The sequence below is a fragment of the Myotis daubentonii genome, chromosome 21 (assembly GCF_963259705.1).
Source record: "Myotis daubentonii chromosome 21, mMyoDau2.1, whole genome shotgun sequence".
Classification (NCBI taxonomy): domain Eukaryota; kingdom Metazoa; phylum Chordata; class Mammalia; order Chiroptera; family Vespertilionidae; genus Myotis; species Myotis daubentonii.
Window position 1 is genome coordinate 7260936 of NC_081860.1, and position 144179 is coordinate 7405114.

The window sequence follows — 144179 nt, forward strand, 5'->3', positions numbered from 1 at the left end:
ACTCTCTATCAAAAATCAAATTAACCAAAAAATCAGTTGGAGACAACAAACCCCAGAAACTACCACCAGCCACAGGATCCTAATGTTGTCATTTCCCAGCACCACTCTGGCTCCAAAACACCAATATTCACAATGGTCAGTGAGGGATTGGGATCCTATTTACACCTGGGAGGCCTGGAAAGGTATATTACCTAAAGGGCTATGCTCCTAATGATGGCTGGAGTTAGCCAATGAAAGACCAGGAGAGGCATATTAACCAGGTGTACATGGGTAAGGGTGAGACTTCCTGAATCTACCTTGTTGGGACTTCTTGAATCTACCTGGTGGTCATGTTGATCTCTTTGGTCTGTTCACAGAGACTGAGGCTTCCCAGCACCAGATGTCCAGTAGGACAAGGCATCAGAGGCAGTATCTCCCTATGCAGTGGTGTGTCTGCGGTTTGCTGAGCCCCAACACGCCAAACGCCAGAATTTGGGCTTTTGTGACTCGTGGACTCGTTTCTGCTTACAGAGTTCGACAAAGACTCATCGAGTTAACCCTCCAGCCTGGGGTGTGGGCACCTCTGGGGTCCTGCAGTCCAGGTCGCACTGCCAGGAACAGTGAGTAGCTCATGTGTGACAAAATGGGGAAAGAGGTTAACAGGTTACAATACCTCCATGTGAGGATGTGATGGTGTGACTGAACTAGGAGGATTTGGGAAACCCAGGACTTGTTTTGTGTCTATAGGCAACAAACAAGATGAGGCAGAGTTTTGCACGAGGAGTTTTACTTTCATTCTCAGGAAACTGGGGACATGAAAGGTCCTGACCAAAAGAGGGACATTATGTGAGGTAGTTCTTTAAACTTTTCCCAAAGCAGCTCAGAAGAGGAACAGACTGGAAGAGAGATGATAGCAGTTGGGGACAAGAGGCAGAAGTCCTATAAAAGATAAGGTAACTGGCAAGAGTGTGCACTGAGGACTGAGTCTTGAAGAATTGTGGTCATTTTCAGGACACGTGACCCCATTGGCTTGGAAATGGTACTGAGGAGTCTGACCCCATGGATCCTGGGGTTGGTGGCCAGAGTCTCAGCAGATCTTTCTCTGAACACAGATTCCTGCAGATGCAGAGTGGTTTAAGAGTTCTTATTTGTATAACTGATATCAGGGCCCCACTCTTACAGCATCTGTGATAGTGGTATCCTGGGATTGTCTTGCCTCTGTTCTAGCCCTTATATCTGGGGCCCTTGATGAGACACCAAGCCCAGAATTCTAAGTACATGTCTAAGATTGTCTGAAATGATCCCTGTTTTTGGAAAACAGTGGAATCATATGTGAGAAGACCTTCCAGTCATAGGTTCCTATATGTGTAAAGGCTTAGAGTGAAGACTGAGTTCATTCAGGAACCAACTGGTGTCCTTTTTAAAAAATATATGTTTTTATTGATTCTAGAGAGGAAGGGAGGAGGAGAGGGAAATAGAAAATCAATGATAGGAGAGAATCATTGGTGGGCTGACTCCTGCACGCCCCCCACTGGGGATTAAGTCCAGAACCCTGGCATGTGCCCCTAGCTAGAATCAAACCCGGGACCCTTCAGTTCACAGGCTGGTGCTCTATCCACTGAGAAAAACCAGCTGGGGCTTGTGTCTATTTTCTAAAACAGGAACTGGTAACATTGGGACAGGAGTGAGGTCTAGAGGAGCTTGTGCTACCTTTGGAGTCTGTTCTGCAGGTGATAGGAGTAATGGAAGATTTGGAGCAGCAGAGGCAGGTGATCTGACCCAGGTCTCATTAGACTTCGGGTGGCTGAAGCAGAACAAAGCAAATGGCTGTGAGGGAGGTTGTAGAAAGTCTAGGATGGAGGTTGCTGTGGTGAACATGATGGTAAGTGGCCCATGAGGGTGACTGTGGGAGTGATATAAGCTGTTGGATTGTGGATTGGTGCTTTATCTGCCGTCAACTGGATTTTCTAATTTTGAGGCTGAGAGAGAGGTAAGAGCCAGGGATGATTGAAGGTTTGCATTTGGCAGCTGCAGGTATGGAAGCACCATCAACTGAGATGCAGATATTCAGAGTAGAAGTGTAATGATCATTGGGGACACCAAACTTTTATTTTTTGTCTGTATTGGTGTGCGATATTTCAGAGAGCATTTTATGAGCATCTGGTACTCAGGACAAGTTCAGGTTGAAACCTTCTTTAAAGTCGGGAGCGTAGTGACCAGGGTAGAGTTGTAGATCACTTATTTAAAAACTTTTTTTCTGTTTAATTGGAGAGCAAAGAGCAATTCAAACAAGATGAGAATGCAGCTGTTGCAGCTTTACTTGTGAATCACACACCAGGATTGTGTTGAGAGCCTTGGTATGGTCAGTAGTCTGACTTATTTATATACGGGAATGAGTGGTCATATGAGAGACACACTGGACCTGTGAGAGAGGGTCTTAGGTGATGGGATTTGAGTGCTGAAGGCTGTGACTGGTGAAGGGACCTCAAGTGCAGCACCAGAAGAGGTGGGCTCTGCATATCTGAGATGTGATGTGGTTCTCAATAGGTGAGGTTGAAGAAAAAAAAACAATCAGGGAGGTAGGTTATCATAGAAGGACTGAAGGCGTCTCATTGAGTGTGGACTATGAGAGTTGGTGTAGAACTTAATTCAGTTTGAATTTTCCAGGCATTAACAAAACCACACTTACTGAGTAATTATTAGGAAGTCAGGGAGATGACTATGGGGGCTGGGACTGTGGGAGTGTAGGTTTGAGAGAGTTATGGTAGAGAGAGTGACGTGTAGTTGGAGAAAGCATGTGCATTCATGGCTTCATGGCCCCTGACATTGACATAAGATGGAATGATAGTGGATTTCATTTCTGGTGATGTTTGGAAAATCTGATATAGTGAATTTCATATTAATTCCTAAAAAGAGGGTCTATAGTATTGGTACATTCTTGGTCCAGAGATTAGGTGAAATATACGAGCAACCTGCATTTTATTGTGGAGGGCAGTTACAGTGATCAATAGGAATGAGGGAGCATACATCAGTGTCATCTAGGCTGGCATTGGAAAGGGTGAAGGGTAAGAGAGAAATATATTACTGAAAGGGTGAATTGGAGTATTGGAAAAGAAGGTGAAGAAGAAAACTGGGTCAAGTCATGATGTATTTGTCTTACTTTTGTCATTTTTCCCCTGAGAATGAAGCTGTGTGAGATTTGTGTGTTTCAAGGACATGTGCGCCAGGAAGTGCAAAGTGATGGCCTCAGCACCCTAGGCTTGGTGTCAAAAGGGTGAAGTGTAATGCCAAAATTTTCAGGGACTTTGAGAGAGAATGTAGGGAACAACAAGGTTATTGCCTGACAATAACAGTGTCAAATCACTCATACTCTCATTATGGACAACATCTATCCATATCCTATATTCATGACACCCACTGTATTGAAAGGCGCCGTGTGGACAACATGTTTGTAGTAGAGAGCGGGTAGGATCTATATGCTCATTGCCCTTATTGTCGTGGGAAGACACTGCACCAGTAGGAATATAAGGAGTGAGTGTCTTTGATGAAACAAAGGCCTGATATCTTCTCTGTAGTCAAAAGTCTAGGGAGCAGATGGATATGGAAGTTGTGGTGTATGATGAATGCAAAATCCTTCGAGAGAAGCTGATAATTGACTGAACTGTCCCCATTATGACAGGATATGAACTTTGAGGATGTGGCCATTGCCTTCTCTCCAGAGGAGTGGGGAATCCTTGATGAGGATCAGAGACTTCTGTACTGCAAACTGATACTGGAAGTTTTTCCACTTGTATCATCTGTAGGTAAGACCCTCACATCTCTCCTAATGGACTGAGATGATGGCCTGTCTTCCTTTATATTCCACCTGTAGCTTTCTCTCTCCTGCAGCCAGACCTTGGGCTCTGAAAATTGTCCTCACTCTCATGTGAAATGTGCTATGGATGCCAGTGCTGAGCTGTGTGGCGAGCCCTGAGGAATAGACTCCACAAACTTCTTTAAAACTCTTTTCCTCAGAAAGTGCTGGATGTGTCTGGGAACCAGGCATCTTACAGATAGCTTATTGGGTCCCCCTTGCTGTTTTTCTCCCTAGGCGGATGACTATGTCTAGATCCATGGCTTCCACTTCTGCACCTTTCCTCTAGATAAAGATTCTGGGTGACTGCCTGTGCCAGGTTATGTTTTTTTACTTACATGAATGATGGGCTCTTCTTGTAAGACCATCCTTCAATTGGTGTTTGTAACATTACCTTCCCTGAATACTATTCCAAGTGTATTTGCTCTGGACCAGGGCTGGATGGTCACCTCTGTCATGTTTCATTAATACTTGGAATATTTAGGTTTTATGTATTTGTAGAGAAGGTGCTACCAGGAGAACCCTAGTTTTTTTCCACAGGGTGAACATGCAGGATGGTCTCAGAGGAGGCCTGGCCCAGCTGAGTGGAAACTAGCAGAATGTATGACACAAGGGCTGTGCTCAAATTATACCAGGAACCAGCTCGATTCCATCACTGATCACATGCAGATCCCACTGCCTGCACCTCATTTTAACCTTTCCTTTTAACTATTTTACACTTTCTGACATGTTACTTCACCTGTCATTTCCTATCATTCTGCCATGTTGCCTTCGTGGCATTTTTATATCACCTGCTCCTCTGCACTGCTGACTCCTCAGTATTCTTCAACATTGACCTGCACATGTGTTATGAAGTGCCCATACATACTTAAGTAGTCCTCAATAAAATGCTACTCATTTATTAAATTTTTCTTCGAATAAGACATAAACAAAATTCTGCAGAGCTTGTCTATGTCACCTGCAGACAAGCCCTACTGAACATGGTTAGCATAAGGAAGGGCTGGAAGTCTTACCTCTCTTCCATGTGGTGTTTGCCTTTGCCATCTCTGTGTCATATTCCTGGCGTGGTCTTCCTTCCTTTATGATCTTCAGAGGCCCAGAACTTCGCAGAAGCCTGTTCTAAACCTTCCTGCACATCTCTTCTTTTCAGAAAATTGCATAAAGCCGAGGTGTCATGGGCAACACACTTTTGTAATGCAACTTCCCTCTGTCACCAAAATCAACATTCATTTCCTCACATTTTTTCTGTTTTCAGATTGTTGGCATAAAAAGGATGATGAGGAGTCCTGTGCTTCTCAGAGTGTATATATAGAAGGAGATTCACAGGGCCTGGCCAGCCCTGGTCTGCCGGCGGGGAGCGGGTTGGGGTCTTGGCCAGTGGGGGACAGCCGCGGTCATGCCCTGCCAGCCCTGGGTTGGGTCGCCCGCCATCCAGGTCACAGATAGCAGGCCTGGATGGTGGAGGGTCAGGCAGAATGGCGCTGTCCCATACTGCCTGCAGTATGCAAATTAGCTGCCATCTTTGTTGGTGGTTAACCGCCATCTTAGTTGGCAGTTAATTTGCATATCACCCTGATTAGCCTATGGAAAGGGTAGCGGTTGTAAGCCAATTACCATGTTTCTCTTTTATTAGATAGGCCTAGAGGCCCAGTGCACGAATTCGTGCACAGGTAGGGTCCCTCAGCCTGGCCAGTGATAGGGGCCTATGGGGACCTTCTCGCAGAGTCCTGATCAGGCCAGCTGGCTGGGGGGAGGGCCCACGAGAGGTTGGCCAGCTGCGGGAGGTTGGCTGTGGGAGCGCACTGACCACCAGGGGGCAGTTCCTGAATTGAGCGTCTATCCCAGGGGTGGGCAAACTTTTTGACTCGATGGCCACAATGGGTTCTTAAACTGGGCCGGAGGGCCGGAACAAAAGCATGGATGGAGTGTTTCTGTGAACTAATATAAATTCAAAGTAAACATCATTACATAAAAGGGTACGGTCTTTTTTTTTTTTAGTTTCATTCATTTCAAACGGGCCGGATCCGGCCCGCGGGCCATAGTTTGCCCACGGCTGGTCTAGGATATAGGGTGGAAATGATTGTAAAATACCCTACGGTGAGTGAGTAGGAAGGCCGCCAATGCTGTTCTGTGCCACGATTGACTGTCCCACAGCAGTTTCTCTCCATCACCTGCTCCTTTTGTCCACTCTTCTAAGATGATGCCCAACAGATATCAGGAAGATTTTATGCTCCAGAAATAGGACTCTGATAGTCCTTTACATGAAAAACCAGTCACAGTTTTGTGGTGCAGGGTCTGGCTGGGACTTCTAAAGGGAGGAGGGATGTGACACCACTAAGGGGCAGGGGCAGAAGTGGGGCAGGGTTTTTTGTCAGAAGGGAGGTGTCTAGCTCTAGTCTTGATGGGGAAGGAGGTTCAGCATAGATTATGGGGTCTGACATTCAGGACTGATGTGTTGAAACCACTTACTCAGTGGTGTCATTGCCCTTTTAGGGTCAAACTTTCCCACTCCTGATGCAGTGATGTATTAGGAAAGACTCAGAAGTCTGCTGAATAAGGAACTTGCCTCTGGGTCAGCCAAAAATCTGAATCAGAGAGCCTCTCCCAACACACACACACTCAATGTCTCCAGGCTAAATGGGCTCCTGTATTAGAGAACCTATTCTAACAACCTTGGAATCACTCTAGACTATGCATTCTTTTCATGCTGCACATCAGATTTCTTCACTCCTTGAAATGTTCCCCTCCTATGTTTCCCTTCTTCTACTTTAAGTCATGCTACCTTTATTTCTTTGTAATGGCAAAGAACTTTCACTCCAATAAATTCTTTATAGACCTGTCAGTTTAATATTATTAAAACAATTCTTTCATCACCTCATGATGAAAAGCTCAGAAAGGCTATCATTTATCTATGTAATAATACCCAAATTCCTCAGCCTGGAACTCAAGGTCATTCACAATCCACCAATTTTTCATTCTCATTTCCCAACATTTCTCAGTGAATCCTCTTTTACATAATACGGGGATTCATTGTCCCTGTAACAAACTCCACCCTTTGTCCATCCATGGCTCATCCTCTAACACCATTCACTTTCTTTCCCTCTTCTATCAAAGCCAGTATTGCCAAAGTGTGATGTGTGTATATCTCTAGTGTTAACATAATATACTTAGGTATTAGACAAAACTTTAAATAACTTTAAGATATAAAGTTGAAATAAGTATGTATTAGGGAATAAGCAAATGATCACATCACACCCACAACTTCATGGATATCATTGTCCAGGACTGGCAAGAGCTGGTAATGCCACCGGTAACCCACTTCTACAAACTCTGTAATTATGGGTATTTTTGCATTATAAGGTTTTAAATGGGGTAATTCCATATCCTTGCCAAACTGAATGGTTCAGGAAGAGGCACATGGTTCAATTAAGTCCAATGACAAGAAGTCCAACAGGGACTTTGAGAAAGAAATTTCCTCTCAAGAGCTAGCCAGCAAGCGTGACAGCTTCCCTTGCCCCCCCCCCCACCTTTTTCTGGATGTAGAAGCTGTAGATATGAAGAGAGAAACTTCTGTACTTACTTTGGTACCATAAGGGAAGGCAGCCTGAGGACAAAGACAGCCCCCATGGTGAGGACAAAGTTGAGAGAACAGAGTATCAAATCTCAGGAAGGTGGGGGTGGGTAGGTGGGAAGAGATCAACCAAAGAACTTGTATGCATTTATGCATAACCCATGGACATAGACTATAGGATGGTTAAGGCCTGGAGCAGTGGGCAGGATCAGGTTAGAAGTGGGCAATGGGGAAAAAAGGGGACATATGTAATACTTTCAACAATACTTAAAAAGAAATTAAAAGAAAAAGAAAAGTCTGACTAGAACAGGTCATGACTCTTAAGGAAAAAAAAAAGCTGTGCTATTAATAGTGAAAATATTTATGACTGATAACTCTAAACTCCCAGTGACTTTACACAGTACAGTTTATTTCTCTCTTATGTAATGATCTGATGCAGGTGGGAGAGGGACCCAGGAACCATGCTCCTTTGCATCCTGTAAGTTTTGTTCAGCACACAAGTCAATGGAGAAGAAGAGAGAGGAACACATGTTGGAAGTAAGGGCTGGATAGAAAGTGGCTCACTTCACTTCCACTCAGCTTCTACTGGCCAGAACTAATCATAGGACCAGATTAGTTTCATGCCAAACTTTATGCCAAGGAAGTAAGAATTTTGTTGAGGAACCAGCTTTCTCTACACAGTTATAACAAAAAGGCATCTATATAGTTAACTAAATTGGCAAACCATTATGGACTGTAACAAGGCATTGTGCTAGAGTCAGAGCCTATAATGTCTGTCTCCTACGAGAATGTTCTAGAGCCCAGCCAGTGTTGCTCAGTGGTTAAGAACTGACCCATGCACCAGGAGGACCCTGGTTTGATTCCTGATCAGGGCACACACCTGAGTTTCAGACTCAATTCCCAGCAGGGGGCATGCAGGAGGCAGCTAATCAATGTGGATGCATCTATGCTTTTCTCTCTCTCTCAAATCATTTTTTAAAAAATCAAAAAAAGAATGCTCTAGAGCAGTAGTTCTCAACCTTCTGGTCCTTTAAGTACAGTTACTCATGTTGTGACCCAACCATACAATTATTTTCATTGCTACTTCATAACTGTAATGTTGCTACTGTTATGAATCATAATGTAAATATTTGATATGCAGGATGGTTTTAGGCGACCCCTGTAAGGGTCGTTTTGACTGCCAAAGGGGTCGCGACCCACAGGTTGAGAACCGCTGCTCTAGAGACTCAGCATCCTGTTTGTGGCTCCCACCAGAGAGTGAAAGGATCACAAGCAACTTCCACGATTCTTCAGAGAATCGTGGCCTCAGATATGATACAGTCCTTATGTACTGGGCCTGGGTCACACCTTTCCAACAAAAAAGTTGTTAGGTAATAGGCATAGACATGAGGAATATGAGAACTCAATTTGTTTTCAGAGTATGAAACATTAGAAAAAGGTTTAATGTCTTTGGAGTTTTCCTAAGACTTGCCAAGATAATAGGCTCTGGACAGTCTGCATGTGCTCAGTTGGAAGCCTCCCGGAATAAACTGTGGTTCTTCTATTTTTCATTCAAAATATGTCTTGTCTCAAAGATGTTTCCTCTTACTGGTTGAAAATAGAAGTCTAAGAAAGGAATGAAAATGGTTTTACAATGACAGGTCAAGGCAGGCAGCAATTATTGACAAGGCATGGAAGCTGTGATGGAATGAAACTGATTTTACCGTCCTCTTACTTTAAAGAGAATAATGAAGAGCCAGATACTACTCTTTGAAAATTGTTTTGGTTTTGCACTGAGGCCACACTTCCCATGAGCAGTTCTCTGCTTCTGACAGCCACCTTTGGCTCAAGAACTCCCTGATGCATTTGCTGAACTTTCCTTGACTTTATGAAAAAATCAGACACTTCTTCCCAACATTCTTTTTCTCTCTCACCTGAGATATGACTTGTGTCACAGTCTGATGTTCCTCAAAGCCTATCCTGGCTTCTTCCTTATTTCTTTTTATGTGGGCATTTTGTGTCAGACCCAGACTGTCACAAAAGCTCATGCTTAATATTACTTTGTTGACTATGACTTGAAAAGGAAACACATATACAAACATATGCATACCACAAATTTCCAGGAAGGTCAGTCTAAGAACCTGTGAAGAGGGATGTTGGAGAGCTCATGATCCTTGGGGGTACTGGAGAGTGGTATTTGACTAGGGGAATCAGGGAGTCTGAATTCTATCTCTAGAGGTCCTCAGGAAAAGAACATGTACAGGAAACAATAGCAAGTGGGTAATAGTGTACCACTTTAATATTTATTATTGGCTGGCTCAAGCTCAATGAAGAACTCGCTAGTAGGCTGGGCTGGGTTGGGCTTGGGGACCCAACCTAACCTACTCTAAAGATCTAATAGACTCTTCAAAATCTTTAGCTCAAACCTAAATTTCAGAATCCACCTACCCTACATCCAGACACATAAGATAGGAGACAGCAAGATTACCTAAGCTCAGTTCAGCCAGTGTGGCTCAGTGGTTGAACATCAACCACTGAGGGCAAGATGGAAATATGGGAACCAGGAGGTCTCAGTTCATTCTGGGTCAGGGCACATGCCAGGTTGCAGGCTCCATACCAAATAGGGGGTGTGCAGGAGACATTTGATTAATTATTCTCTCCCATTACTGATGTTTCTATATCTCCCTCTCCTTTTCTCTCTGAAATATATGTATATCTCCTTATCTAATAAAAGAGAAACATGGTAATGGGCGTATGACTGCTACCCTTCCCATTGGCTAATCAGCGAGATATGCAAATTAACTGACAGCCAAGATGGCAGCTGGCAGCCAGGCAGCTTGAAACTAACATGAGGCTTGCTTGCTTCAGTGACGGAGGACTCCAACGTTCCCCGCCTCACTTGCAGGCCTCTGAGCCTGCAGTTTGCACATTGTAACAAATATAGAAGCTAAAAAAAACACCCAGAAACCAGCTTTCAGCGAGCTGGGATCTCAGAGCTGGAGTCAGAGCTGGAGTTCTACATTGTTTCGATAATAGAACCGAAACAAACCAGATACCTACTTTCAGCAGAGGAGGCCTAAGAGCTGGAGCCTCAGAGTTAAAGCTGGCCCAGAATTAAAAAAAAAAAAAAAGATAAAAATGAGCGGTTGGGAGCTTCCGTCACCCGCCAGCCTGAAAACAGCCCTCAGCCCCTCACCCAGGCTGGCCAGGCACCCCAGTGGGGAATCCTACCCTGAAGAGTGTGTGACCAGCTGCAAACAGCCATCATCCCCTCACCCAGGCTGGCCAGGCATCACCCAGGCTGGCCAGGCACCCCAGTGGGGACTCCCACCCTTATCCAGGACACCCTTCAGGGCAAACCAGCCAGCCCCACCCATGCACCAGGCCTCTATCCTATATAGTAAAAGGGTAATATGCCTCCCAGCACCAGGATCAGCGTGACAGGGGGCAGCGCCCAAACCCCCTGATCTTCCTGTGGCTCTGTGTGTGACAGGGGGTGGGGCCCCAACCTCCCTATCCGCCCTGCTCTGTTCGTGACAGGGGAAGGCACCCCAACCTCCTGATCTGCCCTGCTCTGTGCCTGATACGAGGGAGCTCCCCAACCTCTGATCGTCCTGCGGCTCTGTGTGTGACAGGGTGCGGCGCCCCAACGCCCCCTCTCCCGCCCTCCATGGGCCCTGCTCTGTGTGTGACAGGGTAGAGCCATAACCTCCCCATCGGCCCTGCCCTGAGTGTGACAGTGGCGGCGTCCCAAACCCTTGATCAGCCCTGCTATGTGGGTGATAGAGGGCAGCGCCCCAACCCCCTGATCTGCCCTGCTCTGTGTGTGACAGGGGGCGGTGCCCCAACTCCCCTATTGGCTCTACTCTGTGAGTGACGGGGGAGCTCCTCAACCCCCTGATGGGCCCTGCTCTGTGCATGACAGGGGGCAGTGCCCCAACCCCCGGATAGGCCCTGCTCTGTGCGTGACAGGGGGTGACGCTGTAATCTCCCCATCAACCCTGCCTTGATTGTGACAGGGGGTGGTGCCCCAACCCCCTAATCGGCCCTACCCTGAGCTTGACTGGGGGTGGCATCGCAACCTCCCAATATGCCCTGCTCTGTGCATGACAGGGGGCGGGACCCCAACTCCCCACTCGGCCCTGCTCTGAGACCGACCAGGGGCTGCACATAGGGATTGGGCCTGCCCTCTGCCACCCGGGAGCAGGCCTAAGCCAGCAGGGCGTTATCTCCCGAGGGGTCCCAGACTGCGAGAGGGCACAGGCCAGGCTGAGGGACCCTCCCTTCCCCCCGAGTGCACAAATTTTTGTGCACTGGGACTCTAGTATATATATATATGTATATATATATATATATATATATGTATATATATTAAATTATATATATCAATTATTAAATTAATTATTAAATTAATATATATATATATTAAAAAAGAGTACCTCTCAACTGGGAGTTGATTTTTTCTTACTTTGCCACATAAGCCACAAGGAGAAAAGAAGGAATAAAGTGGGGCATCCTGGAATTTCACACTGATCCCACTCACTAGTCTTGGAAACCAGTCCAATCAGATTTCCTCTTCTCAGAGTAGGAGAATAGGGAGGGTTGAATGATCCCCCCTCAGGGAGCATACCTAGATCCTTAATAAAATATATACCAGTAACCTAAGTGCTCCACGCATGTGTTTTGTGTCAGAAGTCTTATCAGTTAGTTCCCTTGAATTGAAAATTCAGTTGTGAGATGAAACAGATACAAACAGAGCAATCAGATCACAATTCAGTGTTCAGCTCTATGATTCTGACCAATAGGATAGGTGGGAACAATGTGGGCCTGGCTGTCAGTCTGAGTTTCCAAAAAGCGTTAGGTCTCAGTGGGACCCCAGAAGTTATACCACAGAGATGGGAGGAAAAGCAGTTATTAAATGCTCAGATTCTGGCATGCAACAGACCTGGGTTCAAATCCTGGTTCCACATTTTGTGAGGTTTGTCAGGTTCCTGAGTCTGAGCCTTCATTTCCTTATCTATACAATAGGAATAATAATGCTATATGACAGATGATTGCATATATTGAGATACAGCATGGAAAATGTCCAGCCTTTGTGGTAGATGGCCACTTACCATGATGGGTGGTGGGGAGGAACCATTCTAGCTGAAAGGATCAGCAGTAGCAGAGATGAATATGAGGACAGGAGAAGACCAGCTGGACGGAGAGAAGAATGCACTTTGCAAGGTCATGGGGAGTGAGGCTGGCTGATATAACAGCCTAGGTCAGTGATGGCGAACCTGTGACACGCATGTCAGAGGTGACACGCAAACTCATTTTTTTGGTTGATTTTTCTTTGTTAAATGGCATTTAAATATACAAAATAAATATCAAAAATATAAGTCTTTGTTTTACTATGGTTGCAAATATCAAAAAACTTCTATATGTGACACGGCACCAGAGTTAAGTTAGGGTTTTTCAAAACGCTGACACGCCGAGCTCAAAAGGTTCACCATCACTGGCCTAGGTAAAACAGTCATGTAAGGCTGGATGAAATTCAAACTTGATGCAGAAAGACATAAGGAGACAGAGAAGTTTTTCTAGTAAAGAGTAGTGGTTGGGGATAGGTGTTTACTTAAAATGTTGGTTACAGTAGGGTATAAAGGTTCAAGGGGACTTTCTTTTTCTTTTGTCAGAAATGAGGCTGCATTCTTCTTTCTCTAAGGGTCCTACACACAGGATCCCAGACACAGGATCTACGGCATGGGAGGGAAGATTGCATTTCTTCATCTCAAACAATCAGGGATGCTATTAGAGAAACCTGCAGAAGGCTAAGCAGAGTTTGTCTGTTACAATACCAATTGCTTGCAGAATTGTTTTAGCATTCTCTAGCTATAGATGCACTTGCAATGAAGGTACATAAGGAAATAAATGTGACGTGACAGTGTGAAGTCTTATTGAAAAAGTTATTTCCCAAATGTTTACAATTTACATTTTTAAAATCACAACAAATCCAGATATCAGGCACTTGGCCTCTAATTTGTATTCCAACCTACAATACTTGCCTGGCAAGTATTAAGCCACCCACTGTATTCACCAGACCTTGATCCTTAAGATTACCACTTGTTCCAATCGATGGCACATGCACTTTCTGAGCAGCACTTCAAAACGTATGAAGAAGTGGAAAATTGGGTCTCAAAACAAGAAAAGTTCTATTGAGACAGTATCCACAAATTACCTGAAAGATGGGGGAAATGTGTAGCTAGTGATGTACCTTACTTTGAATAAAGCATTTTTGATGTTTCTCTTGAAATTATCATTTTTTGATTACAAAATCCACCTTATTAACCGGTACACCTGGTATATAGGTATCAGTTTCAAATGGGACGGAACACATCAGATATCGTCCTGATGCTTTAGGTGGGCCTGCATCTGTTCACTCTAAGGGATGAAGTATGGACACAGACATGTATGTGTCTGATTGATTGCACAGGCAGAGGAAATGCTATGAAGAAAAACCAAGCCAGAAGCATCCTTCCAAGTCAGGGCTCAGATAGACCTACCACAGTCTGTCTTTTGACAATGTAATTGGAAAGGGCCCTTAAATTGGACTGGCATCCAGGAACCTCAAAAACCTGGAAGAGAACAGGATGACACTTGGCAAATAACAACTCTACTTTCAGAGAAATGCACAAAAAGTACTAGCATCAGAAATTCCCACCAGGATTTCTGGCCCTATGGGGGTTATGTCAAATACAAGTATTCAAAACATATTGAAGATTCACTATCAGCCGGGCACTCTACAAAAACTTGATAAGAATTATCTCATTTAAACCATCCAATGACTCTATGGTACAGTTTGCAGTTAATCCCATTTTATAGAAGGGAAAATTGAGGCACAAAGAGGCTAAATAACTTGACCAGGGTCTAAAGCTAGTAAGTGGTAGAATCAAAGAAGTATGACCCCAGAGCCTGTCCTCTTATCAGATTTGCCTTGCTGCCTTATGGGGATGAAATTACTGGGCAATGAACACTATTAAAACTCTCCAGGGACTGTAGGGCCCATACAGAAACACTTTCCCTGGGATATCCTCTAATACTGTTCTCTCTGCTTTGCTGGAATGTAAATGAGAAAATAACCTGGGTCAACCATGTCCTTGAATTATTTGTGGAAATGTGGTAAAAGGTATTGGTTTCCTGCTATTCACTAATCTAATGCAAGGAATGATTTAATTCATTTCTAACTAGCTTTACAAATGAATTTGGAGGCAGTGCCTCTGGAGCCAGCCTGCCAGGGACAACTACCAGCCGTGGCTCCTACCGCTAATCTGCCTGACCCTCAGACACTTTATCTGTAGAATATAGTTCCCACTTCAGACGACTGCTGTGAAAATTCAAATACTTGGAAGTGTACCGGGCATGGGAAAGCCCTCAATTAACTGTTACCTTGCTTTCCTTAGAAATTAAGTATTGTTTCATAATGTTACACCTAAAATTCTTGTAGCCAGATATACTTTGGAATTAGAATTTGGGGGATTTTTAGAAAGGAAACAGGGCATCTAGACTGGACACGTGTTATGAAAGTCACATAACACGTGGGATTTGGGACAGGGATAGATATGACTTTTTTTAAAAAATATATCTTATTGATTTTTTACAGAGAGGAAGGGAGAGGATAGAGAGTTAGAAACATCGAGGAGAGAGAAACATCAATCAGCCGCCTTCTGCACACCTCCTACTGGGGATGTGTCTGCAACCAAGGTACATGCCCTTGACCGGAATCGAACCTGGGACCTTTCAGTCGCAGGCCAACGCTCTATCCACTGAGCCAAACCGGTCAGGGCAGACTTTTTAATCTCAGTGGGATATCTAGAGATAATAAGCCTCATATCAGGTTTTGTGATGAAGTGAATTTGCTTGACACTACAAATAAATAAATAAATAAATAAATAAATAAATAAATAAATAAATAAAGCAAGCTCATTTTTAGAGCTCTTTGCATTTCTGAATGGTGGACAAGAGACTGTAGATTTTAACTGCACTACAGGGGTTTTACTGGGCATCTGCTCCCAGCATTAGCCATGTCCTCATTGAAGCGGGTCTCTCATTTACTCTTCCAGGACTTGCTCACCTCTGCATGTCTCACTGCAGAAAGGACACTGCAGGCCTGACTCATTGTTTTCTTCCCCACCAAGACTTCTTCCTTCGCCCATATTTCTTCTCTTGAATAATGGCTTCCCAGCATCCAGTCCCTTTGGAATCCCACCTCTCTACCCAGCCAACTGCTCTGAGCTGTTGCTGGTGCTTTCTAACTGTCCCTATACCTCTCCCACATTGTCTGGCTGGGACCGCCATTACTGCTATCCTCATTGGTCATTTGTACCTTTTGAAATCCAAGGATGTGTGTATTAAGAAATACACTCCATTGTAGTAGAGCTCAGGAAGTATGTCTCAGCGCTGTGGCTGTTGCAATGGTGTGAGCACACTCCACCATGACATGCTTCCTCGGCACACCAGGAAGTAGCAATGCCCGCCTGAACTAACTCCTAGAGCCACGTGCACAGTACCCCAGCCTTTCAGCCATTGGTCGCCTATAGCAATGTGTCTCCCTCTGATTGGTCGCCTATAGAAACGTGTCTCCTTCTGATTGGTCCCCTCATGCTATATATACCCCTGTAGTTCCTCAATTAAACGGATCTGCATCAATGAACCTGGTCCCCGGGGTCGTGCATGCAGACGCCCTAGTGCGTTGGGGCCCCGTCATCCTCACCCCCGAGGGATCCCCTGCTTCATCTGGAGCCCGAACGTGGGGCCCCCCGGAATGGCTGGACGGGTGAGCGACCCTCTACAGTAAAATGGGAATCTTTCCCCCTTTGGCGAGAGTGCCACAAGCACGCGCGCTCCACGCCTTACTGCAGAGCAGGCAAGTTAAGGTCTCTGAAAAGGAACTCCAAACTCATTGGGAGTATCTATTAAAGTCCAATCTGTGGTTAATCAAGGCCCCCATTTGGGACCCCTCCACTTGGGAGAAGGTCTTGAAAAGGATTCGACCCGCTGAGGTCCACGAGGAAAAACCGTTACCCCCTTCTCTGACATTCCGGCCTCATCGCCCGGAAGCCATGTCTCCATCCCTCCCTCCACCCTGGGCTCAGCTCCCAAACCGTCATGGTTTTGTTACTGTTGGTGGGATTTCCAAAAGGCACCACCAACTCCTCCATTCCACCGTCAACTGTCAACGGCTGCTGCAAAGGGTACCAACTCCCGCATTCCACCTCCAACTGTCAACGGCTCCCTCAAAGGGCACCCAGTGCCTTCACTGACGCGGGGAAGCATTACTGTGCAGCAATAATAAAGTCCCCTAAAACGTCCACCAACCCTACTTATCTTAGATATACTTATCAAGGCTCAGCATAAGTAGGAGAACTCAGAGCTATAATATACGCCCTTCTCTACTGTCAAAATAGTCCAGTCAATTTCTTCTCAGATAGTGCTTACACGGTGCATACGGCAAAAAAAATATAGGGTATTCCACCTTAAGAGTTAAAGATACCCCGCTAGATCAGAGCCTCCAACTCCTAAAGGACATCCTAGAGAACCGTAAACAGCCCTGATATATCCAACACTTACGGTCTCATACTGGCCTACCAGGCCCACTTTCCCTAGGCAACGCAGAAGCGGACAAACTAGTTCTTACCCTACAACCCATAGAAGAGGCCAGACTCCTACACACCAAATTTCATATGTCAGCCTCCTCTCTCCATAAGCTCTTCCCCCATCTTCCCCTAGCTCAGTGCAAGCACCTCATACGTGCTTGCCGATCCTGTGGCCCTCTACTACCCCTCAGGCCTTTACAACCCAGAGGGGCCAATACCCGAGGACTACAGCCCAATGCCATATGGCAAGCAAATGTCACGCATGTCCCAGCATTTGGCAAATCGAAATATGTCAACACAGTCATAGATACTTGCTCAGGAGCTACGTTTGCCCAGGCCCAAACGGGGGAAAATGTCAAACATAGCATTGCCACCTTCAAGGCTGCCTTTCTCATCCTTGGATTCCCGTGGGAGGTAAAAACTGACAATGGACCATGCTACACCAGCACTCTATTTCAAGACTTCTTAAAATCACATGACATCAAGCATACCATGGGCATCCGCTATAACCCCCAGGGACAGGCAATTATTGAAAGACTACACAGGGAACTCAAGGCCCAACTGATTAAAGAAAAAGGGGGAGTGATAGGGAGAAATCCTCATGCACTGCTAACCCAAGCCTTAACTACACTCAATTATTTTCATGTTGATGAGCATGGATTAACCCCTATGTATAAACATTGGGGAGGACTCCGGGACATACCAACACCTCTTCCTTTGGTCCGGTGGAGAGACCCACTCACTGGAGCCTGGAAAGGCCCCGACCCGCTCTTAACCCAGGGGAGAGGGTTTGCTTGTATTTTTCCAGAAGGCGACAAAAGTCCCGCGTGGATCCCTGCTCGTGACATCAAACCCTACACCATCAACGATGAGCCGTAGATCGCCACCAGCGCCCCCCGTGGAGGAAATGGAGGACCTGACCATAGAAGAGAACCAGCCCCGACGGCGGAGACGACCTGGACACCAATGAGCTCACCCCATCACCTGGGGTGACGTCAAGGCTCTACAGGACCAAGCTGCGCGCATGGCGCCAGAGGGGAACCCTTCGGCAGGAACGTTATTCTTATTAATGTGTGCTATCATCACTGGTAATAGCACAGGTGCACACAGATAAGGACTGTGGACTGTGATACCTCACCCTGGCGTTCTCATGCCAGTTAGTGTTTCCCAGTTTCCAGTGGCACGTGCCTCTGCTACTCCTTTTACCCGTCTATAAGGCCACCCTTCTATCTCCTTCTGAGTAGTGACAACTCCTTTGCTTTGGTGCTAATTAGAAAGGAAGGGGGAGATGTAGTAGAGCTCAGGAAGTATGTCTCAGCGCTGTGGCTGTTGCAATGGTGTGAGCACACTCCACCATGACATGCTTCCTCGGCACACCAGGAAGTAGCAACGCCCGCCTGAACTAACTCCTAGAGCCACGTGCACAGTACCCCAGCCTTTCAGCCATTGGTCGCCTATAGCAATGTGTCTCCCTCTGATTGGTCACCTATAGCAACGTGTCTCCCTCTGATTGGTCCCCTCATGCTATATATACCCCTGTAGTTCCTCAATTAAATGGATCTGTGTCAATGAACCTGGTCCCCGGGGTCGTGCATGCAGACGCCCTAGTGCGTTGGGGCCCCGTCGTCCTCACCCCCGAGGGATCCCCTGCTTCACTCCATCTCTTAATGAGAGGCAATTGCTGCTTTTTTATTGAGGATTGCTTTGATGATTCCAGAAAGAAGTGTCCTCTCCTCACCTGACATCCTTTTGTTTGTTGCTTCGTTCATACTCCAGTTCTCCTGTTCATTGTGGATATTGGCTGGGAGGCTGTGTAGCATCATGGTCAGGAGTCCAGGCACACTGCCTCCATCCAATCCTGCCTCTTGCTTTTGCTTATGTGGTCTCTTTATAAGCCTGGGCTTCCTCGTCTGTCAAGTGAAGGGACTAAAACAGCTTCTTCATTATTTAGCTTCCCTCAGTGTGACACAGTCGCTGGTTTGCTATCTGTAAAGGAAACCACTGAGCAGAGTGCCTGAGAACAGTATTATGTACATTATGCCAGGAGATCTCCACTGAAGAAACATGTCTAGTTCATGGTCCAAATCCTCCACAGTGCTTTTCATAATTTCTCACACATCATAGGTACAATGAACATTTGTCAAATTTAACTTTTCTCCATTATACTCTTCCTTAATATTTAAGTTGCTTCTAGCCCTTTTTGGAGTGAAGGTCTCAGATACTCAAAACAATGAAAAGATTATAGACAAAGTAGGAAGATTAGGTTCACAGATATACACAGTGTTTTATTTAAATACGCACGAGTCACAAAGAAATATATTTATTTTTTTTTTTGAATAGCTCAACCTAAATAAAACCTGGGAAAGTCCATACCCATCATCGCTACTGAAGAATAACAGAGTGAGGAATGAAGGAAAGAAATCAGAATGACTATCTGGCTGAGACAATGGGAAGCTTCATTAAGGTCTGTTAAGCCCCAAATACTAGGTCAGTTATGGCGGGGGGTGCTTTGAGCTCTGTGAAACTGTAAGTATACATAATTGCACTGTGTAATCCAGTCAAACCTTGGTCTTGCGGTACTCTGCTACCAATCCAGCTGCTGTTCCAGCTGTTTCTTTTCATCCCAAACGGCTCCTCTTGGTTCAAGTGAGCCAAGGCAGCAAAGGAGATAGAAACCTTTCCTTTCTCTGGTTTTGGATACCTATGTGACTGACCCTCTGATTAGGTCATCCTCTGCTGTGGCTGTGAAAGCGGTAGCTGGGGAGATGAGGATAGAGGCATAACAGAGACCAAAACAGAAAAACTGCATCTAATCCAAGTTACCAGGTTCACAGAGGAATGCCCCCCTTTCCAGATGCCTGGCTTCTGGGCATACAGTTGAGCTGCCATGTGAAATTGACAGAGTGATTGATGAAAGAGAGAGCTTGCCTTCACCTACCATCTTCAGCCCTCAAGGTAGGTGGGCACTTCCAGGACCCCTCAGAATTCCAAGCTGGACACAGTGAAGGCCTGAATATACTGCCCTGAGTGTGCAGGGCTTTTGATGGGGTTTTCTACCACTAGTCATTTATTCCTAAGAGCACCCAATTCCTTTTGGGGGGGAATTGTTTCATGCCATAGTGTGCAATCAAGATATGGTGGCAAATCTGGGTTGTGTGTCCTCCCATTTTGCAATGGAATATTTCAAACCAAGCCCTTGAGCCTTCAGTTTGATCCTGTAAGCAACCCCAGAGCCTTTTAGAAAATTCCCTTTCTACTGGTTTGTCAGAATAAGTTTCTATGGTTTGAATCAAAGAATGCAAACTCAGACCCCATCTGAAACAAGAATTTTGACCTTGATCTTTCTACTAACATCACTTATATTCCTTCTAGACTAGAGGTGGGCAACCCCTGGCACCTGTGCCAAACATGGCACGCCAGTAACTTTTGCTGGCACGCTAAACCCTCTCTTATAATCTTCAATTTGCAATTTTTGTGAACATTTGAATGACTTCGATGTTAAATTACAAGGAACTGGCAAGACACTTGATGTTATGTTTGGTTACATAGAGGCTTTTGAAAAGAAACTGGAAGTCTTTAAGAGGGATGTGGATGGTGAGAGATTTAGATATTTCCCAAACCTCAAGAGGCACATCAAAGACCTCCCACAAGATGACAGAACAGACTGTCAAAGCCTTCAAAAGCTGGTTTTAAACATCATCGCGTCAACTATTGAGCAGTTCTTCTCAAGATTTGCGAAATTCAGAGACCTGGAAGAGACAGCAAAATTCATGAGGTTTCCAGACAGCATGAAACTGGAGGAACTAAATTTAATAATGCTTTCATGAATAGACATGGCTGACTTTGAAATGCAGTTGATTGAATTTCAGGAGTAGCTCAATTTGGAAGCAGAAATTTATTGACCTTAGAGTTGACTTGGAAAACATTGAAAAAAAGCGATTAAGAACAGGAGTACCAGAGAGAAGTGTCGAAAATAAACTATTGAGGACTTCCAATGCCATTCCAGAAAATTGTTTCTGTTTAAAAAACTTTGCAACAGCGTTACTCTCCATGTTTTCATCCACGTACGCTTGTGAATCTTTGTTCTAAGTGATGCATTTTGTTAAGTCTCGTAATAGGAGTAGCCTGACGGATGAAAGTAGTAGCTTGTGCATCTCTCTGAAGGTCATGAAATATAAACCTGATGTAAAATCTCTGTCATCAGTGATGCAGCAGCAAAAGTCCCACTGATAATGTCAAACGGGGTCATAAAGTTTTCTGTCGGACTGTCAGTGTACATGTATACATTAAAAAATAAATGTATTTTTCATCATTATATACTGTGTTTTTGTCGCACGAGTGAATTTTATTATTTCTTCAAGGTTCTTCACATACGTACACCTTAAGAAATACCAAGTAGGCATAAAATGTTCTCAAAAAATTAGGGTTGGCACGCAGAAGAATTTTGAGTCAGAGATTTTGCTGGTTTTGGCACGCACTCACAAAAAGGTTGCCCACCCCTGTTCTAGACCTACTTTCCTTTCAAGCTTCCAGGTGTTAAGGGAGCATTCCCCAGAGAAGTAGGAAAAAAAATGAAAGACACCCATAAGCAAGTAATCCAGGGAGCCGTGACAGGCAGTTTGAGGAGCAAGTCTGCGCTCACTGAGGGTCTGGAGCAGTTAGGCTGGATAGATCCTGTGGAACTGTGTGGGCTGAGCTGACCAGCTCACTGAAGGCTGGCAAGCTAAGCATCCAAACTGAGTTTATTTTTTTTTTTTGGTTGAAAACCTTTTCTCAAGTGAACTGATATGATTTAATTTTCTGTATCAAGATATAATGCCGTGGTGTCCTCAATGCTTATTTCTTGGGACACATGGACATGTTTGATTCTATACTAATCCCTGTACCACTTGAGTCCATATGTAATTTTTGGCATTCTCCCCTTCCCTGTTTCTTTTTTTTTTTTGAGTAGTTATCTCTCATTTCTCATTACTAAACTCATGTCTGCACAATGTATCCCTCTTCTATTTTTATGTTGCCTTAGAAACAAGGAAATGAAGCTAGTTAAAACTAAGTGTAAAGCAAGAGTGAAGAGGGATTTGGTTGTGAGTACAGTCCGTACATCTCAGTGCAAGGCATCACTTTTCCTCCTATAAAACCAGTTTTGTGTTGTATTTTGAAATGACAAGGTTATCCTCCAGACACAGGAGATGTTACTGCGTTCAGAAACACATTTTATTTCTCTCAAATTTTACTCAACTTCCTCAGCTGCTTTCCCTCTCACATGAACTGTTCATCATCTCGGCAGAAATCACTGGAAATCACTGAGTTCTATTTTTGTGTAGATATATACATCAGAGTCTTGTCAGAGAGGAGGCATGGAAGATGTATCAGGTAGCTTTTGTTACTCAACAAGTCACTGTGAAACAGGCGTTTAAAGTCACAATCTTTTGTTTACTTGTTCATTTATGATTCTGTGGATCAGAAGTCAGGCTCCACTGAGGTCTTATTCTTGCTCCACTTGTGTCACTTGCAGACTTAAGCTGGGACATCTGAGATGGCTGGGAAGACTGGCCCTGTCTTACCTCAAGATCTCTCATCCTCCAGGAGGCCGGGGACCCAGCTCAGGTTCTCCCTGTGGGTACTGGGTTCTAAGATGATGAGAACGGAAGTGGTGAGGCCACCTGAGACCTAAGCTCAGAAGTCCCACATTGTCACCTCAGCCATAGTCTGTAGGTCAAAGCAGGTCACAAGACCAATCCCAACTCAAGTAGTGGAGAAATACACTACATCTCTGAATGAGAGAAGCTGCAAAGAAATTGTGATTATTTTCAATCCACCACAGCAGGAAACCCCAAATTCATTATTTTATGAAGGACCAATTCGGCAAAAAGTCTTCTGATTTTAAAATAATCATCATCTCTGGCCCTGTCTAACCTCTCATTATTTGATTAGTGCTTGTGAATTTACAAAATGCTTTCTATATCTCATTTATCCACATGACAAACTTTTGAAGTGTGTCTTCTCCTGTTTTCAGATAAAAGATTAGAAGCCCAGAGAAGTTAATGACTCCCTCAGGGTCCCAAAGCTATGACGTGTGGGCACCTCCAGTCTATGCTTGTCCCCTGCACTTCTTATGAGGAACTCTATTTCTTTCAAAAGAGTGTGGTCTGCTTGGTTATTATATTCAAGGTCAGAAGGGAAGCTGGTTCTTTCCCCCAGTGTGAAGATTGCCAGTTCAGGGCTACCTGTTACAGATGGGCACAGTTTCATCTGGGAGGCACTTTTCCCTAACCATGCATCTGTGCTGACAAATTTCAGAAGAGTTTCGTGGGAGCTCTTTTATACCAGTAACTAAATTGACTGAACTTCAACTAGAAGCATAGACAGCTGCTGCTACTCAGAAAAGCAGGGCTAACAGCCAGCTCCCTCAGAAAAGGTAGAAGTCGATAAGGAACTTTCATGGCTGCTAAGCGTATACAGTGAAATTTGCCAAACCTATTCCCTTCAGAAAGCTACAGTAGCTACCCACTCATTGAGTTATGCCTGCCATGGTTCTCTCACACAACTATTTTTATATTCAGCTGGAAACATGTTTGACCTGTTAAATACTCATCTTTTAAAAAATGATGAAAGGAAAGCTCTGGCCAATTCCGTGAAAATCTTGAGAATTTATTAAAGGGATGTTTTAAAAATGAAATATGCATCATTGAAACAGAACCTCTACACTGGAAAAACAGTGTGAGGGCATATAGAGGGATCAGAGATCATTATTACCCACTGAGAGGGAATGCCAACCTTCACTGACTATTTTGATACATTAGTTACTTACCGAGTGCATTTCTGTGCTTCCTGTGGTTTTTCATCTTAGATGCCAAGGAATCAGAGGTCAGGGTTCTTGGGAAATTGTTCATTGTCCAACACTGTGAATGACAGCACTGAGTTCTCAATTATGTTGTTTTGCAGCTCCCACATTTTTATTGTTGAAGCATTCTTATTTACAACTTCTCTGTTTGCCCCCAATTCTGTGAGAGAGGGCAATTTCCAAACGTATGAGTGGGGAAACAGTCTCTGAGGAGTTAAGTGGCTGTTCTAAATTCACAAATCTAGTCATGTCAAAGGAGGAGCTAAAAACCCATATTATGACTCCTTCCACCTGTCATATTGCTTTTAAAAATATATAATAAGTTATTTTTTTCTGAACATGAAAGAAACCAATGCACTTAAAAACAAAAGACTAAAATAGACAATAAAAATTACCTAAGATCCCCACCCAGAAATGACCCCTGTTCCTCTGCCATCATTTGGCTCTCTTTTCTTTGTGTTTAGTTTGACACAGTTATGTGAATATATAGATTTTACACCTGGTGTTTGTTGTTTAGCTTGTGTTTAAACTTAGGTCAGGAATATTTTTCCATGCTAGTAAAAAAAAAATCTTTGAAAATGTAATTGTAAAATGCTGCAGTGATATGATGTCATATGTGTTTTCCATAAACCATTCAGTCCATGCTCTTTTGTTTGACACACAGAGAATATGTTACTTTTATTATAGTAAATAGCAATAGGGTGAAAAATTAAAGATAAATCTTCTTTTATATTTCTGGGTTTTTCCTTTGATCATATTTTTATGGGACTATATGGTAAAAGCTATTATGATTATGAAGGCACTGGGACATTTTTTTAACTATGAATTCTGCATTAAACGCAAGTGTAATTCAGATTGTGCAAGAAAACATCTCAGTAGTAAACAGCAGGGTTCTAACTACTGGAAATTCTTTTCTACTAGAGTTGGGAACATATTCAATGGATAGGGGCTTCATCTCACAGATTAGATCCTCTTCTATAGATATTAATAATTTCCTTAATGGGCTTCACTGTATTACTTCTGTTCACTGTATCCCTGTTCCAAGATTCTGCTATCAAATCCACAAAATTCACCACTATGAGAGTAAAAAGGGGGAGTGAAAGAAATAACTCAAGGATAGAAAACTGGTGAGAAGGCTGTTGTAGTTATCCCTTCCTTTACATTTATTCCTTCTGCCTGAAATACTAAACATGGGGTTTGTTTGTAACCCCAACACTTGTTTATTTGCACACTCAATTAATACAAAGAAGTACTCTGCCCACTAGAAACCATAAGAGACTTTCATTTCTAATAAAGTTAATACCAATCTTTAATATCCCACATTCAAAAAAAAAAAAAAACAAAACAACTCTTTCGTGGTGCTTTTACTTTTTTACCAAAGTTTAAGGGTCATGGGACCACAAAGAGAGAAAACCACTGTGGTCCATCCCCAGCCCTGATTGGTCCATTTCTTGCTCTGACCTCATAAGGCGCCATTGTGATCCGATTGCCAACCAACCCTATATAAGGTGCTGGCTGAGCCCAGGAAGCTGTGGGTAGACGTGGTTGTTTGGATTTGTTGTTAGTAGTGGATTGGCGGATTGATTGGTTGTTGCTTTTGACCTCTTCCTTCTCCTCATTCTCCTCTTCCCCCTCCTCCTCCTCTTCCTCTTCCTCGCCCTCCTCCTCCTGCTCCCCTCCTACCACTGATCCCCTTCAGTGGAAATTTTTAAATCACCATGTGTGATTTTTTGGAAGACATCTCGGCCAAAGTGGACTGCCAGTTTGGCAATTATGCCCTCCTCAGTAAAATCGGGAGGGGCTCCTTTGGCCAGGTGAGACTGGCCCGGCACCTCATAACCAGCATGAAGGTGGCGGTGAAAATAGTCAACTGTGAAGATCCCGCAGACGTGGCCGAAGAAATTGATTGTCTGAAAGAACTAAACCACCCGAACATCATAAAACTATTTGAGGTGGTCAACACCAACCACCAGGTATACATGTTTATGGAATATGCCCGGGGAGGTACCTTATACAATTATCTAAAGAAGTGGGGTCCTATCTTGGAGACGGAAGCACAAGCCCCATTCCGGCAGCTGCTGTCGGCTGTCCACTACTGTCACCAAAAACATATCGTCCACCATGACATAAAACCCGAAAACATCCTGCTGGACATGGGGTTGAATATCAAACTGGCTGACTTCGGACTGAGTGCTGTGTTCTGCAAGGAGGAAAAACTCAGCATCTTCTGTGGCACTCCCAACTACAAGGCCCCAGAACTGTTCGGGCTTGAACCATACGAAGGCCCGAAGGTGGACGTCTGGAGCATGGGGGTTGTGCTATACAAGATGCTGACCGGAGTACGTCCGTTTGGGGGAAAAACCTTAGAAGAACTGGAGGAGCACATCTTGAGTGGGCACTTTTCTCTTCCGGCTTTTCTATCTGTACCGTGCCACACACTCTTAAAGACAATGATTGACATCGACCCCGGCCGAAGACCCAACGTGGGATTTCTTCTGCAAGATGCCTGGGTGAATATCGGGGAGGCTGACCAAATGACCCCATACATTGAACCAGCCTGCACTGACATCGACCCCCAGGTCACTGAAATCATGCGGACACTTGGGTATGAGCAGGAAGAGATAGAGTCATCCCTCACGGAGAAGAAGTTTAATAGTGTGATGGGCACGTACAGGATATTAAACATGCAACTTAACACCAGCATCCAAACAGTAAAAGTAAGCCCCAGGTCCTCCTGTGACTCCAACATAACAGTTTGTACATCCGAGGGGACTTGGAGATCAGAGACGGAAGGCAGCGACCCTCGGAATACACCAACGAGCCCAGAGTTCAGTGTGCCCACCACCACACCACCGGGGGGCCTGGACTGGGGTATTGCCACCCCTCCAATTAGAGTGGAGGTGAAGAGGGTCATCCGGTCATGCAGTGCGCACTTGCAGAACATCAGCCAGCCTGGCAGTGCGCACCTGTAGAACATCAGCCAGGCTGGCAGTGCGCACCTGCAGAACATCAGCCAGGCTGGCAGTGGGCACCTGCAGAACATCAGCCAGGCTGGCAGTGCGCACCTGCAGAACATCAGCCAGGCTGGCAGTGCGCACCTGCAGAACATCAGCCAGGCTGGCAGTGCGCACCTGCAGAACATCAGCCAGGCTGGCAGTGCGCACCTGCAGAACATCAGCCAGGCTGGCAATGCGCACCTGCAGAACATCAGCCAGGCTGGCAGAGAACACATGCAGAACACCAGCCAGCATGCCAGCGAACAATTGAAGAGTACTTCCCAGCCAGACACCAGGGGGGAATTAAGGAAACAGAAACTGAAGCCAGAACTCCAAGGTGACAGTAACGTGTTGCCTGTCACCCAGAACAGTAGCAGCCCCAGAAGCTGCAGTGGAGGCACAGAGAGAACCACCAACAAAGGCGAAGCTAGGCCATCTTGTCAGGAGACCCGAGCCTCCTCACCTGACCATAGCCAGCGCAGAAAAGGGATGGTGAGGAGGCTTTTAGGGTTTTTAAAAAGATGCTGCTGCTGCACAGGAGAAAATAAAAAACCACGCGTAAAAATTACGCGGGTGGTACCGATTTAACATTCAAACATGGAGTGTCGGTGGCCACGCTTCACACACCAAGACCAAGAGGAAAAGAGGGTTAAATTGGCCACAGACTAAAGAGAAGACAATGAACTGAGTGAGACCATGACCGGACAGTACACCACAGCACACTAGACCAAAAGCGAGGGGAGGTCAGTTCACCGCCACTCACATGCCAGAACCTGAGGGGAGGACGGCTAACGACAGCTCACTCGGCCAAGACGTGGGTAGGTCTGTTCACCTGCTACAATACAAAGAAACCTTGAGAAAATTATCCTAAGTGAAATATGTCAGACACAAAAACACAGATACTGTATGATTCCACTTATATGAGGTACCTAGTCAACCTCAGAAAATAGATTTGGTGGTTGTCATGGGTTGGTGGTAGGAGGAATGGGCAGTTCAAGGTATAGTTTCAGTTTTGCAAGGAAAAAATTCTGGGGCTTGGTTACACAAAAGTGTGAATATAGTTAATAATACTGAACTGCAACCTTTTAAAAATAGTTAAGGTAATAAATTGTATGTCATGTGTACTTGACCACAATTAAAAGTTTAAAAAAAATTTTTTTAGAAGCAGAAGCAATAGAATCTCAATTTCCTGTTTTGGCAATATATGATATATAGGTAGGGTATTACCATTGGGGTCACTGGGTGATGGGTACAGAAACTTCCTGTGCTATTTTGCAATTTCTTGTGAGTTTATAATTATTTCTAGATAAAAATGTTTTTTAAACAATACTCAAAAATCATCATTTCCTAATTATTTTACTACGATTTGCAATGAACTGTATTCTTGAGATTTTTTTAAGTCTCTTGTACTTCTCTAGTGTTGCACATCACCCCTCAAAAATCTACATTCAGTTGGAAGCTGGAAATCAGTGGGAGTATTTATACCACGAAAATTAGTGAATGCTACAAGCAAGGGCTCCACACTAACAACCCCCAGCCGGTTGTTAAGCTTTTGCCAGGAGCCTGTGGTCCAGGTGTCCTCAGGATTAAAATTAGGTTAGCTCTGAATCCTATGCTTGTGAGAGGATGAGACAAATAAGTGGCGACTAGCTGACCATAGCAGTAACTTAGAAACTTCAAAGCTGGGGATTACACCCCTAGGGGTGTTTCTCCCTAGAGAGCTGTGATAGTTAATGTTTGTGTTCACTTGGCTGAGCTGAGGGAGGCCCAGATAGCTGGTAAAACATTATTTCTGGGTGAATTCTGGAGGCTGTTGCCAGAAGAGATTAGCATTTAAATTGTGTATTAGACTGAGTAAAGAGGATCTACCCTCACCAATGTGGACAGGTATCACCCAATGCATTTTGAGGGCCCGAATAGAACAGAAGGTGGAGGGGAAAATTCTGTTTCTCTTCTGGAGCTGGGATGTCCACTTTCTCTTGTCTTTCTCTGAGTATCAGACATCGGAGCTCCTGGTTCTCCAGCCTTCAGACTCTGGGACTTACACTAGCAGCCCTGGTTCTCAGGCCTTCACATTGGGCTGAATTATACAACCGCTTTCCTGGTTCTCTAAGCTTGCAGACGGCAGATCATGGGACTTCTCGGCCTCCATACCACGGTGAGTCAATTCCTATAATAAATGTCCTCTTACATATGTGTATCTATTTATCTATAGTTTCTCCACTGGCTCTGTTCCCCTGGAGAACTCTGACTCATACAGAGGTAAAGGGGACAGACCTGACCTGCAGGGTTGTTTTGAGAGGCGAGGGTCGACTGAGTGTGTGTTTTCTTGACAGCGGGTTTTCTCATGCTTGGAGCTCTCTCTCCCCCAGGGCTCACCTGCTCTCCATCTCCTGAATTCATTGGAAGTGAAGCAGAGTGGGGGGCGGCGGGGAGGGGGTCTGGCTTTCCTCCATTTCCTGCTCTTGTGGTGGAGACATCTCTTTTCTTTTCATTCCCATTGAAGATTTTATTACACCTGTGTGGCTCTTAGAGAAAGTGAGGTAAGAGTCCACGAGGGTTGAGGATCTCAGGGCAAGGCGTTCCACCAGCTAAAGCAGTGGTTCTCAACCTTCCTAATGCCGCGACCCTTTAATACAGTTCCTCATGTTGTGGTGACCCCCAACCATAAAATCATTTTCGTTGCTACTTCATCACTGTAATTTTGCTACTGTAAACAATATGTAATTATAGATGTGTTTTCCGATGGTCTTAGGCGACCCCTGTGAAAGGGTCATTCGACCCCCAAAGGGGTCGCGACCCACAGGTTGAGAACCGCTGGTCTAGAGGCAGTTCTCCCTGCAGTTCACTCCAGTGATGGGAAGGAGTCAGTTGCCCTAGGCTGAGCCCTTTTCTCCTTGATTGTGTCTCACGGAAGTTGGGAAACATTCCTTCCTGGGTGGTGCTCTTGGATGGCTGAATGTGGGAAAGAAACTCAGAATAACTGTTGGATAAGCCAGGTCAGATGCTTGAGTGAGTTTGTATCCGCATTGCTCAAAAGTTCCTATCGCTGCTCTTTTGAAGTTGCAGTTTTGACTGACAACTTGGGCCTTGGGTCTGCAGGCCTTGTCCACCCTGCTGGTAGAAAATCCTTATCCTCTTGCTTTGCGATGTGACTGCTCATAGTTGGGATGAGTTGGTTGAGCGGCCGGTCCGGTTCCTTCTCTTTCCCGCGGCGCCGCAGACCCTTCTCTTCCCCCCGGGGAAACCGACGTGCCCACGAGCGAGGCGGCGCCCGGTGCCTACCTGGTCGTCCTCAAAAATGATTTTGGCGGGGATTTCCTTGCGAATGATCTTCCCGAAGATCGTGTCGCCACCAGGCCGAGCGGCCTGAGCCTTGGCGATCTCATCTGCCTTCGTGGCCTCGATTCCGCCAGGCTACCGGGGGCGCAGCGCGGGCGGAGGGAGGAGCTGGGAGCCGGCCCAAGACCCAGCCTGGGGGAGGTCCTCCATCCCGGGCTTCAGGAGCCGGGGGAGACCGTTTTCTTTATTCTTTTTTTAAATTTATTTATTTTTTAATATGTTTTTATTGACGTCTTACAGAGAGGAAGGGAGAGGGAGAGGGATAGAGAGAAACATCGATGAGAGAGAAACATCCATCAGCTGCCTCCTGCACCCCCCCTCCTGGGGATGTGCCCGCAACCAAGGTGCATGCCCTTGGCCGGAATCGAACCTGGAACCCTTGAGTCCGAAGGCCCAGGCTCTATCCACTGAGCCAAACCGGTCAGGGCTTCTTTATTCTTTTCCTGTCTCTCAGAGTGGAGTTGCTAGTGTAAGCCGGCTCTCGCTGGCTTTAAGGACCCTTGCGGGGAACACTGGGGGCTGTGCCTGGGAAGATCCGCTAATCCAGGCAGTGTTTGCGGGGTGAGGCGCCGTGGCCCTTTCATTTCTCAGGTACGGGAGGTCTTGGCTCCAGGACGTAAGCCCTCCTTGCATCATTTTTATTTTTCTCCCTCCAACAGTGATTCTCAACCTGAACTGCGCGTTAAAATCACTTGGTGAGTTTTTTTTGTTGTTTGTTTTTTGTTTTTGCCTTTTTATTCATCAGCTTTATTTTGATGTTCAATATATCTGACTTTTTTTTTAATTGCTTAAAGTATTACAAAGGGTATTACATATGTATCCATTTTATCCCCCCGCCCTAGACAGTCCCCTAGCCTCCCCTATCCCCCAGTGTCTTATGTCCATTGGTTATGCTTATATGCATGCATACAAGTCCTTTAGTTGATCTCTTTCCCCCCTACCTCCTGCCCCCAACCCTCCCCGGCCTTCCCGCTGCAGTTTGACAATCTGTTTGAGGCAGCTCTGCCTCTGTATCTATTATTGTTCAAAAGTTTATAATGGTCTCTATGGTCCATGAATGAGTGAGATCATGTGGTATTTTTCCTTTATTGACTGGCTTATTTCACTTAGCATAATGCTCTCCAGTTCCATCCATGCCGTTGCAAATGGTAAGAGTTCCTTCCTTTTTCCAGCAGCATAGTATTCCATCGTGTAGATGTACCACAGTTTTCTAATCCATTCATCTACTGATGGGCACTTAGGCTGTTTCCAGATCTTAGCTATGGTGAATTGTGCTGCTATGAACATAGGGGTGCATATATCCTTTCTGATTGGTGTTTCTGGTTTCTTGGGATATATTCCTAGAAGTGGGATCACAGGGTCAAATGGGAGTTCCATTTTCAGTTTTTTAAGGAAACTCCATACTGTCTTCCATAGTGGCTGCACCAGTCTGCATTCCCACCAGCAGTGCACAAGTGTTCCTTTTTCTCCACATCGTCTCCAGCACTTGCCATTTGTTGATTTGTTGATGATAGCCATTCTGACAGGTGTGAGATGGTACCTCATTGCTGTTTTGATTTGCATCTCTCGGATGATTAGTGACTTTGAGCATGTTTTCATATGTCTCTTGGCTTTCTGGATGTCCTCTTTTGAAAGGTGTCTATTTAGGTCCTTTGCCCATTTTTTGATTGGATTGTTTATCTTTCTTTTGTTAAGTTGTATGAGTTCCCTATAAATTTTGGAGATTAGGCCCTTATCAGATATGACATTGGCAAATATGTTTTCCCACACAGTGGGTTTTCTCGTTGTTTTGTTGATGGTTTCTTTTGCTGTGCAGAAGCTTTTTATTTTGATGTAGTCCCATTTGTTCATTTTTTCTTTAGTTTCAAGTGCCCTAGGAGCTGTATCAGTGAAGAAATTGCTTCGGCATATGTCTGAGATTTTGTTGCCTTTGGATTCTTCTGGAATTTTTATGGTTTCCCGTCATACATTTAAGTCCTTTATTCATTTTGAGTTTATTTTTGTGTATGGTGTAAGTTGGTGGTCTAGTTTCATTTTCTTGCATATATCTGTCCAATTTTCCGAACACCATTTATTGACGAGACTATCTTGGCTCCGTTGTATGTTCTTGCCTCCTTTGTCAAATATTAATTGAGCATATTGGTTCGGGCCGATTTCTGGGGTCTCTATTCTATTCCATTGATCTATATGCCTATTCTTGTGCCAGTACCAGGCAGTTTTGAGAACAGTGGCTTTGTAATACAACTTGATATCTTGTATTGAGATCCCACCTACTTTGTTCTTTCTCAGGATTGCTGCAGCTATTCGGGGTCTTTTTTTATTCCAGATGAATTTTTGGAGAGTTCGTTCTAGATCTCTGAAGTATGCCGTTGGTATTTTAATGGGAAGTGCGTTTAATTTATAGATTGCTTTGGGTAGTATGGACATTTTAATGATGTTGAGTCTACCAATCCATGAACACGGTATGTTCTTCCATCTGTTTATGTCTTCCTCTATATCTTTTTTCAACGTCCTGTAGTTTTCTGAGTAGAGGTCTTTTACCTCTTTAGTTAAGTTTATTCCTAGGTAGCTTAATTTTTTTGGTGCAATGGTAAACGGGATTGTTTTTATAATCTCTCTTTCTGAAAGTTCACTATTGGTGTATAGAAATGCCTCAGATTTCTTGGGGTTAATTTTGTATCCTGCTACATTGCCAAATTCATGTATTAAGTTTAGTAGCTTTTTGATAGAATCTCTAGGGTTTTGTATGTATAATATCATGTCGTCTGCAAATAAGGACAGTTTTACTTCCTCTTTTCCAATTTGGATGCCTTTTATTTCTTCTTCTTGCCGAATTGCAATGGCTAACACTTCCAGTACTATGTTGAACAGGAGTGGTGAGAGGGGGCATCCCTGTCTTGTTCCTGTTCTTAGGGGAAATGGTGTTAGTTTTTGTCCATTGAGTATGATGTTGGCTGTGGGCCTGTCATATATGGCTTTTATTATGTTGAGGTATGATCCTTCTACTCCCACCTTGCTGAGAGTTTTTATCAAAAATGGGTGTTGAATTTTGTCAAATGCTTTTTCTGCATCAATTGATATGACCATGTGGTTTTTTTCTTTCAATTTGTTTATGTGATGTATCACGTTTATTGATTTGCGGATATTGTACCATCCTTGCATCCCTGGGATAAATCCTACTTGGTCATGGTGTATGATCTTTCTGATGTACTGCTGGATCCGATTTGCTAAGATTTTGTTGAGGATTTTGGCATCTATGTTCATGAGGGATATTGGCCTGTAATTCTCTTTCATTGTGTTGTCTTTACCTGGTTTTGGTATTAGGGTGATGCTGGCTTCATAGAATGAGCTTGGAAGTGTTCCTTCCTCTTGAATTTTTTGTAGTAGTCTGAGGAAGATAGGTTTTAGTTCTTCCTTGAATGTTTGGTAAAACTCCCCTGTGAAGCCGTCTGGTCCTGGGCTTTTGTTTGATGGAAGCTTTTTGATGACTGCTTCAATTTCTTCCATAGTTATTGGCCTGTTGAGATTTTTAGATTCTTCCTGATTGAGTTTTGGAATGTTGTATTTTTCTAGGAATTTGTCCATTTCCTCCATGTTGTCTAGTTTGTTGGAGTAGAGCTGTCCATAGTATTTTTTAACAATCATTTGTATTTCTGTGGGGTCTGTTGTTATTTCGCCTCTATCATTTCTGATTTTATTTATTTGGGTCCTCTCTCTCTGCTTCTTGGTGAGTCTGGCTAGAGGTTTGTCAATCTTGTTTATCCTTTCAAAGAACCAGCTCTTGGTTTCGTTGATTTTCTGTATTGTTTTTTTGGTCTCTATGTCATTTATTTCTGCTCTAATCTTTATTGTCTCCTTCCTTCTGCTCACTCTGGGGTTTTCTTGTTGCTCTCTTTCTAATTCTTTGAGTTGTAGAGTTAGGTGATTTACTACCATTTTTTCTTGTTTTTTGAGATAGGCCTGTAGAGCTATAAACTTCCCTCTCAGGACTGCTTTCATTGTGTCCCATAGGTTTTGGATTGTTGTGTTTTCATTGTCATTAGTTTCCAGGATGTTTTTAATTTCTTCTTTGATCTCATTGGTAACCCAATCAATATTTAATAGCATGCTATTCAGCTTCCAGGTGTTTGAGTATTTTGGGTTGTTTTTATTGTAGTTTATTTCTAGTATTATGCCATCGTGGTCTGCGAAGACTTTTTATGATTTCAATCTTCTTGAATTTGGGGATACTTTGCTTGTGACCCAATATGTGGTCTATTTTTGAAGATGTACCATGAGCACCTGAGAAGAATGTATATTCCTTGGCTTTGGGGTGAAGTGTTCTGAAGATGTCTATTAAGTCCATCTGATCTAGTGAGTCATTTAGGATTGCTGTATCTTTTCTGATTGTTTGTCTATAGGACTTATCCAGTGCTGTCAATGGTGTATTAAAGTCCCCTACTATGATTGTATTGTTGTCGATCTCTCCTTTGATATCTTCCAGGAGTTTTTTTATGAATTTGGGTGCTCCTACATTGGGTGCATATATGTTTACCAGGGTTATATCTTCTTGTTGTATTGATCCCTTTAGTATTATGAAGTGGCCTTCCTTATCTCTTGTTAAGACCTTCACTTTGAGGTCTATTTTGTCTGATATAAGTATTGCTACCCCAGCTTTCTTTTCCTTTCCATTTGCCTGAAAGATATTTTTCCATCCTTTCACTTTCAGTCTGTGTGAGTCCCTTCTAATGAGGTGGGTTTCTTGTAGAGAGCAGATGTATGGGTCATGTTTTTTTATCCATTCAGCCACTCGATGTCTTTTGGTTGGAGCATTTAGTCCGTTTACGTTTAAAGTTATTATTGAAAGGTACTTTTTGTAGCCATTTCTTTTTGTGTGTGTGTGTGGCTGTTTTCTTTCTGAGCTTTTTATTTCTTCTTTTTATACCAGTCCCTTTAGCATTCCTTGCATTGCTGGCTTGGTGGTGATAAACTCCCTTAGCCTTTTTTTGTATGTGAAGCTTCTTATTTCCCCTTCAAGTTTGAATGATAGCCTTGCTGGATAGAGTATTCTTGGATTCAGTCCTTTGCTTTGCATCACTTTGTAAATTTCTGTCCATTCTTTTCTGGCCTGATGTGTTTCTGTTGAGAAATCATTTGACAGTCTAATGGGAGATCCCTTGTATGTAACTTTCCGTCTCTCTCTTGCAGCCTGTAAGATTCTCTCTTTGTCCTGAACATTTGCCATGGTGATTATGATGTGTCTTGGTGTGGGTCTTTTCGGGTTCACCTTGTTTGGGACTCTCTGGGCTTGTGTGACTTTTTTCTTCCCCACCTCAGGAAAGTTTTCTGATATTATTTCTTCGAATAGGTTTTCTAATCCTTGTTCATCCTTCTGTTGTTCTGGTACTCCTATTATTCATATGTTGTTTCATTTCATGTTGTCCCAAAGCTCCCTTAGGCTCTCCTCCTGTCTTTTCATTTTTTCCTCCAATTGCAGTACATTTTGGGTGTGTTTTGCTTCCTTGTCTTCTAATTCACTAATTCGGTCATCCGCTTCTCCTAGTCTGCTGTTGATACTTTCAATGGAGTTTTTCATTGCAGCTATATCACTCTTCATTTCTTCTTGGGTCTTACTTAAGTTGTTGATTTTTTCATCTGTTTCTTCTAGCTTCTTCCATATGTTATCGATTTTTTCATCTGTTTCTTCTAGCTTCTTCCATATGTTATCGATTTTTTCATCTGTTTCTTCTTGCTTCTTGAAGAGGTTGTCGATTTTTTCCTCCATCCGGTTTATGCACTCTAGGACCCTTATTCTGAATTCTTTATCTGTCATGTTGCATGCCTCTGTATTACTTAGCTGCTTTTCTGGAGAGTCCTCCTTCTCTTTCCTTTGGGGGTTTCTTTGTCTACCCATGTTTGATCTCACTGACATATCTAGATGTTGTGTCGTTCAGTGGTTGCTCCCTGGGTGGCAGTGACTCCTTGGTCTGTGGTTGCTCTTTGGGCAGTTGCGGTAGCAGCTGCTCTTCAGTTGGCTGCAGCTCCTCTGGTGGGTGCTGTTCACAGCTGTGGTGGCTCTTCTGGCTGGTGGGGCGAGGTTTCACGTACAGCTGCTGTTCCTCAGCAGAGGGTGTGGTGCTCAGGAGGTTGCTGTTGCCTGCATCTGCTGCGTTGATTTAAAGGCACAAAATACAACACAACAAGGCACCACGTACCAGGCACTATACACAAATATATTCACGATATTAATAACCCCAAATAAAGGTGACCACCTGAATTAAGAGAATTAGGGGATAAGGAAGAAGGAAGAGAAAAAGATAAAAGAAAAAAAAGAAAAGAAAAGTAGGGACCAAAAAAAGGAGTGCAAAAATGAAATCGGGAAAAAGGAGGGGGGAAAATAAAAGCGAGAAAAGAAAAGAAAAAGAAAAAAAAAAGAGCGAAAAGAGAGAATGAAGTGGAAGAGGGGAAGATACTTTTTATATGAGGAGAATACTCCTATAGAACAGCCATTAATCCCAACAAATTCCAGCAACAGTTCCCTGGAGATGAATGCACACTAGAATCAACCAATAATATAACAATTAAAATAGAATGGAGAACACTAATCCCAAAATAAAATAAAGAGAAAATGAAATGGCACTTTAAAAAATGGTAAAATGGTAGCAGTAATAATACTGGTTAAAAAATAAGAAGGTAGTAATTAAAAGGGTAAAATCAGGTGATGGAAAAAGAAAAAAAAATTGATTTCTTAGTTAAAAAGTGAAAAAAGAGAAAAAAAAATGCAGTAGTGAAGGTCCTTCGGTTCTTCTATTCTTCAGTGTGGCTCGCCTTAGACCTTCCAGGTATTCAGGAGAGTGTTGAGTTTCCCTGCGATATACTGTTCCTCTGTGTTGTGAACCACAGTCCTTATTTTAAAGCAGGTCGCATTTATTTCCCAGACTGCCTTATTTTGTGTTTAGCAAAGAGTCAGTTTGTGGGTCAGCCTCTGGGTGGCAGTGTTCTGGGGTTGGCCTCTGAGGCTATAGGGCCTCTCTTTCCAGTGGAAGTTCACTGCCCAGAGCTGACTGCGTAATAGTTAGTTACCGGCGCTATGTTGTTGCTGGGATTGAAAATCCCTCTATAGGCCAGACCCTGTTAACTCCCAGGGACTGATAAGGTTATTCTAATCCTTGATCTCGTACAGGGTGGAATCTGGGTGTGGCTGTGCTCTTTGCCTGGGGGCCAGGGGGAGGAGTCTCATTCTCTGGAGAGAATGGCTGCCCCAGTCTTGGGCTCAGGGGTGTCTCAGCACTCAATTCGCTGCCACCTCTCCCGGCTCCCCCTCTCTCCCCAGTCTCTCCCCAGATTCCACTCCTCCGCACACTCTCCCTCTCTTCAGCACAGGTGAGTGTCTGTATCCAAAATGTCCCATGAACAGGATTCAGTGAAAACAGACAAACAAACGCCGGCCGCGGAAACGGGGAAGGCTTGGTTTCTGTAAGCTTCTTCTCTTACCGGGACTGTATGGTCAGGTCAGCTCTTCAGGCTGCCCCCTTTAGGCTCAGTCCTCCGCAGTCGCAGAACCCAGCTCTCAATTTCTCTGGCTGCACCAGGAATCCCGTGGTTCTCCTTTCCCCCGTCAGGGGCTGTGCCTGTCCCAGGGGACGCGGCTGTCTGCCACGCGGTCTCCCTCCGACTCTCTGGGCTCAGAGGTCTGGCAAACTTTCCTGCCCAAATCCCTGGTTTTTTTTACCTTTCCAGGGGAGTTCTGCTCTTCCCGGCTGCAAACCCTCTCACCAGCTGAGCAATTTCGCCAATTCAGTATGGGTGTTACTAGTTTCAGCTGCTCATTCCATTTGCTCCGGGACAAGACCTAGGATGCGTCTGCCTATATCGCCGCCATCTTGGTTCTACTTGGAGAGTTTTTAACAAAAACCTGGCTGCAACCCAGGTCAACTCAACCAGACTCTGGGGTAAGACCCAGGCATCGGCGGTAAGGTAAGCCTCCCCACCCTGATGTACAAAGACTCTTTCCCAGCAGTCACCCACTTGATGTCAAATGCCCGACCTTAAAGTACCTAAACCTGCCCTAACCCCACATCCTCCTCCGCATTTTTGCTCCTTTTTAAGATATATATGTATATATATTTCTCATCTTTTTGGAGCCCATTTCCCTCTTGTTGAAACCATTGAGGACCGCTGCTTACAAAATCCTATAGGTAATTGCAGTTATCATACTGGACCTCTTGGCGTCATTGGCTACTGTTGGCCATTACCTCTCCCCACCCTCTCTGGGTGCTGTTTCTCCTTCACAGGGAGCCTCCTGTTCCAGTCTCTCGTGCAGTCTGTTCTTGGCCCTCTTCTCTAGCTAGCAGTCTCCAAGTGTCCTTATTAAGAAGAATTAACCACACCTCCCGGACGACCCTAAATTATTGTATTTTACCACTCTGTCTTGGCAGAATGACTGATAGCGGCCCCCTTTCATATCAGCAGTTCCCCATTGGTTATTTTTGCTGTCAAAATTAATAGGGCAATTGGTAAAATCTAAATAATGCCTGTAAATTATATAATAGTTTTGAAAATCATGCTAATTTCTTCACATGTGCACAGCAAAATTATCAAAATCAGTTGATATATGCTGGGGCTCTATAACTGAAGTTTCTAAAATGTTTCCCAGTGATGCAGTTGCTGCTGGGCCTGAAACCATACTTTGAGAACCACTGATGTAAGAGAGTGGCCTTTTTTATAGGAAACAACCCACTAAAATATTTAGGAGTATAGGGGTTTCATGTTTGCATGAAAGAGATTTTTTAAAAACCCACATCCGTATATAGATTAAAAAACTAAAGCAATTGTGGTAAAATATTAGCATTTGGGGAACATGAGTGGAAGGTATATGCAAATTCTATTGCAATTTCCTGTAAGTCTGAAATTGTCAAAAAGTAAAAAGAAAAATATGTACTGGTTGAGATAATAAATGATATGGTCACCTTTCATTAAGTCTGAGGGCTGAGACTTACTGACTCTCCAGTATTTATCATCTAACCTATTCTTCACTTAATTCCAATTTGGTCTATGGTATATATTACTGCCCACTCACCACCTCCATTTGGGTGTCTATTAGGCACTTCAAATTTATTTTTGCTTTCAATTGTTTGTGTCACAATAAACAATCCAACAAAAAGCCCCTCCTGCAGAATTCCATATCTATTGTAATGCCATTCATGGAATTGCTCAAGCCAAAAGCCTTGAAATCAGCCTTAACTCTTCTGTCTGTACTTTCAGCACATTTCATGCGTGTAATCATTTCTCACCTCTACTCCACCACCTTAACCCAAGCTACTATCATATAGATGGCCATGTCCTAATCTCAGGAGCCTATGAGTATGTTACTTTATATGGTAATGGGGTTTTGCTTGTGTAATTAAGTTAAGGATCTTGAAGTAAGGAGATTCCTGGATTTTTTTTTTTTCAAAACTTGAATATAATATACTATTGTCTTCTCACACTGACCTGAGAAGTCAGGTGCCATTCTGATCACATGCCAGTGTATGTGAACTGTTTTTTTCTCTCCGATTTTTCCTTTTATCAGCATTGTGCTGACCTTACATCATGAGCCATAGTATGGGTTTTGTGTTGGGCGCTTGGTGGAGCCCTTCCAATCTAGTAACTCAAGCACCTCACTTGGTGAAATTTCCTTAATTTATTCTCCCTTTTAATTTCTGTTTTCTCTGTTCTCTCTTGTTGGAGCCATCTAGATCACTCCCTTAATTATCTTTTCTCTCCTCAATTTTTATTTGCCAACTTAATCTCTGCTTTTACTAATTTGACATCCGTAAGCTTTTGGGAGTTACTGAACATTCCTTTTTAAAAGATCCTCATCTGAGGATATGTTACTGATTTTTTAGAGAGGGAGGAGAGAAAGAGAGAAACGTCAACGTGAAAGATAGACGTCAGTCGGGCTGCCTCCCACACTCTCCCTGACCGGGGATCAAATCCAAAACCAAGCATCTGCTCCAACGGGAAATAGAACCTGAAGCTTTCTGGTGTGCAGGACGATGCTTCAACCAACTGAGCCGCCCGGCCAGGGCCTAAAGGCTCCTTTTTAAATTTTTCTTTTTGTTTTTATTGCATGTTTGCAATAACTTGGGAGTTAAGTGTAGTTGTCTCTCTGTTTTCTGCTCCTTGTTTCCTGTTTCTGTTTTGCTGTATGCCTTTGAAGTTAGAGGAGTTCAAAAATATATAAAATATTTAAAACAGTACCTAGCACACATGATATACTCAGTAAATGTTAGATATTGTCTGGTGAATGGACTGGAGAAAAGGAGGAATGGTGACAGAGTAACAAACCTTTTTAAGTAGTCTAAGAAACGGATGGGGCCCTAACCGGTTTGGCTCAGTGGATAGAGCGTCAGCCTGCGGACTGGAAGGTCCCAGGTTCTATTCTGGTCAAGGGCATGTACCTGGGTTGCGGGCACATCCCCAGTAGCGGGCGTGCAGGAGGCAGCTGATCTATGTTTCTCTCTCATCCATGTTTCTAACTCTCTATCCCTCTCCCTTCCTCTCTGTAAAAGTTCAATGAAATATATTTTTAAAAAAGAAAGAAACGGATGGGGAGCATCTGAACTTAAATTGTTTGGGGCTATGGTGGATATACAAAAATTAGACATCCTAAAGTTCCCACATGAAGTGTAAGGTATATTTAGAGATGATTTTAAAATTTCTGGCTTGAGAAAGACTGTGTCTTCCATTACTGAAATTGAGAAGACAGAAGAAAAAGCAGTATTGGGGGAATAACATTGAGTATTCTTTTGGACTTGAGAAGTATGAGGTGGCTTTTGGCTAGGCTCCGCCCTTCAGTACTGACTGGCTATGTGGGACTAGGTTGGGTCTTAGAGTCTAGGCTGGGCACTTCGGAACTAGTGTCAGCCCTTAGGCCTTAGCTGGGTAGTCCGGGCTAGGGCCATGACACTCATATTGATCCGGGCCTGGGGGAAGCCCCGGTCTCCACCAGAGTGCCTTACAGGAAAGGACCCATCAGGGAGCATCCTGGCCTAGGAGCCAGAGGTTGAAAGGGCTGCTGACTCTCAAGGAGAGGTGCCTGTGGAAATCACTGACACAGGCTGGGTTCCTTGGGCCTGCGGGAAGAACAGGTATTGCTTAGGGGCGGGTCTTTGGGGCGAGGTTCCGCCCTCCAGACAGGGTTTGGCTGTTCCTGGCTGGGCTCTTTAGGGCTGGGCTCCCCAGTCAGGACTGGCTACAGCTGTTGGGGTTAGGGCTCAGCTGGGCTCTGCCAGGCTCCGCTCCGCCTTTCGGGACTAGTTTGTGTGTTTTTTAAAGAAGTGCGAGGTGGCCTCAGTCTATCGCTAAATCTGACTCCTACCAAAGTGCCAGGCTCTTTTCTCTCCATTTTTTTAACATAATCTTGTAAAAATCGGGTGTCAGCATTCTACTTATTTTTTGAGAAATCACAATTGAACTTGCCTGAATTACCCAAAACATCTTCCTTCTGAGCGCTCTTAAGATTTAATAAGGTCACGAATTTGTGTATACTAGTGTGTGCCTCACTTTAAGAACAGAAGAAGGCCTCCATATCTTAAGAAAAATGATAAAACATACCAGACAGGTAAAGTTGTTTACCTTGGCAGACTGGTTTTGCAGGGGAATTACTAACTTTTTAACTATCTTTATATTGTTTTGTTTCAAAGACCTGGGTATTATTTTTGTAAATAAAGGTTTTTAATTTAAAGATACATAATCAATGTAAAGGTATTTCCAGAAACCCTGGTTTTCATCAGCTACTTGGAAAAATAGTCAATGAAATGAACAGAACAGAATTACTACTTATGTAATTATGTAATTACATACTTGTAATTATGTAAAATGTGATTTTTTTTTCTTTTGCTGTCTGACTTCTTATTTTCTTGATAGGTTTCACAGCTCTTTAAAAGATTGCACAGGACCAGACAACCAGTTTTTAAAAATGATCCCAGAGCATTAGAAGGTAAGCTTACTTATTTTCCTTTGGAACAAGTCTATTCTTCAGATGGCTGCTCATATATCCCAGAGACCCTGTATAGTCAAGCCTCATCTTAGGGAATGGCCTTCACTACCTCTTCCCTGATGTTGTTATGTGTTATGAAGATTAGTTTACAATTACACTTTTTTGAGGAGTATACACTTAAAGAAAATTAAAGTCCTTTCTCTATTTTATTATCACAATTTCACACACTCTAGGACTAGATACTACCATATTGTTAATGCCTTGTGTCATTCTAGAAGTGACAGCACCTAAGAAAGAGAATCTATTCCAAGCAATTCCACATTTAGCATTTCACTGTTTTAAGTGATTCCTATCTTACCTGGTTCTGTGTTGGTCATGTTCACTTCCAATCCTCATACATTTGTAAACCTCTTTACCTAGGTTAAGTGTCTCCACTGTCCCAGGAAATTCTAGTTTTTGTAATTCACCAAAAAGAATTTCTTGAATATTAAAATATATGCCTTATATTGTACTTTACACAAATTCCTCATTTAATTATTATAACAACCCTGTGATATAGTTGCTATTACAGTAAACCCTTGATTTTGTGGAGATTGATTTAACAGAATTAGGATTTAATGGAAAAATTTCTAGCCTGGGCAAAACCGGTTTGGCTCAGTGGATAGAGCATCGGCCTGCGGACTGAAAGGTCCCAGGTTCGATTCTGGTCAAGGGCATGTACCTGGGTTGCGGGCACTTCCCCAGTAGGGGGCGTGCAGGAGGCAGCTGATTGATGTTTCTCTCTCATCGATGTTTCTGACTCTCTATCTCTCTCCCTTCCTCTCTGTAAAAAAATCAGTAAAATATATTTTAAAAAAAAATTACTAGCCTGTATCTCATGTGAAATTAATTTAACACCCTATTAAGTTTAAAATGCTTTAAACCAAGATTTGTTTATAATTAAATTGATCAATTTGTTGTTTTGTTTATTTGTTATTAAAAAATTTATTTTTAACAAATTTTAGTGAATAAGCCATATGTTTGAAAAATACTAGTAATTTCACCAACATAAATAAATGTTACATATCCACAACCATAGTCTGCATATTTAAATCCAAGAGTGATTGCTCATAAACAATGTTCAGCAAATGATTAGCATTTGATCACAGATACCAAAGCATTAGAAGTTAAGTTTTTGTTTGTTTTTCCTTTGTAACATCCCACGGGGTAATTGGTTCTATTGTTGCATGGCGTGACTTTCTGCAGCAGTTTTAACGCATGCCACCCATCTTCCGACATGAGCTAAGCCATGCCTGCCCCAGACGTGTGCATTTGTTTATTCACAGTGACTGGTGAATGCACACATTTACTAGACCTATTTAGTATAAATTTAAAAGTACAGTCATACATGTAGAAAAGTTTTCTGTGAAATTAAACTTTCATACATAATTTTAATTACACAAATGCATCTACATTTGTCAATTTTTTAACATAGACATTTGGAAAACCTGTCTACTACATATATATAAAAGGCTAATATGCATAGTGTCCCCTCGGGAGTTCAACCAGGAGACCGGGAGTTGGATCACTCACTGTGTCGTGCGCTGACCACCAGGAGGCAGCACAGAACAAAGGAAGGCCCCGGCCGGCAGCCAGAAGGCCCCAATCGGCTCTGATCACCAGCCAGATCTAGGGACCCTACCTGTGCACGAATTTCGTGCACCAGACCTCTAGTTTTATTATAAAATGGACTGTCAGCTTTAACAGACACCCTGCCTCACCTGAATTAGTCCATTATATCGAGGTTTTACTGTATGATTTCTGTTAAGATAAGAAACTAAAAAATGTGAAAGAATTTGCCCCACATTTACTTAGCAAGAGGTAGAGCTAGGATTCAGCCTAAGCAGTCTGGTTCCAATGCCCAAACTCTGAACCACCTTGCATATTGAAATTCTGAAGCATAAAAGGAAGGTTTTATGACTATTCTCCCATCAAAATAGCATATTTTTGTTGCTTTAAATGTTTTTAAGTGAAGTAATTTTAAGAACAGGTAACATTGTATGTTTACTAAGCACTTTATATGGATCATTCCATTAAATGCTTACAGCAATACGGTAAGGCAGTTTGTCAGGTTCAACTGAATGATGCTGCTGTAATGATGCTGAAGCCTCAGTGGTGTACGTGAACAAAAGTTTTATTTATCATTTACTTTACATGTCAGCCACGGTGCTCAGAGCTGCTATATATTTATTTTAATTTGTGTATGTATGTCTGGATTAATGTGCTTGTAAGTATTGAGTTTTGCCATCTTAAAAACATTTTAAGTTAAATTCTTAGATTTATAGAAACAAAGAATTACATTGGATTTATTGAATCTAATATCTTGATGTACACCAATGAAATTGGGAGTGAAAAGCAGGAAACAAAAGTATTAGAGTGCTGAAGGTTTATATTAGATTTCATTACAAACTTGCCCGCCTGTCATAAGTTCTCCAAGAGACTTCTTTAATAAATTTCTGATTGTTATACTTTGTTTTACATGGAGCAAATATATTTCCTCTACTAGAGAAGTAGTCATTCATAATGAATAACATGTAAATTATTGGGGCAGGAATTATAAATTAGAAAAGCAAATAACTTATGTATTTTTCTTTCTGTAGCAGCCAGAATAAAAATAAATGAAGAATTCAAAAATAATAAAAATGAAGCTTCTTCTAAGAAAATAGAAGAGGTACAGTAATTGAATTTTTCAATTTTACAATAAAATGCTTGTAAATTGTATTTGCAACTAGAGCAGTGGTTCTCAACCTTCTGGCCCTTTCAATACAGTTCCTCATGTTGTGACCCAACCATAACATTATTTTTGTTGCTACTTCATAACTGTAATGTTGCTACTGTTATGAATCATCATGTAAATATCTGATATGCAGGATGGTCTTAGGCGACCCCTGTGAAAGGGTCGTTCAACGCCAAAGGGGTCGCGACCCACAGGTTGAGAACCGCTGAACTAGAGGAAATGATGAAAATAGAGGGGTTATGTGAAATAAAAACCCGATAGTTAAAGCAACTGTAGATAACCTTCACTTGTTTGGCATGGCTCACCTCCTCTGGGTCATCTGACTATGAAAGGCACACCACCCGCCTCTCCAGGCGGTGCGGGGGGGGGGGGAGTCTGACCGCCTGGCTCTGAAATCCCTCCGCGCCCGCCGTAGGGCCTGGCCTCCCCGGAGCGGTCGAGTCTCCTGACCGGCTGCGTGGTGGCCGGCGGCGGGCCGAGGGGTGGGGGCTTGGCGGCGACCGACCACGGGGGAGGTCATGGGGGCGGAAGGCCTCACCGCCTCGCTCTTTCCTCCCTTCCCCCGTGGTCGGCTCCCCGCTTGCCCGCGCTGAGGCCGAGGGTCCGTGCGGCCCTCGGGGCCCGGTCGGGGGGACCAGGGCCTGCGTGGGCCGACCGCCGAGCCCCATGTGGGGGGCCATCCTGCCTTGTGGTGAGTTCGAGCGGCAGCAGCAGGAGCCGGACAAGGACTGCGCCCTCCATCTTGCCTTGGGTTCTCCATCTTGGGACAGAACGATGTGCACCCTCCATCTTGCCTTGGGTCCTCCATTTTGGGATGGGGCCATGTGCTTCCTCACGGGAAGAAGCCGCTGCTAGCCACACCCAGGATTTCTCTGAATTAACCAATGGTGATCAAGGGAAGTGCACGCCATCACTATGACCACATCCTGTACCAACTCGCGCCTGGCCAATCAGCCGGGCCCACAGTGCCCTCTCCTGCCCTCACTCCACCCCCCTTTAAAACCCCCTGTCCCATCAGGCCTCGCTCTCTCGGCCACTGGACTTTCCGCTGTGTCGGTGGGTCTGGTGAACGGGGAGCGCAGGCCGGCTTGCATAATAAAGGACTCTTTGCTTTTGCATCGGACTGACTGGCTCCCTGGGGGTCTTGGGAACTTTGAAATCTGGGCACAACACCTACAGCCATAAGAAAACAAGTTGCCTGGTAAAAAGAACAAGGATGGTAGCCCTGGTCAAAACAAGAGCAGCTGAATCAACTCAGACACCCACAGAAGTGCTATCTTCACTTAAGGCAACTGACTGAAACTGAAAAGAATGAGTGCTGTGGTACCTCAGAACTATAGAGGAAACACCTACTCATTTAGCTCAACTAGACAGATTTTTTTTTTTTAAATTCCTGTCTTGGCAATGGAAGTTAACCAGCCACAGTTCATGAACACTCTTGGTTTGCCTTTACTATTTGCATTTTAGTCAATTGTTTAAGACAGTCTACTGAAATTAGTCCGTGAGCTCCCTGGTACTCCCAATGCATATTCATTGAAAAAATTCACAATGATTTGTTTCCTATATAAAATCATGCTGCGTATATACGCTATCTCAGTTTTGAGCTTCCTAAATATTCCTGTTTCTAACCTTGGATAAATATAGGGAAAGGACCCATAGGAAGAAAAAGAAAAATGGAAAACTATTTGCAGGGGTAGTTATGATTCCAAGAATTGGTTTGATAAAAAGGAAAGTATAAATTAGAGAAATTCTTCTGTGTTTAAATAAAATTTCCGAATGTTAATTTTTTTATGAAAATCATTTATATTTTGAAAAAATGTATTTTTGAAATAGTAAATATCTATGATAAGCCAACGAGACAAAATGAAATAGCTTAAGAATTTCTATTCCTGTAATATAAACAAAAAAGGGAAAGATTTCCCTTAAGCATATGATAGGGCAAACAGGGACTATGAAATTTTTACTCATGTAGAAGTTAAGATGACATTAGAGTAAAGTTATGAATTGAAGTTAAAAGGTATATATGGAGGTTTGTCCTATTTGTTATTTAGTAAACTGGTAACAATTTGGCAATTTCTAAATTTTTAAGTCATGATTTAAACTTCTAAAATTTTTTTCATTTTAAATTGTTTATATCAACTAAACTGAGAAAATGAACTACAACCTCCCAAGTTCATTTTACTTTTAGAGTACTAATTTAACATTTAGCAATCTAGAAATTAGATATTTGTTATACATAAATACATATGGTACTTTCTACAACTCTTCATATGTTAAATATTTAGTAGCTTTTGGATAATTACATTGTTATATATTAGAGGGTTTGTTAGACTTGGCACCAAAAGGAAACGTAAGCATCCTCTATACCAGCAGTTTTCCCACTTTTTGGTCTCAAGACCCCTTTACCTTCTTAAAAATTGAGTACCCTAAAAAGTGCTGTTTATGTGTTATACTTATCAGTATTTACTATATTAGAATTTAAAGCTGAAAAATTTAAAATAGATATTGATTGAATCATTTGAAAACAATAGACCCATTACATGTTAAAAAATACATTATTTATGAAAAATACTACATTTTCAAAATAATTTAGTTAGAAGAATGGCATACTTTACATTTTTTAAATCTCTTTCATGTCTGGCTTAATAGAAGTCAGCTATATTCTATCTGCTTCCTCATTCAACATGTTTTTTAGGTTGAAGTATATGAAGAAAATTCAGTCTCACACAAGTAGTTGGAAAGGTAAAGGAGTATATAATAGCCTTTTCCAAAAATTGTGAATATTCTCTGAAACTATACATCACCAAGTGATAAATTTCCTTAAAGGTTAGTTTCAATGTAGAACTCTATTCCTATTAGTCCAATGGAAGTTATATATTTAAAAATATATATATATTTTGGCTCTAGAATTCATACACACCACCTCTTGGTCTCCTCTAATCCCTTGCTCCTCATTTATCCTTGTTCCCAGCCTTAGACCTAGGACTCCACTCAGCTTCTGCACCTCCAAGGAGGAGGCCCTTTTTCCCCCTTTCTCTGCCTTGCCAAGAAGCTTCTCAAGTCTGTCAGCGTGTGAGGTTTTGGTCACCCACAGGCTTTCATGTCAATTAATGGCAGCTCCCTCCTCTTGATGTTCAGACCAATATCCTTTGTGCTGTCTTGACTGCTTTCCTTCTCTCACACTTTAATCTGGCAGCAGATCCTATTGGCTTAACCTTCAAAATATACGTAGAATTCAACCACTTCTCCCCCTCCTCATCATTATCTCCAGGTTCAAGTTACCATCATTTCTCACTGAGTTGTTACAACAGCCTCCTCCTGGGTCTTTCTTCTTTTGCCCTAAATTCCTACAGCCTGGTCTCAATACTTTTAAAGGCAGAGTGAACTGCCGGGAGCCAGTCCATGCTTGCTGTTTCAAGGGACCTGGCATATATGGCATACGGTTCTTAATATGTTTGCTCACCTTCTTGGCGCTGTGTTTTAACCAAGGTCACCTCTCTGAGAAAGGTTGAATCCCCAGGTAGGGATTTTCCCCTGAAGTTAGGGAGGGAATAAAACCCCTCAACTAAGTGCCAGGCGGGTAATTAATCCCTTTAACTACGCACAATCATGCTTAAACTACATAATCTTTTCTCCCTGGAATGGAGATAAGAAACGCCCTAACCTTTGTAATAGAGATTGATAGGATTGAATCAACTGGTATAAATACAGTTGTAACAAGACAGAAACACTCAGAACTTAGAACAGAATCAAGAAGACAGAACCTACACGGAGCCTAGAGACAGAAGAACTTCGCTGGAGAGAGCATGCAGGAGGATCCTGGAGAGGGACTGGCCTCGGAGCCTAGAGACAGAGCCTAGCGGGAGAACATGGCAAGGGATCCTGGACTGAACCTGACTCCGTCCACACCTTTGGGGACCCCTGGACCTGCTGGGGTTGGACCCCGGCAGTGAACCTTTTTTTTTTTAAGGCATATTCTATCCTTCCTCTGCTCACAACCTCCATGACTCCTCATCCCATGACCTATAAGAGCATATCATCTGACCTCTGTTAACTTCCCTCCTCACTTCACTCATTTTCAAGAAAAAAATCTAGCAAATACCCAAGTCTGAATAATCATAGTTTGTCTGCCTATCAGTGGTTCATTCAAGTACAAATGGTATTTCATAGAGAAAACTCTACTTCTCACAACTCAAAGAGTGTAGAAGGGTCTAGGCCAGTGGTCAGCAAACTGCGGCTCGCAAGCCACATGCGGCTCTTTGGCCCCTTGAGTGTGGCTCTTCCACCACATACCACATGCGGGTGCGCACGTACAGTGCGATTGAAACTTCATGGCCTATGGGCACAAATACAAATATAATGCATTTCTTGGAGATATCAGTGAATTGTCCAGGTCAAGGGGATTATGTGTTTACTACAAGCACAGTGCACGACAATGTGCACTGGCGGGGGTTGGGGGGCTTTTAGAGAAGGGAGGGTAGTGGCCCATCAGCCGACTGCTCCATCTCACAGTCTGGGACCCCTCAGGGGATGTCCACCTGCTGGCTAGGGCTCCAGTTGCTTTATATCCTAATACAAGAGTCTGGAACCAGGGACTGGCATTCTCTCTGTTCATTGCAACTAACACCTAGCAGGTACCTACATGGTGCCTGCACCTTTATCCTGGTCCCTGGAGAACCAGGGAGGACATGTGGCATGAACATGAAAGAGACCTTCTTTAGTATAAGCTACTGAAGCTTTGGGCCTGTTTGATATTCACCATAACATCTAGCCCAGTGGTTCTCAACCTGTGGGTCGAGACCCCTTTGGATGTCGAACGACACGACCCTTTCACAGGGGTCGCCTAAGACCATCCGAAAACACATATGTAATTACATATTGTTTTTGTGATGAATCACTATGCTTTCATTATGTTCAATTTGTAACAATGAAAATACATCCTGCATATCAGATATTTACATTACGAATCATAAAAGGAGTAAAACTACAGTCATGAGGTAGCATCAAAAATAATTTTATGATTGGGGGTCACCACAACATGAAGAACTCTATTAAAGGATCGCAGCATTAGGAAGGTTGGGAACCACTGATCGAACTGGTCCTAATGGGTGTGTATTAACAATTCTGCTCTCCAGGAGGCAGCAGGGCCTAATGATATAAGTCAGAGCTCTGTTATTAGAAACACTTGGGTTTGCCTTCCAGCCCTGCCTTTATTTAACTCTACTAACAGGCAATTTACATAAAGCCTCTGAGCCTCAATTTGCTGTACATAAAATCTCAGGTTGCAGAGAGGAATAAATGACGTAATACTGCATGTAAAGCATTGAATTCCAGGCCTGGCACATGTAGTAAACATGCGGTAGCTATTAGCTCCATAGTTCCACAATGTGTACTGAATACAAACATTCTAACAATTTACGAAGTGTTAATGTTTTGTTCTTTGTAGCATTTCAAATGTTGTTTATAAACAAATGAAATTTGATTGTATATATTCTCTCATAGCCTGATTTGTCTCTTAATAATGTGATATGTTTATATGAAATATAAAAAATATGACAGCTGGAATAGCCCAGATGTTTGAGCATCTTCCCGTGCTGGGAAGGTTTCTGGTTAAGTTGTTTATGAGGCAGAAGCCTGGTGTTCTGGCTGGTTTCCCAGTGGGAGGGTGAGGGGTTGACAGGAGGCAGCTGATGCATGTTTCTCTCTTTCCTGTCCCATCCTATCTCCGAAAAATCAACCTAACCAAAATATCAGTTGGAGAGAACAAACCCCAGAAACTACCACCAGCCACACGATCCTAATATTATCATTTCCCAGCAACATTCTGGCTGCCAAACACCAATATTCACAATGTTCAGTGAGTGATTGGGATCCTGCTTACAGCTGGGAGGCCTGGAAAGGTATATTACCCAAAGGGCTATGCGCCTAATGATGGCTGGATTTAGCCAATGAAAACCCAGGAGGGGCATATTATCCAGGTGTACGTTGGTGAGGGTGGGACTCCGTGCATCTACCTGGAACTCATGTTGACGTCTTTGGTCTGTTCACAGAGACTGAGGCTTCCCAGCATCAGGTACCCATTAGGACAAGGCATCGGAGGCAGTATCTCCCTATGCAGTGGTGTGTCTGACGTTTTCTGAGACCCAACATGCCAGAATTTGGGATTTTGTGACTCCTGGACTCCTCTCTGCTTACAGAATTCGAAGCAGCCTCACTGGAGTTAACCCTTCAGCCTGCGGTGTGGACTCCTCTGGGATCCTGTAGTCCAGGTCACACTGCCAGGAACAGTGAGTAGCTCGTGTGTGACAAAGGGTTTGATGGAGAAAGAGGTTCATAGGCTGCAATACTTCCATGCGAGGACGTGATGGTGTGACCGAACCAGGAGAATTCGGGAAACCCAAGACTTGTTTTGTGTTTAAAGGAACAAAGAAGCCGAAACCGGTTTGGCTCAGTGGATGGAGCGTCGGCCTTCGGACTGAAGGGTCCCAGGTTCGATTCCGGTCAAGGGCATGTACCTGGGTTGCGGGCACATCCCCAGTGGGAGGTATGCAGGAGGCAGCTGATCGATATTTCTCTCTCATCGATGTTTCTGACTATCTCTCTCCCTTCCTCTCTGTAAAAAATCAATAAAATATATTTTTTAAAAAAATAAAGGAACAAAGAAGATGAGGCAAAGTTTTGCATGAGGAGTTTTACTTTCATTCTCAGGAAATTGGGGACTTGAATGGTCCTGACCAAAAGAAGGACATTGTGTGAGGTAGTTTTTTAAACTTTTCCCAATGCAGCTCAGGAGAGGAACAGACTAGAAGACAGATGATAGCAGTTGAAGACAGGAGGCAAAAGTCCTATAAAAGATAAGGTAACTGGCAAGAGTGTGCACTGAGGACTGAGTCTTGAGATAATGTGGTCATCTCCAGGACACATGGGTCTATTGACTGGGAGAGTGTTCTGAGCAGTCTGAGCCCATGGATCCTGGGGTTGGTGGCCAGAGTCTCAACAGATCTTTCTCTGAACACAGAATCGTACCCATGCAGAGTGATTTAAGGGTACCGTTTTGTGGAATTGATATCAGGGCCTCACATTCTTACAACTTCTGAGATAGTGATATCCTGGGATTGTCTTGCCTCTCTTCTAGTCCTTATAACGGGGGACCTTAATAAGACACCAATCCTAGAATTATAAGTACATGTCTAAGATTATATGAAATGGTCCCTGTTTTTGGCAATCAGTGGAATCATATGTGAGAAGACGTTCCAGTCATAGGTTCCTATATGTGCAAAGGATTAGAGTGAAGGCTGAGCTCATTCAGGAACCAACTGGTGTCCTTTTTAAAAATATATATGTTTTTATTGATTCCAGAGAGGAAATGAGAACGAGAGAGAGATAGAAACATCAATCATCAGAAAGAATCATTGGTGGGCTGACTCCTGCAAGCCACCCACTGGGGATCAAGCCACAACCCTGGCATGTGTCCCTGACCAGAATCAAACCTGGGATCCTTCAGATCACAGGCTGGCTTTCTACCCACTGAGAAAAAACAGCTAGGGCTTCTGTTCATTTTTAAAAATCAGAACTGGTAACAATGGGACAGGAATGAGTTCTAGAGGAACTTGTGATACCTTTGGAGTCTGGTCTGCAGGTGATGGGAGTAATGAAAGATTTGGAGCAGCAGAGGCAGGTGATCTGACCTATGTCTCATTAGACTTTCTGTGGTTGGAGCATAACAAACCATATGTCTGTGAGGGAGGTGGTAGAAAGTCTAGGATGGAGGTTGCTGTGGTGAGCATGATGGTAACTGGCCCATGCTGGTGTCTGTGGGGGTGAAATAAGCAGTTGGATTCTGGATTGGTGTTTTATCTGGGGCCAACTGGATTTTCATATTTTGAGGCTGAGAGAGAGGTAAGAGCCAGGATTGACTTGAAGTTTTGCATTTGGAGCTGCAGTTATGGAAGCAACAACAACTGAGATGCAGATATTCAGAGTAGAAGTGTAATGTTCATTGGGGATACCAAACTTGTTTTTTTTATCTGTTTTGGGGTGCGATATTTCAGAGAGCATTTCATGAGCATCTGGTAGTCTGAGGAGTAGTTCAGGTGGAAAACTACTTAAAGTCGGGGGTGTAGTGAGCAGGGTAGAGTAGTAGATCATCTTTTTAAAAACTTTTATTTCTGTTTAATTGGAGAGCAAAGAGCAATTAAAACAAGAAGAGATGGCAGCTCTTGCATCTTTACTTGTGAATCGCACACCAGGATAGTGTTGAGAGCCCCGGTGGGGTCAGTAGTCTGACTGATATACATACGGGAATTAGTGATCATATGTGAGACACTCTGGACCTGGGAGAGAGGGCCATAGGTGATGGGACTTGAGTGTTGAAGGCTGTGACTGGTGAAGGGACCTCAAGTGCAGCACCAGAAGAGGTGGGCTCTGGATCTGAGATTTAATGTGGTTCTCAATAGGTGAGGTTGAAGGAAAAAAACAATCAGGGAGGGAGGTTATCATAGAAGGACTGAAGGCGCCTCATTGAGTGTGGACAATGAGAGTTGGTGTAGAACTTAATTCAGTTTGAATTTTCCAGGCATTAACAAAACCATATTTACTGAGTAATGATTAGGAAGTCAGGGAGATGAGACTATGGGTGCTGGGATTGTGGGAGTGTAGGTTTGAGAGAGTTATGGTAGAAAGAGTGATGTGTACTTGGATAGGGCATGTGCATTCATGGCTGCAGGGCCACTGAAATCAACATAAGAGGAAATGAAGGTGGAGTTCATTTCTGGTGATATCTGGATAATGTGATATGGTGAATTTCAGATTAATTTCTGAAAAGAGGGTCTATTCCAGTGTTACTATCTTGGTCCAGAGATTAGGTGAATTATATGTGCAACCTGCCTTTTGTTGTGGAGGGCAGTCACAGTGATCAATAGGAATGAGAGAGCATACATCAGAGTCTTCTTAGCTGGCGTTGGGTAGGGTGAAGTATAAGAGAGAAATACACTACTGAAGGGGTGAATTGGAGTACTGGAAAAAAAGATGATTAAGATAAGCCGTCCAAGTCACGATGTATTTGTTATACCTTTGGCATTATGCCTCTGGGAATGAAGATGTGTGGTGGAAAGTTTTATATTCGGCAGGAAGTGCAAAGTTATGGCTCAGCGCCCTAGGCTTGGTGTCAAAAGGGTAAAGTCTGATGCCAAAAGGTTCATGGTCTTGGAATGAGAACCTAGGGAACAACAAGGTTATTGCCTGACAAGAACAGTGTCTGATCACTCACACTGTCATTATGGACAACATCTATCCATATCCTATGTTCATGACACCCACTGTATTGAAAACGCGCAGTGTGGAAAACGTGATTGTACAAGAGAGCAGGTATGATCTTTATGCTCATTGCCCTTATTGTCGTGCGACGACACTGCATCAGTAGGAATATAAGGACTGTCTTTGATGAAACAAAGGCCTGATATCTTCTTTGTAGTCAGAAGTCTAGGTAGCAGATGGATATGGAAGTGGGGGTGTATGATGAATGTAAAATCCTAGGAGACAATCTGATAACGGACTAAACTGTCCCCATTATATGACAGGATATGAACTTTGAGGATGTGGCCATTGCCTTCTCTCCAGAGGAGTGGGGAATCCTTGATGGGGCTCAGAGACTTCTGTACTGCAAAGTGATGCTGGAAGTATTTGCTCTTGTATCATCTGTAGGTAAGACCCTCACATCTCTCCTTATGGACTGAGATGATCGCATCTCTTCCTTTATATTCCACCTGTAGCTTTCTCTCTCCTACAGCCAGACAATGGACTCAGAAAACTTTCCTCACTCTCATGGGAAATGTGCTATGGATACCAGTGCTGAGCTATGTGGAGAGCCCTGAGAAATAAACTTCACAAAATTATTTAACACTATTTTCCTCAGAAAGTGCAGGATGTGTCTGGGAGCCACAAATCTTAGAGACAACTTAATGGGTCCCACTTGAGGTTTCACTCCCTGGGAGGGTGACTTGTCTAGATCCATGGCTTCCACTTCTGCACCTTTCCTCTGTATTAAGGTTCTGGGTGACTGCCTGTGCCAGGTTATGTTTTTTACTTACATGAACTATGGGCTGTTCTTGTAAGACCCTCCTTTAATTTGGTGTTTGTCATATTACCTTCCCTGAATACTAAACCAAGTGGATTTGCACTGGAACAGGCCTGGATGGTCACCTCTATCATCATTCATTAATACTTGGCATATTGCCATTTTATGTATTTGTAGAGAAGGTGGTACTGGGAGAACCCTAGTTTTTTTTTTTTTCCACAGGGTGAACATGCAGGTTGGTCTTAGAGGAGGCCTGGCCCAGCTGAGTGGAAACTAGCAGAATGTATGACACAAGGGCTGTTTTCAAGTTATACCCGGAACCAGATCAATTCCATTACTGCTGAGATGCAGGTGGCACTGCCCACACCACATTTTTACCTTTCCCTTTACCTACTTTACACTTTCTGACATGTCATTTCACCTGTGATTTCCTAGCATTCCGCCATGTTCACCTTCGTGGCATTTTTACATCACCTGCTCCTCTGCACTGCTGCCTCCACAGTATTCTTCAACATTGACCTGCACCTGTGTTATGAGGTGCACATCCATACTAACGTAGTCCTGAAAAACAGCTACTCATTTACTGATATTTTCTTCGAATAAGACAAAAACAAAATTCTGCAGAGCTTGCCTATGACACCAGCAGACAAGTCCTACTGAGCACTGTTAGCCTGAGGAAGGGCTGGAAGTCTTACCTCTCTTCCATGTGGTGTTTGCCATCTCTGTGTCATATTCCTGGTGTGGTCTTCCTTCCTTTATGATCTTCAGAGGCCCAGAACGTCACAGAAGCCTCTTATTAATCCTTCCTGCATATGTCCTCTTTTCAGATAATTACATGGAGCCACGGTGTCATGGGCAACACACTTTTGTAATGGAACTTCCCTCTGTCACCACAATCAATATTCATTCCCTGACCTTTTATATTTTTCAGGTTGTTGGCATAAAAAGGATGATGATGAGGCCTGTTTTATTCAGAGCATATCTATAGAAGGAGAGTCAAAAGTCAGAGCTTCTAAGACAGCTCCAGCATCCCAGAAGAACCATCTTTGTAAGCAGTGTTTCTCGGTGTTAAAAGATATTTTGCACCTGAATGAGTTACAAGCAGCACACTTGGAGCACAAAGACTTCTTCAGTGAGGCATGTGTGAGAGACGTCTGTTTCAGTGCAAACCCTCACCAGCAACAGTGGGATGCCAGGGGAAAGACGTTCTGAAAAGAAGCTATGGACAAGGCCTCATTTGTGACCAGGTGCAGCTTCAACTTATCAGAGGTGCCTTCAAACAGCAGGGTTGTTGGGGAAGATTCCCAAACTCCCTCAGAGCTTCTCCAGCACCAGGCAACACATAACAATAAGGAGCAACACTGTGGCAGTGAGAATTCACAGGAATTTCTCAGTGGAAAAAGTCCTCACCTGTGGGGAGATGTGAAAACGCTGCCAGCCTCCAACTCAACGTTGTTGAATGTCAGGGTGTGTGCTCTGGAGAGTGTGGAAAACTGTAGGAAAAATTATAGACAAATCTTTAACCTCATTCTACATAAAAGAGTTCACACTGGAGAAAAGCGGTATGAGTGTAAAGATTGTGGGAAGTCCTTCAGTGAGAGTTCCACCCTCATTCGACATCAGAGAGTTCACAATGGAGAAATCCTTATGAGTGTAGTGAATGTAGGAAATCTTTTACGCGCAATAGTCAGCTCTTTATCCACAAGAGAGTTCACTCTGGAGAAAAACCTTATGAATGTGGTGAATGTGGGAAATCCTTTAGGCAAAATAGTCAGCTCCTTATCCACAAGAGAGTTTACACTGGAAAAAAAGCCTTATGAATGTTTTGAATGTGGGAAGTCCTTTAGGCAAAATAGTCAGCTCCTTATCCACAAGAGAATTCACACTGGAGAAAAACCTTATGGGTGTAGTGATTGTGGGAAGTACTTTAGGCAAAATAGTCAGTTCCTTATCCACAAGCATGTTCACACTGGGGAAAAGCCTTATGAGTGTACGGATTGTGGGAAATATTTTAGTCAAAAATATGGCCTTATGAGACACCTGAGAGTTCACACAGGAGAAAAGCCTTAAATGTGAAGGGAATGTTTTATTTTTCTTACTCAGAATAACAACACTGAAAGAGACTCTATGATACACAGTTGCCTTAATATGATCCCTTTTTATCAGGACAGACACTCTGCTAGATTCCTCATAAGTTTCAGGTACAAGTGAGGCTTTAAGGAGCTACTTGAACTTGCCATTCTGCCCAGGCATCCTATCCAATTGATGTCGCTATGAGTGATTGTGGCTGAAGTGATTTCACCTCTAACACCTGGCTCACCTGAACAGTGTGAATCAGTCACAATCATTGTGTGCTTTTTTTGCTTGAATAAATTATAAGTACTCGGACCTCTTGGCAGGATCTTCATTCCTTTCTGTCTGACTAAGGTATGGGCCTGGTCCAGAGTTTGTCCAGAACACCAATCCTCAGAAAAGAAGTGGTACCTCTTTCAGGGAGCTGTGGATCTCACATTATGCTGTGATGATTGGCTTAGGTTCCATTTCACCAATTTGAACACCGCTGGTTATGAAATATGATATTTCGGTAAAATTCTTTTTCCTGTTGTACCTTTAATTGTGATGGTTCTATTCACTGCCTGCAATGTTTTGAAAGCACTGTTCAGATTTGTCAGAATGTATATGTGAAGCAATATTGTGGGGATGTCAAACCTTCAGTTCTTTGGAGAAGAGAGCATGATGGCAGAATATCATTCTTCATCCAAAACTGGTTTTTTTTGCATTGCTGCCCAAGGTGTTGAAAGAAAGATTGCATAACTTTGTGGTCTTAATTTATATCCTAGTACCTTGGTTATGTGTGAGATCAATGATCACCCAGAAGAATAGGCCTTTGCTGTCTTTCTGTGAAGAATATGAATCATGTTCTTTGTTCACAATATGTATTACTTAATTCTTACCAATGTTTAGGGGAACTCCTCCCCACATACTGCAAAGAACCAAGTGCCATGAAGTACCAAATTTCATACTCTTGTGGCATTTGTTGTAAGACTCTGAGGTTAACCTACCATCGAGACAGAAACACTGTATTCATAGTGATGAGAGAGACTGCACTAAATTATATGGAAAGTTTCTCTTCTGAACATAAATCCACAAATGTTCCTGGCCTGTGGCGTGTGTGCCCTTCGTGTACAGACATTCTCAGCACCCCCAAAAATGTTTCCTGTAGCTGCAGTCATTGGCAGAGAAAATTATTTGATGGATTTGTGGATTCCCCTGGTCTCTGTAAGGTGTTCACCACAAAGTCATTTCTCAATATGTAAGAACTCAAGCTAAATTAAGGATTATCCTGTCATCATTCCCAGGATGTGTCTTTTGTAACCAGTCAGCATTCCTGTGTATTCCATGGTGGTAGTCTTCACTGCTTGCCAACATTTGCTGCCACTGAGGCAAATCTGTTCCTCCCAGGAAATGAGCACTGACATGTAGGAAAGCACACTTTTCTAATGTGTGTTATTTTGTGAGCCTTGACCTAGAAATAAAGCTGTGAAACATCACAGGTGAAATAAATCCATCTGTCACTATATTCAAGGTGTGGCATAAGTGGACTTTCAGCTATGAGTACATAAACCACAGCACTTGTTCTTTAAAAAATACCTTTATGTTTGTTTTTTTTTAGGAAAAGAGGAGGGAAGGGGAATAAAGATAGATAAATATACATGAGCTGCCTCTTGCACACTCCCTACTGGGGCCACAGGTGGGGCTGTGCACCGACCTGGAATTGAACCAGGACGTTTCAGTGCACTGGATGATACCCACCCAGCTGAGGTACACGGTGAAAGCAGAGTTTATTCTGGTATTTTTATGTATTATTTTCCATACCAACAACTCTAAACCTACATTTCCCACACTCTACATTTTCCTCCTGCCCTTTTATAATCCCTCTTTCTGACTTTCCCAGTCTTCCATGCAATCATTCATTTTCCGTCCTTTCCATTAGATTAGTTCATATTTTGCATAATTTTATAGGCACTATAAGGTGTGTACTTTTAAACAAATACTGGTTTCCTTAATGCTACAGATATTTTGAGATTCAATGCAAATGCTTATGTGAATATTGAATTTTTTTATTGCTGACTAGTATTGTATTCTATGGATAACAACTTCACAAACCTACTACTCAAATGGTGTCACAGCGAGTATTTCTGGCTGAAGAGATTTCACCTCTAACACCTGGCTCCCCTGAAGAGTGTGCATCAGTCACAACCCCTGTGTGATCAGGAGAAATATATTCTGTGTTCTCACTTGTGCTTCAGAAAATTGTGATAACTCTGAGCTCTTGGCAGTATCTTCATTTCTTTATCTCTCACGAGGTAATAAACCTGATACAGGCTTCATCCAGGGCACTCATCCTCAGCTAAAAAGTGCTACCTCTGTCAGGGACATTGTGGTTTGCACATTATGCTGTGATGAATTGTTTCAGCTTCTAATTCACCAACCTGCAAACTGCTTGCTGTCCTCTGTTCTGGGTTATGATCATTCAGTAAAGGTGTTGTTTTTTTTCTTTTGTACCTTTAATTTTGGGGATTATATTCACTGCCTGGGATGACTATAAAGGAAAGTTGTGACCTGTCAGCATGGAGAGGTGAACAGATATGAGGGGGTCCCAAACATTCTGTGCTTTGGAAGGCACATAGTAATGGTAGAAAATCAGTTTGTCCAAATTTGGCTTTTTTTTTTAAAAGAAAAACTTCTTCCCAAGGCCTTGAAAATTATCTGCATGACTTTGTGGTTCTAATTTGCAGCCTGGGGCCTCTATAATTGGTGAGGTCAACGGTCACACTGGAAAGGAGGTCTTTGTTATGTTTCTGTGCACAATATTAATTATAGTCTCTGGTCACATTAGTATTACATAATTCTCAACAATGTTTAGGGGAATTCCTCCCCACATACACTAAAGGAGCCATGTCCTATGATGCATGAAATTTCATACACTGGTGTCATTCTTTATATATATATTTTTAATTGATTTCAGAGGGGAAGGGATCGGGAGAGAGATAGAAACAGTAATGATGAGAGAGAATCATTAATTGGCTGCCTCCTGCATGCCCCCTACTGGGGATCAAGCCTGCAATCCGGCTTGTGCCCCGGATCAGAATTGTACCTGGGACCCTTCTGTCTGCAGGTTGATGCTCTATCAACTGGGACCTAGTGTCATTTTTGTATGACTCTGAGGTTTAAGCATAACCACAAGTATGACAGAAACACTGTATTCATAGGGAGTGGAAAGATTGCAATGAATCATATGAAAAGTGCCTCTTCTCTTTGGTGTTATTGAATCAAATCAATCTTAACACTATGCTTTTTAAAATGTTTTTATTGCTTTTTTAGAGAGAGAGGGAAATGGAGAAACATCAATGATGGGAGAGAATCATTGATCAGTTGCCTCCTGCACGCCCCCTACTGGGATGGAGCTCTGCAACCTGGGCATGTGCCTGACCTGGAATCACACCAGTGATCTCATGGTTCATGGGTCCACGTCCAAGCACTGTACCATGCCATGTGGGCAAACTATTCTTTTTTATTATTGATTATTGACACTATTACAGATGTTCCCAATTTCCCCCGTCTCCATCCCCTTTGCCTCCCTCTATCCTGCCCCCACTGCTTCTATGCCCTCACCACATTATTGTCTATGTCCTTGGGCTATGCATATATGATTATACTTTAAAAATATAGTTTTATTGATTTTAGAGAGAGGGAAGGAGACAGAGAGATAAAAACATCAATGATGAAAGAGAATCACTGATTAGCTGCCTCCTGCACGTACCTCTATCCTAACTGAGAATTGAACCTACAGCCCGTGTATGTTCCCTGACCAGGAATAGAGCCATGACCTCCTGGTTCATAGGTTGCCGCTCAACCATTGAGTCACACCAGCTGCGCTATATTATTTAAAAATTGAAAAAACAATGTATTTATTGTGGCTAGTTTACAGATGTCTCCCATTTTCCCCTGTGCATATATTCTTTGGGGGATCTCTCCCAGTCCTCCCCACGCCCCGCTCCTGGGAGATCTGCCCATCTGTTCCAGTTAACCAGGCCTCTGGCCCCATCTTGTCCTTCCCCAGGACCACTTACTGAACCACAACACCTTTATTCACTAGTGTCATTGGCCTGGATGCTAGCCCTCCCGTTGGCGTTGGAGAAAACTACATTACCCAGAAAGGAATGGGCGCACGTGGGCGGAGCTTACGGGTGTTTTTGGTGTCAGTGCATCTAGTTAGGGCGGGACTTCCACCATCCTCCTCCTGGCGGGCATTTTGACCTCTTCAGTTCAAGGACTCACAGGCCTCAGCCCACTGGACGTGAGTAGGAGGAGGCCTGGGAGGCAGCGTCCTTGCTGTGCGGGGTGTGTGCGAGGCTGGTTGAGCACCAACAGGCTGGGAGTGGGGCCTCCGTGCCTCCGGGACTCCTCTCTGCCCACAGCGTTCCCGCAGCCTGACCCCGTTTAACCCCCCAGCCTTGGGGACCGGCGCCTCTCAGGTGCTGCCGCCCAGGAAGCCGCATCCAGAACAGTGAGTCTCTCCTGGGTGACACAGGGTGTGATGGGGGATGAGGGCCACAGGCTGCAGTGCCACCTTCTAAGAACACGGTGGCGGGGCTGAGGCAGGAGAATTAGGAAAACCCGGGCCTGTTTTGGGTCTAAAGGCAACAAAGACATGAGGTGTGGTTTTGCAGGAGGAGGTTTACTTTCACTCTCAGAACGCTGGGAGCATAGATGGTTGTGAAAAAAGGAGGGACATTTTGTGGGGTAAGATTCTAACTTTTCCTGACATTGCTCAGAGGAAGGACAGATTAGAAGATTGTGGACAAGAAGGTGAAGTCCTGTAAATGGTCAGGTAACTGGCAGGAGTGAGCACTGAGGACTGAGCCCTGAGATAACACAGGCATCTGGAGGGCACCTGGCCTGTGGGCTGGGCAAGAGCACTGAGCAGCCTGAGCCCATAGATCCTGGCGGTGTTTGCCAGGCTCTCAACAGACCATTTTCTTTACAGGAATTCCTACAAATGCAGAATGAGTTGGGTGTACTGGACTGTGAAGATAATTTCAGGGCTTCACACTCTTGTGGCCTCTGAGATGTTGTGTCCAGGGGCTGTCCCGCTGCTCTTGTATCCCTTGGACCTGGGGACTTTGAACAGACACTAAGCCCAGACTCTTAAGGTCATGACTAGGGCTTCCTGTAGTGGACCTTGTATTTAGCAACCAGTGTACTGAGTGGTAGGTCCTGCAGGGCATTGGTTACAGATTGTGCAAAGGCTTGTAGTGAAGAGTGAGCTGATTTAGGAACCGGCAGATACTTAAATAAACATATATATATATATATGTATATATATATATATATATACATATATATATATATATATATGTAGATTTTAGATATAGAAAGGAAGGAAGAGGGAGAGGGACGGAGAAAAACTGATGAGCAAGAAACAAGGATTGCTTGCAGCCTGCACAACCCCTATTGTGGATCCAGCCCACAACCGAGGCATGTGACTTCACCAGTGCATGGTCTATACCAGTGATGGCGAACCTTTTAAGCTCAGCGTGTCAGCATTTTAAAAAACTCTAACTTAACTCTGGTGCCGTGTCACATATAGAAATTTTTTGATCTTTGCTACCATAATAAAACAAAAGATTTATATTTTTGATATTTATTTTATATATTTAAATGCCATTTAACAAAGAAAAGTTAACCAAAAAAATGAGTTCGGGTGTCACCTCTGACACACATGTCATCAGTTCGCCATCACTGGTATATACTCAACCAACTGAGACACATCAGCCAGGACTGTAGATCACTTGAATATAGGAGCCCTGGCCGGTTTATCTCAGTGGATGGAGCGTCAGCCTGTGGACTGAAGGCTCCCATGTTCGATTCTGATCAAGGGCACATGCCCAGGTTGCAGGCTTGATCCTTAGTATACAGCATGCAGGAGGCAGCCAATCAGTGATTCTCTCTCAACATTGATGTTTCTATCTCTCTCGCCCTCTACCTCTCTGAAATCAATAAAAATATATTTTTAAAAATATATAGAAAATCATGGTCAGGTTGGTAACGGTAGTCGTAGCAGCTCAGAAGGGATAGTGTGAGCCTGGGGTCTAGCTTTCCTGCTGGGGCCACTGTAGAAGTTGGGTGTCACAAGATGGCAGAGAGATAGAAGTTGTCATGGGGGAGAGGTAATCATGTTGCAGTGGCCAAGGCCTTTAAAAGATGTGTGGACCTGATATTATTTAGAGGCTGAAGAGTTATTCAAACAAAGTGAGACTAGGGCTGGTACGTATTAACTTCTCTAAACACTCACCAGGATTTTGTTGTGACCTTTGGTGTGGCCCGGTTTTGGAGAGTTGCAGACAGTCTTGTGGATTAGCTTAGAGGCTTGAGTGGTCATCTGTGAAACTCACTGGGCATGGTCAGAACGCCATCGGGTGTGGGACCTGAGTTGCGGGTAAGAGAGAGATGTGGTAAGCCTTCTCTGGACAACAAATGCTGAGTTAACTCAGAGGCCAGGGAGAGCACTATGGGGGCTGGGGCTGAGGGAGTGCAGGTGTGAGCCACGTGTGGAAAATAGTGATGTGCACTTGAAGAGGGAATGTGAATTGATGGCCACAGCCCCCTGACATTGACATATGAGTGAATGATGAGACAGTCCACTTCTGGTGGTGTCTGGATGATCCAATCCAGTAACTTTTAGGGTGATTGCCTGTAAAGAGGGGTGTTTTGGTGCTACATTCTAGGTACAGAGCTTCGTCGCCATTTAAATAACCACCTGCCTTTTGTTGTTGAGGGTGACACACAGATTGATAGGAATGAGATAGCCTATATCAGTATTACCCATGCTTCAAAATCTCCACTGGAATGGGTAAGGGAGAAGGGTAAGGGGTAAGAGATTATGGAGTGGTGAACTATAATTTTGGAAAAAAGTGATTACGAAACTATTTGTCCTCCCCACAGCAAATTTGCATTACCTTTGAAGTTGTGCTTCTGAGAATGAAGCTGTGTGAGAGAAGTGTTGTTGACAGAACTCTGTGCAACAGGTAGTGCAAAGCCATGGCCTCAGTACCTTGCGATTTTAGTCAAGAGGGTGCAGTGTGATGCCATGTATTTGGTGTTTTTGAGAAACAATATGAGGGTATTGCCTGACAAGACCAGTATCAAATCACTCACACTATTTTTATGGCCAGCATCTGTCTTTAACCTATGGTTTTGACACCCACTCTGTTGATAAAAGTCAGTGTGGTGTCCACAGGAGTCCATAGCTCAGGTGTCTTATCTGCCTTTATTATAGTGGGAAGACAAAATGTCAGTAGGAATATAAGAAGACAATGGCTTTCATGGGATGAAGAACTGGTATTTTCTCTGATGTGTGGAGTGGACAGAGCAGATGGATGTGGAGGGTGGGGAGTATGACAGACTAAGAATCTTAGGAGTGAAGCTGATTTGGGCTGTACTGTCTCCATTATGACAGGATATGAAGTTTGAGGACGTGGCCATTATCCTCTCTTAGGAGGAATAGGTGCTCCTTGATGAGGCTCAGAGACTTCTGTACTATGATGTGATGCTGGAAGTGTTTGCACTTGTGTCATCTGTAGGTAAGACCTTGATGCTCTCCCAGTGTCCTGAGGTGATGACCTCTCTTCCTTTATTCCTCAGGGAAAGCTTTCTCTCTCCCACAGTGGGAACATTGGTCTGTGCTAATTTTCCCCACTGCCTTGTCAAATGTGCTGTGGCTGCCAGGTATGAGCTGGATGGAGAGCCCTGAACAAAGGACTCCATGAACATCCCTAACACCTGTTACCTCAAAAAGTAGAGGAAACAGAGAGTCAGGAGTCTTGCAGTGAACTTCATAGGCCCCAGCTTGCACTCTCTGTTCATGGGAGTCTGACAGTGTCCATATGCATGGCTTCAACTTCTGCACTCTTTCTCTGGATAACAGTTCTTTGTGGCAACCTGGGTCATGTTATGGTCTTCACTTACATGAACTATGGGCTGTTCTTTTAAGGCTTTCATTCAATTGTTTGTAATATTCTCTTCCCTGAATACTATAGCAAGCTGTGTAGCTCTGGCCCAGTGATGACTGCTCACCTCTTCATCACCTGTTTCTCTGCACTGGTGCCTCTGCAATCATCTGCAACATTGACATGCACATGTGTTATGAGGTGCACATATGTGGTAATTAGTCCTCGAAACCAGCTACTCCTTTCTTGAATTTTACTTGGAGTAAGACGGAACCAACCTCTTGCTCAGCTTGACCCCTTCCCCAGTCAACAAGCCCTGCTGAATGCTGTTAGTTGAAGGATTAGCTGGAGCTCCATATTCTAATCCATGTGGTGCTTGCCATTTTGTGTGTCGTATTTCTGGCGAGTCCCTTCTGTTTTGTGATCTTCATTAGCCCAGAAAGTTTCAAGAGCCTCTTATTAATCCTTCCTGCACTACTCTGATTTTCAGAGAATTGCATGTACCAACTGTGATGTGTAACACACCTTTGCAATGGGAATTCGCCCTGTCTCCACATTGAACATTCATTTCCTCACCCTTTCTCACTTTTCAAGTTGTTGTCACAACATGGGTGATAAGGAGGCCTGTTCTGGTCAAAGTGTATCTATACAAGGAGAGTCACAGGTCAGGGCTTCTAAGACAGCTCCAGCCACCCAGAAGACCCTTCTGTGTAAGCGGTATTTCTCTGTGTTACAACATATTTTGCACCTGACTGAGTCAGATGTAGCATATTTTAAGCAGAAAGCATTGTGTAGTGATGCACGTGTTGGAGACATCTGTTTCAGTGCAAACCCTCACTGTACTGGGCTGCATATCTGGCACTTCAGCCAGAAAGGGCGCGCTGTGCTGCCTGTTCCTAAAACACATAGATAGGGAGTGGGAGAAAATGGCGGAGGTATAAACGGACGTGTCCTGTGCCTTGTCCTGGAGCAGATAAGGGTGAGCAGCTGAAACGGGTAACATACAGCCCGAATAGGCAGAGGATTTTCAGCTGAGAGACTGTCTGCAGCTGGGAACGACCGAGAACCCCCAGAAAAAAAAGGACGGTTGGAGACTGCGGCTGCAACCTCTCTCGGTGCGCCAGCTCAGCAGCGGAGACTGCGCCATCTTGGGTGGTTGTTTCCCGCATCCAGAGATCAGATACTAACCTGGAAACAGGGGATCTGAAGCAGCGTGACTGTGTGAACTCAGAGGAGCACTGCTTCTTCTCACGGAAAAGTTAGACCTCCCCTAAAGGTGCAGTTTGCTGTTTGGGTTGGAGAGAGGATCGAGCTCGCACCCACGCGGGGCGAAATCTGCGCCCCACAGAGTCCGCAGCCGTTGGGACCAGCGTGACCCACGAGTGGGGAAGGGGCCCCACAGGGCTGTTGGAGAAGGGAACGCTAAAAATAAGCCCATAGCTGGACTGAACGTAAAAAAGCAGCCTGGACTTTGCCGGTGTGATGGCTGCTTGGTGCCAGGGGCGAGTGGGTGCGCGGAGACGGTGCGCAGACCTGGAAGGTGGAGGCTTGCGAATCCGCACACCATATCAGGCTCTTGTTACAGTTCCCCTTAGATCCGTGCATTTGATTATTAAACCCAGTGCATGGCATTCCCCAGTTGGGGTCATTCGCAGAGCCTGTAGGGGAAAGTTCTTTTTGGGGAGCCTGGGAAACAGAGCGGGCAGTAACGTTTAAAGAACCAGCTCTGGGCAGTGGACTTTCCCAAATCCGTTTCAAGTACCATAGAGAAAAAAAAACCCTACTGATAGAGAGGACTTATAGCCTCGGAGGTCAATCCATACACACTGCCACCCAGAGGCATTTCCACGAACTGTCTCTTCTGTGATCACAAATAAATGCAGTCTGGTAAACAAATACAACCTGCCTTAAAATCAGGACTGTGGTTTACGGCATGGAGGGACAGTGTATCGCAGGGAAATTCAACACTCTCCTGAATGCCTGGCAGGACTAAGGCGTGCTAAAAAAAAGAGTAGTGCCAAAACCGTTTTGGCTCAATGGGTAGAGCGTCGGCCTGCGGACTGAAGGCTCCCAGGTTCGATTCCGGTCAAGGGCATGTACCAGGGTTGCGGGCACATCCCCAGTGGGAGATGTGCAGGAGGCGGCTGATCGATGTTTCTCTCTCATTGATGTTTCTAACTCTCTATCTCTCTCCCTTCCTCTCTGTGAAAAATCAATAAAATATATTTTTTTTAAAAAAAAGAAGAGTAGAAGATCTGAAGCACCTTCACTACTGCATATTTTTATATTTTTTTAAAATTCTTTTTTCACCATTTCATTAAGAACCTATTTTATTATTTTTTTTAATTTTTTATCACTTGATTTTACCTTTTTAATTACTACATTTTTTAACCAGTATTATTGCTATCATTTTACCATTTTTTCAAGTGTCATTTTGTTTTTTATTTTTTTTTATTTTTCTTTATTTTATTTTGGGATTAGTGTTCTACACTCTATTTTCATCATTCCTTTAGCATCATTTCTCCCTATCTCACATTTGCCCTTAAGCCAAAACTCTCTTCCTCATTTTTCCCCTTTTATTGTCCTGTTTCTCTTACCCTATTCCTGCTTTAGATTTTCCCTATTCCTTCTTTTTACCCACTGTCTAAATTTCACCCTACTTATATATCTAATTTCCAATCCCTTGCTCTAAATCCATATACACCTCTCTCTTATCTTTCTTCACTATCCAATTTTTTTTCTCTCTCTTGCTATCGTTTTGCTAGTGTTTGCTTGATTTTGAATATATTGGGGTTTTTTCTGCTTGTTTGGGAGATTGTTTTGTTTTTCATTTTCATTTTTCTGTTTTGCTTATTTTTTCTTCCTCTGGTTATTTTTGTGCTTCTGTTTTCCCTTACCTTGCTTGATATTAGTGGTTGTTTCTAGTTTGCATTAATCTCCAGGGATCTGGTGCTGGAATTCATTGAGATTAGTTGCGATTCTCTTAGAGTTTTCTCCCCATACAAGTAGTCTCTTCCCCTCCTCTATTTCATTCTCTCTCTTACTTTTTTTTGGTCTGTTTGTTTTTTTCTTCTCTCCCTTTTCCCAATCTCTTTTCGGCACTCCTTTTTGTTTTTTCTTTTTCTCTTTAATCTTTTTCTCTTTTTTCTTCTTTATGCCCTAATTCTCTTTGCTTGGGTGGTCACCTTTATTTGGGGTTATTAATATCGTGAATACATTTTGTTCAGTGCCTTGTACGTTGTGCCTTGTTGTGTTGTATTTTGTGCCTTTAAATCAACGCAGCAGAGAGAGAACTACATAACCAAACACCTGGAGAAGAGAGATCATGGTGAAACAAAGAACCAACCCACATATGAAAGAAAAACAGGCATCATCAGAAAAGGAAGTAGGGGAGACGGAAGATGGCGGCGATATAGGCAGACGCGTCCCAGGTCGTGTCCCGGAGCAAATGGAGTGAACAGCTGAAACTAGAAACACCCACACCGAATTGGCGAAATTGCTCAGCTGGTGAGACGGTTTGCAGCCGGGAAGAGCAGAATTCCCCTGGAAAGGTCTAAGGCGAGCCACACTGAAGAATAGACGAACCAAGGGACCTTCACTACTGCAATTTTTTTTTCTTTTTTCACCTTTTAACTAAGAAACCAATTTTTTTTCTATTTTTTTCTTTTCTTTGTTTTGCTTCTTTTTTCTATCACCTGATTTTACCCTTTTAATTACTACCTTCTTATTTTAAACCAGTATTATTACTGCTACCATTTTACCATTTTTTAAAGTGCCATTTTATTTTCTCTTTATTTTATTTTGGGATTAGTGTTCTCCATTCTATTTTCATCGTTATATTATTGGTTGATTCTAGTTTGCATTCATCTCCAGGGAGCTGTTGCTGGAATTTGTTGGGATTAATGGCTGTTCTATAGGAGTATTCTCATATAAAAAGTCTCTTCCCCTCTTCCACTTCATTCTCTCTTTTCGCTCTTTTTTTTTTCTTTTCTTTTCTTTTCTTTTCTTTTCTCGCTTTTATTCTCCCCCCTCCTTTTTCCCAATTTCATTTTTGCACTCCTTTTTTTTGGTCCCTACTTTTCTTTTCTTTTTTCTCTTTTATCTTTCTCTCTTCCTTCTTTCCTGTCCCCTAATTCTCTTAATTCGGCTGGTCACCTTTATTTGGGGTTATTAATATTGTGAATATATTTGTGTATAGTGCCTGGTACGTGGTGCATTGTTGTGTTGTATTTTGTGCCTTTAAATCAACACAGCAGGTCCAAGCAACAGCAACCTCCTGAGCACCACACCCTCTGCTGAGGAACAGCAGCTGTACGTGAAACCTCGCCCCACCAGCCAGAAGAGCCACCACAGCTGTGAACAGCACCCACCAGAGGAGCTGCTGCCAACTGAAGAGCAGCTGCTACAGCAACCACACGAAGAGCAACCACAGACCAAGGATTCACTGCCCTCAAGGGAGCACCCACTGAACGACTCAACGTCTAGATATGTCAGTGAGATCAAACATGGGTAGACAAAGAAACCCCCAAAGGAAAGAGAAGGAGGACTCTCCAGAAAAGCAGCTAAGTAATACAGAGGCATGCAACAGGTCAGAAAAAGAATTCAGAATAAGGATCCTAGAGTGCATAAACCGGATGGAGGAAAAAATCGATAACATATGGAAGAAGCTAGAAGAAACAGATGAAAAAATCGATAACATATGGAAGAAGCTAGAAGAAACAGATGAAAAAATCGATAACATATGGAAGAAGCTAGAAGAAACAGATGAAAAAATCAACAACTTAAGTAAGACCCAAGAAGAAATGAAGAGTGATATAGCTGCAATGAAAAACTCCATTGAAAGTATCAACAGTAGACTAGGAGAAGCGGAGGACCGAATTAGTGAATTAGAACACAAGGAAGCAAAACACACCCAAAATGTACTGCAATTGGAGAAAAAAATTAAAAGACAGGAGGAGAGCCTAAGGGAGCTTTGGGACAACATGAAACGAAACAACATACGAATAATAGGAGTACCAGAACAACAGAAGGATGAACAAGGATTAGAAAACCTACTTGAAGAAATAATATCAGAAAACTTTCCGGAGGTGGGGAAGAAAAAAGTCACACAAGCCCAGAGAGTCCCAAACAAGGTGAACCCGAAAAGACCCACACCAAGACACATCATAATCACCATGGCAAATGTTCAGGACAAAGAGAGAATCTTACAGGCTGCAAGAGAGAGACGGAAAGTTACATACAAGGGATCTCCCATTAGACTGTCAAATGATTTCTCAACAGAAACACATCAGGCCAGAAAAGAATGGACTGAAATTTACAAAGTGATGCAAAGCAAAGGACTGAATCCAAGAATACTCTATCCAGCAAGGCTATCATTCAAACTTGAAGGGGAAATAAGAAGCTTCACAGACAAAAAAAGGCTAGGGGAGTTTGTCACCACCAAGCCAGCAATGCAAGGAATGCTAAAGGGACTGGTATAAAAAGAAGAAATAAAAAGCTCAGAAAGAAAACAGCCACACACACACACAAAAAGAAATGGCTACAAACAAGTACCTTTCAATAATAACTTTAAACCTAAACGGACTAAATGCTCCAACCAAAAGACATCACGTGGCTGAATGGATAAAAAAACATGACCCATACATCTGCTGTCTACAAGAAACCCAACTCATTAGAAGGGACTCACACAGACTGAAAGTGAAAGGATGGAAAAATATCTTTCAGGCAAATGGAAAGGAAAAGAAAGCTGGGGTAGCAATACTTATATCGGACAAAATAGACCTCAAAGTGAAGGCCTTAACAAGAGATAAGGAAGGCCACTTCATAATACTAAAGGGATCAATACAACAAGAAGATATAACCCTGGTAAACATATATGCACCCAATGTAGGAGCACCCAAATTCATAAAAAAACTCCTGGAAGATATCAAAGGAGAGATCGACAACAATACAATCATAGTAGGGGACTTTAATACACCATTGACAGCACTGGATAAGTCCTATAGACAAACAATCAGCAAAGATACAGCAATCCTAAATGACTCACTAGATCAGATGGACTTAATAGACATCTTCAGAACACTTCACCCCAAAGCCAAGGAATATACATTCTTCTCAGGTGCTCATGGTACATATTCAAAAATAGACCACATATTGGGTCACAAGCAAAGTATCCCCAAATTCAAGAAGATTGAAATCATAAAAAGCGTCTTCGCAGACCACGATGGCATAATACTAGAAATAAACTACAATAAAAACAACCCAAAACACTCAAACACCTGGAAGCTGAATAGCATGCTATTAAATATTGATTGGGTTACCAATGAGATCAAAGAAGAAATTAAAAACATCCTGGAAACTAATGACAATGAAAACACAACAATCCAAAACCTATGGGACACAATGAAAGCAGTCCTGAGAGGGAAGTTTATAGCTCTACAGGCCTATCTCAAAAAACAAGAAAAAATGGTAGTAAATCATCTAACTCTACAACTCAAAGAATTAGAAAGAGAGCAACAAGAAAACCCCAGAGTGAGCAGAAGGAAGGAGATAATAAAGATTAGAGCAGAAATAAATGACATAGAGACCAAAAAAACAATACAGAAAATCAATGAAACCAAGAGCTGGTTCTTTGAAAGGATAAAGAAGATTGACAAACCTCTAGCCAGACTCACCAAGAAGCAGAGAGAGAGGACCCAAATAAATAAAATCAGAAACGATAGAGGCGAAATAACAACAGACCCCACAGAAATACAAATGATTGTTAAAAAATACTATGGACAGCTCTACTCCAACAAACTAGACAACATGGAGGAAATGGACAAATTCCTAGAAAAATACAACATTCCAAAACTCAATCAGGAAGAATCTAAATATCTCAACAGGCCAATAACTATGGAAGAAATTGAAGCAGTCATCAAAAAGCTTCCATCAAACAAAAGCCCAGGACCAGACGGCTTCACAGGGGAGTTTTACCAAACATTCAAGGAAGAACTAAAACCTATCCTCCTCAGATTACTACAAAAAATTCAAGAGGAAGGAACACTTCCAAGCTCATTCTATGAAGCCAGCATCACCCTAATACCAAAACCAGGTAAAGACAACACAACGAAAGAGAATTACAGGCCAATATCCCTCATGAACATAGATGCCAAAATCCTCAACAAAATCTTAGCAAATCGGATCCAGCAGTACATCAGAAAGATCATACACCATGACCAAGTAGGATTTATCCCAGGGATGCAAGGATGGTACAATATCCGCAAATCAATAAACGTGATACATCACATAAACAAATTGAAAGAAAAAAACCACATGGTCATATCAATTGATGCAGAAAAAGCATTTGACAAAATTCAACACCCATTTTTGATAAAAACTCTCAGCAAGGTGGGAGTAGAAGGATCATACCTCAACATAATAAAAGCCATATATGACAGGCCCACAGCCAACATCATACTCAACGGACAAAAACTAACACCATTTCCCCTAAGAACAGGAACAAGACAGGGATGCCCCCTCTCACCACTCCTGTTCAACATAGTACTGGAAGTGTTAGCCATTGCAATTCGGCAAGAAGAAGAAATAAAAGGCATCCAAATTGGAAAAGAGGAAGTAAAACTGTCCTTATTTGCAGACGACATGATATTATACATACAAAACCCTAGAGATTCCATCAAAAAGCTACTAGACTTAATACATGAATTTGGCAATGTAGCAGGATACAAAATTAACCCCAATAAATCTGAGGCATTTCTATACACCAATAGTGAACTTTCAGAAAGAGAGATTATAAAAACAATCCCGTTTACCATTGCACCAAAAAAATTAAGCTACCTAGGAATAAACTTAACTAAAGAGGTAAAAGACCTCTACTCAGAAAACTACAGGACGTTGAAAAAAGACATAGAAGAAGACATAAACAGATGGAAGAACATACCGTGTTCATGGATTGGTAGAATCAACATCATTAAAATGTCCATACTACCCAAAGCAATCTATAAATTCAACGCACTTCCCATTAAAATACCAACAGCATACTTCAGAGATCTAGAACGAACTTTCCAAAAATTCATCTGGAATAAAAAAAGACCCCGAATAGCTGCAGCAATCCTGAAAAAGAACAAAGTAGGTGGGATCTCAATACCAGATATCAAGTTGTATTACAAAGCCACTGTTCTCAAAAGTGCCTGGTACTGGCACAAGAATAGGCATACAGATCAATGGAATAGAATAGAGAGCCCAGAAATCGGCCCGAACCAATATGCTCAATTAATATTTGACAAAGGAGGCAAGAACATACAATGGAGCCAAGATAGTCTCGTCAATAAATGGTGTTCGGAAAATTGGACAGATATATGCAAGAAAATGAAACTAGACCACCAACTTACACCATATACAAAAATAAACTCAAAATGGATAAAGGACTTAAATGTACGACAGGATACCATAAAAATTCTAGAAGAATCCAAAGGCAAGAAAATTTCAGACATATGCCGAAGCAATTTCTTCACTGATACAGCTCCTAGGGCACTTGAAACTAAAGAAAAAATGAACAAATGGGACTACATCAAAATAAAAAGCTTCTGCACAGCAAAAGAAACCATCAACAAAACAACGAGAAAACCCACTGTGTGGGAAAACATATTTGCCAATGACATATCTGATAAGGGCCTAATCTCCAAAATTTATAGGGAACTCATACAACTTAACAAAAGGAAGATAAACAATCCAATCAAAAAATGGGCAAAGGACCTAAATAGACACCTTTCAAAAGAGGACATTCAGAAAGCCAAGAGACATATGAAAACATGCTCAAAGTCGCTAATCATCCGAGAGATGCAAATCAAAACAGCAATGAGGTACCATCTCACACCTGTCAGACTGGCTATCATCAACAAATCAACAAACGACAAGTGCTGGAGAGGTTGTGGAGAAAAAGGAACATTTGTGCACTGCTGGTGGGAATGCAGACTGGTGCAGCCACTATGGAAGACAGTATGGAGTTTCCTTAAAAAACTGAAAATGGAACTCCCATTTGACCCTGTGATCCCACTTCTAGGAATATATCCCAAGAAACCAGAAACAGCAATCAGAAAGGATATATGCACCCCTATGTTCATAGCAGGACAATTCACCATAGCTAAGATCTGGAAACAGCCTAAGTGCCCATCAGTAGATGAATGGATTAGAAAACTGTGGTACATTTACACGATGGAATACTATGCTGCTGTAAAAAGGAAGGAACTCTTACTATTTGCAACGTCATGGATGGAACTGGAGAGCATTATGCTAAGTGAAATAAGCCAGTCAATAAAGGAAAAATACCACATGATCTCACTCATTCATGGACAATAGAGACCATTATAAACTTTTGAACAATAATAGATACAGAGGCAGAGCTGCCTCAAACAGATTGTCAAACTGCAGCGGGAAGGCCGGGGAGGGTTGTGGTGCAGGAGGTAGGAGGGTAAGAGATCAATTAAGGACTTGTGTGCATGCATATAAGCATAACCAATGGACATAAGACACTGGGGGATAGGGGAGGCTAGGGGACTGTCTAGGGCGGGGGGATAAAATGGACACATATGTAATACCCTTTGTAATACTTTAAGCAATAAATAAATAAAATAAAATAAAATAAAAGTATGGGCCCTCAAAAAAAAAAAAAAGAAGTAAACGAAATGGAGGCAAGCAACCTGTCAGAGAAAGAAATCAGAGAAATCGCCATAAGGTGGATGAAAAGAATGTAAGACAAATTCAACAATATGTGTAGGAACCAAGAGGAAATGAAGAAGAACCAAGAGGAAATGAAGAGAAACCAAGAAGAAATTAAAAATGATATCACTGCTATAAAGAACTCCATAGAAAGCATCAACAGTAGACTAGAAGAAGCAGAGGACCGCATCAGCGAAGTAGAAGACAAGGTAGGAAAAAATACCCAAAGAGAACAGCTTCTAGAAAAAAAAAAATTAAAAAGCAGGAGGAGAGCCTAAGAAAACTCTGTGACAACACTAAACGAAACATCATCCGAATAATAGGGGTGCCAGAAGGAGAGGAAACTGAGCAAGGCGTAGGAAACCTGTTTGAAAAAATAGTAACAGAAAATTTCCCTGATATAGGGAAGAAAAAACTCACACAAATCCAAGAAGCTCACAGAGTCCCAAACAAAATGAACCCGAAAAGAACAACGCCAAGGCACATAATAATTAAATTGGCAAATACCAACGACAAAGAAAGAATCTTAAAAGCAGCCAGGGAGAGACAGAAAGTTACCTACAAAGGATCCCCCATCAGACTAGCTACCGATTTCTCAACAGAAACACATCAGGCAAGAAGGAAATGGAATGAAATATACAAAGTCATGCAAAGGAAGGGTCTGAATCCAGGAATGCTGTACCCAGTGAGGCTATCAATCAAAATTGAGGGTCAAATCAGGAGCTTCACAGGCAAAAACAGTCTACGGGAGTTTATTACAACCAAGCCAGCAATGCAAGAAATGCTAAAGGGTCTGCTGTAAATAGAAAAAAATAGGAAACAAAGAAGGAACACAGCGGTAAAGAACAAAAATGGCGACTAACAAGTTTCTATCAATAATAACTTCAAATGTAAATGGATTAAATTCCCCAGTCAAAAGGCATAGGGTAAATGAGTGGATAAGAAAACATGACCCATATATCTGCTGACTACAGGAAACCCAACTCAGAAAAAAAGACGCACACAGACTGATGGTGAAGGGATGGAAAAAGGTTTTTCAGGCCAATGGAAGTGAAAAAAATGCCGGGGTAGCAATACTTATATCTGACAAATTAGATCTCAAAGTGAATGACATAAAAAGAGATAAAGAAGGCCACATCATAATACTAAAAGGAGCAGTCCAACAAGAAGAAATAACTCTGGTAACTATATATGCACCCATTATAGGTGCACCCAAATACGTAAGAAATCTTCTGGAGGAGATCAAGGGAGAGATTGACAGCAATACAATCATAGTGGGGGACCTTAACACCCCATTATCCCACTGGACAAATCCTCTAAACAGAAACTCAGCAAAGAAACATCAATCCTAAATGACTCACTAGATCAGATGGGATTAATTGACATCTTCAGAGCATTTCACCCCAAAGCCAGAGAATATACATTCTCCTCAAGTGCACATTTGTCATCTTCAAAGATAGACTATATATTGGGTCACAGACAAAGTCTCTTCAAATTCAAGAAAATTGAGATCATATCAAGCATCTTCTCAGACCATAAAGGCATAAAACTGGAAATTAACTACAACAAAAACAATCCAGAAAAATCAAACACATGGAGACTAAATAGCATGCTGTTAAACAACGAATGGGTTACAGCGAGATCAAAGAAGAAATAAAAAACATGATGGCAACAAATGACAATGAAAACACAACAATCCAAAACCTAAGGGACACAGTGAAAGCAGTCTTCAGAGGGAAGTTCATAGCTCTACAAGCCTACTGCAAGAAACAAGAAACGATGAGAATAAATGACCTAACTCTACAACTCAAAGAGTTAGAAAGAGAGCAACAAAAAAAAGCCCACTGTAAGCAGAAGATGGGAAATAACAAAGATCAGAGCGGAAATAAATGACATAGAGACAAAAAAAAAACAATACGAAAGATCAACAAAACCAAGAGTTGGTTCTTTGAAAGGATGAACAAGATTGATACACCTCTAGCCAGGATCACCAAGAAACAAAGAGAGTTGACCCAAATAAACAAAATCAGAAATGAAAGAGGAGAAATAACAACAGACCCCATAGAAATACAAAGGATTGTTAGAAAATACTATGAACAACTCTACTCCAACACACTAGACAACCTGGAGGAAATGGACATATTCCTAGAAAAATACAACCTTCCAAAACTTAACCAGGAAGAATCTAAAAATCTCAATACGCCAATAACTATGGAGGAAATCGAAGCAGTAATCAAAAAGCTTCCAGCAAACAAAAGCCCGGGGCCAGATGGCTTCACAGGGGAGTTTTACCAAACATTCAAGGAAGACCTAAAACCTATCCTCCTCAGATTATGTCAAAAGATCCAAGAGGAAGGAACACTTCCCAGCTCATTCTATGAAGCCAATATCACCCTAATCCCAAAACCAGATAAAGACAGTACAATGAAAGAGAATTATAGGCCAATATCCCTCATGAACATAGATGCCAAAATCCTCAACAAAATCCTAGCAAATCAGATCCAGCAGTACATCAAAAAGATCATACACCATGACCAAGTAGGATTTATCCCAGGGATGCAAGGATGGTACAATATCCGCAAATCAATAAATGTGATACATCACATAAACAAATTGAGAGAAAAAAACCACATAGTCATATCAGTTGATGCGGAGAAAGCATTTGACAAAATCCAACACCCTTTCTTGATAAAAACTCTCAGCAAGATAGGAATTGAAGGATATACCTCAACATAATAAAAGCCATATATGACAAACCCACAGCCAACATCATAGTTAATGGACAAAAACTAAAACCATTCCCCCTAAAAACAGGAACAAGACAGGGATGCCCCCTCTCACCACTCCTGTTCAACATAGTAATGGAAGTACTAGCCATTGCGATCAGACAAGAAGAAGAAATAAAAGGCATCCAAATTGGAAAAGAAGAAGTAAAACTGTCCTTATTTGCAGATGACATGATACTGTACATACAGAACCCTAAAGACTCCATCAAAAAATTATTAGACTTAATAAATGAATTCGGCAATGTAGCAGGATACAAAATTAAAGCTAAGAAATCCATGCCATCTCTTTACATCAATAGTGAACTTACAGAAAGTGAAACTACAGAAGCAATCCCATTTACCATTGCTCCAAAAAAATTAAAATACCCAGGAATAAACTTAACTAAGGAGGTAAAAGACTTATATGCCAAAAACTACAAGACACTGAAAAAAGAGGTAGAGGAAGACATAAACAGATGGAAGAATATACCGTGTTCATGGATTGGTAGAATCAGCATCATCAAAATGTCTATACTACCCAAAGCAATTTATAGATTCAATGCAATCCCCATTAAATTACCAACGGCATATTTCACAAATCTAGAACGAACGTTCCAAAAATTCATCTGGAATAAGAAAAGACCCCGAATAGCTGCAGCAATCCTGAGAAAGAACAAAGTAGGTGGGATCTCAATACCAGATATCAAACTGTATTACAAAGCCACTGTTCTTAAAACAGCTTGGTACTGGCACAAGAACAGACACGTAGATCAATGGAATAGAATAGAGACCCCAGAAATCGACCCAAACCACTATGCCCAATTAATATTTGACAAAGGAGGCAAGAGCATACAATGGAATGGAGACAGTCTCTTCAATAAATGGTGTTGGGATAATTGGACAGATACATGGAAAAAGATGAAACTACACCACCAACTCAGACCATACACAAAAATAAACTCAAAATGGATAAAAGACTTAAACGTAAGGCGGGAAACCATAAAAATACTAGAGGAATCCACAGGCAGCGAAATCGCAAACATATGCTGAAGAAATTTATTCTCTGATAATGCTCCTAGGGCAATGGAAACTAAAGAGAAAATAAACAAATGTGAATACATCAAAATAAAAAGCTTTTGCACAGCAAAGGAAACCATCACCAAAACAACAAGAAGACCCACTACATGGGACAACATATTTGCCAATGATACCACCGATAAGGGTTTAATTTCCAACATTTACAGGGATCTTATGAAACTTAACAAAAGGAAGATAAACAATCCAATAAAAAAATGGGCAACGGACCTAGATAGACACTTTTCGAAAGAGGACATACAGAAGGCCGAAAGACATATGAAAACCTGCTCAAAGTCACTAATTATACAAGAGATGCAAATCAAAACGACAATGCGTTATCATCTCACACCTGTCAGAATGGCTATCATCAAACAACAAGTGTTGGAGGGGATGTGGAGAAAAAGGAACCCTTCTGCACTGCTGGTGGGAATGCAGACTGGTGCAGCCACTGTGGAGAACAGTATGGAGCTACCTCAGAAAACTACAAATGGAACTCCCATTTGACCCATTGTTCCCACTACTAGGAATATATCCCAAGAAACCAGAAAAACCAATCAGAAAGGATATATGCACCCCTATGTTCATAGCAGCACAATTCACCATAGCTAAGATTTGGAAACAGCCTAAGTGCCCATCAGCAGATGAGTGGATTAGAAAACTGTGGTACATATACACAATGGAATACTATGCTGTGGTAAAAAAAAAAAAAAAAAGAACTCTTGCCTTTGCAATAGCATGGATGGAACTGGAGAGCATTATGCTAAGTGAAATAAGCCAGTCAGATAAAGATAAATACCACATGATCTCACTCATTTGTGGATTATAGAGAACAACATAGACTGATGAAAAGGGACAGACCCAAAGACTGAGAAACAGCAATCAGGCTATCAATCCCCAGAAGGAAAGTAGGGGAGGGCCGGCTGGGCTGTGAAAATTCAGTTCCTCAATGTTAGCTGGATTCTCTTCGCCTTTATCTCAAACCAGGTAATAACGAATCTCAGCTTTCCAGCCACCCTGCCAACCACCAGCACCTTTCCCTGAGATTCTATTGCCTACAACTAACCATTCCTGGTAAAAATTTACCCAGCAGTTAATCTCTTGGAACAATATTTAATGGTGGCTCCAGGTTAACTGAGAAAATAGGCAAGAATAGAGGGAGTGCGGGGCGCCGCAGCCGCTCCTCCCCTGGGTTCCGTCTCCAGGGCTGGCGACCACGGCGGCAGAGCAGCGGGAGCCGGCAGCCGAGCTCCGCCAGCAGTTGGGAGGGCAGCGCCCGCGCCTCGCGCCTCTGCGGTGTCATGGGCCCCCTCCCCGGCCTCAGCGGGCACCCGCCGCGGGAACCCCCGGGCCTCCTTGCGACCGCACCAGCGAGCGAGGCGGACTCCGAGAGCACCCCGAGGCGGGCGGCACGCTCTGCTTCCTCAATGGCTGCGTGCCCCTCTCGCATCAGGTGGCCTGGCACTTGTACGGGAACGACAAAGTGGGTATCTTGCAACATCCAGATGGCACAGTTTTGAAACAGCTACAGCCACCTCCAAGGGGCCCAAGAGAGTTAGAATTCTATAATATGGTAAGTGAGGTTTATGCTGCTGATTGTACCGATGGTGTTCTTTTAGAGCTACGAAACTATTTGCCAAAATATTACGGTATCTGGTCACCTCCCACTGCACCAAATGATTTATACCTAAAACTGGAAGATGTGACCCATAAATTTAATAAGCCCTGTATAATGGATGTAAAGATAGGGCGAAAAAGCTATGATCCTTTTGCCTCATCTGAGAAGATTCAGCAACAGGTCAGCAAGTACCCATTAATGGAAGAGATTGGGTTCTTGGTGCTTGGCATGGGGGTTTATCATGTTCATTCTGATAGCTACGAGACACAAAACCAGCACTATGGAAGAAGCTTAACAAAAGAAACTCTAAAGGAAGGCGTTTCCAGGTTTTTTCATAATGGATTCTGCTTAAGAAAACATGCTGTTGCTGCCAGTATTCAGAAGATTGAGAGAATTCTGCAGTGGTTTGAAAGCCAGAAGCAGCTTAACTTTTATGCAAGTTCATTACTGTTTGTTTATGAAGGTTCATCTCATCCAACTACTACAAAATCAAATGACAGAACTTTGGCAGAAAAGTTTTTGTCCAAAGGACAACTCTCGGACACAGACGTACTGGAGTATAATAATAACTTTCAAGTGTTAAGTTCCACAACAAATGGAAAAATAGAGGCTTCAGTAGGCAAAAGCTTGTCCAAGATGTATGCACGTCACAGAAAAATGTATTCAAGAAAGCATCACAGTCAGACTTCATTGAAAGTTGAAAATATAGAGCAAGACAATGGGTGGAAAAGCTTGTCACAGGAACATTTAAATTGAAATGTACTTTCCCAACTGGAAAAAGTTTTCTACCATCTTCCCACTGGTTGCCAAGAGATTGCGGAAGTCGAAGTGCGAATGATAGATCCTGCTCATGTTTTCCCTAGCAACACAATAGATGAGGGATATGTTTATGGACTGAAGAATTTAATAACTGTACTTCAGAGTATTTTGGACAATTGAATCCTTTGCTGCAGTCTTTTTAAGGGGTGGGGCAATCATTGTGAAAAGCAGCAGTCAGTATCTCTGCACTTGTAATGCTATGTAAACAATTTGTATTGTGAGTCGGTGAAGGGACAGAATGGAACTTGAAAGAACTGAGCAGAAATACACCCTCCTCCCTCTTCAAGGACGAAACAGAGACATACTCTTCTCCCTCTCCTCTATCTTGTCTTGCAAGGCTGGGCCCTCAGCCCAAGCTGCCGCCCCCCCCCCCCCCCGAGAGTGACCACAAGAATGCTGGTATTGTCCTAACTCTCCCAACCACCCAAGTGGACCAATGAAGCTCCAGAAATGTAGCTAAGGTCCCAATAAGGCTATAGTGGAGGACGGCTCCAACCTTCAGAATGTGATGGTCACTTCCTGACCCTTATGCTGTAAAACCCTGACCAATCTCTGTAACTCACGTCACCCCTAAAGCCCACCCCAAATAGCTAGCCTTATATAACCTCTGTTCTCCTGAGACACGCTCTCTCGCCTCACCGCTGCGCCAGATAGAGGCTGGGAGCCAATTCTAGAATTGATCAATAAAGACTCGTTGCTTTTGCATCGGAGGAGGCTCCCTGGTGGTGGATTGTTGGGGACCCCGAACTCTGGGCATAACATCGGCATTTTATTTGTCTTTACACTTTTGGTAGAAGGGTTAACTTTTTTATAATCTTACTCAGGAAAACAAATTATTTGTTCATTAGAAAACTATGAAGAATAAAGAAACTTTGGAATGTTAAAAAAAAAAAAGAAGAAAGAGAAGCTATGCAAATAATACCCAGTCACAAATAGAACCAGAAAGCTGCCTGTTGGTACACTGCTACCGCTGCCACTGAGCACAGAGACTGCAGTTTGCTCTGTTGTCACCCCTGGTATTCAATACTAGATCCAAAGGTTGGCAACACAGACACTGTTGTGCCTGCCAACTGGCTGCCGCTGCCACTGACACCAGAAAGAAATCTCCACTGTCCTTGTTTCTTTGTGTCATTAGTTTCAAATTCAAAATCCCAGATGAGTGCATCTGATTGGCAGAGTCTAAGACAAGTGCCTACATCCCAGCTGGCAGAGGAGCTAGAATATTAGGTGTCTGTTCATTTCAACTTCTCTTGGGAGAGGCAAGGCATCCCTCAAATACCAAGTGGGTTCAAATGCTGAACATCAATCATTACAAGTGTTCATTACACATATAATGCTCTGGCAAATGCCACAGGCTGGAATAGTTGCACACAGTGCTGTTTTGGTTTTTAGCACAGTGCCTATCTCACAGCAGGCACTAAATAAATAGCAATTGCTATGCATACTGTTATAAAGCTATCATAATTACTATCATATTCATGGTCATTATCACTACAAAATATCAACCTAAGGGATCAATAGATAAGGAATAATCAAGATAATGAAAGTCCCAAGTAGACTGTAGAGACCAATGACAAAGAGGCCTAGATGGCCCCTTCTGATGCCATGATACTATATAAGAGTTTCCAGAAATTAGGTACAACCCCAGGGATAGGGAGAAATTCTAAATGGACTAAAATTGATGGATCAGAGACTCAAAACAGAAAATAAGTTGTTATAGAAAATCCATTAGAGGTATATTTCTTGCATACTTAATTATAGGCTGATATTTATACATCCTACAACATTTTCAGGTGCACTATACCAGTCAAGCAAGGTGCCTGTATAACACTTCAGAGGACCTGCCACAGCCATTGTCCTTTCTATAAGAGTCTATGGGTTCTTTACACATTGGCTACCATGCATACCAGATTGCCTTACCCCTATGCAATGTGGCTTTTCTGCTTCTCCCCTAAGTTAAATCTACTCCAAATCCTTGAATCTAAACGATCCTTTTAACTTGCTTTGTGGTGGAAGTGATGTTATTTGAGTTCTGAAGCCTAAGCCTACAGGCGCCTTGCGATATCTGCTTTACCCTCTTGAAATGTTGCCCTAAGAACATTAAATTATGAAGAAGCTTGGGGTTAAAGACAACATGGAAAGAGGCTAAGCCATTCCATTTGTCCCAGCTGAATCCATTTCATGCAACCTACATGAGTGAGTCCAGGCAAGATAAGCAGAACTGCCCAAAATCATCCTATCCAATAAAAAGGGAGTATGCTAATTGACCCTCACACCATCGCAAAGAAGGCAGCACCCACAGCCAATAAGGATGGAATATGCTAATTGACTGCCATGCCCTCAAAGATGGTGGCACCCACAGCCACAAGATGGCAGCGCCCAGTTCCCTCAGCCCTGCCAGTGCGCCTGTCTCCGGAGTCCCCCAGTCCCCTCAGCCCCCCAGCCGCCCAGGGCTGGCCCGAGGTGCAGGCAAGCCTCGGATGGCAGCTGCCCAGCTACCCAGGGCCACCTGAGGCTCAGGTAACCAGGGCCGGCCAAGGCTTGCGCTGCCGGCAGTGGCAGCAGCAGAGGTGTGATGGGGCATCACCTTCCCCTGATCACCGGGTTGCCTCCCGCCCCTGAGAGCTCCCAGACTGTGAGAGGGGGCAGGCCAGGCTGAGGGCCCCCTCCAGTGCATGAATTTTCATGCACCAGGCCTCTAGTAAAATCATAAGAAATAACACATTGTAATTGTTTAAAACTACATTTGGGGTTGTTTATTATTGCCCAACCACCATGTAAGCTGGTCTAGCCTAAAGGTAAATAAGGGGCCATACCAGAGGAGAATCAAAGGACCCAGTTGATTGCCAGTGCCAACTGTGAGACATCTGAGTGGGCTCCTTTTGAACCCTCCAACTTCCAACAGAACACAGCAACATGACTAAGGTCATGTAAAAGCAGCAGGAAAGCCCAGTCAGTCTACAGAAACTTGAAAAGTCATAAATCCTTGACTCCTCTCTTTCTCTTACTCCCATTTACCCATTGGCAAATCCTGCCAGCTTTACCTTCAAATACATGCTGAATCTGATCACTTCTCATCAGCTCTATCACTACTGGTCCAAGTTACCATCATCTCCTGCATGGCTTATAAAATGACCTCCTAACAAGTCTTTCTGGAATGACTAAAATACTGCACATCTTGATTGTTGTGTTGATACATGACTGTGTACATTTATCGAAACTTATTAAAAGGTGGATTTTACTTGAAATTATAAATCAATAATCTTGACTGTTTAGAGTAACCCCCCAAGCTTTCATTTTCAAACACAGTACAATGAATCCATGTTAAACCAACTGCATTTTTCTAGGACAAGTGCAAAACAATCTTCAGTATGAAATAGAGAAAAACCTGCTGTAGAAACATCAGCATTTACTCTAAACAAACAAATGCATGTACAAGTCACACTATTTCTGAGAAGCTTATAGAACCAGCTATAATTATAATAAATATACTCAGGGAGAAAACTTAATGTGATATTCCAGGCAAAAATCTCTTTATGAAGTGACCCTGTATATCAGAAAGCAACTCAAGAAGCAGTTACTATGATCAGCTGGTGTTCTCATATTGTTTGCTTTACCGATGAAGGGACTGATATGCAGAGGATAGATATCAACTCTTGACATACTTGCAGTATGTATTCGAGAAAGGATTAACCACTTGTTTTCTTAAACTAAAACCCATGCAGAGACTGCAACTTGTCTCTCAATATCTACCCCACCTCCATTCCCTTCTGGATGGCAAGGTACCCAGCTTCTCTTATAGCTTCAGGTGGCCAATGATATACAAATAAGGGTTGTGAGACTTTTAGAAAAGCTCCTTCAAAAGGGAACACAATTGTGGCATGTAACTTTTTGGCATTTTCCTTTCCACGCTATTCTTTGATGGGAGAAACTGTCTCTCAGTTCTGTGAGCTGCTCTAGCAAGTTTTTTTGTTTTGTTTTTTTTTTAATTTTAAGAGTATGTTTATTGAAGTTGGGACAATGAAACAAGGAAGAGCTTATGACAGAAGCAACAGGAGAGAGCCTAGGAAGAGATACTTTGGCTCTCTAGAAACATTATGGGAAAGTGAGCCAAGCCCTAACCCGTTTGGCTCAGTGGTGAGAGCACCAGCCCTTGGAATGAAGGGTCATGGGTTCGATTCCAGTCAAGAGCACATACCTCTGTTGCAGGCACAGAGGCTGGATCCTGGCCTGGGTCAGGATGTGTGTGGGAGGCAACCAAAGGATATTTCTCTCTTTCTAACCCCCTTACCCCTTCCACTCTTAAAATCAATGGGAAAATATCCTTGGGTGAGGATTTGAAAGAAAAAAGAAAGTGAGTCAAGGTAGGGCTGCTCTCAGCTCACTGGAGTCAGACAGAGAAGAGTGGACAGGTCCAGGGATTAGCCCAGGACAAGGGGCCACTGCCCATTGCTTCCCTGGTTACAAGTGTCATGGGATCCCTTAGAATTTAGGAGATGCATGCACCGGTGGGGGAAGGGGGGGGGGAGAGAAAGGGAGAAGAGGAGTGTGCTCCCAGGAGGTGTTCTGGCTGGATTCCCAGTGGGAGGGTGAGGGGTTGACAGGAGGCAGCTGATGCATGTTTCTCTCTTTCCTGTCCCATGCTACCTCCCAAAAAGCAACCTAACCAAAAAATCAGTTGGAGAATAAGCCACAGAATCTACCACCAGCCACATGATCCTAATGTTGTCATTTCCCAGCAACATTCTGGCTTCCAAACACCAATATTCACAATGTTCAGTGAGTGATTGGGATCCTATTTACATCTGGGAGGCCTATAAAGGTATATTACCTAAAGGGCTATGCCCATAATGATGGCTGGATTTAGCCAATGAAAACCCAGGAGAGGCATATTATCCAGGTGTACGTGGGTCAGGGTGGGACTTCCTGCATCTACCTGGTGCTTATGTTGACCTCTTTGGTCTGTTCACAGAGACTGAGGCTTCCCAGCGCCAGGTCTCCAGTAGGACAAGGCATCAGAGGCAGTATCTCCCTATGCAGTGGTGTGTCTGAGGTTTTCTGAGCCCCAACACGCCAGAATTTGGGCTTTTGTGACTCTGGGATTTCTCTCTGCTTACAGAGTTCGACACAGCCTCACTGAATTTAACCCTTCAGCCTGGGGTGTGGACACAATGGGATCCTGCAGTCCAGGTCCCCCTGCCAGGAACAGTGAGTAGCTCATGTGTGACAAAAGGTGTGATGGGGGAAAGAGGTTAATAGGCGGCAATACCTCCATGTGAGGACGTGATGGTGTTACCGAACCAGGAGAATTCGGGAAACCCAGGACTTGTTTTGTGTCTAAAGGAACAAAGAAGATGAGGCAAAGTTTTGCATGAGGAGTTTTACTTTCATTCTCAGGAAACTGGGGACATGAACGGTCCTGACCAAAAGAGGGACATTGTGTGAGGTAGTTCTTTAAAGTTTTCCCAAAGCAGCTCAGAAGAGGAACAGACTAGAAGATAGATGATAGCAGTTGAAGACAGGAGGCAAAAGTCGTATAAGAGATAAGCTAACTGACAAGAATGTGCACTGAGGACTGAGTCTTGAGATAATGTGGTCATCTCCAGGACACATGGGACTATTGCCTAGGAAACAGTACTGAGCAGTCTGAGCCCATGGGTCCTGGGTTTCGTGGCCAGAGTCTCAACAGATCTTTCTCTGAACACAGATTTCTGCCCATGCAGAGTGGTTTAAGGGTGCCGTTTTGTGGAACTGATATCAGGGCCTCACACTCTTACAACTTCTGAGACAGTGGTATCTTCGGATTGTCTTGCCTCTCTTCTAGCCCTTATATCTGGGGACCTTGATAAAACACCAAGCCCAGAATTCTAAGTACATGTCTAAGGTTGTATGAAATGGTCCCTGTTTTTGGCAAACAGTGGAATCAGATGTGAAAAGAACTTCCAGTCAGAGGTTCCTATATGTGCAATGGCTTAGAGTGAAGACTGAGCTTATTCAGGAACCAACTGGTGTCCTTTTTAAAAAAATATATGTTTTTATTGATTCCAGAGAGGAAGGGAGAATTAGAGAGAAATAGAAACATCAATTATCAGAGAGAGCCCTAACCAGTTTGGCTCAGTGGAGAGTGTCAGCCTGCTAACTGAAAGGTTCCAGGTTCAATTCAGGTCAAGAGCATGTACCTTGGTTGCGGGCACATACGCAGTAGGGAGTGGCCTGGAGGCATCTGATTGATGTTTCTCTCTCAGCGATGTTCCTAACTCTCTATCCCTCTCCCTTCCTCTTTGTAAAAATATTAATAAAATGTATTTTTAAAAAATGATCAGAGAGAATCATTGGTGGGCTGACTGCTGCAAACCCCCCACTAGGGATCAAGCCCAAAACCCTGGCATGTGCCCTGACCGGAATAAAAACCTGGGACCCTTCAGTTCACGGGCTGGCTCTCTATCCACTGAGCCAAACAAGCTGGGAGTTGTGTCCATTTTTTTAAATAGGAACTGGTAACAATGGAACAGGCGTGAGGTCTAGAGGAGCTTGTCATACATTTGGAGTCTGGTCTGCAGGTGATGGGAGTAATGGGAGATTTGAAGCAGTAGAGGCAGATGACCTGACCCAGGTCTCATTAGACTTCAGGTGGCTGAAGCATAACAAACCAAATGGCGGTGAGGGAGGCGGTAGAAAGTCTAGGATGGAGGTTGCTGTGGTGAGCATGATGTTAAGTGGCCCATGATAGTGACTGTGGGGGTGATATAAGCTGTTGGGTTCTGGATTGGTGTTTAATCTGGGGCCAACTGGATTTTCTAATGTTGAAGCTGAGAGAGAGGTAAGAGCCAGGGATGATTGAAGGTTTGCATTTGGAGCTGCAGGTATGGAAGCACCATCAACTGAGATGCAGATATTCAGAGTAGAAGTGTAATGTTCATTGGGGATACCAAACTTTTATTTTTGTCTGTATTGGTGTGCGATATTTCAGAGAGCATTTCATGAGTATCTGGTACTCTGAGGAGAAGTTCAGGTGGAAAACTACTTAAAGTCGTGAGTGTAGTGACCAGGGTGGAGTAGTAGATCATCTTTTTAAAAACATTTTTTTCTGTTTAATTGGAGAGCAAAGAGCAATTAAAACAAGAAAAGATGGCAGCTGTTGCTCTTTACTCGTGAATCGCACACCAGGATCGTGTTGAGAGCCTCGGTGGGGTCAGTAGTCTGACTGATATACATATGGGAATGAGTAGTCATATGTGAGACACACTGGACCTGGGAGAGAGGGCCATAGGTGATGGGACTTGACTGGTGAAGGCTGGACTGGTGAAGGGATATCAAGTGCAGCTCCAGAGAGGTGGGCTCTGGATATCTGAGATTTGATGTGGTTCTCAATAGGTGAGGTTAAAGGAGAAAAACAATCAGGGAGGGAGGTTATCATAGAAGGACTGAAGGCGCCTCATTGAATGTGGACAATGAGAGTTGGTGTAGAATTTAATTCCTTTTTTTTTCATTTTTATTTATTTATTTATTATTATTTTTTTATTGCTTAAAGTATTACAAAGGGTATTACATATGTGTCCATTTTTCCCCCCGCCCTAGACAGTCCCCTACCCTCCGAATTTAATTCCTTTTGAATTTTGCAGGCATCAACGAAACAACACTTACTGCGTAATGATTAGGAAGTCAGGGAGATGACTATGAGCGCTGGGATTGTGGGAGTGTAGGTTTGAGAGAGTTATGGTAGAAAGAGTGATGTGTACTTGGAGAGGGCATGTGCATTCATTTATGCAGGGCCACTGAAATCAACATAAGAGGGAATGAAGGTGGAGTTCATTTCTGGTGATATCTAGATAATGTGATATGGTGATTTTAAGATTAATTCCTGAAAAGAGGGTCTATTCCAGTGTTACTTTCTTGGACCAGAGATTAGGTGACATATATGTGCAACCTGCCTTTTGTTGTGGAGGGCAGTTACAGTGATCAATAGGAATGAGAGAGCATACATCAGAGTCTTTTTTTTATTTATCAAATCTTTATTGTTCAGATTATTACATTTGTTCCTCTCTTTCCCCCCATAACTCCCATAGTTCCCACCCCACCCTCTGCCCTCACTCCCCACCCACTGTCCTCATCCATAGGTGCACGATTTTTGTCCAGTCTCTTCCCGCATCTCCCACACCCCTTTCCCCCCCCCAAGAATAGTCAGTCCATTCCCTTTCTATGTCCCTGATTCTATTATGATCACCAGATTATTTATTCACTTGATTCTTAGATTCACTTGTTGATAGATGCATGTTTGTTGTTCATAATTTGTATCTTTACCTTTTTCTTCTTCTTCCTCTTCTTAAAGGATACCTTTCAGCATTTCATATAATACTGGTTTGGTGGTGATGAACTCCTTTAGCTTTTCCTTATATGTGAAGCTCTTTATCTGACCTTCAATTCTGAATGATAGCTTTGCTGGATAAAGTAATCTTGGTTGTAGGTTCTTGGTATTCATCACTTTGAATATTTCTTGCCATTCCCTTCTGGCCTGCAAAGTTTCTGTTGAGAAATCAGCTGACAGTCGTATGGGTATTCCCTTGTACATAACTGAGTTTCTTTCTCTTGCTGCTTTTAAGATTCTCTCTTTGTCTTTTCCTCTTGGCATTTTAATTATGATGTGTCTTGGTGTGGTCCTCTTTGGATTCCTTTTGTTTGGGGTTCTCTGCGCTTCCTGGACCTGCAAGTCCATTTCTTTCACCAGGTGGGGGAAGTTTTCCGTCATTATTTCTTCAAATATGTTTTCAATATCTTGCTCTCTCTTTCTTCTGGCACCCTTATAATTCTGATGTTGTTACGCTTGAAGCTGTCGCAGAGGCTCCTTACACTATCTTCATATTTTTGGATTCTCTTTTCATTTTGCTTTTCCAGTTGGGTGTTTTTTGCTTCTTCGCATTTCAAATCTTTGACTTGATTCTTGTGCTCCTCTGGTCTGCTGTTGGGAGTCTGTATAATATTCTTTATTTCAGTCAGTGTATGCTTAGTTTCTAGTTGGTTCTTTATCATAGCATCGAGGGTCTCATTAGATTTCTTGTAGATCTCATTAAGTCTATCGGCGGCTTCTAGACAGTTCTTGAGAGCCCTTAAAAGTGTGGTTCTGAACTGTATATCCTCCATGGACAATTTTGTCCTGTTTCTTTGCCTCTGCATTTTTTATGCTTTCTTGGTGCACCCCCTAGTGGTCTTTGTGCACTGTCTTGTTGTAGTTAAGCCTTGATTGTTGTCGTTGATACTGGGGGGATTTGACCTCCAGGCCAATTGGCTGTGAGAATCAGCTGTGTCTGCAGTGGGAAAACTTCTGTCCTCTGGGGAGGTGCTAATCTAGCGTTTGCCTGAGGCTATCCAGCAAATGGCTCTGTGCAGGGATTGGGCGAGGCAGGTCACACGGGATGAAACAGGGCGGGGGGAGCGAACAGTTATGGCTGCTCTCAGTTCTGTCCCTAGGTGCTCTGCCTCACCGAGTCCCAGCAACCGCTGCAAAGCTCGGAGAGAAAGCTGCCCTAGAGTTCCAACCGAAGCCAGACAGTCCCGTTTCTCCCGTTTGAGACTGGGTCCTTAGGGACTCGCCCGGCTCTGGAGCTCAGGGTCTGAAGCTCCCTCCTGATTGAAAACAACAACCGCGCCCTCCGCTGCCAGCCCGCTCCACGCGCACTCCGCACCTGAGAATTTCACTTCAGCACTGCGCCTCCTCTGAGTCTGGGTATGATATTCTCTTTCCTCCTAGCTGTAGAATTTCCACTCAGCCAGCCCTCCTGTGGTTCTGGATGATGTCCATTCCGTCCTCTAGGTGTAATTTGAATTGGTTGTTCGAGGCAGCAATCTCTGGCGTTAACCTATGTGGCCATCTTGGTTCTCTCCCCTAGAGTCTTTTTGGCTGGCATTGGGTAGGGTGAACGGTAAGAGGGAAATACACTACTGAAGGGGAGAATTGGAGTATTGGAAAAAAAGATGATTAAGATAAACTGGCCAAGTCACGATGTATTTGTCATACCTTTGGCATTATGCCTCTGCGAATGAAGATGTGTGGTGTGAAGATTTATGTGCAGCAGGAAGTGCAAAATGATGGCTCAGCACCCTAGGCTTGGTGTCAAAAGGGTAAAGTCTGATGCCAAAATGTTCATGGTCTTGGAATGAGAACCTAGGGAACAACAAGGTTATTGTCTGACAAGAACAGTGTCTGATCACTCACACTGTCATTATGGACAACATCTACCCATATCCTATGTTCATGACTCCCACTGTATTGAAAGACGCAGTGTGGAAAACGTGATTGTACAAGAGAGCAGGTATGATCTTTATGCTCATTGCCCTTATTGTCGTGGGAAGACACTGCATCGGTAGGAATATAAGGAGTGAGTGTCTTTGATGAAACAAAGGCCTGATATCTTCTTTGTAGTCAGAAGTGTAGAGAGCAGATGGATATGGAAGCAGGGGTGTATGATGAAGGTAAAATCCTAGGAGACAATCTGATAATGGACTAAACTGTCCTCATTATGACAGGATATGAACATTGAGGATGTGGCCATTGCCTTCTCTCCAGAGGAGTGGGGAATCCTTAATGAGGCTCAGAGACTTCTGTACTGTGAAGTGATGCTGGAAGTATTTGCTCTTGTATCATCTGTAGGTAAGACCCTCACATCTCTCCTTATGGACTGAGATGATCGCATCTCTTCCTTTATATTCCACCTGTAGCTTTCTCCCTCCTACAGCCAGACCATGGACTCAGAAAACTTTCTTCACTCTCATGCGAAATGTGCTATGGATACCAGTGCTGAGCTATGTGGAGAGCACTGAGAAATAAACTCCACAAAATTATTTAACACTATTTTCCTCAGAAAGTGCAGGATGTGTCTGGGAGCTAGGTGTATTACAGACAGCTTAATGGGTCCCACTTGAGGTTTCACTCCCTGGGAGGGTGACTTGTCTAGATCCATGGCTTCCACTTCTGCACCTTTCCTCTGGATAAAGGTTCTAGGTGACTGCCTGTGCCAGGTTATGTTTTTTACTTACATGTACTACGGGCTGTTCTTGTAACACCCTCCTTTAATTTGGTGTTTGTCATATTCCCTTCCGTGAATACTATTCCAAGTTGATTTCCTCTGGACCAGGACTGGATGGTCACCTCTGTCATCTTTCATTAATACTTGGAATATTTCGGTTTTATGTATTTGTAGAGAAGGTGGTACAGGGAGAACCCTAGTTTTATTTTTTCCACAGGGTGAACATGCAGGATGGTCTTAGAGGAGGCCTGGCCCAGCTGAGTGGAAACTAGCAGAATGTATGTCACAAGGGCTGTTTTCAAATTATACCAGGAACCAGATCGATTCCATCACTGCTCAGATGCAGGTGCCACTGCCCACACCTCATTCTTACCTTTCCCTTAAACTACTTTACACTTTCTGACATGTCCTTTCACCTGTGATTTCCTAGCACTCCACCATGTTTACCTTCGTGGTATTTTTACATTACCTGCTCCTCTGCACTGCTGCCTCCACAGTATTCTTCAACATTGACCTGCACCTGTGTTATGAGGTGCACATTCATACTAAAGTAGTCCTGAAAAACAGCTACTCATTTACTGATATTTTCTTTGAATAAGACATAAACAAAATTCTTCAGAGCTTGCCTATGACAGCAGTAGACAAGTCCTACTGAACACTGTTAGCCTGAGGAAGGGCTGGAAGTCTTACCTCGCTTCCATGTGGTGTTTGCCATCTCTGTGTGATATTCCTGGTGTGGTCTTCCTTCCTTTATGATCTTCAGAGACCCAGAACGTCACAGAAGCCTCTTATTAATCCGTCCTGCATATGTCCTCTTTTCAGATAATTTCATGGAGCCACGGTGTCATGGGCAACACACTTTTGTAATGCAAAATCCCTCTGTCACCACAATCAATATTCATTCCCTGACCTTTTTTCTGTTTTCAGGTTGTTGGCATAAAAAGGATGATGATGTGGCCTGTTTTAATCAGAGCGTATCTATAGAAGGAGAGTCATAAGTCCGAGCTTCTAATACATCTCCAGCACCCCAGAAGAACCATCCTTGTAAGCAGTGTTTCTCGGTGTTAAAATATATTTTGCACCTGAATGACTTACAAGCAGCACACTTGGAGCACAAAGACTTCTTCAGTGAGGCATGTGTGAGAGACTTCTGTTTCAGTGCAAACCCTCACCAGCAACAGTGGGATGCCAGGGGAAAGACGTTCTGGAAGAAGCTATGGACAAGGCCTCATTTGTGACCAGGTGCAGCTTCAACTTATCAAAGGTTCCTTCAAACAGCAGGGTGGTTGGGGAAGATTCCCAAACTCCCTCAGAGCTTCTCCAGCAACAGGGAACTCATAAAATAAGGAGCAACACTGTGGCAGTGAGAATTCACAGGAATTTCTCAGTGGAAAAAGTCCTCACCTGTGGGGAGATGTGAAAACGCTGCCAGCCACAGCCTCAACGTTGTTGAATGTCAGGGTGTGTGCTCTGGAGAGTGTGGAAAATGTAGGAAAAATTATAGACGAATCTTTAACCTCATTCGACATAAAAGAGTTCACACGGGAGAAAAGCGGTATGAGTGTACAGATTGTGGGAAGTCCTTCAGTCGGAGTTCCACCCTCATTCAACACCACAGAGTTCACAGCAGAGAAAAGCCTTATGATTGTAGTGAATGTAGGAAATCTTTTACCCACAATAGTCAGCTCTTTATCCACAAGAGAGTTCACACTGGAGAAAAACCTTATGGGTATAGTGAATGTGGGAAGTACTTTAGGGATAATAGTCAGCTCCTTATCCACAAAAGAGTTCACACTGGAGAAAAGCCTTATGTGTGTAGTGAATGTGGAAAGTCTTTTAGGCAAAATAGACATCTCATTATCCACAAGCTTGTTCACACTGGGGAAAAGCCTTATGAGTATACAGATTGTGGGAAATATTTTAGTCAAAGATATGGCCTTATGAGACACCTGCAAGTTCACACAGCAGAAAAGCCTTAAATGTGAAGGGAATGTTTCCTTAATCTTACTCAGAATAACAACCATGAAGGAGACTCTATGATACACAGTTGCCGAAATATGATCCCTTTTTATCAGGACAGACACTCTGCTAGATTCCTCCTAAGTCTCAGGTACAAGTGAGTCTTTAAGGAGCTACTTGAACTTGCCATTCTGTCCAGGCCTCCTATTCGATTGATGTCACTATGAGTGATTGTGGCTGAAGTGATTTCACCGCTACCACCTGTTCACCTGAAGAGTGTGGATCAGTCACAATCCCTGTGTGCTCTCTTGTGCTTTAATAAATTCTGAATACTCTTAACTCTTGGCAGGATCTTCATTCCTTTCTGTCTGACTAAGGTGTGGGCCTAGTCCAGAGTTTGTCCAGAACAGCCATCCTCAGAAAAGAAGTGGTATCTCTCTCAGGGAGTTCGTGGTTCTCACATGATGATGTGATGATTGGCTTATGTTCCATTTCACCAATTTGAACACTGCTGACTATGGTTTATGATATTTTGGTAAAGATGTTTTTCCTGTTGTACCTTTAATTGTGATGGTTCTATTCACTGCCTGCAATGTTTTGAAAACACTGTTGAGATTTGTCAGCATGTAGATGTGAACCAGTATTGTGGGTATGTCAAACCTTCAGTACTTTGGAAAGGAGAACATGATGGCAGAAAATCATTCTTCATCCAAAACTGGCTTATTTTGCATTGCTGCCCAAGGTGATGAATGAATGATTGCATACCTTTGTGGTCTTAATTTATAACCTGTTACCTTGGTTATGTGTGAGGTCAATGATCACCCAGAAGAATAGGCCTTTGCTGTCTTTCTGTGAAGAATATGAATTATGTTCTTTGTTCACAATATGTATTACTTAATTCTTATCAATGTTTAGGGGAACTCTTCCCCACATACTGCAAAGAAGCCAAGTGCCATGAAGTACGAAATTTCATAGTCTTGTGACATTTGTTGTAAGACACTGAGGTTAACCTACCATTGAGACAGAAACACTGTATTCATAGTGATGAGAGAGACTGCAGTAAATTATATGGAAAGTGTCTCTTTTGAACATAAATCCACAAATGTTCCTGGCCTGTGGCTTGTGTGACCTTTATGTACAGACTTTCTCAGTACCTTCAAAAATGCTTCCTGTAGCTGCAGTCATTGGCAGAGAAAATAATTTAATGGGTTTGTGGATTCCCCTGGTCTCTGTAAGGTGTTCACCACAAAGTCATTTCTCAATATGTAAGAACTCAAAGCTAAAGGAAGGATAATCCTGTAATCATTCCCAGGATGTGTCTTTTGTAACCAGTCAGCATTCCGGTTGATTCCATGGCAGTAGTCTTTACTGCTTGCCAACATTTGCTGCCACTGAGGCAAATATGTTCCTCCCAGGAAATGAGCCCTGACATGCAAGAAAGAGCACTTTTCTAACGTGTGTTATTTTGTGAGCCTTGATCTAGAGATAAAGCTTTGAAACATCACAGGTGAAATAAATTGATCTGTCACTATATTCAAGGTGTGGCATAAGTGGACTTTGAGTTATGAGAACATAAACCACAGCACTTGTTCTTTAAAAAATACCTTTATGTTATTTTTTTAGGAAAAGAGGAGGGAAGGGGGAGAGAGATAGATAAATATACATGAGCTGCCTCTTGCACCCTCCCTACTGGGGCCACAGGTGGGGCTGTGCACTGACCTGGAATTGAACCAGGACGTTTCACTGCACTGGATGATACCCACCGAGCTGAGGTACATGGTGAAAGCAGAGTTTATTCCGGTATTTTTATGTATTATTTTCCATACCAACAACTCTAAACCTACATTTCCCACACTCTACATTTTATAATCCCTCTTGCCCTTTTATAATCCCTCTTTCTGACTTTCCCAGTGTTCCATGCAATCATTCATTTTCCATTCTTTACATTAGACTAGTTCATATTTTTCATAATTTTATAGGCACTATAAGGTGTGTACTTTTAAACAAATACTGGTTTCCTTAATGCTACAGATATTTTGAGATTCAATACAAATGCTTATGTGAATATTGAATTTTTTTATTGCTGACTAGTATTGTATTCTATGGATAACAACTTCACAAACGTACTACTCAATTGATGTCACAGCGAGTATTTCTGGCTGAAGAGATTTCACCTCTAACACCTGGCTCACCTGAAGAGTGTGCATCAGTCATAACCCCTGTGTGATCAGGGAAATATATTCTGTGTTCTCACTTGTGCTTCAGAAAATTGTGATAACTCTGAGCTCTTGGCAGTATCTTCATTTCTTTATCTCTACCTAGAGAAAGCACCTGATACAGGCTTCATCCAGGGCACTCATCCTCAGCTAAAAAGTGCTACCTCTGTCACGGACATTGTGGTTTGCACATTATGCTGTGATGAATTGTTTCAGCTTCTAATTCACCAACCTGCAAACTGCTTGCTGTCCTCTGTTCTGGGTTATGATCATTCAGTAAAGGTGTTGTTTTTTTTCTTTTGCACCTTTAATTTTGGGGATTATATTCACTGCCTGGGATGGCTAGAAAGGAAAGTTGGAGAGGTGAATAGATATGATGGGGTCCCAAATATTCTGTGCTTTGGAAGGCACATAGTAATGGCAGAAAATCAGTTTGTCCAATTTTGGCTTTTTTTATTAACTTCTGCCCAAGGCCTTGTAAAATTATCTGCATGACTTTGTGGTTTTAATTTGCAGCCTGGTGCCTCTATTATAGGTGAGGTCATCGTTCACACTGGAAAGGAGGCCTTTGTTGTGTTTCTGTGCACAATATTAATTATAGTCTCTGGTCACAATAAGTATTACATAATTCTCAACAATGTTTAGGGGAATTCTTCCCCACAAACACTGAAGGAGCCATGTCCTGTGATGTATGAAATTTCATACACTGGTGTCATTCCAGATATATATTTTTTTAATTGATTTCAGAGAGGAAGGGACAGGGAGAGAGAGATAGAAACATTAATGATGAGAGAGAATCATTGATTGGCTGCCTCCTGCATGCCCCCTACTGGGGATCAAGCCTGCAATCCGGGCGTGTGCCCCTGACCAGAATTGAACCTGGGACCCTTCAGTCTGCAGGTTGATCCTCTATCAACTGGGCTCTGGTGTCATTTTTTGTATGACTCTGAGGTTTAAATATAACCACCAGTATGACAGAAACATTGCATTCATAGTGAGTGTGAAAGATTGTAGTGAATTAAATGAAAATTGCTTCTTCACTTTGGTGTTGTTGAATCAAATCAATCTTAACACTATTATATTTTAAATGTTTTTATTGCTTTTTTAGAGAGTGAAGGAGATGGAGAAACATCAATGATGAGAGAGAGTCATTGATCAGTTGCCTCCTGCACGCCCCTGCCGGGATGGATCTCTCCAACCTGGGCATGTGCCTGACCTGGAATCAAAACAATGATCTCATGGTTCATGGGTCCACGTCCAAGCACTGAACCATGCCATGTGGCAAACTATTCTTTTTTATTATTGATTATTGACTCTATTACAGATGTTCCCAATTTCCCCGGTCTCCATCCCCGTTTGCCTCCCTCTACCCTGCCCCCACTGCTTCTAGGCCCTCACCACATTATTGTCTCTGTCCTTGGGCTATGCATATATGATTACACTTTAAAAATATAATTTTATTGATTTTAGAGAAAGGGAGGGAGGAGAGATAAAAACATCAACGATGAGAGAGGGAGGGAGGAGAGATAAAAACATCAACGATGAGAGAGAATCACTGATTAACTGCCTCCTGCATGTACCTTTCCCCTAACTGAGAATTGAACCTACAGCCCATGTATGTTCCCTGACCAGGAATATAACCATGATCTCCTGGTTCATAGGTTGCCGCTCAACCATTGAGTCACACCAGCTGCGCTATATTATTTAAAAATAAAAATAAAAAACAATGTATTTATTGTTGCTAGTTTACAGATGTCTCCCATTTTCCCCTGTGCATATATTCTTTGGGGGATCTCTCCCAGTCCTCCCCACGCCCCGCTCCTGGGAGATCTGCCAGTCTGTTCCAGTTAACCAGGCCTCTGGCCCCATCTTGTCCTTCCCCAGGGCCACTTGCTGAACCACATCACCTTTATTCACTAGTGTCCTTGGCCTGGATGCTAGCCCTCCCCTTGGCGTTTGAGAAAACTACATTACCCAGAAAGGAATGGGCCCACGTGGGCGGAGCTAACGGGTGGTTTTGGTGTCAGTGCATTCCCTTAGGGCGGGACTTCCACCTTCCTCCTCCTGGGGGGCATTTTGACCTGTTCAGTTCAAGGACTCACTGGCTTCAGCCCCCTGGACATGAGTAGGAGGAGGCCTAGGAGGCAGCGTACTTGCTGTGCGGGGTGTGTCTGAGGCTGGTTGAGCACCTACAGGTTGGGAGTGGGGCTTCCGTGCCTCCGGGACTCCTCTCTGCCCACAGCGTTCCGGCAGACTGACCCCGTTTAACCCCCCAGCCTTGGGGACCGGCGCCTCTCAGGTCCCGCCGCCCAGGAAGCCGCATCCAGAACAGTGAGTCTCTCCTGGGTGACACAGGGTGTGATGGGGGATGAGGGCCACAGGCTGCATTGCCACCTTTAAGGACACGGTGGTGGGGCTGAGGCAGGAGGATTAGGAAAACCCGGGCCTGTTTTGGGTCTAAAGGCAACAAAGAGATGAGGTGTGGTTTTGCAGGAGGAGGTTTACTTTCACTCTCAGAACGCTGGGAGCATAGATGGTTGTGAAAAAAGGAGGGGCATTTTGTGGGGTAAGAGTCTAACTTTTCCTGACATTGCTCAGAGGAAGGACAGACTAGAAGACAGAGGACAGGAAGGTGAAGTCCTGTAAATGGTCAGGTAACTGGCAAGAGTGAGCACTGAGGACTGAGCCCTGAGATAACACAGGCATCTGGAGGGCACCTGACCCCTGGGCTGGGCAAGGGCACTCAGCAGCCTGAGCCCATAGATCCTGGCGGTGTTTGCCAGGCTCTCAACACACCATTTTCTTTACAGGAATTCCTACAAATGCAGAATGAGTTGGGTGTACTGGACGGTGAAGATAATTTCAGGGCTTCACACTCTTGTGGCCTCTGAGATAGTTGTGTCCAGGGGCTGTCCAGCTGCTCTTGTATCCCTTGGACCTGGGGACTTTTAACAGACACTAAGCCCAGACTCCTAAGGTCAGGACTAGGGCTTCCTGTAGTGGACCTTGTATTTAGCAACCAGTGTAATGAGTGGTAGGTCCTGCAGGGCATTGGTTACAGATTGTGCAAAGGCTTGTAGGGAAGAGTGAGCTGATTTAGGAACTAGCAGTTACTTAAATATATATATATATATATATATATATATATATATATATATATATATATATATATATATGTAAATTTTAGATATAGAAAGGAAGGGAGAGGGAGAGGGAGAGAGACAGAGAAACGCTGATAAGCAAGAAACAAGCATTGGTTGCAGCCTGCACAACCCCTATTGTGGATCTAGCCTACAACCAAGGCATGTGCCTTCACCAGTGCATGGCTCTATACCAGGGATGGCGAACCTTTTGAGCTCAGTGTGTCAGCATTTTGAAAAACCCCAATTTAACTCTGCTGCCCTGTCACATATAGAAATTTTTTGGTATTTGCAAGCATAGTAAAACAAAGATTTATATTTTTGATATTTATTTTATATATTTAAGTGCCATTTAAAAAAGAAAAATCAACCAAAAAAATGAGTTCGCCTGTCACCTCTGACACGCTTGTCATAGGTTCGCCATCACTGCTCTATACTCAACCGAGACACATCAGCCAGGACTGTAGATCACTTGAATATAGGAGCCCTGGCCAGATTAGCTCAGTGGATGGAGTGTCGGCCTGTGGACTGAAGGCTCCCAGGTTCAGTTCTGGTCAAGGACACATGGCCAGGTTGCAGGCTTGATCCCCAGTAGAGAGCATGCAGGAGGCAGCCAATCAGTGATTCTCTCTCATCATTGATGTTTCTATCTCTCGCTCTCTCTCCCTCTCTGAAATCAATAAAAATATATTTTAAAAAATATATAGGAAATCATGGTCAGGTTGGTAACAGTAGTAGTAGCTCAGAAGGGACAGTGTGAGCCTGAGGTCTAGCTTTCCTGCTGGGGCCACTGTGGAATGTGGGTATCACGACACAGCAGAGAGATAGAAGTTGTCATGTAGAGTGTGGGGGAGAGGTAATCATTTTGCAGTGGCCAAGGCCTTTAAAAGATGAGTGGACCTGATATTATTTAGAGGCTGAAGTGTTATTCAAACAAAGTGAGACTAGGGCTGGTACATATTAACTTCTCCAAATACTCACCAGGATTTTGTTGTGACCCTTGGTGTGGCCTCGTTTTGGAGAGTTGCAGACAGTCTTCTGGATTAGCTTAGAGGCTTGAGTGGTCATCTGTGAAACCCACTTGGCATGGTCAGAACGCCATCGGGTGTGGGACTTGAGTGTCGGTTAAGTAAGAGATGTTGGCAAGCATTCTCTGGACAACAAATGCTGAGTTAACTCAGAGGCCAAGGAGAGCACTGTGGGGGCTGGTGCTGGGGGAGTGCAGGTGGAAGCCACGTGTGGAAAAGAGTGATGTGCACTTCAAGAGGGAATGTGAATTGATGGCCATAGCACCCTGACCTTGACATAAGAGTGAATGACGAGAGAGTCCATTTCTGGTGGTGTCTGGATGATTCAGTAAAGTGACTTTTAGGGTGATTGCCTGTAAAGAGGGGAGTTTTGGTGCTACATTCTAGGTACAGAGCTTTATTGCCATTTAACTAACCATCTGTCTTTTGTTCTTGGGGGTGACGCACAGATTGATAGGAATGAGCTAGCCTACATCAGTATTACCCAGGCTTCAAAATCTCCACTGGAATGGGCAAGGGAAAAGGGTAAGGGGTAAGAGATTAAGGATGTGGTGAACTATAATTTTGGAAAAAAGTGATTAGGAAGTAATTTGTCCTTACCACGACAAATTTGCATTACCTTTGAAGTTGTGCTTCTGAAAATGAAGCTGTGTGAGAGAAGTGTTGTTCAAAGAACTCTGTGCAACAGGTAGTGCAAAGCCATGGCCTCAGTACCTTGGGATTGGAGTCAAGAGGGTGCAGTGTGACGCCATGTATTTGGTGTCTTTGAGAAACAATATGAGGGTATTGCCTGACAAAACCAGTGTCAAATCACTCACACTGTCTTTATGGCCAGCATCTCTCTTTAACCTGTGGTTTTGACACCCACTCTGCTGATAAAAGTCAGTGTGGTGTACACAGGAGTCCATAGCTCAGGTGTCCTATCTGCCTTTATTATAGTGGGAAGACAAAATGTCAGTAGGAATATAAGAAGACAATGGCTTTCATGGGATGAAGGCCTGGTATTTTCTCTGATGTGTGGAGTGGACAGAGCAGATCGATGTGGAGGGTGGGGAGTATGACAGACTAAGAATCTTAGGAGTGAAGCTGATCTTGGGCTGTACTGTCCCCGTTATGACAGGATATGAACTTTGAGGACGTGGCCATTGTCTTCTCTCAGGAGGAATGGGTCTCCTTAATGAGGCTCAGAGACTTCTGTACTATGATGTGATGCTGGAAGTGTTTGCACTTGTGTCATCTGTAGGTAAGACCTTGATGTTCTCCCAGTGTCCTGAGGTGATGACCTCTCTTCCTTTATTCCTCAGGCAGAGCTTTCTCTCTCCCACAGTGGGAACATGGCCTGTGCTAATTTTCCCCACTGCCTTGTCATGTGCTGTGGCTGCCAGGGATGAGCTGGATGGAGAGCCCTGAACAAAGGACTCCATGAACATCCCTAACACCTGTTACCTCAAAAGTAGAGGAAACAGAGAGTCAGGAGTCTTGCAGTGAACTTAATAGATCCCAGCTTGCACTTTCTCTTCATGGGAGGCTGACAGTGTCCATATGCATGGCTTCAACTTCTGTACTCTTTCTCTGGGTAACGTTTCTTTGTGGCAACCTGGGTCATATTATGGTCTTCACTTAAATGAACTGCAATCATCTGCAACATTGACGTGCCCACGTGTTATGAGGTGCACATATGTGGTAATTAGTCCTCGAAACCAGCTACTCCTTTCTTGAATTTCACTTGGAGTAAGAGGGAGCCAACCTCTTGCTCAGCTTGCCCCCTTCCCCAGTCAATAAGCCCTGCTGGATGCTGTTAGTTGAAGGATTAGCCGGAGCTCCATATTCTAATCCATGTGGTGTTTGCCATTTTTGAGTCATATTTCTGGCGAGGCCTTTCTGTTTTGTGATCTTCATTAGCCCAGAAAGTTTCAAGAGCCTCTTATTAATCCTTCCTGCACATCTCTGATTTTCAGAGAATTGCATGTACCAACTGTGATGTGTAACACACCTTTGCAATGGGAATTCCCCCTGTCACCACATTCAACATTCATTTCCTCACCCCTTCTTACATTTCAGGTTGTTGGCACAACATGGGTGATAAGGAGGCCTGTTCTGGTCAAAGTGTATCTATACAAGGAGAGTCACAGGTCAGGGCTTCTAAGACAGCTCCAGCCACCCAGATGACCCTTCTGTGTAAGCGGTGTTTCTCTGTGTTACAACATGTTTTGCACCTGACTGAGTCGGATGTATCATATTTTAAGCAGAAAGCATTCTGTAGTGATGCACGTGTTGGAGACATCTGTTTCAGTGCAAACCCTCACTGTACTGGGCTGCATATCTGGCACTTCGCCCAGAAGGGGCGCTCTGTGCTGCCTGTTCCTGAAACACATAGATAGGAAGGTACTGACATCAAGCCAGGCCTTGAGATATGGTCTCATGGCCCCTTCCCCCCAGTCTGTACTCTCTGTTCCTAGATCACATAGATAGGAAGGTAGTCACTGTATGATGCTATATTGTGTCGAGAAGTAATTATGTAAACAAGGCTTTGTAACTTTGTGGTTTTTGCACATAAAAATGCTGTAATTCTTGTAGTCTGGGCTGCAGTTCGGCCTCTGCTCCGGCAGGGTGTAACTGTAGTCGCTGGCCATTGAATTCGGGGCTGCAGTTCAGCCACTGCTTCAACAGGGTGCTGTAACTGTAGCCAGCTGGCCAGCTTAATAAAGGCTCTTAAATTTAAATTCTGAGTCGGTAGTCTATCTCGCTGAGTGAACCCGTAACTTTTGGAGGTCCCAGCAAGATACCCCACCCACATCCCTGTGGGGAACGACTACCAAGGAGGCCTCCAGTTTCCATTCCGGGTTCCAGGGAGGCGGAGGAGACTCCACCCAAAACTTTCAATTCGGAAACCGAGCCACCTGGACTCTCGAGAGAGGTAAGGAAGACCAGTCGTTAAACAGGAATTGGGACGGCCCATAGAAGGACCCTTATAGAGGGCTGAATGCAGCGGTACTCATGGTCCAGACCCGCGGCCACCATGGTGGCCGGGGTCTCTGGTTTGTGCTGCTTTAGACTGAACCAGGTTTGTCTGTCTGGTGTTTGTTATCTTGGTGTTTGTTGTCAAAAAGTCATCTGCTTCTGTGTGCACCCCGCTGCAATGTTTTTTGAAAAATTTTCATGACTTCAAGGAGCGAGCTGCAGGTTCTGGGTAACCTTCGGTTGCATTTGTCTAGTTTGTTTTGTCTTTGTTCTTTGTTGTCTTTGTCTTTGTCAAAATGGGTTAGGGTCAGTCGTCTTCTTCGACCCCCTATCAATTAGGCCCACTCCAAGCGAGTGGAAGGGGAGCTTGATCACCTTCCGGGAAACCATAGAGCTCCCTTAGGCAATTAGTCAGGAATTGGTGGAAGTCAAAAACTTAGACTGTCTGGTGTATGAATATAAGATGAGAGTCTGTGTGAAGCGAAAGCTACTTTGTGCTGTCTGGCTGTACACATGAGAGTATTTGTTATCTCTTTCTGTTTCTCTATCCACTGAGCCAAACCAGCCAGGGCTACACAGATATTTTGAGATTCAACACAAAAGTTTATGTGAATATTGAATTTGTTTTGTTCTTGATTAGTATTGTATTCTATGAAAAACTACCTCATCTATTGATCAGTCTATAAAATTGGTTATTTCCAGGTTTGGGGTATTATAAATCAATCTGTTTGCAATATTTGCATTCAGTTATCTTTATAGATATGCATTCGACTAATCAGACTATTGTAGTATGGGTGGATATTTCACATTTTAACATATGCAGAACTGTGATTTAAAATTGTCATGCACCTTGCCTTCCCAGCCATACCTAACATATAAAAATTCCAGTTTTGTTCAACCCTGCAAGGACAGGCAATGGTTAATGTTTTTAAATAGTAGGTCTGCAATTATCTATGTATGAACTTGCTTTTGCTTTCATTTCATTTCCGAAGAGTTTTTGGTGGTGAACATTTTTTCATACATTTACTTTCATTTTCTTTATCTCCTCTGTTGAGATGTTGGCTTATAAATTGGCCTAATTTTAAAATTACTTATTATTTTAACCAATATGTGGACAGTTCACAACCTAAGACATATGTTTGAATTTCACTCATTCCTCCATAACTGAATGACTTCTTGCTGTATGGAACTATGGGTTTTGAATACTGTAAGGAAAATGTTTTTCTCAATTTTTAACCTATGTACAGTTTAAATCCACATGTATCATATACTTACAGGTTTTATATGCATTGTTCACATTCTCCACCACTCTTTTCTAAGTATAAGCATTCAGTAACACATTAAGTGAAGTCTAGGTTTGTGATCTTTGTTGACTTCCCTCATGTAAATACCCTCTTTGTGGTTAGTTTCAAAATGCCAAAATGATGGCCATGAACAAGGATATGATAAGATATTTCAGTAGGCAAATCATCATATTTTATTTCCCACAATTGATAAAGTAGCAGTCGGTATCCACAAAAACATCTATATATCTAAAAGCCTAATATGCAAATTGTCCCCACAAGAGTTTGACTGGGAGACTTTTCACTCTTATGACATGTGGTGACCACCAGGGGCCAGCGTGGAATGAAGGAAGGCCCTGGCTGGCAGCCTGAAGGCCCCGATCAGCCCTGATTGCTGGCCAGGTTTGGGACGCTACCCATGCATGCATTTTGTGCACCAAGCCTCCAGTTTTTAATAAAATAGTAAAATAATTTTGAAATGCAGGTGGTAAATATTTCTTTGTAGTTTTTTTTACATATTACTGATTTTAAAAATACATTTCAAAATGTTTTTATTGATTTCAGAGAGGTTAGGGAAAGACAGAGATAGAAACTTCAATGATGAGAGAGAATCATTGATAGGCTGCCTCCCACAGTTCAGCATGTGCTTTGACCAGGAAGCTGACGAGAGTCACCGTGGTTGGTTTTGACAACCTGGATGAGAAAGTGGGGTCTTGGTTGAACTGTGGGCACTGTGTACGGTCTTGTCCTTCACTGCAGGAGGCCTCACAGTTTGCCTTGAGCCCCAGACTGCCTTCTGATGGGTACCTCTGTACCAGAGGGAACATTCCAGAACTGAATACAAATAAAAAGTCCAGTTGCTGACACTTTTGGTTAAAGGTGTGTCTGTAAGGTACTTTAGTATACATACCACCATGATAGTACCCCAGTAGAAAATGACATACACAGAGGCATCCACAGAAGTTCAGAGGATCTGGCCAAAATTCACAATGGGACAGGATATGGAATAAAAGAGATAAAATTTGAGATAATGAGCAGCCTCAGACATTCACAATAAATCAAGCTCAGTAAGTCATCTTTAGAAAGCCAAAAATCAGCCTCCAAGATGCCCCATTGGATTCCTGTTTTTTAAGTAAGACTACAAGACCTGGCTAGTGAACTCAGTGGTTATAGCTTTGACTCAAGGAGCAAGTGGTCTCTGGTTCCATTACGGTCAAGGGCAAAGACCTCAGTTTCAGGTTGAATAATAGGGCCATGTCAGGGCACATAAGGGAGGCAAGCCATTGATGTGTCTCTCTCTTGCAGATGTTTCTCTCCCTCTCTCTCCACCTCCTCCTACCATTCAACTATCTCTAGAAGTAAATGGAAAAATAATTGTATGGTCTGGTGGGGGGAAAGAAAACAGAAAGACTGCTAGTTGGCCAATTCATGCTTCCTACTTAGTGTTTTTAGACATTAGAAACAGGGTTTCTCTAGGGAAATCAGTTTCTACTACACCATGGGCTCTACACTCTCCAGTTTCCAAAGTTATGTTGCAATCCCTCAGAATCACCTTCTCTCACAGGTCAGTTAATTTTTATCACTCAGAGACTAACCTAAGTTAAAAAATGAACAGATTATTTTATTCAAAAAGCATTGGGGATTTTTGTCCTTAAATAAAAGCAATGAGGGGATCAAGACAATAGAACAAATTGTGTGGGTTTATTCTGAGATTCCTGGTCTTCATTCTAGAAGCCTCTTATGCGAATGAAGACAGACTTCCACTGAGATCAGATGATTCTGGTAAATGTTCTTTATATAGTTGTATGTTTTACTTATCAAACTGTTGAAGTATAGGTGAATGTTTTACCTTTTCATATATACAGAACTGTGCTCAGAGAACATATGCCCCGTATGCACTTATCCTGGCCCTACCACCTCTTCCACGCTTTTTCTGGGAGACTATAGTGACCCCCCTGGCTTCACGTTTCTGTCTTATCACCTGTTGTACCAACCATGCCCCATTGTTTTTGGGGTGTCCTCCACTAGAACTCTAGCTCCCAACGAAAGAGAACTAGATACTTCCTGAATCATCAGTGTCCACACACTCATTCCTTACAGGTCACAGCTGTGCCTTGCTGAGAAAGCTGCTTCCATGAAGCCTAATTCATTTTCTGATGCATATGGATGAATATGAGGCAACGCTGAGGGGAAGAACTCTTAGGACAGTCCTGTGAACTCCTCGTCTCTGGAGAACAGGTCACATCCTTGCCCATGTGACAAAAGGTGTGATGGGGGAAAGAGGTTCATAGGCTTCAATACCTCCATGCGAGGACGTGACGGTGTGACCGAACCGGGAGAATTTGGGAAACCCAGTGCTTGTTTTGTGTTTAAAGGAACAGAGAAGATGAGGCAGAGTTTGGAACGAGTTGTTTACTTTCATTCTCAGGAAACTGGGGACATGAATGGTCCTGACCAAAAGAGGGACATTGTGTAAGGTAGTTGTTTAATCTTTTCCGAAAGCAGCTCAAAAGAGGAACAGACTAGAAGAGAGATGATAGCAGTTGGGGACAGGAGGCAGAAATCCTATAAAAGATAAGGTAACTGGCAAGAGTGTGCACTGAGGACTGAGTCTTGAAGAAATGTGGTCATCATCTGGACACATGGGCCTATTGACTGGGAAATGGTACTGAGCAGTCTGAGCCCATGGATCCTGGGGTTGGTGGCCAGAGTCTCAACAGATCTTTCTCTGAACACAGATCCCTTCAAAATCAGGGTGGTTTAAGGATGTTGTTTTGTGGAACTGATATCAGGGCCTCACACTCTTACAACTTCTGAGATAGTGGTATCATGGGATTGTCTTGCCTCTCTTCTGGCCCTTATATCTGGGGACCTTGATGAGACACCAAGCCCAGAATTCTAAGTACATGTCTAAGTTTGTCTGAAATGATCCCTGTTTTTGGCAAACAGTGGAATCAGTTGTGAGTAGACCTTCCAATCATAGGTTCCTTTATGTGCAAAGGCTTAGAGTGAAGACTGAGCTCATTTAGGAACCAACAGGCGTCCTTTAAAAAAAACGTTTCATTGATTCCTGAATGAAAGGGAGAAGGAGAAATAGAAACCAGAGTGATCAGAGAGAATTATTGGTGGGCTCACTCCTTCAAGCCCCCCACTGGGGATCAAGCCCACAAGCCTGGCATGTGCCCCTGACCCGAATCAAACCCGAGACCCTTCAGTTCACAGGCTGGTGCTCTATCCACTGAGCAAACCAGTTGGGGCTTGTGTCCATTTTTTTTTTAAAATAGGAACTAGTAACAGTGGAACAGGAGTGAGGTCTAGAGGAGCTTCTGATACTTTTGGCGTCTGTTCTGCAGGTGATGTGAGTAATGGAAGATTTCGAGCAGCAGAGGCAGGTGATCTGACCCAGGTTTCATTAGACTTCCAGTGGCTGAAGAATAACAAAGCAAATGGCTGTGAGGGAGGTGGTAGAAAGTCTAGGATGGAGGTTGCTGTGCTGAGCATGATGCTTAGTGGCCCATGCTGGTGACTGTGCGGGTGAAATAAGCTGTTGGATTCTGGGTTTGTGTTTTATGTGCAGCGAAGTGGATTTTCTAATTTTCAGGCTGAGAGAGAGGTAAGAGCCAGGGATGACTTGAAGGTTTGCATTTGGAGCTGCAGGTATGGAAGCACCATCAACTGAGATGCAGATATTCATAGTAGAAGTGTAATGTTCATTGAGGATACCAAACTTATTTTTTATCCTTTTTGGTGTGTGAGATTTCAGAGATTACTTCATGAGCAACTGGTACTCTGAGGAGAAGTTCAGGTTGAAAAGTCCTTGAAAGTCGGGGTATAGTGAGCAGGGTAGAGTTGTCCATCATCTTTTTAAAAACTTTTTTTTGCTTTTTAATTGGAGACAAAGAGCAATTAAAACAAGATAAGAATGCAGCTGTTGCATCTTTCTTGTGAATCACACACCAAGATTGTGTTGAGAGCTTTAGTGTGGTCAGTAGTCTGACTAATTTACATACGGGAATGAGTGGTCATATTTGAGACACACTGGACCTGGGAGAGAGGGCCATAGGTGATGGGACTTGAGTGCTGATGGCTGTGACTGGGGAAGAGACATCAAGTGCAGCACCAGAAGTGGTGGGCTCTGGATATCTGAGATTTGATGTGGTTCTCAATTGGTGAGGTTGAAGTGAAAAAAAACAATCAGGGAGGGAGGTTTTCATAGAAGCACTGCAGGCTCCTCATTGATTGTGGATGGAAAGACAGAAGGCGCCTCATTGAGTGTGGACTATCAGAGTTGGTGTAGAACTTAATTCAGTTTGAATTTTCCAGGCATTAATCGAACCACACTTACTGAGTAATGAGTAGGAAGTCGGAGATGACTATGGGGTCTGTGACTGTGGGAGTGTAGGATTGAGAGAGTTATGGTAGGAAGAGTGATGTGTACTTGGATAGGGCATGTGCATTCATGCCTGCAGGGCCACTGAAATCAACATAAGAGGGAATGAAGGTGGAGTTCATTCTGGTGATATCTGGATAATTTGATATGGTGAATTTCAGATTAATTCCTGAAAAGAGGGTCTATTGCAGTGGTACTTTCTTGCTCCAGAGATTAGGTGAAATATATGTGCAACCTGCCTTTTGTTGTGAGGGCAGTTGCAGTGATCTATAGCAATGAGAGAGCATACATCAGTGTCATCTTGGCTGGCGTTGGGAAGAGTGAAGGGTAAGAGAGAAATACATTACTAAAGAGGTGAATTGGAGTATTGGAAAAGAAGACGATTAAGATAAACCATCCAAGTCACGACGTATTTGTGTTACCATTGGCATTATGCCTCTGGGAATGAAGCTGTGTGAGAGAAGTGTGGTGCAAAGATTTATGTGCGGCAGGAAGTGCAAAGTGATGGCTCAGCACCCTAGAATTGGTGTCAAGGGGTAAAGTGTGAGGCCAAAATATTCAGGGACTTGGAATGATAATCTGAGGAACAACAAGGTTATTGCCTCACAAGAACAGTGTCAAATCACTCACAATCTCATTATGGACATCATCTCTCCGTACCCTATGTTCATGACTCCCACTGTATTGAAAGGCGCAGTGTGGACAACATGTTTGTAGTAGAGAGCGGGTATGATCTATATGCTCATTGCCCTTATTGTCGTGGGAAGACACTGCATCAGTAGGAATATAAGGAGTGAGTGTCTTTGATGAAACAAAGGCCTGATATCTTCTTCGTAGTCAGAAGTGTAGGGAGCAGATGGATATGGAAGTTGTGGTGTATGATCAATGCTAAATCTTAGGAGAGAAGCTGATAATGGACTAAACTATCCCCATTATGACAGGATATGAACTTTGAGGATGTGGCCATTGCCTTCTCTCCAGAGGAGTGGGGAATCCTTGATGAGGCTCAGAGACTTCTGTACTGCAAAGTGATGCTGGAATTATTTGCACTTGTTTCATCTGTAGGTAAGACCCTCACATATCTCCTAATGGACTGAAGTGATGGCTTCTCTTCGTTTATATTCCACCTGTATCTTTCTCTCTCCTGCAGCCAGACCTTGGGCTCTGCAAATTTTCCTCAGCCTCATGTGAAATGTGCTATAGATTCGAGTTCCGAGCTGTGTGGAGAGCCCTGAGAAATAAACTCCACAAACTTCTTTAACATTATTTTCTACAGAAACTTCAGGATGCCTCTGGGAGCCAGTCGTCTTACAGACAGCTTAATGGATCCCACTTGCTGTTTATCTAACTGGGACAGTGACTATGTCTAGGTCCATGGCTTCCACTTCTGCACCTTTCCTCCAGATAAAGCTTCTGGGTGACTGCCTGTGCCCGGTTATGTTCTTTACTTACATGAACCATCAGCTGTTCTTGTAAGACCCTCCTTCAATTGGTGTTTGTAATATTACCTTCCCTCAAAACTATTCCTAGTGGATTTGCTCTAAACCTTGGCTGGGTGGTCACGTCTGTCATCTTTCATTAATACTTGGAATATTTTGGTTTTATGTATTTGTAGAGAAGGTGGTACAGTGAGAACCCTAGTTTTTTTTCACAGAGTGAACTTGCAGGATGGTCTTAGTGGAGGCCTGGCTCAGCTGAGTGGAAACTAGCAACGTGTGACACAAGGGCACTTTTCTTTTTTTTTTTTTTTTTTTAATTAAATCTTTATTGTTCAGATTATTACATTTGTTCCTCTTTTTTTCCCCTCCATAACTCCCCTCCTCCCAGTTCCCGCCCCACCCTCCGCCCTCACTCCCCACCCACTGTCCTCATCCATAGGTGCACGATTTTTGTCCAGTCTCTTCCCACATCTCCCACACCCCTTTCCCCCCCAAGAATAGTCAGTCCATTCCCTTTCTATGTCCCTGATTCTATTATAATCAACAGTTCTTTCTGTTCATCAGATTATTTATTCACTTGATTCTTAGATTCACTTGTTGATAGATGCATATTTGTTGTTCATAATTTGTATCTTTACTTTTTCTTCCTCTTCCTCTTCCTCTTCTTAAAGGATACCTTTCAGCATTTCATATAATCCTGGTTTGGTGGTGATGAACTCCTTTAGCTTTTCCTTATCTGTGAAGCTCTTTATCTGACCTTCAATTCTGAATGATAGCTTTGCTGGATAAAGTAATCTTGGTTGTAGGTTCTTGGTATTCATCACTTTGAATATTTCTTGCCACTCCCTTCTGGCCTGCAAAGTTTCTGTTGAGAAATCAGCTGACAGTCGTATGGGTATTCCCTTGTAGGTAACTGAGTTTCTTTCTCTTGCTGTTTTTAAGATTCTCTCTTTGTCTTTTGCTCTTGGCATTTTAATTATGATGTGTCTTGGTGTGGTCCTCTTTGGATTCCTTTTGTTTGGGGTTCTCCGAGCTTCTTGGACCTGTAAGTCCATTTCTTTCACCAGGTGGGGGAAGTTTTCTGTCATTATTTCTTCAAATAGGTTTTCAATATCTTGCTCTCTCTCATCTTCTGGCACCCCTATAATTCTGATGTTGGTACGCTTGAAGCTGTCCCAGAGGCTCCTTACACTATCCTCGCATTTTTGGATTCTTTTTTCATTTTGCTTTTCCCGTTGGATGTTTTTTGCTTCCTCGCATTTCAAATCATTGACTTGATTCTTGCGCTCCTCTGGTCTGCTGTCGGGCGTCTGTATAATATTCGTTATTTCAGTCTGTGTGTGCTTAATTTCTAGTTGGTTCCCCAATATAAGATCGAGGGTCTTATTAGTTTTCGTGTAGATCTCATTAAGTTTATCGGCGGCTTCTAAACAGTTCTTGAGAGACCTTAAAAGTGTGGTTCTGAACTCTATTTCTTCCATTGACAATTTTGTCCTGTTTCTTTGTCTCCGCATTTTGTTATGCTTCCTTGGTGCACCCCCTAGTGGTCTTTGTTCGCAGTCTTATAGATAAATCTTGATTGTTGTAGCTAATTCCAGGGAGGGTTTGACCTCCAGGCCAAGTGGCTATGAGAATCAGCTGTGTCAGCAGTGAGAGAACTTCTGTCCTCTAGGGAGGTGCTAATCTAGCCTTTGCCTGAGGCTATCCGGCAAATGCCTTTGCCTGAGGCTATCCGGCAAATGCCTCTGTGCAGGGCTTGGGCGGGGCGGGTTGCACAGGATCAACAGGGTGGGCCGGAGAGAGCAGTTATGGCGGCTCTCAGTCCTGTCCCAAGGGGCTCTGCCTCTCTGAGTCCCAGCACCCGCTGCAAAGCTCGGAGAGAAAGCTGCACTCGCTCTGACCAAAGCCAGACAGTCCCGCTTCTCCCGTTTGAGTCTGGGTCCCTAAAGACTCGCCCGGATCTGGTGCTCAGAGTCTGCGACTCCCTCCCGATTGAAAACAACAACCGCGCCCTCCGCCGCCAGCCCGCTCCGCGCACTCCGCACCTCAGAATTTGACTTCAGCACTGCGCCTCCTCTGAGTGTCCGTGTGCGTTTCTCTTTCCTCCTAGTTGTAGGACTTCCACTCAGCCAGCGTTCCTGTGGTTCTGGGTGATGTCCCTTCCGTTTTTTGGTTTCACTTTTGAAGTAGTTGTTCAAAGCAGCAAACTCCGGCGTTAACCTATGCCGCCATCTTGGTTCTCTCAAGGGCACTTTTCAAATTATACCAGGAATCAGCTAGATTTCATCACTGCTCAGATGGAGGTGCTACTGCCTATATCTTATTTTTACCTTTCCTTTTAACTACATTACACTTTCTGACATGTCATTTCACATATGACTTCCTAGCATTCAGTCATGTTCACCTCTGTGGCATTTTTCCATCCCCTGCTCCTCTGCAATGCTGCCTCTGCAGTATTCATCAACTTTGACCTGCACACGTGTTATGAAGTTTACATACGTACTTAAGTAGTCCTCAAAAAACAGCTAGTCGTTTATTGAATTTTTTTTGTAATAAGATATAAACAAAATTCTGCAGAGCTTGTCTATGTCACCTGCAGACAAGCCCTACTAAACACAACACTGTTAGCGTAAGGAAGGGCTGGAAGTCTTACCTATCTTCCATGTGGTGTTTGCCATCTTTGTGTCATATTCCTGGTGTGGTCTTCCTTCCTTTATGATCTTCAGATTCCCAGAACTTCGCAGAAGCCTGTTATGAACCTTCCTGCACATCTCTTCTTTGCAGAAAATTGCATGAAGCCGAGGTGCCATGGGGAAAATACTTTTGTAATGCAACTTCCCTCTGTCACCACAATCAACATTCATTGCCTCACCTTTTTTCTGTTTTCAGATTGTTGTCATAAAAAGGATGATGAGGAGACCTGTGCTTCTCAGAGTGTATATGTAGAAGGAGAGTCACAGGTCAGGGATTCTAAGACAGCTCCAGCAACCCAGAAGAACCATCCATGTAAGCAGTGTTTCTCGGTTTTAAAAGATATTTTGCACCTGAATGAGTTACAAGAAGCACAATTGGAACATAAAAGCTTCATAAGTGAGGCATTTGTGAGAGACTTCTGTTCCATTAAAAACTCTCACCAGCAACAGAGGGATGCCAGAGGAAAGATATCCTGGAAAGAAGCTACGGACAAGGCCTCATTTGTGACCAGCTGTAGTTTTTACTTATCAGAGCTGACTTCAACCAACAGGGCTATTGGGGAACATTCCCAAACTTCCTCAGAGCTTCCCCAGCACCAGGCAACTCATAACACTGAGGAGCTACACTGTGGCAGTGAGATTTCACAGGAATTTCTCAGTGGAAAAAGTCATCACCAGTGGGATGAATGTGAAAACGCTGCTAGCCACAACTTGAAAGTTGTTGGATGTCAGGATGTGTGTTCTGGAGAGTGTGGCAAATGTAGGAAAAATTATGGAGGAATCTTTAACCTCATTCGACATAAAAGAGTTCACTCTGGAGGAAAGCGGTATGAGTACACAGATTGTGGGAAGTCCTTCAGTGAGAGTTCCAACCTCATTCGACATCAGAGAATTCACACTGGAGAAAAGCCTTATGAGTATTGTGAATGTGGAAAAGGTTTTACCCGCAATAATTCCCTTTTTGTACACAAGAGAGTTCACACTGGCGAAAAACCTTATGAATGTGGTGATTGTCAGAAGCCTTTTAGGGATAATAAGCAGCTCCCTATTCACAAGAGAGTTCACACTGGAGAAAAACCTTATGAATGTAGTGAATGTTGGAAGTCTTTTAGGTATAATAGTCAGCTCCTTATCCACAAGAGAGTTCACACTGGAGAAAAGCCTTATGTGTGTAGTGAATGTGGGAAAGCTTTTAACCGCAAGTATTATGTTCTTATCCACAAGAGAATTCACACTGGAGAAAAACCTTATGAATGTGGTGAATGTGGGATGTCTTTTAGGTATAATAGTCAGCTCCTTATCCACAAGAGAGTTCACACTGGAGAAAAGCCTTATGTGTGTAGTGAATGTGGGAAAGCTTTTAACCGCAATTATTATCTTCTTATCCACAAGAGAGTTCACACTGGAGAAAAACCTTATGAATGTGGTGAATGTGGGAAGTGTTTTAGGGATAATAAGCAACTCGTTATCCACAAGAGAGTTCACACTGGAGAAAAACCTTATGAATGTGGTGAATGTGGGAAGTCTTTTAGGGATAATAAGCAGCTCCTTATCCACAAGAGAGTTCACACTGGAGAAAAACATTATGAATGTGGTGAATGTGGGAAGTCTTTTACCCAGTATAAATCCCTTCATATCCACAGGAGATTTCACACTGGAGAAAAACCTTATGAATGTGGTGAATGTGGAAAGTCCTTTAGGCAAAATAGTCACCTCATTATCCACAAGAGAGTTCACACTGGAGAAAAACCTTATGAATGTGGTGAATGTGGGAAGTCGTTTAGGCAAAATAGTAACCTCCTTATCCACAAGAGAGTTCACACTGGAGAAAAACCTTATGAATGTGAATGTGGGAAGTCTTTTACGAATAGTAAGCAGCTCCTTATCCACAAGAGAGTTCACACTGGAGAAAAACCTTATCCATGTGGTGAATGTGGGAAGTCATTTAGGCAAAATAGTCACCTCCTTATCCACAACAGAGTTCACACTGGAGAAAAACCTTATGAATGTGAATGTGGGAAGTCTTTTACGAATAGTAAGCAGCTCCTTATCCACAAGAGAGTTCACACTGGAGAAAAACCTTATGAATGTTGTGAATGTGGGAAGTGCTTTAGTGAAAATTTTCAGCTCCTTATCCATAAGAGAGTTCACACTGGAGAAAAGCCTTATGTGTGTAGTGAATGTGGGAAGTCTTTTAGGCAAAATAGTCACCTCCGTATCCACAAGCCGGTTCACTCTGGGGAAAAGCCTTATGAGTGTACGGATTGTGGGAAATCTTTTAGCCGAAAATATAGCCTGATGAGACACCTGCGACTTCACACTAGAGAAAAGCCATAAATGTGAAGGGAATGTTCCATTTTTCTTACTCAGAATAACAACACTGAAAGAGACTCTATGGTACACAGTTGCCTTAATATGATCCCTTTTTATCAGGACTGACACTCTGCTAGATTCCTCATAAGTTTCAGGTACAAGTGAGTGTTTAAGGAGCTACGTGAACTTGCCATTCTGCCCAGGCCTCCTATTCGATTGATGTCACTGTGAGTGATTGTGGCTGAAGTGATTTCTCCTCTACCACCTAGCTCATCTGAAAAGTGTGAATCAGTCACAATCCCTGTGTGCTTTCTTGAGCTTGAAATAGAGAGAATAATATGAACTCTTGGAAGGATCTTCATTCCTTTCTCTCTGACTAGGGAATGGGCCTGGTCCATGGTTTGTTCAGGACACCCATCCTCAGAAAAGAAGTGGTACCTCTTTCAGGGAGTTCATGGTTCTCACAGTATGCTGTGATGATTGGCTTAGGTTCCATTTCACCAATCTGAACATCTCTAGCTCAGGTTTATGATATTTTGTTAAAGGTGTTTTTCCTGTTGAATTGGTAATTGTGATGGTTCTATTCACTGCCTGCAATGTTTTGAAAGCACTTTTGTGATTTGTCAGCATGTAGATGTGAACCAATATTGTGGGGACATCAAACCTTCAGTGCTTTGGAAAGGAGAATATGATGGCAGAAAATCATTCTTCTTCCAAAACTGGCTTATTTTGCATTGCTGCCCAAGGTGTTGAAAGAAAGATTGCATACCTTTGTGGTATTAATTTATATCATGGTACCTTGTTTATGAGTGGAGTCAGTGGTCACCCAGAAGAGGAGCTCTTTTCTCTCCTTCCGTGAACAATATGAATTATGTTCTTTGTTCACAGTATGTATTACTTAAATCTTATCAATATTTAGGGGAACTCCTCCCCACATACTGCAAAGAAGCCAAGTGTCATGAAGTACGAAATTTCATAGTCTTCTGGCATTTGTTGTAAGACTCTGAGGTTAACCTACCATTGAGACAGAAACACTGTATTCATAGTGATGAGAGAGACTGCAGTAAATTATATGGAAAGTTTCTCTTCTGAACATAAATCCACAAATGTTCCTGGGCCTGTCTCTTGTGTGACCTTTGTGTACAGACATTCTCAACACCCCTAAAAATGTTTCCTGTAGCTGAAATCATTGGCAGAGAAAATTATGTAATGAATTTGTGGATTCCCCTGATCTCTGTAAGGTGTTTTCCACGAAGTCATTTCTCAATATGTAAGAACCCAAAGCTAAAAGAAGGATAATCCTGTAAACAGTCCCAGGAGGTGTCTTTTGTAACCAGTCATCCATCCTTTGGATCCCAAGACAGGAGTCTTCACTGCCTGCCAATATTTGCTTCCACTCAGACAATGATGTTCCTCTCAGGATATAGAAACTGATATGCAAGAAAGTGCACTAAAGCTGTGAAGCCATCACAGGTGAAATCCTCTTATCTGTCACTATATACAAAGTGTGGCAAAAGTAGACTTTCAGTTGTGAGTACAGAAAACACAGCTCTTTTTCTTTTAAAAAATATTTTTAGAAATACCTTTGTTTCAGTTTACTTAGGAAAAGAGGAAGCCTCTGGGGGGAGAGAGAGATAAACATCCATGAGCTCTGTCCCACACACCCCTTCCTGCGGACCCAGGCGGGTCTGTGCACTGACCTGGAATTCAACCAGGAACCTTGTAGTTCCCTGGATGTCACCCACCCAACTGAAGCACAAGGTGAAAGCAGAGTTTATTCCTGTATTTTTATTTGTTATTATTTTCCATACCAACTCTAACCCTACAATTTCCACACTCTTCATTTTCCTCTTGCCCTTTTATAATCCCTTTCTGACTTTCCCAGTCTTTCATGCAATCATTAATTTTCCATCATTTACATTAGATTAGTTCATATTCTTCATAGTATAGTACGTGCTATATGGTGTGTATTTTTGAACCAACACTGGTGTTCATAATGCTACACAGATATATTTTAAAATATATTTTATTTGTGTTCAGAGAGGAAGGGAGGGAGAGAGAGAGAGAGGGTGTGGAAGAGAGAGGGAGAGAGATTTACATCAATGATGAGAGAGAATCATTGATCAGCTGCCTCCTGCATGCTCCCTACTGGGGATCAAGCTTTCAACCCAGGCATGTGCCCTTGACTGGAATTTGTCCTGTGACACTTCAGTCCACAGGCCGATGCTCCCCTGTCCACTGAGCCAAACCATCCTGGGCTACACAGATATTTTGAGATTCAACACAAATGCTTATGTGAATATTGAATTTGTTTTTTTTTCCTGATTAGTATTGCATTCTATGAGTAACTACTTCAACTATTGGTCTGTCTATAAAATTGTTTATTTCCAGGTTAGGGGTATCCTATCTAATAATAGACAAACGTAGTAGTTGACTGTACTTCGGTATGCCTCACATTGGCAAATCAGAGCGATGTGCAAATTTGCCACCAATAAAGTTGGTGGTTAACTTCCATACTTTAGGAAGGGAAGTACAGCGGGAGCTACCATTCAGGCGCCCGTGAGCGGCCCAGGGCGGCGCTGGGCTTAAGATTGCGATCAGTAAAGCAGGACTGGGGATTGGTGAATAAGTGTAAGGCAGACCTCCTGGTCCTTCCCCTCAGCCAGCAGGCTCCTATGGATCTTCAGTTTCTACTGAAAGGAGTGTGGCGCCTCCACTGTGCCACCTCCCAGGACTCAGACTTGCAGGTTCCAGAGTGGACATTTCAGCAAGGCCTTCAGCATCTGCTCAGAGAAAAACTGCCACCTCCCTACTCCACAGCTGCTTCTGTGTCTGCAATAAACTACACATGCTCCTCCTGTGACATAGGGGGTGGGCAGAGCCTGAGTTGATCGGTTCCACTATAGTGATAGCAGCTGGACCAGTGCAGGGAGGGAGGGCGGGGAAGGGGCATGGGGGAAGCACTGGTTCCCTGCTCCTCCTCCCACAGGCATGGCCCTTGCTGCTGTTATGATAAAAGGAGTTATGTTTTTCTAACTCTGTCTGGGTAAAGGAAACAAGTGTCTGCTGACTTCTGATCTTACTCTCAGAGCTGCCAGTTAATCCCTCTGGATGCAGCATATCCAACCTCCAAAGGATCCGAGGGGCAGGATCAACCTCCATTCCATAGTTGAGGAAACTGAGCAATAAACACATGTGTCTCATGCCTCAGTGTCAACTCCCACAGAAATCTCTGGGTAATGACTCAGATTCTATATCTAAGGGTATATTTTCTTCTGCTTTCATGTTGAATTCAGCCCCAGGAATCAAATAATATAATAAAGAATAAAATGAGTTCAGAGGGCTCAGCATTGTATTCCCAGGGCCTTTGGTCCCACACAAACCACAGAGCTCCGTTATCCTGAGTTGAAAGGAAAGGAAAGAGAAACGTGAAAGGTTTCCCAGCTCAGTCACAGAGACATCTGATAACCACATATTAAGGACATGACATTAACTTAGGGGTGGAAAGGACACAACTGAAATAGGAGATGGAGCCATTTGGAGTGAGCAGGCCGCAGGCGGGCAGTTGTGGGCAAGCAGGCCAGAAGGGGGGACAGTTACGGGAGAGCAGGCTGGTAGAGGCGGTAGTAGGGTGAGGACATTGGTACAGGAGGCAGTAGGAGGTGATCAGGCTGTTGGGGAGGCATTTGGGGGCGAATAGGCCAGCGGCGTGGGGGAAATTGGGGGCAAGCAGGCTGGCAGGCAGAATGGTTCGGGGCAATCAGGTAGACACACAGGGAGTGGTTAGGAGCCAGAAGTCCCAGATTGTCAGTGGGATGTATGACTGCAAGTGTAGGCCTGATCCCTGTAAACCGGCAGTAGGACATCCTATCAGGGGTCCCAGATTTTAGAGGGTGCAGGCCGGGCTGAGTGACACACCCACCCTCCTACCCCCCGCCAAGAGTGCACAAATTTTTGTGTAACAGGCCTCTAGTTATAATTAAATTTGGATTATTTGCATTCAGTTATTTTTATTGATATGCATTCTACTAATCAAACTGTTGCAGTGTATGTGAATGTTTCACATTTTAACATATGCAGAACTGTGATTTAAAATTGTCATGCCCTTTGCCTTTCCACCCATGCCCAGCATACAAAAATTCCAGTTTTTGTTCAACTCTGCAATGACATGCAATAGTTCATCTTTTTAAATAATAGGTCTGGAATTATCTATATATGAACTTGCTTTTGCTTTCATTTCATTTCCCAAGAATTTTTTGTGCTGAACATTTTTTTCATACATTTACTTCCATTTTCTTTATCTCCTTTGTTAAGATGTTGGCTCAGAAATTTGCCTGTTTTTAAAATTTCTTTTTATTTTTTACCAATAAGAGGACAGTTCACAATCTAAGCTATATATTTGAATTTCACTCAGTCCTCAGTAACGGAATAACTTCTTACTGTATGGAACTATGCGTTTTTAATACTGTAAGGAAAATGTTTTTCTCAATTTTTCACCTATGTACAATTTAAATCCACATGTACCATATACTTACAGGTTTTATATGCATTGTTCACATTCTCCACCACACATTTCTAAGTATAAGTATTCAGTAATACATTAAGTGAAGTCTAGCTTTGTAATCTTTGTTAACTTCCCTCATGTAAATACCCTCGTTGTGGTTAGTTTCAAAATGCCGAAATGATGGCACTGAACAAGGATATGATAAGATATTTCAGTAGCAAATCATCATATTTTATTTCCCACATATTGATAAGGCAGCAATTGGTATCCCCAGGAACATCTGTATATCTCAAAGCCTAATATGTAAGTTGTCCCCACCAGAGTTTGACTGGGTTACTGATCCCTCACTATGACATGTGCTGACCACCAGGGGGCGGCATGGAGTGAAGGAAGGCCCCCATACAAAATAAATATCAAAAATATAAGTCTTTGTTTTACTATGGTTGCAAATATCAAAAAGTTTCTATATGTGACACGGCACCAGAGTTAAGTTAGGGTTTTTCAAAACGCTGACACGCCGAGCTCAAAAGGTTCACCATCACTGGCCTGGGTAAAACAGTCATGTAAGGCTGGATGAAATTCAAACTTGATGCAGAAAGGCATAAGGAGACAGAGAAGTTTTTCTAGTAAAGAGTAGTGGTTGGGGATAGGTGTTTACTTAAAATTTTGGTTACAGTAGGGTATAAGAGTTCAAGGGGACTTTCTTTTTCTTTTGTCAGAAATGAGGCTGCATTCTTCTTTCTCTAAGGGTCCTACACACAGGATCCCAGACACAGGATCTACGACATGGGAGGGAAGATTGCATTTCTTCATCTCAAACAATCAGGGATGCTATTAGAGAAACCTGCAGAAGGCTAAGCAGAGTTTGTCTGTTACAATACCAATTGCTTGCAGAATTGTTTTAGCATTCTCTAGCTATAGATGCACTTGCAATGAAGGTACATAAGGAAATAAATGTGAAGTGACAGTGTGAAGTCTTATTGAAAAAGTTATTTCCCAAATGTTTACAATTTACATTTTTTTAAAATATATTTTATTGATTTTTTACAGAGAAGAAGGGAGAGAGGTAGAGAGTTAGAAACATCGATGAGAGATAAACATCGATCAGCTGCCTCCTGCACATCTCCTACTGGGGATGTGCCCGCAACCCAGGTACATGCCCTTCACCGGAATCGAACCTGGGACCCTTCAGTCCGCAGGCCGACGCTCTATCCACTGAGCCAAATCGGTTTCGGCTACAATTTACATTTTTAAAATCACAACAAATCCAGATATAAGGAACTTGGCCTCTAATTTGTATTCCAACCTAATTACAAAATGATGAATCTATTTACTAGGCTCTTTAATCTTTACCCATATTTCCATCTTCCTCTATCTTTTGATTCCAATACACACCCAAGCCTGTTTGGTTCTTGGCCTAGTTACCCCTGGTTCCTATGGCCTTTTTCCTCTATTGGTTTAGTCTTGACCTCATTTCAGACTCAACATGTAGGGCTATCTGTTTTTATTAAGATATTTTGATCTGCCCTAGAAAATAAAAACTGCATGTGATGGAGCTCATTGAGCTTTGAGTCACAGCAAAAATGAAAGCATGAATAAAGACTCACAGCTTGATTTAAACAGTCTTCTGGAAACAGCCTAAGTGCCCATCAGTAGATGAATGGACTAGAAAATTATGGTACATCTACACGATGGAATAATATGCTGCTGTAAAAAAGAATGAACTCTTACCATTTGCAACAGCATGGATGGAACTGGAGAGCATTATGCTAAGTGAAATAAGCCAGTCAATGAAGGGGAGAGAAACCACATGATCTCACTCATTCATGGATAATACAGACTATTATAAACTTATGAACAATAATAGATACAGAGGCAGAGCTGCCTCAAACAGATTGTCAAACTGCAGCGGGAAGGCCGGGGAGGGTTGGGGGGCAGGAGGGAGGGGGGTAAGAGATCAACCGAAGGACTTGTATGCATGCATATAAGCATAACCAATGGACCTAAGACACTGGGGGGTAGGGGAGGCCAGGGGATTGTCAAGGGCGGGGGGGCGGGGGGAGGGGGAAAGGACACATATGTAATACCCTTTGTAATACTTTAAGCAATAAAATAAAAAAAAATAAACAGTCTTGTGAATAAACATTCTTCCACCCCTCAAATTCATTCCAGCAGAGGCATACACAGGCAGTAAGATTGGCCAGCTCCACATTGTTTCACCAAGTGCTAGGCTCCTTTTGCCCTAGTGATAGTCTAGGGCAGTGGTCGGCAAACTGTGGCTTACGAGCCACATGCGGCTCTTTGGCCCCTTGAGTGTGGCTCTTCCACAAAATACCACATGCGGGCACGCATACACTGTGATTGAAACTTCGTGGCCCACGCGCAGAAGTTGGTTTTCAGCCTGGGAGAGTCTATTTTGAAGAAGTACTGTTGATATTTGGCTCTGTTGACTAATGAGTTTGCCAACCACTGGCTAGGGTAAGTTCTTTAAGGCCCCATGACTCCTCTGCTTTCTAGTATATTCTGGCTCAGTCCAGTTGTGAGTCAACTTGATGGCAGTTTTTGTGGCTAAGCTAGAAGGTCAGATTTCTTTCTTGCCTATCACAAGCTAAAGTCTCAACACCAGCCTAATCTGTACTAGGAAGGGTCCTGAGCCAAAGGAATAATGGAAGCAGCCTATGGATTTGTTTTTATGAATGTTCATAGGTGGCTTAACAGAGGCAACAAAACTAATGCAGAATATGATGTTGGCTGTAGGTTTGTCATATAAAGCTTTTATTATGTTGAGGTATGATCCCTCTGTTCCTATTTTGCTGAGAGTTTTTATCAAGAAACAGTGTTGGATTTTGTCAAATGCTCCTTCCCCATCAATCAGTATGCTTTTTCTGCATAGATTGATATGATTACGCGATTTTTGCCTCTTAATTTGTTTATGTGATGTATCACATGTATTGATTTGTGGATATTGTACCAGCTGTGCATCTCCAGAATAATCATGGTATATGATCTTTCTAATGTATTGCTGGATCCGAGTTGCCAGAATTTTGTTGAGGATTTTAGCATCTATGTTCATCAGGGATAGTGGCCTGTAGTTCTCTTTCTTTGTAGTGTCTTTATCTGGTTTTGGAATTAGGGTAATGCTGGCTGGCTTCATAGAAAGAGCTTGGAAATGTGCCTTCCTCTTGAATTTTTGAGAATAGCCTGAGGAAGATAGGTTTTAGTTTTTCTTTGAATGTTTGGTAAAACTCCCCTGTAAAGCCATCATGACAGGGCTTTTGTTTACTGGAAGATTTTTAATTATTACTTCAATTTCATCAGTAGTTATTGGCCTATTCATAGTTTTTTATTCTTCCTGATTGGTTTTTGGAAGCTTGTATTTTTCTAAGAATATGTCCATTTCATCTAGGTTGTCCAGTTTGTTGGAATAGAGTTGTTCGTAGTTTTTTTGTTTGTTTTTTACAATTCTTTGTATTTCTGTGGGGTCTGTTGTTACTTTACCTCTTTCATTTCTGATTTTGTTTCTTTGGGTCTTCTCTCTTTGTTTCTTGGTAAGCCTGGCTAGAGGTTCATCAATCTTGTTTATCCTTTCAAAGAACCAGCTCTTGGTTTTATTGATCTTTTATATTGTTTTCTTGGTCTGTATGTCATTTATTTCCTCTCTGATCTTTATTATTTCCTTCCTTCTGCGTACTCTGGCCTTTTCTTGTTGCTCTCTTTCATTCTTTTGTTTTCTTCTTCTTGTTGTTTTTTAAAAATATATTTGTATTGATTTTGGAGAGGAATGGAGAGGGAGTGAGAGATGGAAACATCAATGATGAGAGAGAATCATTGATCAGCTGCCTCCTGCATGCCCCCCACTGGGGATGAAGCCCGCCAGCCGGGAATGGGCCCTTGACCGGAATTGAACCTGGGACCTTTCAGTCCGCAGGCTGATGCTCTATCCACAGAGCCAAACCAGCTAGGGCTTGTTGCTCTCTTTCTAATTCTTTAAGTTGTAGGGTCAGATAATTTATTACCATTTTTTTTCCTTTTTTTTGAGGTAGGCTTATAGAGCTGTGAACTTCCCTCTCAAGACTGCTTTCACTGTGTCCCATAGATTTTGGATTGTTGTGTTTTCATTTTCATTTGTTACCAGGATGCTTTTTCTTTCTTCTTTGATCTCTGGTAACCCAATCATTGTTTAATAGCATGCTATTTAGCCTCCAAGTGTTTGATTTTCCCCCCATTTTTTTATTGTAGTTGATTTCTAATTTTATGTCATTGTGATCTGAGAAGATGCTTGATATTATTTCTATTTTCTTGAATTTGAAGAGACTTTGCCTGTGTCCCAATATGTTGTCTATCTTTGAAAATGTCCATGTGTACTTGAGAAAAATGTGTATTCTGTAGCTTTGGGGTGAAATGATCTGAAGATGTCAATTCCTTCTGATCTGATGAGTCATTTAGGATTGATGTTTCTTTGCTGATTTTTTGTTTAGAGGATTTATCCAGTGGTGTCAATGGGGTATTAAAGTCCCCTACTATGACTGTGTTGCTGTCAATCTCTCCCTTGATATGTTCCAGAAGTTGTTTTATGTATTTGGGTGCTGCTGTATTGGGTGCATATAAGTTTACCAGAGTTATATCTTCTTTTGAATTGCTCCCTTTAGTGTTATGAAGTGGCCTTCCTTATCTCTTGTTATGGCCTTCACTTTGAGGTCTAATTTGTCATATATAAGTATTGCTACCACAGCTTTTTTTTCATTTCTATTTGCCTGAAAAATTTTTTTCCATCCCTTCACTATCAGTCTGTGTGAGTCCTTTGTTCTGAGATGGGTCTCTTGTAAAGAGCAGATATATGGGTCATGTTTTCTTATCCATTCAGCTACCTTGTGTCTTTTGATGGGAGCATTTAATCCATTTACATTTAAGGTTATTATTGATAGGTACTTGTCACCATTTTTATTCTTTATGCCTGTGTTCCTTCTTCCCTTCCTATTTCTTCTTTTTACAGAAGTCCCTTTAGCATTTCTTGCACTGCTGGTTTGTTGGTAATAAACTCATTTATCCCTTTTTTTTTTTGTCTATGAAGCTTCTTATTTCACCTTCCATTTTTAATGCTAGCCTTGCTGGGTATAGTATCCTTGAATTCAGTACCTTGCTTTGCATCACTTCGTGTATTTCCTTCCATTCCCTTCTGGCCTGATGTGTTTCTGTTGAGAAATAAGTTGATATTCTAATGGGAGATCCCTTATAGGTAAATTTCTGTCTCTGGCACCCTTTAAGATTCTTACTTTGTAGTTGGTGTTTGTCAATTTAATTATGATGTGTCTTGGTGTGAGTATTTTTGGGTTCATGTTGTTTGGGAATCTGTGTGCTTCTTGAACGTGTGTGTGTTTTTTCTTTCCAATATTAGGGAAGTTTTCTATCATTATTTCTTCAAACAGGTTTTCTATTCCTTGCTCAGTTTCCTCTCCTTCTGGCACCTCTGTTATGCAGATGTTGTCTCATTTCGTATTGTCCCAAGGCTCCCTTAGGCTCTCCTCCTGCTTTATAAGTTGTTTTTGCCAGTTGCAGCTCTACTTGTGTGTTTTTCCTACCTTGTCTTCTAGCTCGCTGATGCAGTCCTCTGCTTCTTCTAGTCTTCTGTTGATGCTTTCTATTGTGTTATTTAATGCAGCTATACCATTCTTTATTTTCTTGGTTTTTCTTCATTTCCTCTTGATTCTTACACATGTTGAATTTGTCTTCCATCCTTTTCAGTGTCCTTATGGTCATTGACTTTCTTTTCTGCTTTATTGATGTGTTACTATTATTGTAGTCTTCCTTATCTCTTGTTATGTGGCTTACTCATATGTCTAATTTTCTCTCCCATGCTCCAAGTCCACACCCTTCTCCTTACTCTTTCTTCGCTAGCCAATTTTTTATGCTTTTGTTTTTCCTCTCCTTGCTTGCTCTCCTCTCTTCTCCTAATTGCTTAATTACTTTCACTTACCAAACTCAAGCCTATTTGCTCTCTATTCTATCCTCCTTTTCAAAAAATAGATGAATATACAGATAGATAGATTAAAGAATTGCTCTGAATTCTTTCTCTGACAAATTTCTTGTCTCCATTTTGTTTACCTCTTTTCTGGTGATTCCTCTTTTTTTTTTTTTTTTTCTTCCTATGGGAGCTGTTTCTTTATCTCCCCATTTTTGCTCCCCTAAGGATATCTGGTTAGGGTCTCACTCTCTACACCACGTTGACCAAAAGACACAAAATACAACTCAACAAGAGATGACACAGAGGGAACAAAGCACGAATGTATTCATGACACTGATAACCCCAGTAAAAGTGATCTACAGAGAGAGGAGAATTAGGGGAGGGAAAAGAATGCAAAAATAATATTGAGGAAAGGAAAAAAGGTGAGAGCGAACATAAAAAGAAGAAAATAGAAGGGGGAAAATATACATATATGGGGAGAAAACTCCACAAAACAAGCAAATAAACTAAAAAATGCAAACAACAAATACTTGGGAAAAGGGGGGGGAACTGAATCTGAAGAGGCCGAGGTTTTTTTCAGAGGGTAAGGTAAAGGAATTGAATGAATGGGGGAATGTCCATGATTCAGTAGAGAGGAGGGAGAAAGAGAATGAGTGGATAAGAAGAAAAGTAAAAGCAATATAATCAATACATTTTTTTAAAAAAAAAATTCCCTTTCTTTAATCTATCTATCTGTATATTCATCTACTTTTTGAAAAGGAGAATAGAACAAAGAGCAAATAGGCTTGAGTTTGGTGAGTGAAAATAATTAAGCAATAGGAGAAGAGAGCAAGTGAGGAGAGGAAAAACAAAAGCATAAAAGATTGGCTAGCAAAGAAAGAGTAAAGAGAAGGGTGTATGGACTTGGAGCAGGGGAGAGAAAATTAGATATATGAGTAAGCCAACAGAGACTACTATAATAGTAACACATCAATAAAGCAGATAAAGAGGGTCAATTTTTTAACAAGGAGTAAAAAGAAAGGAAAGAGAAAAACTAATGCAGGAACAGGAGAAGAGAAACAGAATGAAATAGGGAGAGGTGAGGAAGAAAAGGTTGGCAAAAAAGAAATAATTAGGTAAAGTAAAATAAGGCTAAAAAAATAAAAATAGAATGTAGAATACTACTCCAGAACAAATAAAAGGTAAATAATAATAATAATACATAAATAAGTAAATAAATAATATAAAATCAAATAAAGAAAAAAGTGTGTTCCCTTTTCTTAAGTAAAAGATAAACAATAAAAAATGTGAAGTGTCGTTTGTTTCGGCTGAGTTTTAATGTCCCATGGGGGCTGTTTTGAGATCTGTCTCTACTGCTTTGACACGTCTCAGTTTCCTGCTAGGCAGCCAGGAGTGTGTTGACGTTCCCAGGAATCCACCACTCCTCTGTGTCTGTCTCCACAGCCTTGGTTTCAGTCATGCATGACCAACTTGCCCGCTTTGTTTGTTTGCCTGCCTTCAGTTATATTTACACAAGCATGCATTTCTGACATGGGCTTTAGGTGGGGGTGTTGCTGTATTAGTTTCTGGGACCTCATGGCTCCTCAACGCAGTCCCTGAGGGCTCCCTGGGGGTATTCAGAATCTTTGTTTCCCTGCAGAACTCGAGGCTGGGTGCAGCTGTGCTGGTAAGGGGCCGGCTTTTCAGGAGAAAAAATGGCTGTTTAGGATTGGAGGGACCGGACTGTCCCAGAGCTAGATTCCTGGTTGCCTCTCCCTGCTTTGCTCCCCAGCCTCCACAAAATCACCTCTACCTGTACCTTAGCCTCGGTGAGTGTTTGTAATTGAAAAATCCTATGTACTGGGTTTAGCAAGGAAAATATACTAAAGGCAGAGCAACTACGCCGCTGCACACTTCTCTCCTCCTGGCACTATGCTGCCAGTGCAGTTCTTCAGGATGCCTTTCTAGGCACAGCCTCCCATGGCTGTGGACTTAGATCTAGAGTCCCCTGCTGCCAGCAGCCATGTGGACCCCCTTCCACAGTCGACTGTTATGCGTGTCTCCAAGGGACTCGGACTTGGTGCAGTGCAGTTTCCTTTTGATCCTCTAGACCCGGTGGTCACGTGTCTCTCTCTCTCTCCAGCCCAGATCTCTGATCCTACCATTCTCCAGGCATCGTCTGTCCTTTCCGGCCATGGATTGTTTTACCAGCTGTGTTTAATATGCCAATTCCGGGTGGATATTCTTTGATTTAGTTGTTTCTTCTATCTGCTCTGTGAGAAGGTACAGGACACATCTGCCTATTTGGCCACCATTTTGTTTCCCCAGCTATTATCTATTTACTTTCCAGAAAGATAACTGAACTTCAGTTTCAGATTTATAATCAGTGTGAGCCAGTGTCTGATCAATGAACCTTTGCCAATACTAGGTATTAATCATGGGTACATTTTCATGTCTGTATTGAAGCCATATTGATTTAGCCGTACTGGAGGACGAGAAAATAATAACAACTATACACTGGGTCCTTATTATGCTGAGCACTTTACACATATTTCTCTTAAATATCCCAACCAACCTAGGAGAGGGTATTATTAATACTTCATTTTCATGTGAGGATATGAAGATAAAAATGATTAAGTAACTTGCCTAAACTCATAGCTCCTAAGTAGCAGATTTAAAACGGGGCTTGTCTGATTTCAAAGCTTGAATTTTTACTGATAAGGCCATCCTGGTTCAGTAGTGGATAAATCCTAGGACTTTAAGTTTTTAGATGCTACATAAACTTAGTTTGGTTCCCAGAAAGGGATTCTGGGACTTTGAGATTTGCCTGCAGGAGTATTATTGTGGAAGAGGGGCAGGGAGAGAGAAGCAGGGATCAGAGAAAGAAGTTAAACAGTAAAACAGTTGTGACAAAGGCCTCAGTTGGTCCCACAGTGAGTTCTGGAGCCAAGGCTGGGGGGTGGGGTCAATACTTCAGAGTAGTGTTCAAAGCTGGGGTGAGATGGCCAGACCTTTGAAACCCTGTTATTGAATGCAGGCCTGCCCAGATGGTGGCTTATAATTGGGTAAGGCAGCACCATTTGCCCAAAGGTAATTCCCAGAGAGACTTGGCTATGAGTCGTCTGGCAGGCAATGCTCCTGACAACTGGGTGAATCAGTGCCTTGGTACTGAGTGAAGTTCCGGGCAGCACACCGCACATCCACTAAAAACTCAAAAGCAAAGGTTCAGAGGACTGACCTAATGAGTCAAACACACGCCCCAATTCTTGCCTATCTTTAGTCTTCTGGAAAAAGTGTACCTTCTAATTTTTCCTCCCATACTAGGACTAGCTGGAGAAGGTTATTGTCTCAGCTATATTCAGCTTCAGAACATTGGTGTTGGGGGTGGGGGGAAGAACTGAGGCTGTGGCCAAGGGAAGCCCAAAAGTCACTACCCATTAGCTGATGTGACAAAGGGCCTTAAAGAAGACAACTCTTGATGCCCTATGCCCATGGCCCTCTTTTACTTCAGCAGTCACCCCATTCCAGTTTTCAGTCCATATTGTTCTATGGGCTAACCCTCTCTTCATCCCTAGGGATGAGCACAGGACCAAATGCCTCCAGCTCCAGTGACTGGTAAAAGGACAAATGGATGCCTTCTCCAGGCCAATGAGAGTCAGGTCTGGGACTTTGGATGAAACTTTTGGGAAAGATTCTTTTCCACCAGAGTTGCTCCACCTTGGAGTTGCTGGTGGCTATCTAGGTCTTTCATTGTAGAGAACTCACTTGGAGAAAACTGGAGGAAAAAAGAGACAGAAAGTAGCAGAAACAGAGAGTCACAGAGAAAGAGAAGAGTGATTTCAGTGACATGGTTTTAGGACTTGAATTCAGACAAGCCTGAGGTTCTACTTTTCTTATAACCATTCTTCAGACTTTTCAATTACCTGGGCAAATAATTTCCTTTTTTATCCCTCTTAAGAATGTTTGACTTAGGTTATAGTCTTTGCATTTGACATGCTTTTGCTGATACCGGAGAAAACAAACTTCTTTGCCACCAGCAGTAATTGAGGGGTGTCCAATATCCTTGAGCACCACAGAAGGTTCCACTGAGGTCCATGGAAGGGACAGGACATGCCCACGGCCACACAGGTGCTGGACAACCAAGTCAGAGGACATACCTCTCCAAATGCAGAGAAGGAGCTAAATGTACACTGTCATGTCCAAAAATATGTATTTTATAAGTAACATGGGGATTGATAGCTGGCTAGGTGAGATGGTCTTTATTATGTGCTATGAGGGATACAAACTGAATCACACGTGAATGCTGGCCTCGAGGTGCTGCTGTCAAAGTTTTTATCTTAAACTTGTATATTTGAGGTGACTTGACAAGGTTTGAGTATCAGTGGAATAGCGGAGAAGAAAGGATGATAGAGTTAAGAATGACTGGCTAAAATGATTGAGGTGGGGAGGAGAATCCGATAGGTGAATTCTAGTTCACTGAAGCTTACTTATTTTATTATAGGAAGAGCTGTGCAGATGTGCAGGCTTTTTTTTTTTTCTCTTTTCTTCCCTCTTTCACTCCTTCCTGCCAGAAGTAGATATTCATAAACTCTGATAGGCCCTGATTGGGAGTGCAGCATGTGACAATGGAATGACAATGTCATAAAACTCTCATTTTTCTAGATTCCAGGGATAAAACAGTGTTTGTGTACTGATTCAAAATTATTTCTATTTGTTTGCTTTTCCTCCACTCGCCATTAATGACAGAAATGCTTAATGTGTCAAAGATTATTTTCTTCAGTACATGCCTCCCCATGTTCTAGATTCTCCTTCCCTGTTCCCTTACTACAAGCCAAAAGCTGATAAGAAAGTAAAATAAAGTACAGACGTTGCGTCTAAGTAAACTTAAAGGTTGTGTTTATTTTTCCCCCGTTTTCTAAATTGTCCGATTTTATCCAGCAGTGACATCAATCTAACCCAAAGGCAATTATCAGATAATCTGATGCATAAATAAGCCCTAGTTTTACTTTGCCAAGCATCCAATTAAGTGTTTGCTGCATTCTTTTATTTCCCTTCTTTATGTCAGAATCCAGGTAAATATCACAAGCCAGGTAGCTGTACTGCTGACTGAAAGATAAGCAAAGAGCTAAATAAGGAAAACAGACTCAGAGACAATTTACTGAACTAGAACAACCTATTCTGATCAGAGAAGATAAGCATCACTTAACATTTGACAAACTGCTGTCCACAGAACACATTCCCACAGTAACCCAGGGCTGCCGAGCACAAAACTTCTGAATCAGTCCCTTTTGTGGTCATTGGTCACGTCCTGTCCCATCAGGCAGTCATTGGATGGCTACTGTGTATAAAACGTGTCCTGACTCTCATTAATACAGAATAGAATTGGGACAAACCCAACCAGCTTTTTCCAGAACAAACTGTGCCTTATAAATAAGATGGAGCAGAAATGTAATTTTATCCCAATGTCCGGTTAATAATGCGGATTTTTTCAATAGATGGAGTTACACATATGTTGATATATATGTGATTTGATATGTATGCTATTTTGTTGTATTGATAGCAAGCTTAAAAACTTAATATGTCTACTTTTCTGGTGTTAACATCATAGATATTTTTACGCTTAAAAATGTCGAATTTCATGCCCCAAAAAAGCATTTGCGGGAAGTTTTAATTCATTATTTTGAAGAAAAGTGCTGCTGAAAGTTATGGTACACTTCAGGAAGCTTATGGTGAACATGCTCGATCTCAAGATACTTGTGAACGCTGGTTTAAATGCTTTAAAAGTAATGATTTTGATGTGAAAGACAAAGAAAGTCCAGATCAACCGAAAAAATTTGAAGACCAACAATTACAAGCACTATTAGATGAAGATGCATGTCAAACTCAAAAACAAGTTGCAGAAAGATTAAATGTTGTTCAGCAAACAATTTCTGGTCATTTACAAGCAATGGGAAATATTTTAAAGGGAGGAAAATGGGTGCCACATCAACTGACCAAAAGACAAATGGAAAACTGAAAAGTCATCAGTCAAATGTTGCTTCAATGGCATGAAAGTCTTTTTTGCATCGAATTGTGACTGGCGATGAACAATGGATTTATTTTGAGAATCCCAAATGCACAAAATCGTGGGTTGATCCAGGTCAACCATCAACATGGACTGCAAGGCCAAATCGCTTCGGAAAGAAGACAATGCTTTGTGTTTGGTGGGATCAGGAAGGTGTGGTGTATTATGAGCTTCTAAAACCAGGTGAAACCATTTATACTGATCACTGCCAGCAACGAATAATCAATTTGAACCACACTATGGTCACAAAATGACCAGAATGTGCCAGAAGACATGGCAAAGTAATTTTGCTTCATGATGATGCACCACCCCACATTTCAAAACCAGTTAAAGACACATTAAAAGATCTTGCCTGGCAAGTATTAAGCCACCCACTGTATTCACCAGACCTTGATCCTTAAGATTACCACTTGCTCCAATCGATGGCACATGCACTTTCTGAGCAGCACTTCAAAACGTATGAAGAAGTGGAAAATTGGGTCTCAAAACAAGAAAAGTTCTATTGAGACAGTATCCACAAATTACCTGAAAGATGGGGGAAATGTGTAGCTAGTGATGTACATTACTTTGAATAAAGCATTTTTGATGTTTCTCTTGAAATTATCATTTTTTGATTACAAAATCCACCTTATTAACTGGTACGCCTGGTATATAGGTATCAGTTTCAAATGGGACAGAATACATCAGACATCGTCCTGATGCTTTAGGTGGGCCTGCATCTGTTCACTCTAAGGGATGAAGTATGGACACAGACATGTATGTGTCTGATTGATTGCACAGGCAGAGGAAATGCTGTGAAGAAAAACCAAGCCAGAAGCATCCTTCCAAGTCAGGGCTCAGATAGACCTACCACAGTCTGTCTTTTGACAATGTAATTGGAAAGGGCCCTTAAATTGGACTGGCATCCAAGAACCTCAAAAACCTGGACGAGAACAGGATGACACTTGGCAAATAACAACTCTACTTTCAGAGAAATGCACAAAAAGTACTAGCATCAGAAATGCCCACCAGGATTTCTGGCCCTATGGGGGTTATGTCAAATACAAGTATTCAAAACATATTGAAGATTCACTATCAGCCTGGCACTCTACAAAAACTTGATAAGAATTATCTCATTTAAACTATCCAATGACTCTATGGTACAGTTTGCAGTTAATCCCATTTTATAGAAGGGAAAATTGAGGCACAAAGAGGCTAAATAACTTGACCAGGGTCTAAAGCTAGTAAGTGGTAGAATCAAAGAAGTATGACCCCAGAGCCTGTCCTCTTATCAGATTTGCTTTGCTGCCTTATGGGGATGAAATTACTGGGCCATGAACACTATTAAAACTCTCCAGGGACTGTAGGGCCCACACAGAAACACTTTCCCTGGGATATCCTCTAATACTGTTCTCTCTGCTTTGCTGGAATGTAAATGAGAAAATAACCTGGGTCTACCATGTCCTTGAATTATTTGTGGAAATGTGGTAAAAGGTATTGGTTTCCTGCTATTCACTAATCTAATGCAAGGAATGATTTAATTCATTTCTAACCAGCTTTACAAATGAATTTGGAGGCAGTGCCTCTGGATCCAGCCTGCCAGGGACAACTACCAGCCTTGGCTCCTACAGCTAATCTCCCTGACCCTCAGACACTTGATCTGTAGAATATAGTTCCCACTTCAGATGACTGCTGTGAAAATTCAAATACTTGGAAGTGTACTGGGCATGGGAAAGCCCTCAATTAACTGTTACCTTGCTTTCTTTAGAAATTAAGTATTGTTTCATAATCTTACACCTAAAATTCTTGTAGCCAGATATACTTTGGAATTAGAATTTGGGGGATTTTTAGAAAGGAAACAGGGCATCTAGACTGGACACGTGTTATGAAAGTCACATAACACGTGGGATTTGGGACAGGGATATATATGACTTTTTTAAAAAAATATATCTTATTGATTTTTTACAGAGAGGAAGGGAGAGGGATAGAGAGTTAGAAACATCGATGAGAGAGAAACATCGATCAGCCGCCTTCTGCACACCTCCTACTGGGGATGTGTCTGCAACCAAGGTACATGCCCTTGACCGGAATCGAACCTGGGACCTTTCAGTCGCAGGCCAATGCTCTATCCACTGAGCTAAACCGGTCAGGGCAGACTTTTTAATCTCAGTGGGATATCTAGAGATAAGAAGCCTCATATCAGGTTTTGTGATGAAGTGAATTTGCTTGACACTATAAATAAATAAATAAATAAATAAATAAGCTCATTTTTAGAGCTCTTTGCATTTCTGAATGGTGGACAAGAGACTGTAGATTTTAACTGCACTACAGGGGTTTTACTGGGCATCTGCTCCCAGCATTAGCCATGTCCTCATTGAAGTGGGTCTCTCATTTACTCTTCCAGGACTTGCTCACCTCTGCATGTCTCACTGCAGAAAGGACACTGCAGGCCTGACTCATTGTTTTCTTCCCCACCAGGACTTCTTCCTTCACCCATATTTCTTCTCTTGAATAATGGCTTCCCAGCATCCAGTCCCTTTGGAATCCCACCTCTCTACCCAGCCAACTGCTCTGAGCTGTTGCTGGTGCTTTCTAACTGTCCCTATACCTCTCCCACGTTGTCTGGCTGGGATCCCCATTACTGCTATCCTCATTGGTCATTTCTACCTTTTGAAATCCAAGGATGTGTGTGTTAAGAAATACACTCCATCTCTTAATGAGAGGCAATTGATGCCTTTTTATTGAAGACTAGGGGCCCGGTGCACGAAATTCGTGCACTGGGTGTGTGTGTGGGGGGGGTGGGGAGTGTCCCTCAGCCCACCCTGCCCCCTCTCACATACTGGGAGCACTCAGGCGTTGACCCCCATCACCCTCCAATCGCAGGATCGGCCCCTTGCCCAGGCCTGACGCCTCTGGCCTAGGCGTCCGGCCCGGGCAGTGGGGACCCGCAGCTGCAGCGGACCCGCGATCGTGGGCTCCGCTTTAGGCCCAGGCAAGGGACCCCTAGCTCCTGGGACTGCCAGCTTCGACCGTGCCCAGCTCCCATTGCTGGCTCCCCCCCTACTTCCTGCTATCACTGGCCAGGGCGGAAAAGGCACCTGATTCTCCAATCATGGCTGGGGGGCAGGGCAAAGGCGGCTCCAGGGCCGCCTTTGCCCTGCCCCCCAGCTCTTAGCTCCCCCCTGGGTTTCTGATCACTGTCAGTGGCAGGGGGCTTCTTCCTGCTTTCCCTTTCGCCTCCCTGCATTGTGCCTATGTATGCAAATTAACCGCCATCTTGTTGGCAGTTAACTGCCAATCTTAGTTGGCAGTTAATTTGCATATAGCCCTGATTAGCCAATGAAACGGGTAGCTCGTACGCCAATTACCATTTTTCTCTTTTATTAGTGTTGATTGCTTTGATGATTCCAGAAAGAAGTGTCCTCTCCTCAACTGACATCATTCTGTTTGTTGCTTCGTTCACACTCCAGTTCTCCTGTTCGTTGTGGATATTGGCTAGGAGGCTGTGTAGCATCATGGCCAGGAGTCCAGGCACACTGCCTCCGTCCAGTCCTGCCTCTTGCTTTTGCTTATGTGGTCTCTTTATAAGCCAAGGCTTCCTCGTCTGTCCAGTGAAGCGACTAAAACAGCTTCTTCATTATTTAGCTTCCCTCCTTGTGACACAGTCACTGGTTTGCTATCTGTAAAGGAAACCATTGAGCAGAGTGCCTGAGAACAGTATTGTGTACATTATGCCAGGAGATCTCCACTGAAGAAACATGTCTCGTTCATGGTCCAAATCCTCCACAGTGCTTTTCATAATTTCTCACACATCATAGGTACAATGAACATTTGTCAAATTTAACTTTTCTCCATTATACTCTTCCTTAATATTTAAGTTGCTTCTAGCCCTTTTTGGAGTGAAGGTCTCAGATACTCAAAACAATGAAAAGATTATAGACAAAGTAGGAAGATTAGGTTCACAGATATACACAGTGTTTTATTTAAATACGCATGAGTCACAAAGAAATATATATATATTTTTTGAATTGCTCAACCTAAATAAAACATGGAAAAGTCCATACCCATCATCGCTACTAAAGAATAACAGAGTGAGGAATGAAGGAAAGAAATCAGACTGACTATCTGGCTGAGACAATGGGAAGCTTCATTAAGGTCTGTTAAGCCCCAAATACTAGGTCAGTTATGGCGGGGGGTGCTTTGAGCTCTGTGAAACTGTAAGTATACATAATTGCACTGTGTAATCCAGTCAAACCTTGGTCTTGTGGTACTCTGCTACCAATCCAGCTGCTGTTCCAGCTGTTTCTTTTCATCCCAAACGGCTCCTCTTGGTTCAAGTGACCCAAGGCAGCAAAGGAGATAGAAACCTTTCCTTTCTCTGGTTTTGGATACCTATGTGACTGACCCTCTGATTAGGTCATCCTCTGCTGTGGCTGTGAAAGCGGTAGCTGGGGAGATGAGGATAGAGGCATAACAGAGACCAAAACAGAAAAACGACATCTAATCCAAGTTACCAGGTTCAAAGAGGAATGCCCCCCTTTCCAGATGCCTGGCTTCTGGGCATACAGTTGAGCTGCCATGTGAAATTGACAGAGTGATTGATGAAAGAGAGAGCTTGCCTTCACCTACCATCTTCAGCCCTCAAGGTAAGGTGGGCACTTCCAGGACCCCTCAGAATTCCAAGCTGGACACATTGAAGGCCTAAATATACTGCCCTGAGTGTGCAGGGCTTTTGATGGGGTTTTCTACCACTAGTCATTTATTCCTAAGAGCACCCAATTCCTTTTGGGGGGGAATTGTTTCATGCCATCGTGTGCAATCAAGATATGGTGGCAAATCTGGGTTGTGTGTCCTCCCATTTTGCAATGGAATATTTCAAACCAAGCCCTTGAGCCTTCAGTTTGATCCTGTAAGCAACCCCAGAGCCTTTTAGAAAATTCCCTTTCTACTGGTTTGCCAAAATAAGTTTCTATGGTTTGAATCAAAGAATGCAAACTCAGAACCATCTGAAACAAGAATTTTGACCTTGATCTTTCTACTAACATCACTTATATTCCTTCTAGACTAGAGGTGGGCAACCCCTGGCACCTGTGCCAACATGGCACGCCAGTAACTTTTCCTGGCACGCTAAACCCTCTCTTATAATCTTCAATTTGCAATTTTTGTGAACATTTGAATGACTTTGATGTTAAATTACAAGGAACTGGCAAGACACTTGATGTTATGTTTGGTTACAGAAAGGCTTTTGAAAAGAAACTGGAAGTCTTTAAGAGGGATGTGGATGGTGAGAGATTTAGATATTTCCCAAACCTCAAGAGGCACATCAAAGACCTCCCACAAGATGACAGAACAGACTGTCAAAGCCTTCAAAAGCTGGTTTTAAACATCATCGAGTCAACTATTGAGCAGTTCTTCTCAAGATTTGTGAAATTCAGAGACCTGGAAGAGACAGCAAAATTCATGAGGTTTCCAGACAGCATGAAACTGGAGGAGCTAAATTTAAAAATGCTTTCATGAATAGACATGGCTGACTTTGAAATGCAGTTGATTGAATTTCAGGAGTAGCTCAATTTGGAAGCAGAAATTTATTGACCTTAGAGTTGACTTGGAAAACATTGAAAAAAAGCGATTAAGAACAGGAGTACCAGAGAGAAGTGTCGAAAATAAACTATTGAGAACTTCCAATGCCATTCCAGAAAATTTTTTCTGTTTAAAACACTTTGCAACAGCGTTACTCTCTATGTTTTCATCCACGTACGCTTGTGAATCTTTGTTCTAAGTGATGCATTTTGTTAAGTCTCGTAATAGGAGTAGCCTGACGGATGAAAGTAGTAGCTTGTGCATATCTCTGAAGGTCATGAAATATAAACCTGATGTGAAATCTCTGTCATCAGTGATGCAGCAGCAAAAGTCCCACTGATAATGTCAAACGGAGTCATAAAGTTTTCTGTCGGACTGTCAGTGTACATGTATACATTACAAAATAAATGTATTTTTCATCATTATATACTGTGTTTTTGTCGCTCGAGTGAATTTTATTATTTCTTCAAGATTCTTCACATACGTACACCTTAAGAGATACCAAGTAGGCATAAAATGTTCTCAAAAAATTAGGGTTGGCACGCGGAAGAATTTTGAGTCAGAGATTTTGCTGGTTTTGGCACGCACTCACAAAAAGGTTGCCCACCCCTGTTCGAGACCTACTTTCCTTTCAACCTTCCAGGTGTTAAGGGAGCATTCCCCAGAGAAGTAGGAAAAAAATGAAAGACACCCATAAGCAAGTAAGCCAGGGAGCTGTGACAGGCAGTTTGAGGAGCAAGTCTGCGCTCACTGAGGGTCTGGAGCAGTTAGGCTGGATAGATCCTGTGGAACTGTGTGGGCTGAGCTGACCAGCTCACTGAAGGCTGGCCAAGCTAAGCATCCAAACTGAGTTTATTTTTTTTTTGGTTGAAAACCTTTTCTCAAGTGAACTGATATGATTTAATTTTCTGTATCAAGATATAATGCAGTGGTGTCCTCAATGCTTATTTCTTGGGACACATGGACATGTTTGATTCTATACTAATCCCTGTACCACTTGAGTCCATATGTAATTTTTGGCATTCTCCCCTTCCCTGTTTCTTTTTTTTTTTTTGAGTAGTTATCTCTCATTTCTCATTACTAAACTCATGTCTGCACAATGTATCCCTCTTCTGTTTTTATGTTGCCTTAGAAACAAGGAAATGAAGCTGGTTAAAACAAAGTGTAAAGCAAGAGTGAAGAGGGATTTGGTTGTGAGTACAGTCCGTACATCTCAGTGCAAGGCATCACTTTTCCTCCTATAAAACCAGTTTTGTGTTGTATTTTGAAATGACAAGGTTATCCTCCAGACACAGGAGATGTTACTGCGTTCAGAAACACATTTTATTTCTCTCAAATTTTACTCAACTTCCTCAGCTGCTTTCCCTCTCACATGAACTGTTCATCATCTCGGCAGAAATCACTGGAAATCACTGAGTTCTATTTTTGTGTAGATATATACATCAGAGTCTTGTCAGAGAGGAGGCATGGAAGATGTATCAGGTAGCTTTTGTTACTCAACAAGTCACTGTGAAACAGGCGTTTGAAGTCACAATCTTTTTTTTATTTGTTCATTTATGATTCTGTGGATCAGAAGTCAGGCTCCACTGAGGTCTTATTCTTGCTCCACTTGTGTCACTTGCAGACTTAAGCTGGGACATCTGAGATGGCTGGGAAGACTGGCCCTGTCTTACCTCAAGATCTCTCATCCTCCAGGAGGCCGGGGAGCCAGCTCAGGTTCTCCCTGTGGGTACTGGGTTCTAAGATGATGAGAACGGAAGTGGTGAGGCCACCTGAGACCTAAGCTCAGAAGTCCCACATTGTCACCTCAGCCATAGTCTGTAGGTCAAAGCAGGTCACAAGACCAATCCCAACTCAAGTAGTGGAGAAATACACTACATGTCTGAATGAGAGAAGCTGCAAAGAAATTGTGATTATTTTCAATCCACCACAGCAGGAAACCCCAAATTCATTATTTTATGAAGGACCAATTAGGCAAAAAGTCTTCTGATTTTAAAATAATCATCATCTCTGGCCCTGTCTAACCTCTCATTATTTGATTAGTGCTTGTGAATTTACAAAATGCTTTCTATATCTCATTTATCCACATGACAAACTTTTGAAGTGTGTCTTCTCCTGTTTTCAGATAAAAGATTAGAAGCCCAGAGAAGTTAATGACTCCCTCAGGGTCCCAAAGCTATGACGTGGGGGCACCTCCAGTCTATGCTTGTCCCCTGCACTTCTTATGAGGAACTCTATTTCTTTCAAAAGAGTGTGGTCTGCTTGGTTATTATATTCAAGATCAGAAGGGAAGCTGGTTCTTTCCCCCAGTGTGAAGATTGCCAGTTCGGGGCTACCTGTTACAGATGGGCACAGTTTCATCTGGGAGGCACTTTTCCCTAACCATGCATCTGTGCTGACAAATTTCAGAAGAGTTTCGTGGGAGCTCTTTTATACCAGTAACTAAATTGACTGAACTTCAACTAGAAGCATAGACAGCTGCTGCTACTCAGAAAAGCAGGGCTAACAGCCATCTCCCTCAGAAAAGGTAGAAGTCGATAAGGAACTTTCATGGCTGCTAAGCGTATACAGTGAAATTTGCCAAACCTATTCCCTTCAGAAAGCTACAGTAGCTACCCACTCATTGAGTTATGCCTGCCATGGCTCTCTCACACAACTATTTTTATATTCAGCTGGAAACATGTTTGACCTGTTAAATACTCATCTTTTAAAAAATGATGAAAGGAAAGCTCTGTCCAATTCCGTGAAAATCTTGAGAATTTATTAAAGGGATGTTTTAAAAATGAAATATGCATCATTGAAACAGAACCTCTACACTGGAAAAACAGTGTGAGGGCATATAGAGGGATCAGAGATCATTATTACCCACTGAGAGGGAATGCCAACCTTCACTGACTATTTTGATACATTAGTTACTTACCTAGTGCATTTCTGTGCTTCCTGTGGTTTTTCATCTTAGATGCCAAGGAATCAGAGGTCAAGGTTCTTGGGAAATTGTTCATTGTCCAACACTGTGAATGACAGCACTGAGTTCTCAACTATGTTCTTTTGCATCTCCCACATTTTTATTTTTGAAGCATTCTTATTTACAACTTCTCTGTTTGCCCCCAATTCTGTGAGAGAGGGCAATTTCCAAACGTATGAGTGGGGAAACAGTCTCTGAGGAGTTAAGTGGCTGTTCTAAATTCACAAATCTAGTCATGTCAAAGGAGGAGCTAAAAACCCATATTATGACTCCTTCCACCTGTCATATTGCTTTTAAAAATATATAATAGGTTATTTTTTTCTGAACATAAAAGAAACCAATGCACTTAAAAACAAAAGACTAAAATAGACAATAAAAATTACCTACGATCCCCACCCAGAAATGACCCCTGTTCCTCTGCCATCATTTGGCTCTCTTTTCTTTGTGTTTAGTTTGACACATTTATGTGCATATATAGATTTTACACCTGGTGTTTGTGGTTTAGCTTGTGTTTAAACTTAGGTCAGGAATATTTTTCCATGCTAGTAAAAAAAATCTTTGAAAATGTAATTGTAAAATGCTGCAGTGATATGATGTCATATGTGTTTTCCATAAACCATTCACTCCATGCTCTTTTGTTTGACACACAGAGAATATGTTACTTTTATCATAGTAAATAGCAATAGGGTGAAAAATTAAAGATAAATCTTCTTTTATATTTCTGGGTTTTTCCTTTGATCGTATTTTTATGGGACTATATGGTAAAAGCTATTATGATTATGAAGGCACTGGGACATTTTTTTTAACTATGAATTCTGCATTAAACTCAAGTATAATTCAGATTGTGCAAGAAAACATCTCAGTAGTAAACAGCAGGGTTCTAACTACTAGAAATTCTTTTCTACTAGAGTTGGGAACATATTCAATGGATAGGGGCTTCATCTCACAGATTAGATCCTCTTCTATAGATATTAATAATTTCCTTAATGGGCTTCACTGTATTACTTCTGTTCACTGTATCCCTGTTCCAAGATTCTGCTATCAAATCCACAAAATTCACCACTATGAGAGTAAAAATGGGGAGTGAAAGAAATAACTCAAGGATAGAAAACTGGTGAGAAGGCTGTTGTAGTTATCCCTTCCTTTACATTTATTCCTTCTGCCTGAAATACTAAACATGGGGTTTGTTTGTAACCCCAACACTTGTTTATTTGCACACTCAATTAATACAAAGAAGTACTCTGCCCACTAGAAACCATAAGAGACTTTCATTTCTAATAAAGTTAATATCAATCTTTAATATCCCACATTAAAAAAAAAAACACAACTCTTTCGTGGTGCTTTTACTTTTTGACCAAAGTTTAAGGGTCATGGGACCACAAAGAGAGAAAACCACTGTGGTCCATCCCCAGCCCTGATTGGTCCATTTCTTGCTCTGACCTCATAAGGCGCCATTGTGATCCGATTGCCAACCAACCCTATATAAGGTGCTGGCTGAGCCCAGGAAGCTGTGGGTAGACGTGGTTGTTTGGATTTGTTGTTAGTAGTGGATTGGCGGATTGATTGGTTGTTGCTTTTGACCTCTTCCTTCTCCTCATTCTCCTCTTCCCCCTCCTCCTCCTCCTCTTCCTCTTCCTCGCCCTCCTCCTCCTGCTCCCCTCCTACCACTGATCCCCTTCAGTGGAAATTTTTAAATCACCATGTGTGATTTTTTTGAAGACATCCCGGCCAAAGTGGACTGCCAGTTTGGCAATTATGCCCTCCTCAGTAAAATCGGGAGGGGCTCCTTTGGCCAGGTGAGACTGGCCCGGCACCTCATAACCAGCATGAAGGTGGCGGTGAAAATAGTCAACTGTGAAGATCCCGCAGACGTGGCCGAAGAAATTGATTGTCTGAAAGAACTAAACCACCCGAACATCATAAAACTATTTGAGGTGATCAACACCAACCACCAGGTATACATGTTTATGGAATATGCCCGGGGAGGTACCTTATACAATTATCTAAAGAAGTGGGGTCCTATCTTGGAGACGGAAGCACAAGCCCCATTCCGGCAGCTGCTGTCGGCTGTCCACTACTGTCACCAAAAACATATCGTCCACCATGACATAAAACCCGAAAACATCCTGCTGGACATGGGGTTGAATATCAAACTGGCTGACTTCGGACTGAGTGCTGTGTTCTGCAAGGAGGAAAAACTCAGCATCTTCTGTGGCACTCCCAACTACAAGGCCCCAGAACTGTGCGGGCTTGAACCATACGAGGGCCCGAAGGTGGACGTCTGGAGCATGGGGGTCGTGCTATACAAGATGCTGACCGGAGTACGTCCGTTTGGGGGAAAAACCTTAGAAGAACTGGAGGAGCACATCTTGAGTGGGCACTTTTCTCTTCCATCTTTTCTATCTGTACCGTGCCACACACTCTTAAAGACGATGATCGACATCGACCCCGGCCGAAGACCCAACGTGGGATTTCTTCTGCAAGATGCCTGGGTGAATATCGGGGAGGCTGACCAAATGACCCCATACATTGAACCAGCCTGCACTGACATCGACCCCCAGGTCACTGAAATCATGCGGACACTTGGGTATGAGCAGGAAGAGATAGAGTCATCCCTCACGGAGAAGAAGTTTAATAGTGTGATGGGCACGTACAGGATATTAAACATGCAACTTAACACCGGCATCCAAACAGTAAAAGTAAGCCCCAGGTCCTCCTGTGACTCCAACATAACAGTTTGTACATCCGAGGGGACTTGGAGATCAGAGACGGAAGGCAGCGACCCTCGGAATACACCAACGAGCCCAGAGTTCAGTGTGCCCACCACCACACCACCGGGGGGCCTGGACTGGGGTATTGCCACCCCTCCAATTAGAGTGGAGGTGAAGAGGGTCATCCGGTCATGCAGTGCGCACCTGCAGAACATCAGCCAGGCTGGCAGTGCGCACCTGCAGAACATCAGCCAGGCTGGCAGTGCGCACCTGCAGAACATCAGCCAGGCTGGCAGTGCGCACCTGCAGAACATCAGCCAGGCTGGCAGTGCGCACTCGCAGAACATCAGCCAGCCTGGCAGTGCGCACTCGCAGTACATCAGCCAGCCTGGCAGTGCGCACCTGCAGAACATCAGCCAGCCTGGCAGTGCGCACCTGCAGAACATCAGCCAGGCTGGCAGTGCGCACCTGCAGAACATCAGCCAGGCTGGCAGTGTGCACCTGCAGAACATCAGCCAGGCTGGCAGAGAACACATGCAGAACACCAGCCAGCATGCCAGCGAACAATTGAAGAGTACTTCCCAGCCAGACACCAGGGGGGAATTAAGAAAACAGAAACTGAAGCCAGAACTCCAAGGTGACAGTAACGTGTTGCCTGTCACCCAGAACAGTAGCAGCCCCAGAAGCTGCAGTGGAGGCACAGAGAGAACCACCAACAAAGGCGAAGCTAGGCCATCTTGTGAGGAGACCCGAGCCTCTTCACCTGACCATAGCCAGCGCAGAAAAGGGATGGTGAGGAGGCTTTTAGGATTTTTAAAAAGATGCTGCTGCTGCACAGGAGAAACTAAAAAACCACGCGTAAAAATTACGCGCGTGGTACCGATTTAACATTCAAACATGGAGTGTCGGTGGCCACGCTTCACACACCAAGACCAAGAGGAAAAGAGGGTTAAATTGGCCACAGACTAAAGAGAAGA

The 144179-nt window shown here is 42.8% G+C and overlaps 2 protein-coding genes and 1 pseudogene across 2 annotated transcripts in view; all 3 read left to right on the top strand.

Annotated features, from left to right (window-relative positions):
- The first annotated feature begins 25576 nt into the window (after positions 1-25576).
- On the top strand, positions 25577-81235 carry LOC132223042 (inositol polyphosphate multikinase-like; annotated as a pseudogene).
- A 32987-nt stretch (positions 81236-114222) lies between these two features.
- On the top strand, positions 114223-115482 carry LOC132223044 (zinc finger protein 418-like; the record flags this gene model as incomplete). Its single annotated transcript, XM_059678421.1, has 1 exon — positions 114223-115482. A coding segment is annotated over one exon (1260 nt), but the record flags the coding sequence as incomplete, so codon positions are not given.
- A 26709-nt stretch (positions 115483-142191) lies between these two features.
- The window catches only part of LOC132223045 (serine/threonine-protein kinase MARK2-like), a 19957-nt gene continuing 17969 nt past the window's right edge, over positions 142192-144179 (top strand). The window contains exon 1 of the mRNA XM_059678422.1: positions 142192-143398. Within this exon, the coding sequence (XP_059534405.1) occupies positions 142192-143398 (1207 nt within the window). The remainder of the gene's footprint in view (positions 143399-144179) is intronic.